Source organism: Mesoplodon densirostris, chromosome 6, assembly GCF_025265405.1.
Source record: "Mesoplodon densirostris isolate mMesDen1 chromosome 6, mMesDen1 primary haplotype, whole genome shotgun sequence".
NCBI lineage: Eukaryota > Metazoa > Chordata > Mammalia > Artiodactyla > Ziphiidae > Mesoplodon > Mesoplodon densirostris.
The window spans coordinates 1708882-1849588 of record NC_082666.1 but is presented as its reverse complement, the minus strand read 5'-3'; the positions used below and the strand labels follow the sequence as shown (position 1 = coordinate 1849588).

The following is a 140707-nucleotide window of genomic DNA, read 5'->3' as shown; positions in this document are numbered from 1 at the left end:
GGCCTGGGCGAGTCCACTTCGGAGCTCACTTCGGCCAGACTAGGGAGAAAGAAACTTCTGGTGAAATAGAGCCATGCTCTGGACAGGTCGGTTTTGTCAAGTGTCGTCATCGGGAAGGAGGTGCCCGGGCTGGGGTGCAGCAGCCAGCAGCGGGTGGGGCTGAGCACACGGTCTCCTGCCCAGCAGGCTGTTCTTGATTCTGAGACCGGCCCCAGGCTGGACTCGCCAGTGTGACAGGGCAGTCACTCTGCAGTGAGGGTGAGGAAGCAGAGGTCATAGAGGTGACACCACGTCACCCAGCTGGTAGAGCTGCGGTCCCAGTACAACAGCTGGGCCAAACGCCTCTCCGCCCGCCCTCGCCTGCGGCCCTGGGGCGTATGGTTCAAACCGGGCGCACCTGCTTGCCTACACATGGCGAGAGACGGGATGCGGCCAGGGGACGGGGCCTGGGTTGTGCTGCCCACGGTCCCTGGGTGAAGCAGGAAGATGCTGGATTCCAGTTCTCAGAGGGAGAGCCATCGGTGGGTGCGCTGAGCACCAGCGCCATCCTACCTTCCCCCAGGTGCAAGCGGCCACCACACCGAACTCAGCCCCTGATCCCAGGAAAGCCTGGGATGGGTGGGGCACCCGGGTCACCCCACAGCCTGGGAGCCACCCTCTGAATAGTGAGGAGGCCTGGACCGCTCAGGATCACCTACGCGGGTCCTGCTTGCAAACACGGTTTCTTTCAAACCTGCAACCTCCCAGACACCTGCTGCCGGGGCCACGAAGCTACGAGTCCTTCTCCCAGCCCAGGCCCTGCCCGGTAAGACACACTGACGCGTGCGCAGCTTGTCAGGGGGCCGTGGGGTGTGGAGGGGAGACGGAGCACCCAGCACAGGGCAGCGCAGGGCGCAGGGTCCAGGAGCAGAGCCCACAGCTGGGGCCTGAGGCCCACCGGCCTCCACACCCACCGGGTTGGACTGCAACCCGGCAACAGGCCAACTCCAGGGCTCCCCACCAGGGCCAACCCGGCAACAGGCCAACTCCAGTCTACGCACGGCCTCCACGTGCTGCCTGGCCAGACGTCCCATCAAACGTTTCCTGAGTGCCACCAGGGCCCGCTGGTCCTAGAATGGGGACACAAGAGAGGCCAGCCCTGGTGGACACTCCCCACCCACTTGCTGAGAGTGAGCCGGGCCCCTTCTGCCCTCAGGCTCCTGTGGCCACGAGCCCCGCTGCAGGGGCCGGGCCGCCTCTCCACATGCCACAGGACAGGCTCCGAGGGCCCCTGAGGGGCAGGTGCAGGAGCAGAACTGCGGCACGGGGCCTGCTGCCCACCCCCTCTCGGGATCCGGGTTGGAGGAGTACTTTCTCTGTGGAGGGTTGAGTCAGGGGACCGACAGGGCTCTGGACAGTCCTTGCAGAGAAGGAGCCGTTTATTCCCCGCAGCAGCTCCTCCCACGACTCCCCAGCCCCGTTCAAACCATGCAGGTGAAAACCGGACCTGCCTCATGAGGACAGGCCTGGGTGGGAGAAAGCCTGGCGAGGGTGGAGGGGCGTGGCCTGGGGTGTGGTCCGCAAGGGGCGAGGCCTTGATGGGGGCGGCCAGGAAGGGTGCGGCAGAACGCAGGCCTATGGAGGAAGAGCCCACTGGGAGTGGCAAACTCATTCTCTCCAAGGAAGGGCCAGCAAGTGCGCTGAGCTTCCCACGTCACCAAAGCGGGGTGGGAGCGTTCAGCTGCTCAACAAGCTCGGGGCATCCAGGTCACAGGGACGGCAGCAGACAGCGCCGGCCGGGGCCTGGGCACGGGGAGCAGTCCCCGCAGGAACGCTCTCCAAGGACTCACCCATCCGGAGCCCGGATGGTTCCCTGACTCAACCCTCTACAGAGAAAGTCCTCGGCCCACCCAGAGCCCGAGAGGGGGCGGGCGGCAGGCCCCGTGCCCTGGTCCCAGGTCCTGGAGCGGCAGGTGGCCTCAGGCTGGGTGGGGGCGCTCTGAGCAGCGCTGCCCAGGACGGCGTCTGCAGGCTGACTGCTGCGGAGGTTCTCCGAGAGCTGCCTTGCCTTCTCCCCTCTCCTAACACCAAGCACCCAACGTTTGGATTGGGAACGACACTGGGTCCCCACGTCGGCCACGCGGCCGTAAAAGCACTCCCATCGGGTTGATGTGAGACTGATGCTCTAAGGAACCTTCAGTGAAGCGTGTCACTAGTAACTGTCAAGCTTCATGACCTGGAAAACTAGAGCAGCCACCTGACGTCCCCACAGAGCAGTCACAGCCACCTCCGCCTGGCAAGGCCGTGTGGCGCGGGGGTGGACGAAGGGACCCTTCGGGAGGTGCGTTAGGTGTGCAGGACGTTGAAGGTGAACCCACCACCCTCGTCCGTTCCTGTTTCTTCTAACACTGGATCCTCCACACACCTGGCCCTGCCCTCGGGTCCCAAACCCTGAGCAGCTTCCTTGACCTGCGTGGCTTTCCTTGGGCCACCAGGCACCACGCAGCTGAGGCCTCGCGTGATGTCATCCGGGCCTAGAAACTAATTCTGCTTCAAACTCAGCATTGTTTGTGTGGAAGGAAATAATCAATAAACAATCTGTAACAGGAATGGAAAGGAGTTTTACTCAAGTCGAACTGAGGACCATAGCCCGGGAGACAGATTCAAGAAGCACGTGAATTGTGTCCTCCGGACTAGAAGAGGCGGGAGGCCTGTAAAGGGAAAACCCGCAAAATCGCATCAGTTGTTCGTCAAGAGTCAGGACTGGAGCAGGCAAGAAGGAAGGGTGCTTGGGTCGGCTGGGCTTCAGAATGCACAGTTACCAGGGGAGACCTTGAGACCGTGAGGGTGCAGGTGGCGGCGACTAGCAAACAGTTTTGAGGACAGCTGGTGATGACCTTGAGTCTCATACAGGTCAGAAAATTCAAGTTCTCGGGACTTCCCCGGTGGCACAGTGGTTAAGACTCCACGCTCCCAATGCAGGGGGCCCAGGTTCGATCCCTGGTCAGGGAACTAGATCCCACACACATGCCTCAACTAAGAGTTCACATGCCACGACTAAGGAGCCTGCCTGCCGCAACTAAGACCTGGTGCAACCAAGTAAATGAATAAATACATACATATTAAAAAAAAAAAAAAAGAAAGAAAATTCAAGTTCTCGGGACTTCCTTGGTGGTCCAGTGGTTAAGAATCCTCCTTCCAATGCAGGAGACTCGGGTAGCATCCCTGATTGGGGAACCAAGATCCCACATGCCGCAAGGCAACTAAGCCTGCACGCTTCAACTACTGAGCCCACGCACTCTAGAGCCTGTGCGCCACAACTAGAGAAGCCCACGTGCCGCAACTACTGAGCCTGCGTGCCACAATGAAGATCCCGCGTGCCACAACTAAGACCTAACGCAGCCAAATAAATATTTTTTAGAAAAGAAAAAGAAAATTCAAGTTCTCAGTGAAGCAGGAACTGTCTGAAACCACATCCACAATAGCCCCCAGCTCCATCCTCGAAGCCCGAACCACAGTGACTCCATTTTGATTGGCAAATGTATCCTTTTCTTCCATGGTTAAAGCAGATGCACGTGTTTGAGGCCATAAGACAGGCTGTTAGCACAAAGCTCAAGCCAAATCACGTATGAGCCAAAATGACCTCCCCACACCTCAGCGTGTGACCATTTCGTCAGTCACACCCACTCTTAATTCTAGGAATTTTCTAGGAATGCCACTGCTGCGTAAATCATGGGAAAAACGTACTTTGCCGTGTTTGTGACTTTATCAAGACCCGAGGCCCCTCCTGAGTCAGTCACCAATGGCAATCCTCCCCAGTATTTGAGTCAGAATTCCACGTCTGTCTTGGTCTGAATGTGTTTAACCACCAAGAGTGGACAACTTCATCTTCTCCTTCTGCAACGGCTGTACCTGAGAATCTCATGTTCCTGTCATGGCATTAAAGTGACTTTTTAAACTAGGCATGTAATTAGGTTATAGTCTCTGGGAATTTCACCACAGACAGTAAAGGAGGCATTCAAGGGTATCTGTTATAAAGGGAGTGTGAGTCCTAAGGGCTGCAAAGCCCAGTCCCCCCACCATCACCATGCCCCCAGACTCCCGCCTGCCCCTGCCACCCGTGGGCAGTACCCCACCCCACAACCAGGACAGAAGCCTTCAACCCCAGGCTCCCTGGACTGCATGCAGGCCCCGGATGCAGAGGCCTCCCCTTGGGCATCTTTCCCACACCGCCCGGGGCCGCCTGAGACCCGCGTGAGGCGCACAGGAAGAAAAGGTCCTCCAGGAACCATGGTGAAGGGCATCCAACCGCAGGGCCGCGGGCTGGCTCATCACAGGTATCCCCCTGCAGGCGGGCGCGGTGGGCCCACACAGGGAAGGAAACGTCATAGGAGCAAGAGCCAGGCGGGCTGCCAGCCACCCGGGAGACGCCTAGCTACCACGGTTCCCTCCCTCCAACCTGGAAGAAGCAACGTGGAATTGTGTCTGCAGGAGGCTGGCTGTCCAGGGGAGTCAAAGGGACAGGATTTCTTTGACCAAAATGAGTGGCTAGTGCACGGGCGTCTGAGAAGGGGGATCTGACCTGCGCACTGATCTTTTCTAACCAATGGACCCCCTTAAACATCTGCCAGGAAAGAAGGTGCTCTCGGTGAGTCTGAGGCCCATCCGCATCCACACGTGTCCGCACTGGCACGCACCAGGCCAGCCCCCGGATGGTGCGGCTGGTCAGTTCTCATTTAAAAACACAGATAATGTTTTAAAAAAACGGCGGCCAGAGACAGGCAGGGCAAGTCCCTGTGGCGCTCAGCTTCCACCATCGGAGACTCGGGAACACAGGCCGGCTAGGTGATGGCACGGTCCCTCGACTCCAAGGAAGACATGCGCGTCCGCCAAGAAAGCGTCAGCGGGGCGGCAGCAAGCATCCCGGGTGAGGAGGTGCGCGTGCTCTGTGTCGAGAGCGCGAACGTCCCCAGGACGCACGCAGCTTCCTCTCTGGCACTGAAATAAGATTGAGACAGAAAATTGGAAAAGGGGTATTTATTTATTAAAGAAAAGTCGTCTGCGAGTTTTTGTACTTAAGTTAGTACCCTTGACGTTAACACTTTGGATTGAAACATGCCATCTTTCAAATAACAAGTGGACTCTACGAGCAGCGCCTACAGGTCAATTCAAGTAGCGTTTCAAGGGCCCAGAGGGACACTGGAGGGAGGTGACCCCTTCCCGGGGTGACGACGTTGTCTGTAAACACTGTCAGAGGCTAGAGGCACGGCCGAGCGCGCTGCCGCCACAGAGGTTTTTCTGCAGGAAGATCCAAGCACGAGTGTGGCCCGGGCGCCCAACACCCGGGGTGGGGCCCCCTCCGGCCCACCCTTCTCCCCTCCCCAGCCCAGGGGCACCCCGGGGTCTGCCCGCTCTCCCCAGCCCTCGGCTGGGAAGGAAGAGGCCGCCCTCCTGGGCCCGGCGGCTGGAGCGCGCGGCCTACGTGCGGTTCAGGGTCTGGAAGATGCGGGAGATCTGCAGCATGACTGGGCCCGTCTCGGGGTCGTTCATCCACTGGGTGCTGCTCAGCGGGCTCTCGAGCATGTCTTCGAACGCTGCGGGGACACGACGGGGCTACCTGAGGGCCCGCACCCCGCAGACCCCGACATGTGGCTGCAGGGACTAAAGGGTACGTCCTCTGTGGCCGGGGCCCAGAAACCCCTGCTAGCCGCCACCCGACAGTGTCTAGGGAGCTGACACAGGGCGCTGCTGCTGGCAGGGTGGGGCGGCGTGCCCGCGCGCTCACAGGCACAGCGATTCTGGAAAGCAGTCTGGCACCAGCTACCGGGAATCTTAAAAGAGTGACAGCCTGTGACTCAGTAACTCCACTTCCAGCCCTACCCTGACAAAACAGTCAGATGCAGAAAAGACTTACATAAGGATACTGTTGCCAATTTAATAATACCTAATTGGAAAAATCAGAATGTTCAATGTTAAGGAGTGACTTAAAAAAAAAAAACTAGCACATTAAAAACGAGCAGCTCTTTGTAATGACAACTTTGCATTTCTAAACACTTCCATAAAATGTCCGACCACAAACAGAGGTGCCCCCAGCAAACAGCTCTACAGCCCAGACACACACCGGCCAACTTGGTGAGACTCACCAGTGACCGCAGGGCGGACGGTCGCCCTCACGTCTGGGAAGCACGGCTCTATGCCAGACCTTGTCACGTCTGCCAACGTCGAATCATGTCACTGAAAGTGGTCCCAAGTTTACGGGCTTCATGGGAAGCATTTATTCAAGGTGCTCACAGCTGCTCAGGGCCACAGGGCCTCACCGCAGGGCTCAGCATGAAAGTATGATTTCATTATGTTTACGACCTGACGCCCTCACCCCCCCGCAACCAAGCCCTCCTGATTAAAATCCTCTGCAAACCAGTTAAAAATATCAGAAAGAGAATCCAGAAAGATGACGTGACATCTGAGAGAACGAAATATACAGTGGGTTTAGCAAAAGTAATTCCAGAAGGAGGAGAGAGCTGCACAAAACGATGAAAAACGCATTAAATATGAAAAACCAGAGATGAAGATGTATCTGAGGAAGGTCTTTCTTCTGCACATCTCGTGCATTAAAATTGAAAAGTGCGGCACGCGACCAAGGATGCTCCTAATGTATAAAGAGCCGTTAACAAAGCTCTAAGATCAACAAGGCAGCTGAAACACGACGGGTGGACGGTGCAGAGGGGACAAGTAAAAGAACACCAACGGCCGGAAGAAAAGTGCTCAAAGGAACAGACGGAGCCTCTGGGTCCCTGTGCGAGGAGTGGGGGTGAGGGCGGGCATCTCAGCCGGACAGAGGCCCCGTCAGCTGTCAAGGCGTCACCAAGAGCTTAAACGTCTGTATTCTTCGACCGGGTCATCTGACTTAGAGCTGCCTGTCCTTAGGGAGCTGCACCCAAAGAGGAGGTGGAGTAGGTTCAAAAGCAACAAAACGAAAAACAATCTAAATGACCAGAAACAGGGGAACGGTATTTGTTAAATAACGTGACAGATCTATAGAATGAAACACCTGTACCACTAAAATCTCATTTTTAAAAGAGTAAAAAATGCACCAAGAGAAAAGGCATCAAATGGGATGAGAAAATAAGCAGGATAAAGTTGCCCTGCAGTGTGGCTGCATCTGTTCCAGACCCCGCAGGACCACCAGGAGGAACCCACCGATGAGGGAGGGGTGACTGCTACGTCTTCACGCTTTTCTGTGCTTTCCAAATGTTCTAGAATGACTATTTTACTTCATCTAAAGAGACAAAGGTCATTAAAAATCCTACCGGAAATGTCTTGAGAGAAGTGTGTAGCTGCAGAGGTGCCCACAGGCCGGTGACCTCACAGGCAGGTCAATTCTCTCCAGGCGGGGACTTGGCAACTGCAGGAGGCCTGGGGCCTGAGGGGGCAGGACCCTGGGCCAGTGTGTGTCCTGTCCAGGTCACCGACTCAGAGCCTGCAGACTGGGTGGCACTCACTCCATGTGGTTTGTTTTAGAAATGGGAGAAACACTCAATTTAGCAGATGCAAAACCACACGGTAATCTCAATAGATAGGGAAAAAGCATCCAGTAAAACTGACCACCTATCCATGATTAAGAACTCTTAGCGTCTAAACTGGAGGGAAAGGGGAACTTCCTGAATCTGACCAATTATATCTTCAGAAATTAAAAAAAAAAACAAACCTACAGCAAATCGCACTCAGTGGTCAGATACTAAAAGAATTTCTTTAGAAAAGGCTTTGGACAGACCCCAGGCAGCATGTGAATCTCCTGAGGTGGCCGAGGAGCCGGAGGGCGGGAAGATGCTCTCGGTGTGGAAAGGACTGCTGAGCGCCTGGTACAAAGAGCAAAATAAACTCACGATAGGACACGTCGCTGACATACAGAGTTTGGGCACAAAGAGAAAAAAATCCCTACTTCATGCCACACACACCTCCAGGGAGACCACAGACTTCAATAAGAAACTTTAAAACTACTAGAAAAAGATAAAGGTGAAGGTCTTCCTGACCTTGGGATCAGAGGGCTTTCTTTAAAGATTGACATCATCAATGAAACCCACACATTCAGCTGCATTAAAATACAGGACATCTGTTCATCAAAGTGATAAATAAAGAAACCAGAAACTGACGAATGATCTTTGAGATCTAAACGTCTGTTAAAGGATCAGCGCGTGGCAGGCAGGAAGAAGTTTCCGAGTGATAAGAAGACGATCCAACAGGGAAAGCAGCCACAAGTCAGGCAGAAGGCCTTTCCCAGCGGAGGTCCTAGAAGAGGCTGAAACTTCTGGAAGGGGCTGGGCCTTAGAGATCAGGGAAATAGCCACGCACGCAGAAGCACCTGTGCCTGCCTGGGCGGCTGCTCCGGGAGGGCCAGCGGCAGGGGCTATGAGCTGCTGTGGACAGGGGGTGCCCTTTCTGGAAAGCAGGCTCAACACACACACACGCCTGGGCCCCGCCAGCCCGGCCCAGGGCACAAGGCCTGGGGAAACCGTCCTGCAACAGGAGCGGCCGCGGGAGCGCGCAGAGCAGCCCGCAGGCCAGGAAGCCACGCAGGCACCGTCGGGCAGCAGCGCAGCGCAGTCGGCCACGGTACTGACTTCATCCACACAATGAAGTACTTTACGGCCCTTCAGAAAGTCGGTCCCAGCAGCTGGCCCAGAACACAAGAGGCGGCAACTGAATGGTTTAAGCACACAGACACCCGTGGCAACACGGCTGAGGAAGCAAAGGAGTGGCAAACGCTGGCGTGGTCACCGCAGCAGGGGGCGGGGGGCACCCCAGGGACTCTAGGCTAAAGCTGAGTGGCAGGAACACGGTTATTAGTTTTATTATTACTCTTCAAAGTTACAAAAATTATGTACGCTTTTGTAGGTGTATTATATCTCACAGTCAAAACAAATGCCAAAGAAACCCTTTCAAAGAGTAAGAGCTACAATCAACCAACAGCCCCTCACACACGGTCCTAACCTGTTGGGTGCCGGCTACACTCGCCCAGACTAGATAATCCACTTTAACTGGTTTTTCACACCTTGAATGGAGTCACCGAACAAGAGGCTGTCACACCACGAGCACGACCTGATTTCCGGGCCCTACAGTGACTCAGGCTGCAGCCACCCGGGACCCTGCAGGGGCAGCTGCTGGGGCGTGGCGGCTGTGGTATCGGCCGGTGACATCTGTGTGGCAGGCAGGTCCCACCCCTGCACAAGCAGAAAGAAGGCACACACCTAGTAAGATTTTAGGGTTGGTCAGGCCCAGCTGCACCACGGGGTTATCCAGGATGGCCTGAAACAGGGGGCTGTCGGGGTCGATGCCCTTGTCCAGCTCCTCAGGAGAGGGCCTGCGGTCTCCCAGCAGCCACTCGCACTGCGAACACAAGAGCAACAGCTGTTAGTGCCCTCCGGACCCCATCAACCCAAACACTGCAGCCAGGGCTCCTGGTCAGCTCCCAGGGCTGCCCTGACCGGCAGGGGCCTTGACAGAAAAGCAAGCCCAGCCCGGACTCAGGTGCTACACACGTCAGGACGGGCCACAGAGACGAAGCACCAGCCTGGCTTTCCTGGCAGATCCTGGCACCGCAGCTCAATGTAACGGCTGCAGCTTCTCCAGGACCTGACCGGGCGCCAGCTTCACCCGCCCGAGCGCTGGGAGAAGAAGGTAAGACACGCACAGCACACCTGGGCTCTGTCGCGGGAAGCGGCCCTGGGCTTGAGCGAGCACCTCTTGGCGCATCAGTGAGTCAGGAACGGCTAAAGCACGGGCCCACCTCGCCTCCCTGGTTCCTGTGGGCCAGACTAGCTCTATTCCCCCAAGTGGACCAAGCTGTCGCCCCCAGCCCCTCCCCAGGCAGCTCTCCATCGGCCGTGGGCGTGTGTGCACAGGATGGGGACCATCTTAGTGTTGGTGTCACACAGTCACCCACAGAACATGTACGTTTTTCTGAAAGGCAAAGCCCAGAATTTTCTCAGTATTTAAAAAATTGTATACTGTTTGAACCATCTACCCCATTGTTTCACTTCAAAACCAAAGTAACTGACTGCACGGGAAGGTGACCAAACACACAGAGTGTTCAGGACACACGGGGCGTCACCGAGGCACGGCCTGGTACTCACGGCGGCATTCTGCTGGTTGTTGTTCACTCTGAGGGCGTCTATCACTTCCTTCTCATCGAATCCCATCTCCATCAGGGCAATGACGGCCTAGAGGAGAAGCCGGGCCTCAGTGCCGTGCTCACGGGGGCCCCGGCAGCAAGGCTGTGGGGCTGAGCCACGTCTCACGAGCAGCACCTTGGCAGGGGGTGTTTTAAAGCAACACCACGGGGTTTCCTCTCTCAAGACTCTGTTTCCCTACAGCTTTACTGAAACACTTCTTGGTTTTCTTAACGACAGAGGGACGGAGCCGGGAGGTGGAGGGCACGCCTGCTCTCGGCCAGAGGCTCGCCTTCCCACCCCAGGTCCTTCTAGGTGTGTCCCCGTGACTGTCTGGGTAGACCTGTCTTCACAACCTCACGCAGCCTATTCCAGAGGGCTCTCATCCAGGACGAGCGTGTCAGAGAAAGGTCACATCAGCAATTCCCATTTGAGCGGAGACAAAAATGTCAGTGATTTTTGACACACTTTATCTTTAAAAAAAAATGAAACTAGGGCTTCTCTGGTGGTACAGTGGTTGAGAGTCCGCCTGCCGATCCAGGGGACACGGGTTCGTGCCCCGGTCCAGGAGGATCCCACATGCCGCAGAGCGGCTGGGCCCATGAGCCATGGCCGCTGAGCCTGCGCATCCGGAGCCTGTGCTCCGCAATGGGAGAGGCCACAAGAGTGAGAGGCCCGCGTACCGCAAAAAAAAAAAAAAAGAAAAAAAAGAAACTAAAATTAATTCTGAACGTATTTAACAAAATTTAAGCTGCAAGTTAAACACATGCTGGTTTTTGGAGGGAACAATGACCCAAGTGCTCCACGTGTGGGGGGTACACTTTTCGGACAAAAGTCACATGACGACACATTCCTTCACTTTATCCTTGACTTTTATTCTACAACCTTTGAAAGGCTCAACTCTGCACAAAAAGGTGAAGGCTTCATCAAAGTTTCAAAGGATTCTCTTAATTCCCTGAAGGTCGGCCTGTGCCCTTTAAGATCCTGACGTCATCTTCCCCCAGCTTTCGCACGGATGTCGGCTGGCCTCACGCCACCGGCCCCTCGGGTCAGCATGTGGGCGCTCGCGTGGCCCCGGCACTCTCTGGCCTCGTGGACAGCACCCCTTCCACTGTGCAGTCAGTCTGGACTGTTTCAAAGAGAACCCAACAGAAGCAGCAGCAGCTGCGGGCAGATCAGGAAAGGCGTTCAGCTGGAGCACACTGCGTGCAGTGAGCTCTCAAGTCAGCATTTTCTGCTTAGGATCCACTTCCTCTGCCTTCCGGGGCCACTTCCTATCTCCAGGGCCCTGTGAGTGATCGCTGGGCGCAGAGCCCACCAGGCGGTAGTATTTTGATATCAAGGTCACATAAAATCGCCCGGAATCTACTCTGAAACCCAAGGATAGGATGGCCTTTGCCACTGGTTTCAATAAAAACCATCCTCTCTCCAGACTCCTCTCTCAGCCCAGGAAATGATGCCCCAAGACATCTGGGGATGATTCCAGATGCTCCGCCCGCCTGTCTTCCCAGCACTGGGAGAGGGGCCCTGCGCCCACAGGCCCTGCATGGTCACTGTCCTGTCTGCAGCTGGGGGGGTGCTGGGGGGGGTGTTAGGAGCAGGGGGTGCAAGGCAGCAAAACGTCTGTTTGGGTCTCAAGTCCAAGCCCTGCTGTCCAGTCCAGTCTCCCCAGATCTAAACTAATGTCTTGACCCTTATCGGACCGTCCCCCTGACGGGTACAGGATCAAAGGCCCTGGCCCCTCAAGCCTCGACACCCTTTTGGGAAAATGAGCATGTTAAGATGGTCAAGAACGACACCCAGAGGAGGAAAGGCCTTTAAGTCGGTGACCAAGACCGTGAACTACCCGGCAGCAGCCCTGACGAGGCCCACGCAGGACCTCCACAGGAGAACGCGTGGAACCCGACAGCACGAGGACCCACGGAGAGGCTGCCCTTCCCGAACAGGGGCCCAAGTGCCAGACCTGGGATGGGTTTTCCCCAAAAGACTAAGCCAACAAGATACATGTCCTTCAGGACCGGGAAAGTCGGGACTAAAGTAACCAGGTACTTCTGAACACGTAGCAGAACTCAAAAAGGGAGAACCCCCAAGAAACAGAAACAAAGGAACAACAAACTAGCCTCCCAGAGGGTGTGCCTTGGGGGGATGGCGGGCACAGGCCTCATCAGGGCGGGGCTGGGGCCTAACATCACACACAGGACACCGACCTTGGGTCCATGCAAGGCGGGGGGCTGGAGCTTCAAACCAGGACCCTGTGCAGGGTCTGCATCCCCAGAGAGAGGGGCAGGGGAAGACCCACACCCCAGTGCCGTGGGTCACACTCTGCATGGCCCAGGAGCCCTGCCGGATGGTTAGCATGAAAGCTGGCCCCTGGCTCAGGGTCCCGCTCAACCCCACAGAAGCAAACTCTGAATCAACCACAGAGGGCGCCCCACGGCCTGGTCAATGGGGAGTCCCACAGAAACACAAGCCCACAGGTGAGCCCACGATGAGGCATCGCACCCTGAGAAAACCAGGCCACGAGCAAAATCAGGAGGACACGAAGAATCGGAGCCCTAACGCCAGAGCAGACAGAGCTATGATCTGAAAAATAACCAGAACATCCTCAAAATATGAAAAACAGCCAAGAAGGTTAAATTAAAATTAAACCCTAATGAAAGAAGAGAACAGTGAAAAAGAACAGGGAGACACAAAAGTATCAAATATGAGGTGACAGTGAAGAGGGGGCCATAAAGACGCACACTAAGGTCAGCTGGCCAAGTACAGCCAGAGGCACCGGGACCCCGGGCCCTTGAATCCCACAGACGCCGGGTTACCTGGTGGACGGCAGCCTGAGCAGCCTCCCCGCTCACAAGACGGTCCCACGAGGTGGGCGGGTGGCCCTCCAGTCTCTGGGCAGCACCCCCGACCAACCCCTCGGATCGAGGACACTTATGATACAGACAGGACCCGATCACGAGTTTTTCAGATGACAGGCGTGTGGACTAACCGTTCGGAGGAAAACACAGCCACCTGGACGCCAGCGAGGAAAACTTCACGCTAAACCCGGGGACTCAAGGGGCCCCAGGTCTGTGTGCAGACTCCTCCCCCGGCCTCGCTTTCTACAGGGCCGGCGGCTCAGCCTGCGGTCGCCAACGTGGCTGCAGCTTCCTCTGCACGATGCAGCCTCGGGAGAACCAGCACCTCTACCTGCCCGACCCAGGCCCGTCAACACGTACCCGGCCGTCTGCGCGGAACTCCCTTTTCCTCCGGATCTTCTTGAAGACCTCCGTCAGCTCGTCTCTGGCCTCCTCATCCTCCGCGCTGGTCCCGGCGGCAGCGGCCCCCCCGGTGGGGGCGGCCTCGGCGCCCGCCTCTCCCTGCGAGGCCGGGCCTGGAAGCGGCGTGTCTATGGTGGGGTCTTCTGCGTGCTCGATTAGCCACTCCATGGCCTGGGGCACCGACATGCTGCAAGGTAAGACGGGCTCTGTGCAGCAGCCCCAGGCCAGGGAGCCAGGGCCTTTGTTTCCCCAAGAAAAGCCTCTCCGACTTCATGGCTTCCCTACCACGAGCTGCCGATCCCTGTAATGAGAATCTGGCATGTCTGGAGCTCTGGCCCTGCCCCAAACTGCCCTGAGGCCCCAGCCAGAACACGGAAACCCACGGGCAAAGTAAAGGAAACCAAACCCGGGAGGTACACACGAGAGTCTGGGTCCAAAGCAAAAAAGAACACAGCCCACTGACCATCTGTCAGTTACAGATGATTTATTTCAGATCTGAACATAAACGAAGGGCAAGTAACTAGAAACAAGAAACTACAGACTATTGAGGACACCACCACGTACACTTCTGGAGTTGACCACAGCCCTACTGTGAACAAGCTTCGATTTGAGTTCCCATAAAACACAGCCCAGTGAAATGCACAGAACCATCATCATACGTCACGTTCCCAATACATGAGTCGATTTCCAACTGCCCTGAAACACCTGGAGACGCCCAGTCACGTTACTCCCGGGACATGCATTTCAGGTCCTCTTTAAACACTCACACGTATTGGAAACAATTCAATCAAAGGGTTTGGGTCCCACGGGGGACCCCACAAGACCAAGCCTGCCGCGTCTGGCGAGGGAGCACGTACTGGTTCAGCCGCAGGGCCTTCACGGCTCTGTTCTCGGGAAAGCCCATCTCTGTGAGCTGCCGCAGGGCTGCCTCGTCCACACGGTCATCCTCGTCCTCGTCCAGCATGGCTGCGGGCAAGACACGGCACTGTGAGGGCCTCAGGCAGTGCCCGGCCGCGCGAGGGCCGCTGCAGTGTCTGAGGACCAGGCGTTTGTGGCAAATCTCTCACAGCTCGGAAAACCCGAGAGAGGACCATCAGCTGTCGCCTGCATAAACACGGGACGGCGGTGAGAGCGGTTCACCAAGCCTCCACCTACTGGCCCTTCCCAGGTACAAGGAACGGCTGAGGGTAAGCGTCCACCCTGGGGCGTGCTCCTACCGTTTGCCTTCTTAAATAATTCCACCGCGTCCGGGTTCAGCGCCAGCAACTTCTGTGCCACCTCGATGAGAGACACCAAGATTTTCCGGAGCTCCGTCTGGAACTGCAGAGAGAGGAAAAGATGCTCAACAAAGCTACTTGGATCTGAGATGACATGCCCTGTCCTAAAATTCCAGATCTGTGAGTCACACGATGTCCAGGTAACTGAGGAGAACAGGAACGAGGTGTCTCAGGAGGGCGGGCAGGAGAGGCTCTGGCTGGCACGGACGGGGGGCTGTGACACGGCCTCCCGCTGGTGACACAGACACACAAACACCTGGTGATGTCACTCAGCCATCCAGCCCACGAGGAAGGTGTCTGGCCCACTGGTCACTAAGTGAGCTGAGAGCCCTCCTTTGGCTTCACTGAAGAAAAGTGACTGATTCCACGGGCTCCACAGACGCAGGTCTCTAATTTTCACCTGCAGCCGATTCATCTTCTCAAAAAGCGGGGCTGCTGGGAATGTCATTAGAACCCCCCACCGCCAGCTCCCTCCCCTAACCCCCATAAGTCTCGGCCATCGTGAGACACACACACACACAGGCTGGGAAGAGACAGGTGTGCCCGGGTTCCAATGCCCTGATCAACAAGGAACTCTCTGGAAGAGACCCCGGAGAGGCGTGTTCCTGAACCGAACCAGCTTGAGGCAGAGACGCTCGACTGGCCCTCAGTCCCGGGGGCGGCCGTCCCCTACTCCTGCCCAGCCCTCCCTCGGGAGCACTGGAAACACTCAGCTTTGTTAACTTAGAACTTTCCAATCCAAGATAAACAAGAGTCAGATTTCTTTCTGAAAGCTTTTTACCAAACTTAGGGCAAAACTAACATTTTTCCCATAGTATCTATCCTTTCAGTCCTGCCTTTCAACGTCTTTTCAAACTTTTTATTTTGAATTAATTTGTTTACAAGAAGCTCCAAAACAAGGCACAGAGTTCCTGTGTCCCCTTCGCCCAGCTCCCCAAGGGCTTCCAGGAACTCCCGCAGCCCCACGCGGTGGCAAAGGCTCCCAGGCGGTGGCCGCGGGCCCTGCGGGCACTCACGTCTCTCATGTTGGTCTGCACCACGGCCCGGTCCATGTCGTAGGAGGGCAGGTCAGCGGTGGCTCGGAAGATGGCGTCTCGATCCGGGGCTTTCTGTTCTTGTTTTTTCTAACAGAAAAGTAATTGGAAAGTCGGCAGTGAGTGAAGAGCAACAAGAGGCAAGGTTACGTTTGCTGAATAAACAGCTCTAACCAGGGGAAGAACGAGTGTCCTTGGGAGCTGGAGCCATATACGCCTTGATGAGCAGGGAGGCTTCTGGAGATTTCTGTGCGTGGCCTCAGGGACGGACAGGGGACACGATCGCGGCCTGCTGGCGCTGGAGCATGGCCGTGCGGGACACAGGGAAGACAGACACTGTCTCCTGTGGCCACAGAATGACCATCACATGGGGTGATGGCCGGGCGGGTGACGGCAGAGGACCACGCAGACTGGCCGAAAACACGCACTCACCTTTGCTCCTTCTGGAACCCCCGCACGCGACGGCGAAGGAACAGAGACGGCAGACACAAAAAGAATAAAGAAAATACAGCTGAGAGAGACAGTACCGAATTCTCAGAGGACGGCAAACAGCTGGAAGGACGAGGAGAGCTCCGTGGAGACCGAGCGCATAGAGGACGGCCCGGCCGAGCCCAGGGCCGAGGGCCACGCCAGAGGGGGCGGGGCGGGGGGGGAGCGAGCTGCAGGAGCCCAAGCCAGGGAGCCCAGGGGGCAGAGGCGTGGTCCTAGCCCCGGATGGCAGGCCCAGCCCCGCATCACCCGGCTCCCGGGATGCTGGACAGGAGGGGCGGCCGCGACCCGCCAGGCACAGAGCAGCCAGTGAGCTCCCAGGGCCTCTGACGGGGACGTGAGGAAAGCCTGCGACGTGGACGACAGAGGCCAAAACAGAGGCAGAAAAAGTGAAAGAGGGTGAAAGAAAGAGAGGAGCTTGAAAGGAGAGAGCACTGGACACGGCGCTCAGAGGGCCAGGAGCACAGCAGGATGCTGCGAAAGGTCATCTGAGAACAAGCATCTAATTGGAAAATTTAAACATCGCTCAGAAAGCAGGTCCAACATCCAACAGGAAGTCCAGAAAGAGAAAACACAAAACGGGGGGAGGAAATCAACCAAAACAATCCAGAAAACTTCCAGAAACTCCAGCTTCAATGTGCCAGGCACGGTGAATGGGGAAAGGCGTGCATCAAAGCGAATCATGAAATTTCAGACCTCTGAAGAGTTATCAGGAGATCCTAAAAATTCCAGGTGGAATCAGGGAGGAGGAAACAGACCACGCACAGAGGAAGGAAAAGTAGACCTGACCGGCTCCCACCCGCCACACAGACACCCTGGCGACAGCGCCAAGACCGCCATCACGCACGCGGCTGGCACTCGCTCAGCAGCCACCGCACGCTGGACGCAGGGCCTCCAGACCTCCTCCTCTTCCTCGATGCTGGAGGGGGTCTGGTCCCACCAAACCAACAACAAGTCAAGAGCAAGACACTCAACCCCACGGCAGGCACAAGGCGGGGACGGCTCCAAGACACCCCACGGCCCTGCCCCTGGCAATCACGGCGGCACGACCCTGGGCCTGTGGCAGGTGGACTTCACTCTGGGGTTAGGTCACATCACACGGCACGGCGACCTGAAGGACGTGACCCTCGGTGGGCCTCACCTGATCAGGCGAGCCCTGACTCAGGACGGGGCTAACTCTGGCCATCGAGATTCAAAGCAAGAGGGATCCAACGCGCGAGACCTCCCGCGGGTGGCTCTGAAGACGCCCTCCAGGAGCCGAGGGTGGCGGCAGCTCGCAGCCAGCAGGAAAACAGGACCCCAGCCCTCCAAACCGCGGGAACTGGATTCCCCCAAACCCCTGAAAGAGCTGGAAGCAGAGCCTCCCCAGAGCCTCCCGAGAGGGAGGGAGACCTGACAGCTACTCCCGAGCTCAGGGCCCAGCCGAGCCCACCCGCCGTGGACCCAGTGAGCGGTGCACCGCCGGGGGCTGCTCCGAGCTGGCAGGCCTGTGGTCAGGGAGCAGGCAGACACGGGGGGACGCAGGAGGACCAGCACAGAGGGAGGCGGGCCAGCCCGGGCTGCACAGCTGATGTGGGCGGACGGACGGAAGGATCTGAGGGGCATCTCCCAGGACGTGGGAGCGGCAGATGGCCGCACGCCTGCGACCCTGTTTTCAGAGGGGTTTATCAATTTTGGTGCAGAATCTGAAATATCAGTGATACGCCTACAGAGAACAAACAAAACAAGGAATCAATTACTGACTCCAGGAAAAACAAAATCCTACGTAAAAAAAGGACAGCTAACCTTAGCAGGCTGCTCACTGCAGAAAGCAACGCTTACATAACAGTAACAACAACGGGGACTCTGCGTCTTTGACCCACGTGATGATCCGATACTCATGGCAAGAGCTGCGGGGGAGGCTGGGGGAGGGGCTGCCCCGACCACCAAGACGCAGCCAACAGCGTCTAAAGTTGGGATCCCAAGAAAGAGCAGTAAGACGTGTTGTTCAGAAATCAGAAAGAGAATCACAGTCGAAAGAATTACAAGTGGTTGCCTTTCGAGTGTGTGACTCAGGACGGATAGGAGGCTACTGACTTGTATTAGAGTATCTGTAGTATTATTTGACGTTCTAAATACACGTGCTACTTTGACTTTAAAAATTAATAATAGGGCTTCCCTGGTGGCGCAGTGGTTGAGAGTCCGCCTGCCGATGCAGGGGACACGGGTTCGTGCCCCGGTCCGGGAAGATCCCACATGCCGCGGAGCGGCTGGGCCCGTGAGCCATGGCCGCTGAGCCTGCGCGTCCGGAGCCTGTGCTCCGCCACGGGAGAGGCCACAACAGTGAGAGGCCCATGTACAGCAAAAAATAATAATAATAAAAAAATAAAAGAGGATTGTGGGGCTTCCCTGGTGGCGCAGTGGTTGAGAGTCCGCCTGCCGATGCAGGGGACGTGGGTTCATGCCTCGGTCCGGGAGGATCCCACATGCCGCGGAGCGGCTGGGCCCGTGAGCCATGGCCGCTGGGCCTGCGCGTCCAGAGCCTGTGCTCCGCAACGGGAGAGGCCACAGCAGTGAGAGGCCCGCGTACCGCAAAAAATAAAAATAAAAAAAATAAAAAATAAAAATTAATAATAATTCACAAAAACGGACATTAACATTTTACAAGTACGCACAGAAAAAAAGGTGAGGGCCACAGCCCTGCAAGTTACCCAGACCGTGGGGGTGATGGGAACCCGCTGTTCACACAGTCACCAAGGTTCACATAGTTGCCAACGACCAAAATGGTAACCCGAGAACTGGATCCACCCAGCAGTTCTGGGAAACAGGGCTGACTCAGGGCAGGCCCCAACGGAGTGAGCAGCCGTGCCCGCAGCCTGCCACGCCAAGGCAGGTGTGGCTGCAGATAAGAAGGGCCTCCTCCCAGCCGCCTGTCCCACAGGAGACCCAAAATAGCTCGTTCCGCCACCAGGCCCGGGGCCTGGCCCAGAGTCTGGCCTGCCTTCTCTGGGGTGAATGCTCCCGAGCGTTTTGAAGCGTAAGTAAGAAACTCTACCCCTGGAGCCAAGGAAAGACGGGCGTTAACGTGGCTGCCCCCCAGCACGGCACTGCTCTGTCCCGGGCATCTGGCCTCAGAGCAGAAAAAGGCGTGTTGACAGAGTAAATCTTCCATGTACAGATGAGCCTCCTAAACCAGGCTTTCTGAGGAACGAGCTTCCAGGGCGGCCACTACACAGGTAACGACCGGCACGGTCTCCCCAGGGCGCCTGCATCAGAGGGAAGACTCAGCTAAGTGGCAACTCCAAGGACTGACTCCGCGAAGGCCGGTGCTCCCGGGAGCCTTCACTGCCGCCCCTGCACCTGTATTCCTTGTTTGGTGGGTGGTCTTTAGCGACTTCCTAACTTTCTTCTGTCGGGACTTGCTTGAGGAGAGGAGGGACGGGAGCTCAAGACTAAACCCAGCCCTGAGAACGTGCCGCAATCTCCTCTCTGCAGCCCCCAAAGCAGAGGCGGTCATCAGACCAGCCACCCGGAAAGGCATCGGTCAACTGGCCAACCGGCCACAACAGAAAACCCCCATGACCATACCTCCTGTGACCACGGGACCCGCAGGGTCCACAGACAACCAGTGTACAGATGTTTCTTTTCAAGTCTTCAATGTGGGAGACCTCCCCTCACAGAGATATCCACTTCCAAACTCTGAAACTTACCTTTTCTTCCGCTGAGACCTCAGCCATCTTGGGGAGCGGGTCCGGAGCCCGCTTTTGGATCAGCAACAAGACATCTAGGATAAAAAGTGCACCGCACTGGTTATTATCTCACATCCACAAAGTGGCATAAAGGGTGCCAGGTGACCCAAGGACCGAAAAGCAGGGGTCCCCTCTGGGCCTCCTCCACGGAGCGTCCACATAAGCCCCAGCCTTCCTTCGGCTCCCATGTCCGCCGCCCCTGCTCACCTACAGGCTCAGGCCTGGCAGGAACCTGGCTGAGGGTCACCAGAGGGGACCGGCATTCTCGTTTTAAGGGCTTTTTTGTTTTGAACGTCTGTGAGGTCGCAGTGTCTGGTCTTACCCTCAGAGCTAAGCACCTGGGCTGTGGTGAGGCCACAGTCCACAACGTGGTCAGCACCCAGCTGGCTCTGGGCTTGCCAGCCAGACGCTATGGAGGTCTGCAAACGATATTCCAGTATTTCCAAAACAGATTACTTGAGGGAATCCCACAATTAAAATTGTGCTTTGAAAGACAAGAAAACCAAAGTTTTCTCCCCAGGCGCCTCCACATACAAGCCTCTGAGTGAATAAATGGATGTGTGTACGTTAAGAGCGTCTTCCTAGACGCCTGAAACAACCGCCACGGCTGTACTTTCCAGCCCCCAAAATAAAGCCTGCAGCAGCTCTGGGGACCTTGGTTTTGCCTGGAAACAGAATTAATAACAAAATTCAATTTGGTTTCTCAGATGCGTGCTGCTGGTTCAGCCTCAGTATCTGTTTTCTTCCAGGGCACACTTTGTCTCAATAAAGGAAAATGAAACCACGTCACCGACGCATCTCCCTGCTCAGCCCCACTCGGGACATCCTCGTTGAGGGTGCTGCACCCTTGCCCACTCCCGGCCCGCGCGGCGCCCTTACCTTCGTCCTGGACGTTCTCCTCCAGGAGTGTCTTGGTGTCACTCAGCACCCTCTCCGAAGCAGCGTGTATTAATTTGTGATGGGTCACACTCTTGGGGTCTTCTAAGCTCCCATGAGCGCACTGGAGGAAAAAACCATAGACATGGTTTCAAGACAGCAGATCAATTAATCATGATAGTAATAACACAGGACCTGACGCCCGAAGCCGCACCAAGAATTGACTGGTTTTCTGACTAGCTAAGAAATTAAAGCAGAGATGAAACCAGAGAATCCCTGGCAACGGTGGAAGCCAAAGGAAACGCCACAGCACCTGGCCCCCGAGGGCAGCACCCGGCCACCGACCCGCCAAGTGCTCCCAAACGGGCTCACGGCTCTGACACTGAACGCCCTGCTGGTCATTAGTGGCTACCCGAATTGCTGCCTTAGTCTAGAAATATCTGGAGAGTGATTTAAAAGTGAAAATAGCAGGGCCGTCGTCTCCCAAGAACCTAAAGATTTAAGTATGATTTGTGCACTTGTTTCCCTCCTTCCAAGGTAAACGAGAGGGAGCTGAGAGAGAGACACAGCAGAGAGAGGAGGCCGGTCCACGGGAGCAGGAAACAGGGGCCTGACCACTTCAACACCCACAAAACCCCGAGGAGACACGACTAGCCTCGGCTCGTCACTCACCAAGCGACGGCCACAGAGACCCCAAAGCAAGCTGTGGCTGGCGGGGCCCCTCCTGGGAGCCCGAAGGGGGTCACCTGGCACGTGGTTGTGTCCCACTGATCAGCGGCCCACAAACCCCAGAACACGCATGGCGGGGGTGATGCTGAAGTCCACGCTGGAGGGAGGCTGCTGTGATGCTGGGGACATGCCCACCCCAGGGTCCCGGGGCCACAGGGTCCTCACAGCCTTCCTCGGTTAAGCGGGGCCGCCTTACCACCTCCCTCTGCCACCAAAGGTGCCCTGCACACGTCACTGCTCCCCCAAAGAGAGAAGCTAAGCCTGTACTTCACCTCTCAATACTGGCGTTTTAAGAGCAACCGGAGTTTTCAGCAATCTAACACTGAAAACAGGAAAAACGGATCTTAAGGGCTTCAGGGCTGTCACAGGTGCACAGAAAACTGGGGCGGGGTGGGGGGACAAAAGTGGAATCCAGCCAACAGTAGGACACACTCTGACCATTCATGACAGAGATCGCCCCCCCCCGGAATCGCACAATGGCTCTGCCCCCAGGAGTACTGGCTGTGCTGATTCTAGTTCTAAAATGTGCAGCCGAGCTGATCTGCCAAGTGCAGAATACAGTCTATGAAACACAAGTTTCCAAAATAATCCTCGTGCTGGTTCCTGAAAAAAACTGTACCCTGCAGCGCGTCAACAGGCGCCAGGAACAAAACATAAGCATGAGTCACCCGTACTATGCATGATTACTTCATGCTTTGTTCTCAGCAGAAGCAATGGAGCGAGCTGGGCTGTGAGAGCAAAAAAGCCCAGCAGAGCCCATCGCTGGAGCGGGGAGGCTCTGACAGCCAGTGAGCCGCTTCCTCCCCAGAAGAGTGGAGACCAGTTTCTCTTACCCTTGATGTCATGTGTCATTTGAAGACACACCTTCATGTGACCTAAGAAATGTTAATAGCCATACCAGCAAGGTACGTACTGGCCATTTCATGCAGGTTTACCACACACAGAAAACACCTACCATGTCGCAGATGTAACTCTCTTAAAATCATGAACCTCCTGTCACACAAGATGGTTTACTTTGCCCCTTTCTCCAAGCTTGGGCTAGAGACCACCATGGTGGTCCCAATCTATATAATACCAAGAAGGGAAAGGCTACGATAGCAATCCATTTCTGTAAGAGTTATGATAATAAACCTTCAATAATAAAGCAGCTTTATGAATTAAAAATATATACATAATAAAAAAGTATAAAACTCCCAGGAGTACTGTGGGGGGAAAAAACCCACAGTGTCCTCTCAAGGTAGAGGGGAAAGAGGAAGAAAGAAGGAACCAGGGGAAAACCGGGAAGGAAGAAGAGAAGCAAAGCAGCGACATCATTCAGGGACTGGTTTCCAGGGTGACATTCAAGTCCACAACTTGAGAACTCTCTTTCCTAACTGACGCCTGCTGATTGGCCCACGAGGCAGCGAACGCTGCCCGCAGAATGGGATGGGCACGGAGGTGGGAGTACTTTCTGACAGCTTGGCTCTGAGTCCCGTAATTTATGTCGGCTCTTTGGTTGTGAAACTCCCCTGCTGCTCGGGTCTCCGTACCTGGAGAGATCGCAGAGTGGATAAAATCTCAGGTCAGAGCAGGGTAATGCCAGAAAACATCCCAAACGATACATCCCAACAGCGACGGGAATAACCAGTATCAGGAACCTAATAATTAGCATCACATGGAAACTGGCTGCCTCATGAACCCCGAGTGCTCCTGAACCCCCTCAGCAAGTGTCCGTGAATCAGAGTTCTCACTTCGCTCCCCTCCATAAAACAACGTGAGGACAGGTACGCCAATCTTCACCATCAGTGAGTTTAACTCAGCGCCACACCACTCGCTTCCCCTGGCCTGACTCAGCAGGTGACATGCCACGGCCCTGCACTTCTGGATTGACAATCTATTTCCGTTTACAGGCATGCCTCGTTCTATTGTGCCTTGTTTTATTTCGCTTCACAGATACTGTGTTTTCTACAAACTAAAGGTTTGTGGCAACCTTGTGGTGAACAAGTCTATTGGTGCCATTTTTCCAACGGCATTATTTTTTAATTAAGGTATGTACACTGCTTTTTCAGATATAATGCTATTGCACACATAATAGACTATAGTGTAAACATAACTTTTAAATGTACTGGGAAATCAAAAAATTCGTGCAGTTAGCTTTATTGTGCTAGTCGCTTTGTTGTGGTGGTCTGGAACCGAACCCGCAGTATCTCAGCAGTGTGCTGGTATTAATCCACACGTTTGTTATGGGCCCACCAAGAGTCTGGCCCTGGGTGTGTGAGTACAAATCCAGCCCTCAAGAAGTTTCCGTCCTGAGTGGGTGAGACACAGCATCTCAGGGAGGTTTTTAAAAAATGTACTGGATAAGCAAAGAGCCTGGCTCTAAGAACTTGCATGCTCATGGAGCTCCCAGCCTTGCAGCTTACTGCTATCATGGTGGTTTTCTAGGTGGTGAAATCACCTGACTGGCTCAGAAGTAAAAGAAGAAAGCAGCCAAGTGTGTGAGCCTGGATCCCCCTCCCCCCGATGTGAGACTGAGACCGTTATTCACATCCAGCGTGTTCCAGAAGGGGACTGGCAACCAGAACGCTCCCTGGCCTGTCGTCTGACAGTTACAGGACACCTCCACAGAACCATACTCCCAAGAGGGACCCAACAGTATTTTATAGGCAGTCACTAGAACAGTAACTGTAAGTTTATTCTTGGAGACCACACTAATAGATACATCACTTATCACACGGAATGCACACTAAGAGGCTGTGGCCTCTTTGTCCTAAATTCCGACATGGAGACACTACATGGTGCAAAGGATCGAGTTTCCTTAGGCAGCCAGTTAGATAGATAGATGTCTTGGCCTGCCATACGGAGTCGAGAAGCTTACAGAGGTAAAGCCAAGAACTAGTTCCAAAAACTGGCAACCTAAGGAACTGGACAAGGAATATTTCGTGGGAACAAACTTTAGAAAGTGGCCCTCTCGGCGAGAAGCCCCTTCTCCCGGACCTACCCACGCAATCGCTGTAAAGGCCGCCGGGAAGCAGGGGCGCAGGGACGAGTCCCGCGGCCTCACTGTTTTAAGTGATTCCAGCTACGGGGCACCAGTGGCCACCCGGCCCCCCATGCCAGCCCCGGGAAGCAGCTCCAAGCAGCCAGCTCAGCAGGTCAGGAGAAGGCACCTCTCCCGTGGGTCCCTACTTCCTCGGGCACTAATTCCCAGCTCCGGGAACGGCATCGCGGCAGCAAGCGCGGATGCTGGAAACGCTAGAGGCCTCGCTTCGGCGGCGACTTCGCCTCTCCCGGCCTGCGCTCCCGACGCGCCCCGCCGCCCGGGCTGTCGTCGGAGTTAAACCAGAGGAGAGAGGGTAAAGCGCCCTGCCTGGGACCCGGCTCGCGGAGGCGCGTCAAGAGGGTGTCGGGGACGGCCGGGAAAAGGGGCGGAGGGAGGGGGAGGCCTGAAGCCCGGCCGGCCTTACGTGCTTAAGGCAGCGCTCCTTGAGCTTCTCCACCGAGGTGTCCTCGGTCGCCTCCTCCAGCCACTCGGCGCCGTCGGACGCACAGACGTGCAGCCGCAGAACCTTGCCCGCGAAGATCTTCTCCTCCTGCACGAACATCGTGCCGCCGTCGTCGCCGCCGCCGCCGGGGCCTGCGCCCGCCGCCCGGGCCCTGAAGGTCACCGGGGCGGGCCGGGGGCGGGGCCAGGCCGCCCGCGCGCTCCCTCGCTGGCCGCCGCCGCCGCCCCGCCCCGGTTCCCGTCGGCCGGCCGCCCGCCACTCGCCGCGACCCGAGCCGTCGTTGCGCCCCGCCGCTTAGCCGCCGGGGGCGCGCTGTTGCCGCCGCGCAGGAAGTGCGTCACAGGGTGCGCCCGGAGCACGCCGGGAAGTGTGGTTTTCCGGCGGCCGCCTAGTCGGCGCCGCTGCGCCGGAAGTACGTCACTGGACGCGCCCGGAGCGTGCCGAGAGGTGTAGTTCTCGGGCCGCTTCCTTCGTCCCGCACGTGCGTGCGCTTTGCGGTACGGGCTGGCAGCCACGCGGGAGCCGGGAGCTTGAGAGTCCGTTTTGAGATGGGCTCTTAGTGTAAAATACACACCGGATCTTGAACAGTTGGGAGGAAAAGAGCATTAAAAATAACAATGTTTATCTATTGGCTACATGTGGAAATAATAGGATGTATAGGGTTAAATAAAGTATATTGAAATCGATTTCACCTGTTTCTTTTCCCATTTTAAAGCTCTGGCTACCCGAAGATTTTAGATTGTCTATGGCTATTGTTGTGTTTCTTTTGGACTGCATTGCCCTAAAGCAGAGTCTCTCTTGAGTGTGGTCCCCAGACGAGCAGCACCTGGGAGCTTGTTAGAAATGCGGGGTCTCCCGTCCCACCCCTATTCCCGCTATCGGGGACTCCAGGGTGCAGCTCAGCGCTCAGGCTGCAGGACTGCAGAGGCACACTCAGACGGGCTCGTGAGCACCCACATGGGAGGAAGCTGACCTGTGCACTCAGTACACTCATTTCTGTGGGGTGACAAATATGAACGCTGCAGTTTGGGCCAGACCTAGACCAGGTGACTGACCTGCACTCTCCCATCTCATTCATTCAAGAACGTTTGCTGAGCAGAGATGGATACGGCACAGTTCCTGTTCTCGGAGGCTGGTGGTCCCAGCATCTCATGCCTTCACCATTTTATACACACCTCATTTCCCCTATGACCATTGCGACCATGTCCAAATTCCTTTTGTCCAGTTTAGCCTCCATGAGCCAGACCCTCTGCTGCTCACCGAAAACACAATCATGATTAAGGCTAGAGACCAGGATATAGCCTGGGAATGGGCGTTCTCACGCAGCAGGTACAAGTGCTGGCTGTGGTGCTGACACGGTCTCAAAAGACGGGAGACCGTGGGGGCAAGCAGGGCCTGGTGGGGTAGCACCAGGGGAGCTTATGGGACACAATGGCATGTGAAGGCTGAGGAGGAGGATAGGAGAATAATAGGATGGGCAGCCCGTGGAGCACGCTGGAACGGAAGGGAACGGTGCTGAGGGGAGGAGACGGGAGGACGGGGCGGGGGGCAAGTGGAGCCGGGTCAGCAGAAGCTCTACGGAAGCATCTGGCCTTGGTCGTGAGGCTGTGGGGAGCTGCAGTGTGGATGGTGGTGACCAAGCGAGGTGGGGGTAGGAGGAGGACAGGAGGGGGCCTGGAGGCAGGAGGAAGTCAGAAAGCTCCCACATGCTTGCAGAGGAGTGATGCGGCGTGGGGGTGAGGGTCTGAACGGGTCAGGGAAGACAGTGGCAGGAGGACGCGAGGTGAGCCTTGACGGGGCCGGGGGCAGCTGTAAACAAGAATAGAGTGAAGAACGACAGGAATGCTTCCAGCTTGGGTGACAGGGGGCACGCCGTGCCACCTCCTGGAGGAGGGGGCGCTGCTGAGAAGGGGGTCGAGCGCAGCCCCGCACCTGCTGACCTGAGTGTGCAGGGGGACCTCCAGGTGGAGGTGGCCAGGGGCAGCTGAGTGTGCAGGGCTGGAGTCAAGGGCAGCTGTCAGCTCGAGGGCAGTGGCTGAGACTGTGGTGCCCCCCGCCCCGCCTCCACTTTACACAGAGTAGCCTGTGGAGAAAACTGAGGGACAAGGATACCTTAAAGCTCTGGTTGTGGTCCCATGGAGTCCAAAGGGGGGATTTCCAGGAGAAAATGAAAGCCTGTGGGAGAACTGGCAATGCCACCCATGGACTCAGAGAGACTATCTTGGGAGCCAGGTATAGCTCCAACTGCTGGGGCGATGGGGGCTCCTCGACAGTGGGGTGTCCCAGCTCTTGTTGGCGTCAGTGGCCTCTTTTGTTCCAAAGTCATCTTTTTGCGTGTGTGGGATGAAGGCCCGGGGAGCCCACTTCCTTTCACTATGTCAGTAATAAACTGCCTGGATCCAACAGCAGCTCATGGGGCCTGTATCAGCTGAATTGGCCAGGATTTGCGTGCCCAGCACCCTTCATCCATTGAGTCTCCACTGACTTACCAATGCCTGACCTTGCCGCCTGTGCAAACCCAGCCCTTTCCCTAGAACACAGGACCTCCTCCCTCAGGAAGACCGCTCCGGTTGCACCTCCTCTGGGGCACCACTTAGCATGCTGTGAGTCGCCCACCCCTCTAATGGCTGACCCCGTTTGCAGAGCAGACCCCTGCAGGCTGGACGACCTTAGTGATGTGTTGACAAAACACTTCTGAGGAGCCTGGATGTAAATAAGTGGCCTCCCATCAGTGGCACCTCGTCCTCAGAGGAGAGGCCAGTCAGTGATGATTCTCCCCTTGGGGGTGCAGCGGCAGGCCTGGGGCAGGGCTCCCCTCCCAGGCTGCACTCCCCAACCCCATCCACTGGGAGCAGTGATGGGTGATGTCCTAGGACTCCCTGGACATCCTCGGTGGGTTCCTCCCCTTCTGAGCCTCCGTCTCCTCTAGTACATAAGGATCAGGCTTCCATGTGGACACCGAGAGGGCCCCCTTCAAGGAAGGACCAGCTGCCCAGCTTCGGGGAGTGGTCAGCAGATGCCGGGCCATCAGCCCCTCCTGCAGTCTCAGCTTCAGAGAGTGGCCTTGTGAGGTCACGGCCCTCCCGGGTGGCTGGCCTAAGTGGCGTGTAAAGACCCAGACACTTCCCGTGATGGGGAGGACCCGGCCCAGAGCTGGCCTAACCCTGCAGCCTTCCCGCCCCATCCAACAGGTGCTGGTCTCTAAAGCACATCGTGCACCTGAACTCAGCCTTGCTTCCCAAGACCCCACGTGGCGCACTCACCTGGCTGCCCAGCATGTGTTTATTTAGCGCCTGCTATGTGCCAGGTGCTGCTTTAGGGACTGGGGGTGCAGCAGGAATAAGGCAGAGAGAGAGAGAGCCCACACCTTCACCCCTTCTGGGAGGTTCTCAAGATCACTGTCGCTCTCAGGAACAAGAAAGGCTGGGTGGTCTGAGTGTGTCCGGCTCAGGCCCGGCCAGGAGTCAGCGAGCGCCAAGGGTTTCCCTGCGTGGGGCAGGGCCAGCCGTGGCTGCCAGGCCCGGTTTGAGCTGGCAGGGCCCAGCCCGCTGTCCCAGCCCGGCCCTGGGTCCCGCCCCAGCACTGACAGTCCCCGGGCGTGGCCCGAGCTGCCCTGGCTGGTGGCAGCCAAGCGGATGACCGTCCCTCCCTGGTCTTCCTACCCCTGCCAACTCCTGCCTGGACTCAGCCCCTGGACCCCGAGCAGGCGTGCCTGGGCCACAAAGCCTGGGGAGGGTCTCCCAGCAAAGAAGGCTCCAAGTCTGGCCGAGAGGGGCGTCCACCCTGGCAATCTGCTCACCCCAGGGCCGCCCACCCCTGTGAGGCCCAAACCTGCAGCCTGGGCTGCCCGGCGGTACCCCGAGGCGGCCACTAGAGGGCGGGGTGAGCCGTGGTCCCGCGAGCAGGAGGACGGCCGATTCCTGGGGGTCCCCCTCAAGGCCCCTGCAGAGAGCCTGTGGCGGAGGAGTGACTTCTGAGGACACAGCCGCTCGGTCACCATCCTCTCCCCCAGCCCCGGGAGGGGCCGTAAGGGAGAACTAAAAGCTCTCCAGGCAGCAAAAGGGAGGAAGCAGGGGTTGGGGGAGAAAACTGAGGTGCTCCTACAAGAAGAAACAGCCCCCACTGCCCCTGTGGGTGCACGGGGAACCCGGTTTGAAAAGCACAGCCCTGGCCCAGCCCCCTGCAGCGGGAGACCCCAGGCCCAGAGAGAGGAGGGGCCCTGCAGCGACCAGCTGTAAAGGCCACCTCCAGCACCTCCCAACCGATGCAGGTGGGTCAGAGGGCGGGCTGCCTTAACAAGTCGGAGGCAGGGGAGTCTCAAACAACAACAGGAATTCAGGAATTTACCGGCTCCCAGCTCAGGAAGCCACAGGTGTGAGCTCCATGTGCCAGCAGGGCTGGTTCCCTCCAAGGCCGTTGGGGAGGATGTTCCAGGCCTCTCTCCAGCTTCTGGCATCGCCAGAAGTCCTCGTGCTTCCTTGGCCGGGAGACACCTCCTTCCAGCTGCTGCCCCTGCCTGCACGGGGCCCCTGTTCCAAGTCTCCCTCTTGTCTTTGTGTCTCTGTGTCTCTCCTCTTCTCAGAGGACACGAGTCCTAAACCCAGGACTGAAGATCCACCCTAAATCCAGGATGATCCTTGACTGGTTACGTCTGCAAAGACCTGATTTCCAGACAAAGTCATTCTGAGCTTCCAGGTGGATGTGAGTTTTGGGGCGACTCAACCCCCACTGAGAAGTCGAGGGCATTTACTAGTGGGGGGCACGTCCCTAGCCTCGAGCTGCCCACCGACCTTCACCAGCTTTGGCTCCACCTGGAGGTCGGTCCTGCCTGGCTGCACCCGCCCTCGAGGAGCAGAGGCCTCAGCCTCCTGGGAAATGTGAGTGGTCCCAAGGTTAATTAATTAGTGCATTAAAAATGCGCCTGTTAAGGGTCCCCGCAAACAGGAGAGTATTCATCACCCATTTCCTGAGAGTGACAAGTGCGTTTCCCTAAATTCCTCAGCTGCTGACTTAACCAAATGATCATCCCCCGGCTGCTGCCGTTTCCCATGAAGTCACAGCTCATGAATATTCTGGCGTAGCAATTTGCTTTTTGAAAGGACAGACTTATTACTTCATCTTTAAGTTTACTGTCATGAAGAGTAATTTTCTGGGCCCTAAAATAATGAAATGGTGGTGACAGTTCTGGTTAGCCAGACAGTTCCCGGGGGCCGGTCCCTGCCCCGTAGGGGTAGCGAGGGGGGCGTCAGGCCTTCCTGCCAGTGGCTCCAGACGTGCAGTCAGCCCAGGGGACCGTCGCTGAATTATGTTAAGGGGCTGCACCCTCCGCTCCTCTGCTTGGCACTCCACAGTTTCTAAGCAGGCCCACCCTTCTGCTCCGTGTCTCTGCGGCCACTCCGTGTGCTGGGCCGCAGGTGCGTCACCGTCTGTGAGCCAGGTAAGAGGGTGGGAAGCTTAGCTGTGGGGTCGGAGTCAGACACATGCCAGTTCAAATCCTGATGCTGTCTGGTCTTAGGCGAGTTACTTCACCTCTCTGGGCCTCAATTTCCTCATCTGTGAAATGGGAGTCTTGAGCTGGGATTTGGCCCCAGGCTAATGCCAGAGCCTGTATTCTCCTGCCCCTCTCTACCTCCTCAGGTCTGGAGAGACGGTGACCAGGGAGGGCTGGCCTGAAGTCTGGATCTTCTGTCTGCACATAGCAGAGACAGTGACACCCCAGAGATGAACGGGGGGCAGTGCCGCCCAGCAGCTTCCCCGGGAGCATCCTCTCAGTGCGATTTCTGTCGCTTGATGCAATTATAGGCCATTCCAAGCACCCAATAAACCGTAGCAATTCACCAAGCACATGTTTAAGTGGAAGATCAGATGTCCTGACTCCCTTCCCTAATTTTTCTGTAGAAGGAGCACCTCTTCAGAGATGGGGTGACAGCCGGCGGGTAGGGCTCTCTTCAGAGCCGGCACCTCTCCATCGCCAGCCTCCCTGCCCCCGGCCTGGCACCAGACGGACCCCCAGAGGCCCCCACCACAGCCGACCCTGCCGATTGAGGGGTGCCTCCTCCAGGCTGGCCACCAAGGAGGCCCAGCCCTGCACCCCAGGCCCATCTCCTCACCACCCTGGGCTTTCTCACCCTCTGCCCCGCAGAGCCCCCTCCCCAGCTTCTCCGGCCCCCAAGACTCAACTCCAGCATCCTGGCTGGCCCCCCACCAGGCTGGGGTTCGGGCCCTGTGGGTGTCCCCCCAGCTCATATCCTCTGGGATCAGAGCTCAGGTCTCCTGTGTCCCCACATGTACGTCTGCCCCTGTCCCCTGAGGACAGGTCATCTTGCTTCCTGGACCCCAGCCCCTAAATCAGTACTCCTGTGAGAGCAGGTGGTCGCCAAGTTTCTGTTTGTTTTGAATGAAAGAAAGAAAGAAAGAAAGAAAGATGAATGAATGAACTCATATCGGAGGGTTCACCCTGACAAAGGTAAATACTGTGGTTTACAGAGTGTGGTCCACTAATAGGACGCCTGCCTCATGGAGAAGTGTGGCGCAATCGCTGTCCAGAACAGTGATACAGACAACGGGTAAAGAAGTGGGATTTGACCTGCAGGGACCCATGGTGCCTTCTGCCGGCCACCAAAGTGCTGCCACGCAGGCCCGGGGGTGGGGCTAACACATAAGGTCAACCCCTTTGTGGGTTGGACGCTTCTAAGGGGCTCAGACGGTGGTCCTCTCACCCTCCCTGTACGAAGCACAGCCCGCTGTGGGCAAGCGCAAGCCGATGGGTGGACAGCCGTGCACACATACGGCATCAATGATGCCCCCGTGAAAATCACTGAATCAGGACTGGAGGAGTTTTACTGTAACCGGACGTCTTTAACTGTCCCTGGGAATCTTGTCACAGAGGATCTGAGTGGCTGAGTCCGCCACACGCCCCGCCCCCGAGGCTCAGTTTCCGGAAGGCTGTGTGCTCTTTGCTGAAACGGCATTTGTGAGACTTGCAGCTGGTTTTTCACATGGACACCATCAGCCCTGTAGGGGAGGGGCTGTCCTGCAGGGGGCAGAGCTGGCTCACACGTGTGGTCGATAGCATACCCCTCGTCCCCTTGTGACAAGAGAGTGAGCTCCCAGGGGGCCCGGGGGCCACACCATCCCTGGCGAGAATGTTGGTGTAAGGAGGTCTCAGGCCAGGCGCACACGAGAAGAGAGACCAGACCTCCCCTCCCTCCTGTCCTGCCCTTGTCACGGGCGGACCCCCTGGTTCCAAGAAGCCCCAGTGGCCGAGGGTGGAGTCAGGAGGGGCAGAGGGGGCCGGAGGCTTCCCAGGGTCACTGGGGTTGGCGCTGAGCGATGAAGCCCGGCCCCCCGAGGGCTCCTGCAGCACCCCTTTCCCCACGAGGAGTTGGAGCCGCCCTCCCGAGAGTAGCCTCAGGAAGAGACACCTCCCCACTCCTTCCCAGGGGAGCCCGGTGGAGCCAGAGGCGGCTCATCAAGCATCTGCCCATCTGCCTATTTCCACGAGAGCAAGGAGCAGGCTGCCTTCAGAAAGGGCCCAGCACCTTCTGCTCCTGGACCCCGTCCAGACGGTCCCTCCTGGCAGTCCAGGTGCGGGGTCTCTCTCCGAGGTGCTGAAACACCCCTGTGGCCCCGGCCGCCCTCCTGGCCGCCGGTGTCCCTTTGACCACAGGCTGCCTGTCTCACCGTCACTCCTTGGACACACGCAGCCTCTTCAGCCACACTCTCCACCATCTTTATCTTCTTTTCATTTATTTTTTAAATTGTGGTAAAATACACATAACATAAAATGCACCTTTGTAACCGTTTCTAAGCGCACAGTTAAGTGGCATAGGGTTCATCCACCGCATCCGCCTCCAGGACCTTCTCGTCTCCCCAGACACTGTGACCTCATTAAACGCCCACCCTCCCTCCCCTCACCCGGCCCCTGGGCCCATCATCTACTTTCTGTCTCTGTGGGTTTGACTCCTTTAGGGCCCTCACATGAGTGGAATCACACAGTATTTGTCCTGCTGTGTTGGGCTCATTTCACTGAGCAAAACGCCCTCAAGGCTCGTCCATGTTGCAGCCTGTGTCAGGGTTTCCTTCTTTCCAAGGTTGAATAATTTCCTTTGTATGGAAGGACCACATTTGGCTTATCTATTCCTCCTTCAGTGGACACTTGGGTTGTTTCCACTTTCGGCTATTGTGAATAACGCTGCTCTGGACATCAGTGTACAAATATCTCTGCAAGCCCTGCTTTCAAGTCTCTTGGGTACCTACCCAGAGGTGGGATTGCTGGGTCATATGGTAACTCTTTGTGCAATTTTTTTTTTTTTTTGGCGGTACGCAGGCCTCTCACTGTTGTGGGCTCTCCCGGAGCATAGGCTCCGGACGCGCAGGCTCAGCGGCCATGGCTCACAGGCCCAGCCACTCCGCGGCATGTGGGATCTTCCCAGACCAGGGCACGAACCCGTGTCCCCTGCCTCGGCAGGCGGACTCTCAACCACTGCGCCACCAGGGAAGCCCTCTTTGTGCAATTTTTTGAGAACCTTCCATACTGTTTGACACAGCGGCTGCACCATTTTCCATTCCCAACAGCAGCAAGCGAGGTTGCCAGCTTCTCCACGTCTTCACCAGCCTGGCTGTTTTCTGTCTGACAGAAGCCATCCCAGCGGGCACATCCTCATCTTCTCCCCCACCTGGTGTCTTTTGTTTTGCTTCGTCTTGTGTTTTTGCAACAGGAACTGTTCAGAGGCGGGCAGGAAGACGGCTGAGAGCACAGTTTTGGAGCCAGAAAGATCTGGACCCAAGTCCTCACCGTGATGCTCACCAGCTATGGGATCTGAGAAGGTGGTCAGGGTGAAACGAGACACTGCCTGTAAGGAGCCCAGCAAAGTGCACGTGTGAGAGCATGCTGGCTTCTCTACTGTCAGCATCGCTGAAGGCAGGAGGGCGCGTCCTGGGAGGACGCTAGTGCTGGGCGGCTCACACAGGTGGCCGGGAGCCAGGAAGGCGTGGGGTGGCCAGGCCACCAGAGGCCAGCAGTGCTCAAGGCTCTACCAGCCACCCGTGTCCTCTGAAGACAGACACGGGGGCCCAGGGGCTGGTCCCTGCATGTGAGCCGGGATCATGGGGGCGACTGGCGGGAGGCCCGGGAGCCAGAGAGCACGTGGACGTGGCTACATGGAGGGGGCCGTGGCCGCTGCCCCGGGAGCACCTCATTTCCCTCTCCCGGCATCCACTCCACACTAGGCGATGATCTAACACTTCCCAGTCCTGAGATAATAGCCTCCGAAGACGCACAAAAGAGCTGATGTTTGGGCGCCCCTGATGCAGGAAGCATCCGGCACCGTTTCTGGGAACACGAGACATTTAAGCGACTTCCTTGCTGAATATTTCATGATTTATATTAATGGCTTTCTGGTGTTTTTCATAACAAAACTGTCCACAGGTTGATGGGTTAAAATGTGGTTATTCCGGTCACTGTCTCTCTGGACGCCCTTCTGAGTGCCAGCCCACTCAGCCCTCCGTCTGCCTGACTCTTCTCCCTGAAGGCCCGAAAACGCCACGTGTCCTAAACAAGGTTGCCCTCCACCGAGATGGACGCCACCCGCTCATTCACGGTCCTGCACGCCACAGGGCCTCCGACACGCAGGTGGAGGCGTGCGTGACAGCTCCGGGCCACGGGGAGGATGGCGGGTGGGGAGGCTGCCCTGTCCCCCACCTGCGCAGTGTCCTGGGGTCTGGGGCTGGAGGGACCTGCACAGACCCTGGTCCAGGCGTCCAGCCTTTGAGGCCACGACTCGCCCAAGTTCACATCTTACCCGAGAGCTGCCTGGCACTCCCCAGGAATACATTTTTTTAAATGAACTGAAGTCCATCCTTTATCAGGTTTCCTTAGTTTTCCCCTAAGTCCCTTTCCCGTCCCAGGACCCACATGGCTGTTGGTCCTCATGTCTCCTGGAGCTCCTCTGGGCTGTGACAGTTTCTCAGACTTCACTGGCTTTTGATGACCTTGACTGGAGGAGAACTGGGCGGGGATCTCGTAGATTGTGTCTCTGTTAGGCTTTGTCTGATGTTTTGACTGGACTGGAGTGGTGGTCACTGGGAAGACCTAGGAGGTGAGGTGCCCTTCTCACGCCATGGAGCCAGGGGTGCGGGCCCTCACCATGCCCTGTCACTGCCGATGGTGGCCCTGTCACTGCCGATGGTGGCCCTGTCACTGCCGGTGGTGACCCTGGTCACTGGCTGAGCTGTAGTCAGGTTTCTCCCTGTACATTGCTCCTTCCCTCCCTCTGCATGTTTTATCCTCTGGAAGGAGTCTGCACACAGCCCACTCCTGGCGGGGGGTATTCTGCCCCCCAGCGTGTCTGCATGTATTATCTGGGGCTCTGCACGGGGGGCTGCCTCTGCTCTCCCGTGTCTGTGTCTGTTCAGCCATTTCTCCACGGCCGTGTGCTCATGCGGACGCTTGTTTTGCACTTTGGAGTTCACCCTGCAGTACTTTTTGCTTTACTGGCCCAGCTTCGGCCCCGGGGGGTGGGGGGTGGCTTTCAGGGCTCCTGTGTCCTTTCATATACTCCACCAACGTGGGTCCTTTTCTCTCCCCCGGGAATTTTTAAAATATATATTTAAAGATTTAAAAATTGCGGTAAAATACACATAACAAGATTTACCATTTTAACCATTTTTAAGGGTCCAGTTCTCTTGCATTAAGCACATTCTCAGTGTTGTGCAACCATCCCCACATCCGTCTCCGAAACTTTCTCATCTTCCAAAACGGACACTCTGTCCCCACTAGACGCTCACTCCCCATCCCTGCCCCCAGCTCCGGCCCCACCCCCAGCCCCGCCCCCCCATCTACTTTCTGTCTCTGTGGATGTGACTCCTCTAGGGCTTCCTCTGAGTGGATCCTACAGGATCTGGCCTGCTGTGTTGGGCTCATTTCACTCAGCACAACATCCTCCAGGTCCATCCATGCTCTACGGTGTCAGGATTCTCTCCCTTTTAATGCGGAATTGTTTGCCTGCACCCTCACTGACCACCACAGGATCTGTCAATTCCCAGGATCTGTCACTTCCCAGGAAGACACCCTACCCTTGGGGGAGGTGGGCAAGCCCAAGATGCAGGCGGAGGGGGCTGTCCTGGACCCTCTGATCCCCCAGGAGAGCCTTGGCTGACCTGCTTCCACACACAGCTGTCGTCAGCTCAGCACAGGTGTCGCTGAGGGGGGCTGGGCCTGGGGATGGGGGCCACCGAGGAGACTCCTGAACCCTCATCCAGGGGGGTCGGGGCGGGTGGTGGCGGGCAAAGCCACCTGGCCAGGCCCCAGCTCTCAGGCTCCGGGGGCCCCATACCACCCTTGGCCCTGTGCCCCCCAGGAGCAGCCCCTAGCCCCCATGGTGCCTTAGAGTGTCTGGAAAGTTTCCAAACTCCTATTGTAACATCCCACAAACCCGAGCTGTTGAGAGCCCTTTGAGAGGCACCCTGCAGACACACCGCCAGCAGGCATGATGTGAACGAAACAAAATTAATTTCTTTCTGGGAATGAACGGTCTCTTCCAGAGGGGTCTCCCCACAGGGGCTCGCCTGCCCGAGAGGTGCCCTGGGTCACCCCCCGCCTCCGCGGCTGAGACCTCAGAGACCCCAGCCTGGCTCTGCGGCGTCATCGCCATGCACCCCTTGGGAGAAACTCAGGCTTGAAGGTCTGGCCCGAGGACACGCTGAGGGTGACCAAGGAGAGCCAGCATTGTGCCTCTGCCACCTCAGCTGACACACAGGCGGCCTCAGGCCAAGCTGGGCGTCCCCAGGGGCTCTCGGTCACCAGGTAAGGGACGTGAGCACGGTCCTGGTGCTGGTTCTCCCCTCTCCGCACCCCCCGGGGCCAATGCACACTCAGGGTGGCCCTCCAGGGGTCTGCCCTCCACAGAGGGCTCCCCTCCAACAGAGGCGCCTGGACTGGAGGCTGCAGGGGCACCGCCCCGCCAGCTGATGCTTCTCTCCGCCCAGACTTTTGTCTTCCCACCTTTTAACTAGAGATGAATGAGCCTGGCCCCGCCTCCCCGACAGGCTGTAGGTGGGGGCGGATCCCAGGAGAAGGATGCGGGTGCGCCTTGTAAAGGGCAGAACGTCTCATAACGTAAAATCAAAACTGAGCGGAGGCCCAGGCCGCCAGCCCTTGTCCCGCACCAGAGCCTTTGGGGTGAGCCGGCACTCAGGCTGGGCGGGGCTTGACGTGAAGCCGTCCCTGCATGTGGGGGGCCCTCTGTGACGTGGGGTGTGAGAGTGGAGCAAGTCTGTTCAAGACCAGGGCGCCCCCCTGCCACGTCCGTCCGGGTGGGCAGTGAGCTGGAAACTGGGGGCGGGGCGGGCACAGTGCCGTGACCTCGGTGCCACACATGCAGCTGCACCCGCAAAACCCTGCCACTCACTTGGCCCCACTCCTGCCTTGGGGGCCAGGCCACTAAGAGGAGGGGAAACTTCAGCACAGAGAGGGGGGCTCCTTAAGGTTAACTGGCTAACCTCCCGCCCCTACCCGCCCCCTGTTCCTCCAGAAACACCAGAACCTTCAGGGAGGGGCGGGCTTCCGAGAGGCCCCACCTCAGTCAGATGATGCTGCCAAGAGGGGCGCCCCTGCCCCTCGGAACAGTCACGGACGAGCCCACAGCCAACCCCATTGTCCCTCCCCTCCCCCGCCGGGCATCACTGGACTCCGGCCACTGCGGACCACACGCACTGCATTTAGAAGGGTCCCCGCCAAGGAGGCACTGGGAACACGGCGTTCCCTTGGTGGCCGGCCAGGCAGCCCGCCTGCCCTCCCTCTCCCCACCCCCCGGGAGGGCACTTGCAGCAGCAGCTGCCGAGTTCGTTCTCGGGCACTGCCCGCCTCCAGACACGCACTGTCCACAGCGCAGGCCCCGAGGACGCCCGGCCGGCCTGTAAGCCAAAGAGGTGATGGAGGTGGGTCCCACCTGCCCCGGACAGTGGGGTGCCAGGAGCCCACCGACCCGCCTGGGCTGCCCTGGGCGGTGGTTCCAGGCCCCCCTCCTTCCTCGGGTCTCGGGCCTGACCCCGGTTTGGTGCTGGCTCTGCCCGCTTCTGCACGTCTCAGGTTCTCGCGGGGACACTGGTCATTTTGAATGTCCAGTGCTGGACACTCGCATGTAACCGTCCCCAGGCCGTGCTTGGTAAGCGCTGCGGGGTTGTTCCTCCCGCACGGGGCCCCTCAGGCAGCTGCGGGCCCAGCACAGCCCGCGTGCCGAGGCCTCTTCCACCTGCCCCTCCCAGGGCTCCTCTCCATCTTGCTCCTAACCACCCGGTCCTTGCATCCCCGCTGCAGGCTTGTTCCTTCCCCGGCCCTGGCTCGTGCTGGGCACAGGGCCTTCTCCACAGCACCTCCTCCATGAAGCCTCCCCAGATTGCTCCTCCAGCATCACCTGGCCGAGGTGGACCTGACTTGTCCTTCCAGGGCTTAGGGGACAGGGCTCCCTCCCAGAGGCTCACCCTACCTGTGCTCACCATGACCCGCAGCAGCACTGCCAGGACAGAAGGTGGGTGTGGAGGTTGTGGTGTGGGCTTGTCTGAGGTCACCAGACCCTGGCTGGAAGAACTGGGACCTGACCCAAGCCTTACTCAGGCCCTGAATGTGGGGTCATTCGGCCTGACCTCTGTAGGGAGGATTCAGGGGCCGGAGACTGGAGAGCCCCCGGCTGCAGCCAGCCAGGGGACCCGCAGGCGAGGGCCGCCAGGCCTCCTCATACTTGGGGTGGACTGGGAGGCGAGGGTGCGGTGGCTGGACAGGAAGGGCCCAGGCGTTGGGGAGAACGGCTGCGACTCCGTCGTGGCCCGCGAGCAGCAGGCAGCATCGCGGTCTCAGCACGAGTCCACTTGGCCTTCCCGCCCGGGCCGTTGAGCAGCCGCCTCATGACGTCCCCAGAGCCATTTGAACCCCCTTCCAGCCTGGGAGACTCTTGGAGTCCCCTCAGGCTCTGGCCCAGCCACCACCCCTCACAGATGCCACCCTGAGCTGGGACAGACCAAGAGCAGACACCCCTCAGGACCCCTAGGAAGGGTCCCTACCATTGTGCTCTTGTCAAAGCCTGAGCAGCTAGAAGCACAGCTGACCATCCCCCGGGGGAGCGAGCAAGTCTTGGGGGGTGGACGGAGGACATGCGAGGTGGGGGCCGAGGGACCACCACCTCCTACAGCTTCCCAGCAAGGTGACCCTCCCGGCTCCGGCTGGGTCCACAGCAGAGGCTGGGAAAAAAACTTTCCAGCAAGAAATTGCCTGCATTGGTGACCCCAGCCAGTCCACTCTCACCCATGTCCCTCACCACAGTGGGAGGACAGGCAAGCTCAGCCTGGGCCAACCAGGAAGGGGGATCGGGCTGGAGCTGGCCCTCCACTCCTGAGGGGCCCCACCCTGGCTGTCCCCAGCCCTGGGACCGGGGTGCCCCGCTGCAGCTGACCCTTGGCCTGTCTTCCACCTCACGCCCAGGTGGCCTCCGTGGTCTCTTGGGCCCCAAACACTTGCTGGGAGCTGCCCGGGCCGACGCCTCTCCCGGAGCCCCTGAGACCCCCCCAGCTTCCTGTCGGCCCTCAGCATGGGCTGAAAGGGCCCTCCTGCCCCAGCTGACGCCTGCAAGTGACACCGGAGTAGTAATTCCCGATTAAATAGGCACAAAACTGAGGACTGCGGAGCGATTACCCAAACTGACTGGATATTGAAGAACAAATATCCTGTTAGCGCCACTTCTGCCGGGCACACATGGCCATAAACGGGGACAGAGGGGCGCTGGGCCATGAATATGGAAACCTGCTTCCTTGGGCTTGCAGGCTCTTAAACGAGGCTGCGTCTCAGAGAGCCAGCGGAGGGGAGATGACTGCTCCATGCCTGATTTATCGGCAGGAATGCTTTGCAGTCCTTCAGGTTAATAAAAATATTTAATAAAGAATCAAGATGGTTTATCTGTAATGCAAAGAGAATCACATTGCCTATATTTTTATTACTGAAAACTTGGAAGCAGGAAGAAATGATGATACAACCTACTGTATAAATGACAAAAATACCCATTCTGGTTATGGGCTTCGCTCCACAGTCTCCCTCTGCCCTATAAACATAATCTATTCGCTTGCCTCTTTCGGCTGATTCTAGAGTCTGCTCCGCATTGTAGAGTTTAATATCAGCCCTGCTCTCAACAGCACAGGGAAGTGATTAAATAAGAAATAAATTTGGCTGTCATTGCATTTAAAATCAAATCAAGGATCATTTGTTACCCCAAATGAACCAGTTCTCCTTCTCTGCCCATAAGTAGGCTGCCATTTGCCGAACCATTTAGAAAAGTATATATAGTCAACTCGGCGCATAATGGCTTGTACTATAATACGATCTTTATGGGGCTGCCTCGCTGAGCTGCTGGAAGAACCCATAAACAGCACATGGCTTTTTTAATTTAAAGTTATAGGCACGAGACTTTGCAGGCTCACCTCAGATCCATCTGAGTCTTGTTGGGAGAAGCCCATGGCAAACCCTGGGGAGCCCCGGGAGCCCCCCTCCACCCGTACCACCTGCCCTGGGAGGGAGGAGGGGCCGAAGCATGTCCTGGGTGTGCACAGCCTCACCGGAAGCCACCCTAGTGGGGAGGAGGGGCCTGGGTGCTGCTTGGGGAAGCAGGGCCTGGACGGGGGAGCTTGCCTCAGGGCTCCAGGCGGGAAGTGCCAGAGATGTGAGGCGAAGGGCCGGCCCACACCCGAGAGACTTTCTCAGGCTGAGTTAGGTCTCTGGCTTGGGCGCCCACCCATGGCTGAGGAACAGAGGGGGCTGCAGGACACAGATGGAGGGACCGAGGAGCTGGAACTTGGGCCTGCCCCATGGTGACCTGTCCATGGTGCTCAGCGGGCCCTCCTGAGCAGGCAGGGCACCAGGAGGCGGCTTTTAGAAGGGCCTCCAACAAAAACAGTTTCACAGGGTCTAGTATTTTAAGGGGCCACGTTTCAGGAAATGCACTAACCCCTAATGCTGGCCCCTCCAACCCGACGATGCCAGATTAAGAACTGCGTGAGGGTGATTGCAGTGCTCACCTCGGGTGGTGGGCATCCCTCCCACCTAGGCCCAGAGAACTTGTCCAAAAGCCAAGAAACCCGGCCAGGAGCAGGCCTGTCCCCCAGCCCAGACCACGAGCCCCGGTCTGCCCTCTTGGTTAAACTGTGCCTGATCCTCACGTCAAGGCCGTCTCCTGCTCAGGCGTCAGGGTTTGAGACACCATCACCCGTGCGGCCATGAGACGCTCACTCACACCCCTTTTCCCGCCACCCCGGCCCCCTCCAGGCACAGAGCCTGCGGAGGGAGCACCGGGTGTACCTCTAGGAGCGGGGGCGAGGCTAGGGAAAGTCCCATGCGGCCCTCACCTTGGCCCCCGGGGCCCCCTGAGCTGTAGTTGGAGTAGCGTCCCTGCCCCGGCTGATGCCAGCAGCAGGTAAAGGTGAGAGAGCACCCCCAGTTGGGGGGGACTGAGGCCCAGAGACAGGCGGGGGTGCTGGCCCTGCCCCGTGACCTTGAGCCTAGCACAGCACCAGCACCGGGAAGGCGGGACGATGGGAGAAGGCATTCCAAGTGCTCCCCGCTCCCTCCCGCGCCAGGACGTTAGCTATGCAGGTCCTGGGGCCAGGGCACTGCGGCTCCGGTCAACAGGTCAGCGACAGGGCCTTGGCAGGGGCCCACCAGCCCGCCTCTGACCTCCGACCTGACTTCTGACCCCTCCCCAGACTGAGCCCTGCATCCCACTGGACCCTCTCCTGTGTCTATCGAGCTGCCGGACACGCAGTGACAGGAAGGTCTGGGCAGCCCACCCAACCCCGTCCTCTGCCTCCTGGGGCTCGGGGACCCGCAGGCCAGGCCAGGCGCCAGGTGGAGTCTGGTGCTGGGCCGTGTGGAGAGTGTCCGCGGCTGTTTGCCAAGTGCAGGGAGGTTAATGCCTCCACCTCGTTAATGGCTCGCTGCGCTGTAATGTTCAGCATAAACTTAAGAATTAATTGCCTCACCTTCCGAGGCACCTTTAACTGCTCCTGAAAGGAAGCACGGCTGATAACCATCACTTTAACGTCAGCTCTTGTTAGAAGAGACCGTTGGACCGAATTCCTTCCGCTGGCTCATTATTCCACATTTTCCCCTCCCTCGCAAAAATCTCTGTACGCGCGTTTTGGCCTCATTTTTTAAATGCTCAAAGGAAAAGAGCCAAGCCCTGGGCCTGGGGCTGGATCTGTGGGTGTGGGACGGGCCGTGGGCTCAGACCCCTGCCGGCCTCGCCCGGGCGAGAGCATCGGGGGCAGACGGACTAAGGTCAGCCCCCAGGGATCCTCCTCCTTTCCAGGGCCCCTTGGAGTCCGTGAGGATGTTGAGGCGTGACCCCTAGGTCATGGGACGAGCAGCCACATCCTCCGGCTTTGGCGCCCAGGCAGGGTCCGCCTGTCTCCCCCAGGACCTGAGCGCCTCGTCCAGCTCCTCTGGGCCTCACTGTCCTCCACCGACACTTGCAAAAAACGAATGGGCACATCCTCTCCTGGTTGGGAGCAGGGGGTTCTGCAAGCGTCCTGTGCGGGACACACAGGAGGCGTGGGCCTCAGTGGGCCCTGCGGGGTGGCTCCCCAGTGACCTGGCTCACAAACCAGGGGCGCCAGGAGGTGGGCGCCCAGACACACTCAGGGAGGGACTGCAGGACCAGGCGAGGTGGCCCTGGCCCCGAGGGCCCGGCCACTGGCTGGAAGTGCTACAAGGTCCACTGTGCGGGGGCGGGGCACATCGCTGGCTCCTCCCACCTTTGGGCAGAACCCCCTCTGTCCCTCCCACCCAGGAGACAGGATAGGGTGGAGATAGTCACCCCATTTCTGATGGTGGAGAAACTGATGCCCAAGTGGGGCTCCTGATGGAAGAGCCAAGACTAACAGGCCCAAGACCCCCGTCTTCACCCCACCTGCAGCACCTCCCCCAGCCCCAAAAGCCACCCTTCTGCCTTCTTTTTTTTTTTAATTTTTAAAATTATTTTTTGCACCGCGCGGCCTGTAGGATCTTAGCTCCCTGACCAGGGATTGAACCCGTGCCCCCTGCAGTGGAAGCGTGCAGTCCTAACCACTGGACCGCCAGGGAAGTCCCTGCCTTTCTGTCTTAATATGACCTGTTCCCACACATGGGCACAGTCAGGGGCACACCTGGAGCCACCCACACTCTCTCGCTGAACCCTGAACCCCTGCAGTTCCCCACCCCCTGCCCCTTGCTCTGCCTGTCAGCCCCCAAATGTCACCTCGGAGCCAAGGCCGAGGGTCCCCTGGCCAGAGAGGTGGGCACCGGCCCCTCCTCTGGGCTCCTGGCTGCAGCTGGGGGTGGGGGTACCGGCTGCCCCTGGCTCCTGCCTAAAGCAGGTTGATTTTTATTGCCCAGAGAGCAACAAATCACTCTCTGACAATAATCGGGATGAATAGACACTTAATTATGAGGCCACGAGACAGCACGATTATTAATTTTAAATTGTGCAACTCATTTCTGAAGACTGAGCCTGAGAGCTGCCACGGGGCTCCTGGGGGCCTGGGAGCAGCTCGGAGGCTGGGGGGCTCCAGTGGGGCCCCAAAGCTCCTGCCAGCAGAGGGTCTGGTGAGATGGGGTCTGCAGGACCAGGTGTGGTCTGGGCACCAGGGGAGCCAGTGGGGCCCGGGCTCTGGGCCCCCAGAGACTGCCCTACCAGCAAGCGCCTGGGTCCAACTGGGGCGTGGAGGCCGCACCTTTCCCAAAAGGATGGGGAAAGCCCCTTCAGCACAGGAGTGGTCAGCCCGAGCTCCCAATGAGAAGGGTCCCGGGACTGCACCCCTTCCTCTGGCCAAAGTGGGTCCTGGTATCAGTGTCTGCACAGGGAAAGGGACACCCCAGAGAACCCCAGGTGCTTGTGACCCTGATCGGCCACCAGGGGCCAGTGGAGGGGACCCGAGAGCAGATCAGGGCTGCCGGAGGACCTGGGGCCCTGGTGCAGGGCTGACCTCAAGAGGCAGCCTGTCCCCAAGGCTCGGTGACACCTGCCCCTCAGCGCTTCCCAGATTTACCATCTCCCCAGAGCTCTGGAATTCCTCCTACAGTGTATCCCAGCGAGGGGGGTGGTCCCGGATTCCTCCTGGGCCTGTGGGGCCTTAGGGACTGCAGAGGCCCCTGGGGGGACACGGGGGGCTGGAGCTCCGTCATGAGGCTGTAGGGCCCCGAGTGCAGTGGGGACAGCCCTCCCCAGCCAGCCCCCCAGGGAGCCCGGCGGGAGCCCGGTGCCAGGCCGGGCAGCTTGCGTGAGCCGGCTGTGAGCCAAGCTGGCGGCTGGTGGCGCTTGGCAGGCGGCACGGAGGAGCGGGAAGGGATGTTTGCAGACTGCGGACGACAGTTTCCCAGCTGAAACCTCGCTGGTTAAACAGAAGAAGGGAGCAGTGCCCACAGCAGATCCCCAGCAGGCAGAGACAGAGGGCGGGGCCAGCCTGGGCTGCGGGGCTGGGCATCACCGTGGGCACCTGGGAGAGATCTGGGGGCCTTGGAGCCCTGTGACGGGGTTCCCCCAGGTGGGTTCCCTGGCGGGGGTGGGCTGACCACCCCGTCCTGGGAAGGAATTAGAGCCAACCCTCTGGGTCCCAGGATCTGCCTTCACCACTCTCCACCAAGGCCCCCATGGCACTGCACAGTGGGTGGGTGGGTGCCCGTTGACCCCCCCACCCTGCGCAGGGGGATGCCTAGGGGCCTCAGTCTCCCTGAGTGTTCCAGCCCGTATGTGTGTGTGTGTGTGTGTGTGTGTGTGTGTGTGTGTGTGTGTGTGTGTCCAGGTGTGGAGTGGCTCTGCCGCCCTCAGACTGCCTGGGATCCCGTCTGAGCACTAGCCTCCTCGGCAATGTTGGAGGGATGGGGGACCCCCTGAAGCTCCCTGGGGAGCCCGGAGGGTGTGGGACTCCAGTGTGGGGTGGGGGGTGGGGGGTGGAGTGTGGAGCAGAGGTGGAGGGAGAGAAAGACAGAAAGGGAGGCTGGGAGGCCGGACCACAGGGAGTGAAGGGCTAGCGGCACAGAGACGGCCGTTCCTGCCCCGGAGGAGGCAGATAAATACAGAAAACCCAGTCAAATCCGAATTTCAAATAAGCAATGAGTTTTTAAAGTATAAAGTATAGGTATGTCCCAAAACTGCATAGGACATACTTATACTAAAACAGTTATTTCTTGTGAGTGTGAAATTCAGTTTTAACAAGGTGTTGTGTATTTTCAGTTGATAAATCTGGCCACCCCAGCCAGGGGAGACATGCTTGGGACGCCCACCTTGCTGCAGGGCAGACCCCCAGCCCACATCTTGCCCCTGCTCAGGGGTCCTGCTTGGTAGACACCAAGGGCAGCTGCCTCCCTCCTGGCTCTCTGGTTCCTTCACCCCACGGTCCTTTCTTGGAGGGACCGAGGGCGAGAGGCCAGCACCGAGCCAATCAGCCCCTTTCACAGAGGACACGCTGGACCTTACTCTGTCCCTGGAAGCCCCGCTCCAGGTGTCCGGTGACCAGCACTGGCGGGCCCGCTGCAGGCCTCAGGTAGGTCCCGCGTCCCCAGCCTCCCCTCCGGGCCACCCACAGAGGCCGCTCCTGTCCTCCTGAAGCAGGTGATAAATGTTCGCTTTTAGGGCCAAATGATAGATTATTACAGATTATTAACAGCGTGGCTGCCAGTTACAGGAAACGCCGCGCGGGGCGTTAGCCTGGTGGAGGTCAGAGATCTAGTATCCTCCAGTGTGGAGACAGGAGCGCCCTCCCCTCTGTCTCAGGAGGGATGAAGTGACCAGATTTATTGCGGCCACAAGAGATCGTCAGGCACTTAGCAGCTTCCAGCCCCTGGTGTGAGGGGCAGTGGGGGGCTCTGGGGGCTGAGGTGGGAGAGTACTCCCGGAATTGTCCCTTCCTCTCCCACGGGGTGGGCAGCACAGTGGGCAGGGGGAGGGAGAGCCGGGGGAGGTAGGTGCTGGGGGTGACCTGCTCCCCCCCCAGTGGCCCGTGCTCAGCAAAGCTTTGCTCACCAGGCTCCTTGTCCACCCAGCCAACCCCCCGCAGGTCCCCTCCCAGGCCCATCTCCTCCTGGCCACTGCGTGTCCCTCCCCCAGCCAGCCAGCCACGCAGAGGGGCCTGAACCGACTCCCTTTCCCTCTCTGAGCCCTCGGCCTCCTTTCCTGCAAAACGAACTAAGTGGGAGCTGCTTCTGGAGGATTCCATGGCATCCGCCAGGCCCGCCCAAGGGTGGCAACTGCCGCTCGTGGGGCTCAAGCACGGGAGCTGTGCTCAGCTCTGGAGTGAGGACAGGGGGACAGGGCTTCGGAAACTGAGGCCCATGCAAAGTGGGGGTCATGGGGTGCCCGGATGGGAAAGCCGCCCCCGGTCCCTACACGCCCTCCTGAGCATCCGGGCAATTAACGTGGTAAGTGATTGGACATGGTACGGCCGCACCTCGATACTCTGAGAATAATCAATGGGTCTTTAATTTCCAAACAATAACTGTCTTATTAAATCTAAATTTAATGCTTCCGGAATCCTTAATTTAAAGTGTTGCTGCCCCACCGTCTGCTCCACTCTCAGGACAAACGCAGGGAACACGCGACTCAGAATAGCAACGTGCACCAAGGTGCTGGGGTTGACAGCACAGCTGCCCCTCCTGGGGGTGGTCCCTCCTCCCGCCCAGGCTGGCCCGTGGGTGGCACGGCCCCAGAGCCAGCTGAGGAGTCTGATGGGAGAGACGGATGTCGCAGGCCCAGCATTCAAGGCTGCAGGAGCGTCCCGTCCCTCCAGGGCTGAGGCTCACTCAGCCACCGACCCAGAGCGGCTGGATCTGGGCCCCATCTTTGTTGAGGCCGTGCCTTTGCCCTCACCTCCTTCGGAGCCGCTCTGGGGCACTGCCAGCAGGAAGCCTTTCCCGACCCACGGCCACTGTCCAGGTCGCCCACGGACCCTCTGACCCTCCCTCACAGGTGCCAGGGTGTCTCTGGGACTTGTTATGGGTGTCCGTGGGCGCTGGACTCAGAGCCCTGGGTCGGGTCTTGGCTTCTCCTCCAAACATCCATGTGGCTTAGACCCCTCTGTAAAGGGGACAAGACACTCACGTCCCGGGTGGCTGAGGGGCTTGTGGGGATGGGAGCAGCTTCCTCTCGCAGTCTGGGGGGCTGAGGCTCACGGGTGGACGTGGGCTTGGGGGTGGGCCCACTGCGTACTCTGCAGTCTCTCCTCCCCTTCCCCTGCTGCCTGGCTGCCTTGCCTCCACTTTGGTGGCCTGGCCTGTCCCTCAGGTTTCCAGAAGTTGCCCTGGAAACCCCCCCACTGCGTCCCGGTCACCCCTGGTCTGGAAGGGGGTCAGGTAGCCCCTCCTGGGATCGGAGCGCCCTGGGCCAGCCCCGGACTGCAGCACACGTCCCCTTCCTGCTCCTCCCGTGATAACGGTGTCCCCTGCGGGGGCCAGTCACCTTCAGCCCTTTGTTTTGACCCTGAAGCTCTGGCAGAGCAGACCTCTCATCAGACATGAGCTCAATTAGTGTAGAAGCACATCCCACCTCCACTGGGCTGCCCACCTGGGAAGCAAAGTAACCCATTGTCCCCCTGGTCACAGCATCCCCTGGGGTCGACAGGACCCCCACCTGCACTCGTGAGGCGCCCCGCCTGCGAGGTGAGCCCCTGTTCCGGGGAGTGTTGGGTGGAGGGTGATACCCGGGGCAGCCTGACTCAGCTTCGCATCTCAGCTCCGTCACTCGCTGGCCATGAGGAATTTTTTTTTAATTGTGATAAATAAAATACACAAAACATAAAATTTACCATTTTTAACCATCGTAACCTAAACAATTCAGTGGCATTAAGTACCTTCCTTATGATGTTGTGCAATCAACACCACTATCTAGTTTCAGAACTTCTCCCCCCAGAATGAGACCCTGGACCCATCCAGCAGCCACTCGCATCCTCCCCTCCCTCCCTTCGCCCCTGGCAACCACTGATCCGCTCCGCCTCTCCTGGACATTTCATATAAATGGAATCATACAGTATTGTGCCTGGCTTCCTTGACTCAGCATCATGTGTTCAAGGCTCATCCACGGGGTAGCGTGAACCAGCCCTTCGTTCTTTTTTATGGTTGAATAATATTCCACCTGTGGGGGGACCACATTTTGTTTATCCTTCATCTGTTGATGGACAGGTGGCTTGTTTCTGCTTTTGGTTGCTGTGAACATGCTGCAGTGAACAACGGTGTGCAATTTTGTTTAAACATCTGTCTTCAAGTCTTTGGGGTGTAAGCCTTGGAGTGGAATTCCTGGGTCACATTGTGATTCTATGTTTGGCGTTTTGAGGAACTGCCAGGCTGTTTTCCACTTCGGCTGTACCGCTTCAGTGTCACCAGCCATGAGACTGGAGCCAGGCTCTGGCAGCTTTGGATCTTCCCATCTGTTACACGGAAACCATCACCTCTCTCTCTCGGGCGTGTCAGGAAGAGTGAGGAGGGGGTGGTGTCCGCCGCGTGGAAGGCCCTCCGCACGGGGCCCCGACGCGGGGGCCACAGTCCCTGTGCGCCTGCAGAGAGCTAGCCTCCTGTTCTTGAATGCGCCAGGCTGGTGCTCCCAGTGGACGCTGCGTCCCCCTTGGCCAGCGAAACTGTGAACACTGGAGCTCCTGTCTGGGGGCAACTGCCATGCACCAGCCACTGAGTTTGGTGCACCGAGTAGATGCTCTATAAATACTGAGTGGAGGGGTGATTTCTCATTTCCATGACACCGCAGCAAGATAGAAACTGTTCTATTTTACAAAACCTCACACAAGTGACTTAGAAAGTCCCCCAGCCAGAGGATGGAGCTGGGACCCTGTCACAGGCCCATCTGGCTCCTGAGTGCAGGGCCGAAGCGTACCTGCCTTCAGGTTGTTCACTGCACGAGGACATCCGGCCGGGGGGATGGACGGGGCAAGTCTCCTGTCCCCATTCTGTCCCCTCCATCGGGCACCTGGAGATCAGCACAGAGGCACTGCAAGGTCTGGCGGAGGCCTGGGCAGGTCCTGGGGGGGCCCACACCTTGCCAGGCCTACCCAGGGAGCTCCGGGCCACCCCCTGACACAGGCACAGCTCATCTCTGACGCGGGAGTAAGTGGAGGCCAGACACAGGCCCGAGAGGGCCTGGACCCCAGAATAGCCCAAACCCAGCCTCTGTGGGAGGCTGGCTTTCCCTGGATTCTTGGTACAGAATCACCAGCTGAAATCCCCCAGGGCTCTGAGTGTGTGTGTGCTGGGAGCTGAATTTCTGCTTTGCCCTCACAGAACCCCCCGGGCCAGCATTCAGTGCACATACACCGTGCACCAGGCACCAGTGTGCACCCTGTGAGCATGGCCCTTTGAGGCCCCCAAACCCTGAGAGGCGGCATCAGCATGATCCCATTTTACGGAGGAGAAAACCAAGCGCTTACCAAGGCCAAGCAGGGAATGAGCTCGGGACCCCTCCACCCCTCCCAGCCTGGGGTGCTGGGCGGGGCTGGGGTGCCCCCGAGGAGGCCAGCCCTGCCCCCACCCCGCACCCTCCCTCCTGGAGCGCCCCCTGCCCCGTGGGCATTTCCTTGGAGAGTTTCCCATGTTTTGCAGAGCTGGATGGCAGCCTCGTCCTCACGGTAATTGACTGCTCTCTAATCAAATTGATTTCCATTCCAGGGAGGCCTGCCGGGCCCCTCCATTCCAGGAACAGTATTTTGAGCACCGATGTATAATCAAATAGCAAAAAGCAGAGGGCACCGCGGGCCTCGATGCCAATCGTATAAAAGCTAAATGGCCCGAGCTTTTAGGCCTAATCACTTCTGTGTTCCCACTCGGAGTGGGTCTGCAGCAACACCCTGGCCTATCCGGGTGGGGTCCGAGTGATCCACTTTCCCCGCCCCTCAGCCAGGCCGCCTTGCCGAGGCCAGTCCCCCCTCTACTCTGCCCACTGCTCGTGACTCCCTTCCCCACCGGAGGGCTCTGCCACTCGGTCTTGGAGGAACCTCTGGGGCCCAGCACTGGGGAGGCCGCAGAGCCGGGCGCAGAGTCAAGCTCCAGCTCAGACTGCCTCTGGGTCTGCAGGAGGGGCAGGTGGAGGTCGAGGTCCTGACGCGAGTGAGTGCCCAGGGCCCGGCTGGAGACAGAGCCCAGCGCCGAGCTCCACGGCCCTCTGTAGCTCCCGGGAGCCCCGCAGCCAGTCCCTGAGCCCAGAGGGGCCCTTACCAGCCCCGACCTCTCCATGCTGCTCCCTCACCCCGTCCCTCAGGGGGCTTCATCTCCCCCCAGCTGGGGTGGGCCAGTCCAAGGCCCGGAGCCCCTCCCGGAGGGTCAGAGTCTGTTTTGGCCCAGGGCCACCCTTCCCGCCCAGCTCCCCACCCCGTGTGTCCGTCGTCAGGGATGGGGTGCCTGGTGGCGCAGGTGCCCTGAGGCAGCCCCTTCGCTCGCCCCACCCTGCTATCAGACCTCGGGGTTGGACGCCTGGTGTGGCCGGCAGGGGCTCTGTGGGCTTCCACGGGGCGGGGCAGGGGTCAAGGGCATGGGCCTCCTTCCCACACAGCTGGCCAACTGTGTGCTATGGCCACGCCCCTCTGCAGGCCTCAGGCTCCAGTCTGCTAGGTGTAACGGGGAGTGTGAGCATAGGTGATCGTTTCCTTGTCAGGAACAGGGTGACTTATGGATTTGGGGACCTCCTGGAACTGATGGGGGCCCTGGGGGCTGAGTGGCAGCCCTCAGGGCCCCCACCAGAGGGATTGCTCAGGGTCCAGAGTTCTGTAACAGATGCAGTGTTGCCCTCAGAGCATCCCTGCTGACCCTCAGCTGAGGCCCCAGGCTCCCTTCCGGGACTTCAGCTCCGATCCCAGAAACGGAAAGCAGAATGGGTGCAGGCGTCTGTGCAGGGTCCCAGCTGAGACGGAGCTGCCCCACACCCTGGGGCAGAGGGGTGCCATGTCCCTCCGAGTCAAGGTCCAGACGCCCTCCCTGGCCCTCGGCCCTGACCCTGTGGTCTCGTCGGGCCTGTCCTGCAGGAGGAGACGGCTCATGCCTCCCGAGGTCCCTGCAAAGCCCCCACAGGTGGATCAGCCTGTGGTGACACTAAGATGGGTCTGGGGCAGCCCCTCCCCGGGACCAGCCGGCCCTCCACCCGCCTCCGGCAGGCAGCTCCGGGTCTACGGAACCAGCTCTAGCGCAGCCACGTAAGTAAGGCGGTGGGGCCCCAGCCCTGCAGTAAATCCTGCTGCCGTAGTTGGCAGCCCAGTGGGGAGACCCTTCCCCGGAGGATGGGCCTCGGGGTGCCTGGTCCTCCCTCCCACCTGAAGGGCCCCCAGCTCAGCAGACTGGGATGGCAGGAATCTGAGTCTGGGAGGAAGCCGCCCGGCACGTTTCTGCCGTCCTGGGTCGGGGAGGACCGCAAGGCGAGTGGATATAAAAGTTCAGAGCCTCTGTTTGGCCATCACCCGCCCCCCGCCCCCAAGAGAACACAGCCAGCTGGGGGCAGGCCAGCAAGCCTTTACACGAGGGCTCCTCGGATGCACAAGGACAAGGTAACCCCCCCTTCAGAAAATGGGCAGAGGGGTGGGAGACACCTCACCAAAGTCGGGGGTTGGTCGGTGGCCAATAGACGTGAACGGGGCCGACACCCTGAGATTTTTAGAGCGAGCAGAGTGGTTTGCAACCTAACTGATCTGGCGAAAGTTGAAACCCCCTGTCGAGCCCCGGTATTGGTGAGAGGGGTGTCCCCCACCCCTGCTGCGCACCCCGGGGGCTCCCGGGAGCCCAGCCTAGAGGAGCGGGCAAGGATGTGTGGCCTGCAGTAAAAGTCTGGGACCACTGCTGGGGACCCTGCCCCTCCCCTGCTCCACCAGCCCCAGGTGGGCGGGCGCCCAGGGCAGGGGGCTTCAGCTCTGAGCCCTCGCCCCCCACAGGTGTCCCGAGTGAGGCCGGCCGCGAGCTGGCTCCTGTCCCCGTGGTGCCCCTCTTTCTCAAGAGCCCTTAGTCACCTCAGAGGGAGGGCCGAGGACCCCCCTTGTGGTGGGGACGAGGCTCGGGCCATGCACGCCACGGTCTGACTGGAGAGGCGGATGGACAGGTGGCACCCGGTGGTGGGAGGAGCCGGACCACCCTCTGCTGGTCCTGGCTGAGCCCATCCAACCTGCCGGCCTGGGGAAGCTCCCTCCCCTCAGCCAGGGAGTGCTGCCCAGGGGCATGCTCAGTGAGGTCAGCCCAGGCAGGGGCCTTGTTCAAACGCTGGCTTTTCCCCCTTCCAGCTATGTCCAGGTGACTTCATAAACTTCTCTGAGCCTCAGTTTCCCCATCTGAAAAATGGGGCTATAGTAGGGTCACTTCACAGGATTGTGGTGGGACTCCAATGAGGCCCTGCATGGGCAGTGGGCGGGCAGAGGTCAGCTGGGGTCAAGCTCCATCCATCCCCGAGAGGCCCAAGGCATGCTGGGCGGAGACAGCTCAGAAAGGAGACCCAGACCATAGGTCCCCTGGAGGTCAAGTTCCCCACTCCTGCCTCAGGGGCAGCACCCAGTGGGGGCTGCCTAGGTAATCCTGTCTGGAGGCCAGCTTTGAACACCTGCCGTTAGGAGTGACTTCCCCTCCCCTCTTCCCGAGTGCAGCCCCCAAGCTGGGCGCCATGACCTCTGCCCCTGCCCCTGCTCCAGGAGAAGGGAGGCCAAGGGCCTGAGTGGAGTGAGGGCCCAGAGAGGGGGTGGCTTACCAGCAGCCGGGGCCTGTCTGGGGTACCGGTGCGGGGTGCCCTAGAACTTCCTGGGCCAGGAGAGCTGCCTGCTGGTGTGGCACCCTAGCCGCCCTGCGCAAGGGGCCCTGTGCTACCTGGAACCAGCCCAATCGCGGGGAGGCCACGGGGCAAACCTGCCTGGCTCCTCCCCGGGGCCACTCTGTCCTTACCTGATGGAACCGGGACAGAGCCACACACCTGGGCCAGCCCCACCCTCAGGCAGGAGGGGAAACTGAGGCCCGGAGCCCAGGGCAGGTGGGCTCTGCCCCCGCCTGGTCAAGGCCTCTCCGTTCCCTACCCCTGACCGCCCTCCCAGGAGAATCAGGCTGCCTTTCCTGGAAACTGGGGCTTCCGCGCCCCTCCCCTCGAGGCAATGCGCCATCCATCTCCCAGCCCCACTTGTCTTTCTGGAGCTGTTAGTAAATTCCGGTCCCAGGAGGCTGGGACCAGCTTCCCCTCGGCTGCTTCTCTGCTCAGAGAGGCCCGCTACCCGAGGGTGGGGTGGGCTTTGGGTCCGGATGAGGCCCCCAGCACCACCCCAGGACAGACTCCTCAGGCCCCCTCCCAGCTCCAGGCCTGGCCACTGGCCACAGACACCCCAGGGAAGCCCAAGCAGCCGGGCCCAAGGGGGGAGATGGCCTCGTGGTCTGAACCCCCCCCCGTCACAGCAGGAGTCCTGTTGACACAGTGTCACCGAGTCCGCCTTCTGCTTAGCTCCCACGTCCTGTGTGCCCTGACCTGTGTGTGGGGGGCCCAGGTGGCCGAAAGGTCTCAGAGCTGGGTGCCCCGGGGCAGCACAGAGAGGCAGGCACCATCACTCCTGCCCTGCGGGCTCAGGACCCCACCCCCACCGGGCTCTGACCCTTTGTTCCGGAGGACAAAGGGCTCCCGGCAGAGCCTCCGGGTCCTGCTGACTCCGCACCCCCTCCCAGAGCAGGACAAAGGGGTGGGATGCAAAGGTTCTGATGCCTCAGCCAGTTTCTGTGGAGGCTACAAGGGCAGGGAGGCCGGCTGAAGGACGGAGGCTGGCAGGGGCCCGAATTCCCTCCTCCTAGGACACCGGGAGCCTCGCCTGGGGAAAGGGGCTGGGCTGGGCTGGGCGGGCGGCTGGAGCCAGAAGAACCCGGCAGGACCCCTGGGTTCAGAGCGGAGCTCTTCCTCAACATACCCACCTCCCCAGCCCCACTCCGGGCCCCAGCTCTTCCCGCCGCCGGGGGCTCGGGGCCCGCCTGGGTGGGGGCAGTTGGAGGCTTATGATGGCGTTTGGGGGCCTTCCAGGGGTGCAGCCTGTGGCCCCGAGTTTGGGTGTCTCCACCAGCCCAGGTGGGAGACCTGGAATCCACCGATTCAGGAGCTTTGAGGTCCCGGGCAGGAAGGGGAAGGGGCTTGTACAGGCCCAGCTGGCGGGTGAGCTGGGCTCCGGGCAGCAGGGCACAGCTCTGAAAACAGGACCTGAGGCGCTCAGCCATCGGGACTGGGCACTGGGGTTGGCGGGCGCGCCTGGCTCTCCCCAAGCTTGCCCCTGTGTGTGATGTGGCCCCCACAGGAGGGGGAGGCTCAGGGCGGCCCCAAACCAGCAGACCCACTGCTGCAGGGGCCCATCTGGAAACCACGCCCACCCGTTTTAGACTCTGTGTCTGCTCCATGCTGGCCACGGCTCCAAGGGACCCCCTTCTGGGAAAGTCACACGAAGCAGACCTACAGACCCCTGCCCCTGGCGGAGGCAAGATAAACAAGTGAGCAAATAAATCCATCCCTAGCTTGGGCACAGCAGCTGCTACAAAGCCTGAGAAAGCGGGAGAGGCTGGGGGTACTTCTAGAACCAGGTCAGAGGTAAGCCTTCTGGACAAGACCTCGCAGGACAGAGCAGATGAGGAGCCCACCACCCAGGTGTCCGAGCGTCAGAATCGCGTGTGAGGGCCCGAGACCTAACCCGTGTCTGTGGGACACACTGATGCAAGGCCTCGCCCACCGGGGCCCAGGGGAGCCCAGAAAGGTCCTGTGGGTACAGCAGAGGAGCGCAGGGGGGACAGAGCTGCCAGGCCTGAATCAGAGAACCCCAGCCCCGGGCTGGCCTGGAGGGACGGTTCCAGGGATGGTCAGGGGTATGGAGTGGCCTCAGGGGCCCCCAGTCGAGCCAGGTGTCCTGCTCCGCCCATGTGCAATTCCCCGTCCATCCACCTGGGGGCAGACCTAGCCCAGGAGCAGCGGAGGGAAGGGGAGGGAGGCCCCTGCACACCTGGAGCGGCAGGCAGGTGAGCCAGGTGAGGTGGATGCCCATTTGCAGACAAGAAAAAGAAAAGGAGAGCCTCGCCAGTTCACCCGGAGCTCAGGGCCCTCCCCCAGGCACTGGACCTGAAGGACACCCTACCCACCAGCCCCTTTCCCGTGTAAGATACTCGGGGGAGGGGGAGGTAAGTGGGCCAGGTGTGGACAGTGGGCAGCGAGCCTGGGGATGGCCCTTCCTCCGCCCAGGGCTCCTGGGTCTTGAGGGTGCCCTGGGATGGTTGACCACCCTGCTTCCAACAGCCCAGCCCCTCCCTGGCTTCTCAATGTCGCCCCCCAATGCCACTGGGCGAGCAAAGTGCAGGCAACCTGGGTTTGAACTGACTTTATTATTCTGTAAATGTGAATTTTACAAAGCGCTTTACAATGAACGATCACATCCTTTTGTTTGTTTGTAATGGATTTCACCTCCTGAACGGCTCTGAGCACACTGCAAGCCCTCGGTTTCCTGGTCGCTGGCGGACGTTGTGTCTTCTGAGTTAGGATACGGTGTCAGCCGTGGCGAAAAAGCAACAGTCTGGACTCTGCCAATTAGCAGCACGGAAGAGAGGGAGGCGCCGGAGGAGCAAACAGAGGTTTCCTCCTTCTCCAAAAAACAAAAAGAAAAAAAAAAAAGCCAGCCTCTTCTGCAGCTGAAATGGAACTCAGTGTTACTGTGAAACAGGCCTCCTGTATACAGCACAGGACAATTTATGAATTTATTTTTAACAGTCGTGAGTTACAGTACTACATAACCCCTCCGTGGACTCTTCACAGCAACCGTCTCCTTTTCAAAAGTCTCTTTTTTCCCAAACATTCCGTCCAAAGGATGAATGGTCTATTTGCACCCAGTGCCATCCAAATGTTCAAGTCAAAAATATTTATACATTTTATATTTAGTTCTTTTATTTTTTTGTCTGCTAAAAATAGTATTGCAAGTTTTGGCTTCTTTTGACATAAAAATTACAATCATGTGCAAAACGCTAACAATGAAGCATTGATCAGAATTCAAGCAGGTTGTCCAATCTGAATGCTTTAGATGCTGCATCAGTTTCCTTTCCGTTTTTCTCAAATAAACAAAACAAACAAACAAACAAAACCCAGAAACCCTTGCTTTGTTAGAAACACCTTGTACCGAGCCCCCCATGGTCTCTGGCCACCGGCGGGTGACACGCCCGGAGCTGGCTGGATGACATAATGACAGATTTATGCAGCAGCAACATTTGGAAACAGTAGTTAAAGCTCAAGACGGCTCTGAACTCTCAATTCTGTGTTTAGGATTTACTGCTGGCAGAGGCAAACAGAGGTTTTCTCCGAGTTTTCAGTTGGTTAATGGGCCATAGGCCTTTTTCTACTTACAGCAAGATATTTCCATAAAGATAACCCATTGGAGGGGCATCTAAGCCGTCAACGGCTAGGGTGGCACGCACGGGGCCAGTGCTGGAGGGTTCCGGCCGTCAAATGGGGACAGGTCCGGGCCGGGCACACAGCAGACCCCTCCCAGGCTGAGCCTCTCTCTGCCTTCCTCCTTCCTCTAAGGCCGCCGAGGAATGCATTTTCACGGAGGAGAAACAGGCCCGGCTCCGGGACAGCGGGCAGGGGCCAAGGGCTGCACCTCAGAGGCCTCTCCCCTCACCTCTCGTCCACATTCAGGGGCAAGGAAAGCCGATCGAATCAAATGCAAGGTTAAGCAACCACAGAGGACTCTGGGCGAGACCAGACACGGTGCAGAAAGCAAGATGGGATTCAAGTACTGAGGCCGCCAGCCAGGCGGGTGGCCCCACCGAGCTCACAGTATGTCGCATCTCCCGGTCCCTTCTCCTGGACCTTTGCACTCGTCCCAGCTGCTTCCCGGGCACATCCCGGCCGCTGGAGCTCAGGCCAGCCGCCCGCCACAGCCGCTGGGACTGGCCCAGTCCTCCTCTCCTCCAAAGGCGCTGACAGGACTTAGCTCTATATAATAGACTCTATGTAGTTATATGCGTATTGCTAATAGTCAAGCTTAGGGATAAAGGTGCAGACATCTCATAAATACTGAGTGGCTTGTCTCTCGGTCTACAGGATCTGGGTGAGTCAGGATCACGCTCACAGGACAGGAATTAGTCGTCTTGTAAACAGAGGAGGGGGAGGGTCCGGTTCTCTTAATTGGTTTTCCTTGGGAAAAATGATCAAAAGATGCTAAGGCACTCTGGAAGGCCCCTCCGAGCCCAGGCCCGCCGCCGCCCACCCCGAGGAACATTCAGGAAGCAGAGGGAGCGCCCCGGCAGATACAATCATCAGCCACGCCCATCTGCAACGCTCCCGACCCACGTCCACCGCGGGACACATTAGTGCAAATCGCTCGGCCTGGCCCGCCCGGGGCACAGGGGGAGCTCAGAACCCATTCACATTTGATTATTATTAAAGTTTCACCTGTAGCTCTTGCCTTCCTTACCCAGAATAACAAAACAGACGGCGATCATAAACAATTAAAGGACAGAGATCACGGGACATTGTGCTAGCCTGAGCGGCGGTAAGGCCGCCTCTGGGAGGCCCCCGCCTCCCCCGCTGGACCAGCGGCACCCCTCCTTGTCCTGGCCTCGGGTGAGGGCCGTGCCCACCTTGGAGTGGAGGAGAGGGGAAGGGCGAGCCCTTCTGTCAACGGCCAGGACGGGCGGCCAGCCCCGAGAGGTCCCCAGGGGTGGTGGAATGAAAGTGCAAACGTGGGGCAGGGACAGGTGAAGGGACCTCCGTCTGCAGCGGGGACGGTGGGGTCTGCCTCACCCACCACGCCCCACCCCACAGCCTCCTGACAGTTTAGGGTGTGTGGCCTCCTCCCAACTCCAGGAGGACTTGGTCCTGGCCCCTGGTGGGCTGTGGGCCTGGCGGCGGGGGGCCCTGCCAGCTCCAGCCCCACCTGGGCCTGAGACAGAGGAGGTCCACCTCTGGGCCAGGTGGTTGGTCCAAAGCCCCAGCAGGAAGGAGCTTCAGCCCCTTGGGCCGGGACCACAGGGCTCGGCCCTCCCTGCGTCAGTGCCCACCCAGGGTCCCCCGACCCTGGCCCGGAGCCATCAGTGCTCTCTGGAGGGCAGCCACCTGTCTGGCCTGGATGGAAGGCGCACCCGCCCCCCACCCCACCCCACCCCACCCCACCCCACCCAAGGTCTCCCCCAAGGGCCCTCCACAAGCGGGGGCTGCAGTCAGCAGGACGAGCCTAAGCCCCCTGCCCTGCCCCCCAGGCTGCCCTCTGCTGGGACTCACACCAGGGCGGCTCAACTTTGCGGGTCAGGGGGGTTGAGCCACACCTGCCTGACAGGGGGACGAGACGGGGGGTGGGGGGAAGCAGCAGGCCCGCTCAAGTCTGGGGGTGGGGCGTGCCTCTGGCCAGGCCTGGGGGCTACCTGGGACTCGAGGGGAAGGCAGCCCCTGGACGTCTGGACACGAGCACTTCGGACAGCCTGCGCCCCTCCCCGCAAACAGCAATTAAACTTCACAGTGAGCTTTCCAGCCTCAAACCAACACTTCCACGCCCCCACCACCCCACCCGCCATGCATTCCAGAACCGGTGCACCTGCAAGCCGCCCCAGCTCAGGCCTGTGCCCACCACCCACCCACCCACCCACAGCCTCAGAGGCGCGCATACCGCAGGGCTCGGAGTGCATCCGGGGAAGTCCAGCACCGAGGAGCCTGGCTCCAGCCCCAGCCCGGCCCCGGCTCCCTTCCTCCGGAACACACCCTGGCTGCACTTCAACAGGAGGTGAGTGGGACCTGGTCAGGGGGCAGGGGGACATGGTATCCAGGTGGACCCACCCCCAAGCCGTAGTGGGTTGGGGCAGGGACCCCAATCCTCCCAAATTTTTTTGCTCTTTTGGGTCTGAAAGTTTCCAAACCATACATGAAATAGATCTGAATTAAGACGAAAACAAATAAACAAACATAAAACCCAACGTGGCTGCGGACTGCGTGGGCTGCCCCGGGGCAGAGGCCCCACCTCACAGGATGGTGGGCAGGTGGCCGGGCGGGTGGCCAGGCTGGAGCCAGCAGGTGCTGGGGCCGGCGGCCCAGGCCCTGGGTCCCAGGTGGACCGAGGGTCTGTGGAGCCGCAGGGGTCGGGCAGACCCCACGGGCGCAGGGCAGGAGAGCAGACGCAGCCACGATCGCTTCCACTGCCCACAGTGACCAGCACGGCCCATCACTGTGTCGTCACCACCGCCCCCGCGTACGCTCACACACGCTCCGCACACACACCCACACCCCACACACACGGTGGACCCGGCGGGCCTGGGCCCCGAGTCTCAGGAAGAAGGGAGAACAAGGAGTTTGGCCCCTGGGGGCCCAGCCCTGGCCCGTGGTCCCGGAGGAGTGGGGGGGGTTCCCATGGGAAAGGAACGAGGGTCCCAAGACACGTGCTCCTGCCCCACAGGCCCCTAGCTTCGCCCCAGGCAGAGGGAGCCGTGGGGGCAGGAGGCCGGGCACCAGGGTCTGGTGGCCTCTCGCCCCCTCCCCGCATAGGGGGAGGGAAAGCTACAACGTGGAGACTAACCTCTCGAATATCAAAAAGGAGCCCAGGGACCTTCCTCGCAACTAGGTCGCCAGGGGCCTAATCGTTTACAGTATAACGAATGCATTTGTTTCCTTCATGAATTTTAAATACAAGCAGAATAAAAATCACATTTTTTTCAGGCAACAGTAGCAGTTCAGTAGGTAAGTGGCTTGATCACATTTGTCTGTATTAGTAACGCATGCAAGCAGCTTCAGTACCCGCCTTGGCGCCCGGTCAGGCCTCGGGCCCCTACAAGGTCCCTGCGTACGGGCCCTCCGGTCTCCTCCCTGCGGCCGGCGTCGCGGGCCGGCTGCTGCTGGCGCTGCCCTGCTCGAAGGGCTGCGGGGGGCTCTGGCCCTCGGCGGGCAGCGGCTCGGGCGCGGCCACCTCCTGGACGCCCGAGCCGGCCCCGTCGGCCTCCGAGCCGGCCTCGAAGGTGGGGTTGGTGGAGGCGGCCAGGTCGACATTCACAGCGTCAGTTCTCAGGGCCACGATGGTGGCGGCATCGCCCCGCCGCTCGGCGTAGATGCGCTGCTCAAACACCTGTGCGGTGGCGGGCGGGAACTCGGGGTCCAGGGGTGCGCTGGCGGCCGAGGAGCCCATGACCGTGCGGTACATCTCCACGCCCTCGGGCAGCATGGACTTGATCTTGGGCAGCCAGCGCTTGCGGACGCGGCGGGCGTTGGTGCACATGTCCGCGGCGATCACATTCATCTCGCTCTCCTTGAAGCTGGGGGCGAAGTTCTGACAGTACACTGCAAGGACAGGGCGCCGGGCGGCGGCGTGAGCGGCCACCCACCGCAGGAACCCCACGATGCCGGCCCTCCGCCTCCTGAGGGGCCGTGGGACTGAGATGCCCTGGACAAGCCAGCGGGCAGAGCGCTCTGGGCTGGAGAGGCCACCGCGGGTCCAGTGGGGCAGGCCAGGCACCTCCAGGGTCCCCTCCACCCTGCTCCTCTCTGGCAAGGGAGACCACAGGGCCACCGAGGCCTCTCCTGGGTCAGCCTGAAGACCAGCGGTCACCCTTCTCACTGCTGGAGGCCCTGCCCTGCTCCTCTTGGACAGCCTGGGGGAACCTCCAGGGGAGGGGCAATCACAGCAAACAGGACCCCAGCCTGCGGCTCTAGCAGGAGCACAGAGGGCCCAGGGGGCTCTGGCTCCTCCGGACCACTGGCTGGCAGTGCGGCCTTGGGTGGGCCCCCAGCTCTGGGCCTCGCTTTCCCACCCTGTCCCACCCACCTTGCATCCTTGGTCAGACAAGCCTTTGGGAATCCCTGCCCTGGTGGAGTGGGAATCGGGGCAGGGCCTGGGCACCCACTCAGCTGTGAGGCTCGGCTCTCTCTGGGCCCGATCAAAGGGCTGGCAAGGAGTGAGGAGGGGGCTGGCTGACACCCGTCTTCAGCCCAGTCCCCGGCCCGGAGACCCCAGCCCAGCAGTGGCATCATCATCAGCAATACTAACGATATGCCCTCTGCCCCCTTCTCCTCTAGGAGCCTCAAGATCCAGCTCTCCGAACAGCACGGAACCCAGAGGCGGGTCCCCCAGGGTGAGCCCCCCAACTGTGAGCCCTGCTCTGGGGCAGCACTCGGCACCTTCCCAGAGCCGCTGCCAGCGCCCCACCCACGCCTTGGGATGCGGTTACTGGCTGCAAAGGCCCCTCTTTGCTCTAAAACAGAATTAGCCTCACAATGAGAGATGTTTTAAGCCAAAAAACTAAGACAGTGTTTCGTGCGCCGACAGCTACAGGAGGACGTGCTCCTGGCTGCACTGGCCCGTGCCGGGCACCGGTGGCTTCCTCCTCGTCTGGGGGGTGCGGGGGCGGCGGTCTGCCACTGAGATGGACCAGACTCCGCCCCCAAGGGCCCAGCAGCGGGAGGCAGAAGCGGGCCGAGCAGATGGCAAAGGCTCAAAATAACCCCAAAATGTAAATAAGCGGTTTTGTTCCAAAAGGAAAATTAGATCTATTTCACATATTAAAATAGTTTCGCAGCTGAATTCATCACGCTTGGAAACCTACCAAGAATCTTAACACCTCGAGACCAGGCCCCCGCGAGCTGCTCTTTTCTCCCCCTCGACCCTGCAGCCCGGCTTGCTCCTGGGGAGAAGCCACCTTTCCCAGGCTGACATCCAAGGGCCTGGGGGCTCCTGGAGCTCCTTGAGACGCCTCCCCACCCCCGAGACCCCAGTCCTCCTCTTACATTTCACAGCGTTCAGGACGCGGCTGTCCAGCGGCTTGCGGCTCGGGTCGCTGGTGGACGAGCGGATGCCCGTGCCACAGCTGTTGGCCAGTGTGTTCCTGGCGGGAGGACAGGAAGGGGGGCAGCGTGAGGCCGCCGGCTGGAGGGGACGCACGGGAACGGGGTCCCTGCCTGCATGCCCCACCGCCCCTTAGGGGAAGGAGCCCCCCCGCCCCAGTGGCGTGGAGCCGGTGTGGTTCTTCACTTTGGCGGGGGAGGTCCACAAGCCCTCCCCAGACCCAGGTCTGGCCGACGGCCTCGGACTGACACCTGTGAGGTCGGGAAGGTTGGGGACCCTGGACGCACGGCCTTGTCTAGAGAAGATTCTAGAGACCGCAGGGCCCGCGGGGGACCTACCTGTCGAAGAAGGTGGCAAGGAGGCGCCGCAGCAGGACCTTGTGCTTCACCCCTGCGCAGAGGTGGCAGTTCATCAGCTGCCCGCGCGTGATGTAGACGCCAGAGCCTGCGGCCGCCAGACACAAAAGGGAGGCCCTCAACCCCAGACCCAGGGCCACGGGCAGCCCAGGGGCTGCTGGGGCCAGGACGGGCGGACCACGGGTGAGGGGGTCGGTGGGGGAGGGTACGGGGCAGCCCCCCTCCAGGCCTGGGACCCCGAGGGGCTGGGGAACAACGCTCCAGGGCTTCCTCGCTGCACCGGGGCCCTGTCACCAGAAGCAGGCAGCCTTGGTCACACGCTTCAAAGGGCTGTCCCCAAACTGCCCTCCCAGCCTCGAGGGCATTGCCTGGAGCTGACCTGCATCTGGGTTTGGGAAACACTCATCTTGCCTCTCAGTTCCCCCTGAACACCAAGGAGCCGTGGGCAGTGATGGGAGCTGGAAGCATGGGGGTCGGGCTGCAGCTCCCCCCTGCCCAGCACTGACCTCTCCGGCTGCCGGGACGGAAGAGCCAGCCCAGGGCAGAGACGGGGCCAGTGAGCCCCGCAGCGCTCTCCACCCCGCAGTCTGGCCAGGCCGGGCCCCCACCAGGGCTCAGGCCAACTAAGGACAGGGACGACAGGAGCCTCGGGGAGGCCTCTGTTCACCCTGGACGCCGCCCGTGGAGAGAGGAGCTTCCGGCGTGAAGAACACCGAAGGGCAAGGGAATGCCGGCCCCGCTCGGGAGCCTGCAGGGCCTCATCTGGGCCTTTGTCTACGATCTGACTTTTGACAGGGCACGTACTGAATCTCCTCATTGGAAAACATGAACAAGGCAGTGTTCCCTTCTGGGCAGCGGGGGGGCAGGGCAGAGGTGCGAGGACCCCCTGTGAAAGCTGCCACTCCGGCTTCGGGGGGCCTTCCCCGGCTTAACGTTTTGTTCCCCACGAGCCAGGTCCCCAGAGAAGCTCACAGGCACCGGTTAAGAAGCACGTGGCTGACTCTGGATGGAGACCATCGGGCGTCTCCGGCCACGACACACCAAGGGTCCCGCAGGGCCTCACCCCACCCAAGGTCTGCAGAGCCTCAAACCCAACAGCAGGGCAGGCCACCCTGAGCCACACGGGCCGGACAGCCCCCTCGCTGTGGGGAGATCTGTAAAGGGGGCCTTAGCAGGAGGCCTGGGGCCAGGTGGGGCCTGGCCAGGGAAGGCGGCCGGCCTGCACCCTTCCCAACCCCAAACTGATAGACAGGCCTCCCTGGGGACCACGCCCATCCCCAGGGTCCTGAGAACATGGCGCAGCCTGATGCTGGTGCTCCCTGAACAGAAGAGCTGGATGCTGCTTGGAACGATGCCAGCCAGCAGGGGTGGGGGGCTCGGGGCATGGCCGGGGGTGTCCCCACCCCACCCAGGTCCACCCAGACCAGCCAACACCGCCCAGCTGCCCTCCTGTTGGCTGAAAGGCGAGGCCACCTGCTGAGGCGTGGTTCCAGAAGTGGGGACAGCTCAGGCAGAAAGAACCCCATGATGTTGCCAGGGGGCGGCAGGCGGGTGCCGGTCGGAGTGGTGGCCCAGCAGCTCACAGAGGAAGAGGCAAGGCCCCATCAATTCTCAGCTTCCCGCCAGACAGCCTTAAAAGTCTACAAGGAGGGACTTCCCTGGTGGTCCAGCGGTTAGGACCCTGCACTCTCACTGCCGAGGGCCCGGGTTCAATCCCTGGTCGGGGATCTAAGATCCCACAAGCCTCACAGCACAGACGAAAAAAAATCTACAAGGAGCTGTGAGGCCCAATGAATCCCAACACTGAGAAGATAAATATTTCCGACAGGCATGAGCCCTAAGGGGCTTTGGACCCCATTGTGTTGTTTGTTTTTACCGAAGAAACAAGTCCATTGCTGCCCGGGAGCTGCCGTTTGGAAGCTCTGGTCATTACCCCTCGAACGAGGCAATTGGACACTTGGGGAGCTGTGGGGGGGGACTTGTAAACTGTACGGGACTTGGTTTTATCCGCGACCTAAATTAAAACACAATCATGATTGCAGCCCCTGCCAATCAGAAGCCCGACCAGCCCAGGGGATTCAATTAAAATGCTAAATTAATTCAATTGAATAACTCCTCTTAATGACACATTCTTCTAAAAGGAAATTAGAGGAAATTTAAGATGTTCTTTTTTTTGACTGACTGGTGATGATCCATTGTTCATAGCTCGGAAGAAAAAATAAACGGCAGGGCAGCTGCATACAATAGACTCGGTGGGGGTGAGGCCTCACCTGCTACCAGCTCCAGCTTCTCGCCGGGGTCCCCCTCAGAGTAGAGCTTGGGGTGGCAGCGGTACCCGATCTGGCTGATGAGGCTGGCGGGCAGGGCCACCAGGTCGCGGCGGATGAGGACGCAGGAACGGCTCTCCAGCGGCACGGGCTCCGGCTTCTCTTGCACTGTGGACCCAGAGGCCACCCAGTCAGGGACACAGCAGATCTCCCCTCCTGCCCACCCAGGCCCGGGCCAGGCCTGCTGCATGCCCGCCCTCCCCGCCACCAGGTGCGGCCCCTGCCGGGAGGACCCGAGTGAACCGGAGAGCCGAGAAGGCAGGCGAGGGACTCCCAGCCGGCCTGGGAACACGTCGCTGGGGGCCTGGGAGGCTCCCAGGGTGGGGGTGTCCAGCAGGCTGAGGCCTGCAGGGTGAGCGGGAATGAGGGCTCAGGGCTGGGGGTGGGGGCAGGGAGGGAGCGGCCCTCGAAGGGGACCGGGTGGAGGGAGGGCATGCGGGGGAGGGGAACAGACCTGCCCGGTCAACCGCTCCCCAGCCTGTCTCCTCACAGCAGCCCCGTTCTACAGGTGGGGGGGAAGCAGCCCCCCCGCGCGTGGGCACCCCGCCCCCAGAGGCTGCACCATGCATTCCTGGCCGAGAGCGGCTCCATCAATATTCGCCAACAGTAAAGCCGGGCGGTGGCAGGGCCGGGCAGCGTCGACACTCTCCACACTGGCTCCGGGCCTCCGGGCCGCCGGGGACGCTCCCGACAAACCACTACGGGGGGCCACTCAGGGACCCCCCAGGCGCGCCAGCACCTGCAGCTACGATGGGGCGGCGGGGATGGGGAGTGGGGGAGGCACCCTCTGACACCCCTGTGTCACACGCTGAGCCCAAGCACCACGCACAGGACACCAAGCAAAGGACGGCCTCGGCCCCGTCCCCCCCGCCCGGCCTCCTAACCACCCACCTACCCACGGGCCCTCGGGAGGGGCTCAAGGCTGGGCTGGGGGTTCCCTCTCAGGCTCATGGGGGGGGGCTAGTCTATCGGGCACTTGCTGGGCACCCAGCACACCCAGGTGCCTCCCCAGGTGCTGGGAGGCCGAGGGCCTGCCCCCTGCTCGCAGGGAGTGCCCAGCCCAGAGGGTTCAGCAGGTGGCCAGGCCGGGTGAGGGCAGCGGCCACGTGGAGGCCCCCATGGTGGGCAGGACCCCACCTCACCAGGCTCGGCGCCCCAAGACCCTACAAGCAGGCCCCACTTCCTGTCCCACGCCTGCCCCTTCGCCCCCTCCTCATTTTCCTGCCCGGCGCCAGCGGCCCGGGCAGCATCACATGCCCGGCTCCCACCGCAGGGTCAGCTGGAGGCCTGTACCCGGCCAGGCTCTACCGCAGGCCGGCCTCCCGTTCAGGCTCACACACGGCCATCCGTCCAGCACTCCTCACCCTGTGGCCCGCACTCAAGCCATCCCGGCCAGACACAGGGCAGGGGCACGGCCTCCCTCCTCTGTGTCCCCAGCACGTGGCGACCCTGGGTCAATCCTGGGAGGGCCACCTGCTGCCGGCAGCTGTCGTCGTTGAGAAATCACAGCTGCTCCAGGGCGGGCCCACGCCACACACCTGGCTGAGCAGCAAGACCTGCAGGTGAAGGCCCCAGGGCCCGTCCCCCGGCGGGCACCCAGGCAGGGTCTGCAGGTTGGAAAGGCTCCGGGCTGCTCTGATGGCCACCTGGGGCTGGGTTTTCCTTGCTGAGGATGGTGGCTCTCATTAGCAGCCTCAGTGACCACTGTGGGGGAGAGCACGGCTTGTAAAACCTCCTGGGGCTCAGACACCCAGAGGGCAAGGCTGGGCTGGAAGCTCTCCTCCAGCAGGCTCAGGGCAGGGGCTGAGAGGCAGAGCCTGTTGCGGAGGTCCCGAGGCCACTCCAAGATGGTCAGAGGCAGCCCCTTGGGCTGGCCAGTGTCCCATCCCCTCTGCACTGTGTCACCCCCTTGGGGTCACAGGGAAATTCAGCAGAGGCACCTAAGTCTGGGGGAGGCCAGGTGGGGCTGGGAGAAGGACCTGGAAGCCCTTCAGGAGGGGGAAGCTGGCAAGAAAGGGTGCCCAAGCCCCAGACCTGGCACAGTGTGAGCATGGATTAGCCCCTAGTTATCGCTGCACCAAGCTCTTGTGGGGGAAAGGTCAGGGCTGCCTGGTCCCTGAAGGGCCAGCACCCCCCAAACCACAGGGCGAGTCCCGCGGGAGAAGGCAGGATGGTCAGTTCCAGCCCCGAGGATGGGTTGGGGACCCACCTGTTGCTCTAGCCCACCCGGCCTGGGTCTGGAATCACCCGCTCCGGAGTCAGCCCCAGTCCCCACCAGGGGACCCCCAGGTCACCCGTCCTCCTGTCCCCTCGGGGCTCAGCCGTTCCTGAGGAGGCAGCTGCCAGCATGCACAGGATGAGGGTGGCACGCAGTGCCTTCGGCCTGGCGGCGGCCAGTTCCAGCTCAAAGGAGGGAGTTTTCCTGAATCGGCCAAGCCCTGGGTGCGGCTGCAGCGCAGCTCAGGGCCGAGGTCAGAAGCGGGGCCACTCGGGGGGTCGGGCAGCATTGCCCACCCGGCATGTTGGGGGGACGCCGGCGGTGGGTGGGGGCAGATGGGCAGAGAGCCGCCAGAATCTTCCGAACCCGGAATTACCCAGGGGCTCAGGGAGCACAGGAAAAACAACCCGGATGATATTTTAAAACATAATTGCCCGCCGCCCCCCCAAGCCTGCTGTGATTACACTCGCAGACGCAGACTCGGAGCAGGGCGCCAACGCTGGCGCCGTGGCATTTACATAAAGAGCGCTCACCAGCAGAAATAATCCCCATCTACAACTCCTCGGCCACGATGTTTCTCCAAACAGCAGAAGTTGTCTGCGCTCCGCACGACGCCCCCCCCAGCCCCAGCACGGCCCCCCAAGAGCCAGAGGCTGTCGGATCCAGAAGAACCAAAAGAGCCACTTCTATTTCTGCTTTGCCATGTGCCGGATACTGCACCGGCTAAAAATACCCTCAACAGAGTGGCGGCTCATCTGGAAAGGTGCTCCGAATTGCTTCACGTGCCCCCATCCCTCCCCAGTCCCAAATTACCCACCACGGCCCGAGCTTCCAGCAGCCTCCTTCTAGGGAGGGGTGCCGAGTTACAAACAGGTTCTGGAAACCCAGGAGAGTCTGTGCACCAGGGCATAGTGACGGGGCCCCTCCAGTCTCCCTGGTGGCCTCTGGCGGGGTCACTCCAGTGCCTGACGGCAAGGGTGATGGGAGAGCCCTCGGCGGGCTGTGGGCAGGGGTGTGGCAGCCTGCAGAGACCCCTCGGATCACACCCAGGTCTCCCTGAGCACAGGGGGACCCGGCGGCCTCCTGCTGCCCCAGGACCGGGGCGGCCGCCTGCATCATCAACGGCCCCGGTTATAACCCTTGATAATGTTGGTTTCTAGGATCTCGGGCTCTAAATATTTAGGCCCCGTGAAATTTGGAGAGAAGCGCGTGAAAGCAATTAGCTGTTTGTATCGGGGGGTGAGCAATCGCTCTGTGTGTAGGGAAGGTGAGTCACGGTCGTAAAGGTCCCGATGGAACGATCTGGAACAGCAGCTAATCTGGGCAAACGGGCAGCAGGGACAGAGGCAGGCAGAAGCTTCCCTCAGACCACAAGGGCCGAAGAAAACACCAGTGTGTCCACAGGGTGCATGGTGGGCCCTGCAGGGTCTCTAACTAGAGAGGAAGAGGGGTCCAGGCTGTGCTTTCAGGGTCCGGCTGCCCCCACCATGACACCTGCCTGAACCCAAACAGGGCAGACATCACACAAGGGAGGTGAGCCCGACACGGACGGACACAGCCCTGAAGGACCCACTCGTGTGAGGTCCCGGAAGGAGTCAAACCCATGGAGGCAGGAAGTGGACGGTGGGGCCTAGGGCTGGGGCGGGGGGAGGGGAGCAAGTGTTGAGCGGGGACAGTTTGGGAAGATGAGAAAGTTCTGGAGGTGATGGTGGCACAACGCGCATGTGCCTGATTCTGTGCACTCAGAAGTGGTCTTAACGGTAAATCTTACATTAGCTACACTCTACCACAATAAAAAAATTTTTTTAGAAGAATGAATGGGGGACTTCCCTGGTGGTGCAGTGGATAAGAATCCACCTGCCAACGCAGGGGACACAGGTTCGAGCCCTCGTCCGGGAAGATCCCACATGCCGCGGAGCAACTAAGCCTGTGAGCCACAAGTGCTGAGCCCGCGTGCCACAACTACTGAAGCCCGTGCGCCTAGAGCCCGTGCTCTACAACAAGAGAAGCCACCGCAATGAGAAGCCAGTGCACCACAACAAAGAGTAGCCCCCGCTCGCCACAACTAGAGAAAGCTTGCGCGCAGCAGCCACAACCCAACGCAGCCAAAAAAAAAAAAAAAATGAATGGAAGGAGGGAACCTGGGAGGGTCACGTTGACCTCAGTTCTGAACTTCCTCAACCTCCTGAGGGTCAAAGACTGGGAATCTGAAGAAATCACTGGACCCTCTCCTTGGGCAACACACACCAAGACACCTGACCACAGGATGCTGTCATGTCCAGGAAGCCCCAAAGGGCCCCTGTTCCCATCCCCAAATCCATAGTGTGTCCTAGGGAATCACCATCAGAGACAGCATAAGCAGTCCCCGCCCCTGGGAGCCCCAGCAATGTGGGTGACCACCGGCAGGTGCCCGAGCCACCCTGGTCCAGCCGCAGTGTAGCTTTGCTGAGGTGGGGTGGGGTGGACAGGGGACAAAAAAGGTGATGCCCACTCCACAAAAGTGTATGCCATTTGTTCAGATGGCAGCATAAGAAACCGAACCCCTAGTTCTTAATTATATAGAAAAATACAACTGAAAACAAAATGGAAAGAAAAATGCTGCACCACACCACCCAACACTGGCTGCCCACAGAGCACGGTGACCAGGCCTGCCAGACACACAGTGCACGGTCCAGAGACAGACCCACACAAGTCCGCTTGGCCGATCTGTGATAAGGATGTACACACACCCAAAGAAGGAAGGGACAGTCTGCCAACAAACGGTGCCAAGTCACAGGTCACACACAGGCACAAACCCACGAGCCGAACCTCACACCTTATGCGAAGATGAACACAAGTGGGTCGCAGATCTAAACGTAAAACACAAAACTACAAAACTTTCACCAGAAAATCTGTGATCTTGGGTTCAGCTAAAAGCCTAGACATGACTCCAAAAGCACAATCCCTAAAAGAAATTAAATGAGAAACTAAACTTCATCAAAATGAAAAACTCTTGTCTATAAAAGACGAGAAGACAAGCCAGCTACCACCGACCAAGGAAAGATCTGCAAACCACGTGTCTCCAGGGAGGCCTCTCAGAACTCAACAGAAGGAAAACGAAAAACCCAATTTTAAAAATGGGCAAGCAGAAACTAACACACCATTGTAAAGCAATTATACTCCAATAAAGGTGCTAAAAAAAAAAAATGGGCAAGAGATCTGAACAGACACTTCGCCAGAGAACACATAGATGGCAAATGAGCAGATGAAAAGATGCTCAACACCCTGAGCCGTTAGAAAAACGGAAATTAAAGCCACGCTGAGATACCACTGCTCGTGTTAGGACGGCTCAGTGGGACCTGAGCGCAGCACGTGCCGGCAAGGACACGGAGCCACTGGAATGCTCGTCCCGGTGGTGAGGACACTGGAAACCAGGAGGCAGTTTGTTATAAAGTTAACCGTATGCATAGCTGAGTCAGCAATTCCACTTTTAGGTATTTACCAGGAGAAGAAAGAAATGAGGGATGGATGCAATGAACCCCGTACAGAAATGTCCACACCCGCTCTGCACACAGATGCCCCAAACTGGAAACACCCAATGTCCTGTGTCAGGGGAAGGGACAGCCAGGAAGCCATCCACATGACAGTCACCACAGGGCCACAAGAAGGATCAAATTATTGATGCACAACTTGGATGGATCCCAGGTTCACTGCGCCCAGCAGAGGGGCCAGTGTCCAGGGTTATCTCCCGGGCAGGTCCATGTGTCGGACACGCTCCAAAGACAGAACCATGGGGACAGAGAACAGTGGCTGCCAGGGGATGGGGTTGGGGGGTGACTGTCGGAGCAGCACGGTGGAGTCTTGGGGCCCTGGGGGGTGGTTGACGGAGCTGTTCTGGGCGGTGGACACTCAGGACACACCACCCCATGCCCAGGCGGCCGCCCAGCCCTCCCCAGTCCCCTCCCGCTCAGCTCCGGGTGGCCTCCACTCATGACAAACGCACCACGGGTGGGCGATCTAGCCCATCTCTGCAGCTGCCGGCTCAGTGCCAACCAGACTGGCAGTTTTGAAAGGGCCACACCCGTGAAGGACATCTGTGCACTGGACACACCTGTATCAGCATCCCAGGAACAGGGCAGGTGGTGGTTCCTACAGATGCACTTGGGCCCAGGTGGCTGGGGGGGTCACCACAGGCATCATTCTGTATTTTACGTGACACCAACGTAACTGTGATACACCACCGACTGTAAGATGCATCCCATTTCTTGGATCTAAAACGGGGGCACGAAATGCATCCAAGAGCCAATGCAATTTGGCATGTGGGGTAAAAAATAGCAGAAGTCTGGCAGGGAAAGCCAGTCAGAAAGAAAAATAAAGGTGGAAACAGAAACACGAGGCCAAGAGTCGGGAGGACCTGTGTGTAAACCCCAGCTGCCAGGACACAAAGGGACACAGCGGGTCTCCAGGCCCTGTGCTCAGGAAGTTACAGGCATAGATGCTGGGGAAGACACAGGGCCGAGAGACCAGACCCTGGACGGTGCTCCAGCAGGGCTCTGCAGCCAGTGCAAGCCTGCACGGCGGCCACCCGACCTGGTGACCGGCCCCGCGGGCCGCAGCTCGGTACACTTGCAACTCCCTCTGGGCAGCTCCCGCTCCCCTGAATGAAAGCCCGTCCCAATGAAACCTGGTGCTGCCCCTCCCCAGGCCCAGGGTTCTGGGTTTTTTTGTCTCCTGCGCCCAGATCTGGCCCTAGGAGACCCCACTGGTCCCCTACCTGGTCTCCTCACCCCCACCACAGTGATGCCACAGCTCTTCTATCGCCAGTCTGACCACGTCCCTTTTCTGTTCTCCATCCTGTCCAGTGCTGACCTTGAGAAGCTTGCAGCCTCCCTGCCCACCCGTGGATGCCAGGCCGACTGTGGATGCTTCTGGGGACCAGAGTGGGAGGCGGAGGGGCCATGCGGGAGAACGGCTTTTCACTGTATGGTCGTTCTACATTCTTTAAGATAACGAGCACACGTTAGCTACACAAACATAAATGCACTGAACTTGTCAAATACCCCGGAGACGCCCACTGTGAGTAGGAGTCAGTAGCCAACAGTGGACTGAGCCCCTCGGCAAGAACAACTCTAAAAGCTGCATTAAAAAGAGTTGCCCAGGGCTTCCCTGGTGGCGCAGTGGTTGGGAGTCCGCCTGCCGATGCAGGGGACGTGGGTTCGTGCCCCGGTCCGGGAAGATCCCACATGCCGTGGGGCGGCTGGGCCCGTGAGCCATGGCCGCTGAGCCTGTGCGTCCGGAGCCTGTGCTCCGCAACGGGAGAGGCCACAACGGTGAGAGGCCTGCGTACAGCAAAAAAAAAAAAGTTGCCCAGTAGAGAGTATCATACTAAGTGAAGTAAATCAGACAGAGAAAGTAGTATCATGAGATACCACTTATATGTGGAAACTTAAAACATGATACAAATGAACTATTTACAAAACAGAAACAGACTCAACAGACATAGAAAACAAACTTACGGGGACTTCCATGGTGGCACAGTGGTTAAGAATCCGCCTGCCAATGCAGGGGACATGGGTTCGAGCCCTGGTCTGGGAAGATCCCACATGCCGCAGAGCAGCCTGTGCACCACAACTACTGAGCCTGCGCTCTAGAGCCTGTGCACCACAACTACTGAAGCCCGCGTGCCACAACTACTGAGCCCGTGTGCCACAACTACTGAGCCCACAAGCCACAACTACTGAGCTTGTGCTCTAGAGCCCGTGAGCCACAACTATTGAGCCTGCACTCTAGAGCCCGTGAGCCACAACTACTGAGCCCATGTGCCACAGAAGCCCGTGCGCCTAGAGCCCGTGCTCTGCAACAAGGGAAGCCACCGCAATGAGAAGCCCACGAACTGCAACAAAGAGTAGCCCCCGCTCGCCGCAACTAGGGAAAGCCCGCGTGCAGCAACAAAGACCCAACGCAGCCAAAAATAAAATAAATTAATTAAAAAAAGAATGTGGTGTCCCATGTATGGGCTGGACAAACACTGAGATTTGGGGCCTGCCGAGGAGGCGGTGCTCTGGGGAACACCCAGGCTTTCAGCCAAGACCTGGGAACAGCCAGGGCCCAGGAGGAGGGCAAACAGCAGCTCCCAGCCTGACTTACTCCAGGAGGTCACATCACTGCTTGATAAATCCGACAGCGGCTCGGGCGGACCTCTAACAGGTCCCAGACCTCTTTGGAGCAGCTCTGCTTAGAGCTTCCAAAATGTCTTCACACAATGTGAAGCATTCAATAAAAAATTACCAGCAATACAAGAAAGCAGAGTCAAATGATTAAAAAAACCCACAATTTACAAAGAGACATTAGATCAGACCCACGGGCGATCTGTAACAGGTTAAACAGGCAGACACTGCCTTTCAAATAACTACTCTTAATTTGTGCAAGAAATGTACAAGATGGAGAATTTCACCAGAAAACTAGAATCAATAAAAACCATCAAATCCTAGAAATATGATTGGTTGAAAAGGAAATTAAACAGAGCAGATGAGAAGATTAGTGAACTGGAAAATAGTTCAATCCAAAACTTCCAGGTTAAAGCAGCAGAAGAAAAAAGAAATAGAAAAGTCATAAAACAGAATAAAAGTCACCTGGAATTCCCAGGACGCGGTGAATGCACATCACGTGTGTCACGGGAGCCCGGGAAGGAGGGCGGGTGCGTGTGGGAAGCTATCATGACCCAGAACTCCAAACTGATTAAAGACATGAAGTCACATGAAGAAAGTGATCCCAGATAAGAAGGCGAGAGGGTAGGGAATTCCCTGGTGGTCCCCAATGGTTAGGACTCGGCGCTTTCAGTGCTGAGGGCGCAGGTTCAATCCCTGGTTGGGGAACTAAGATCCTGTAAGCTTCGTGGTGCAGCCCCTCCAAAAAAAGAGGGCGAGGGTAAAGCAGGAATATGTGGAAAAAATAAATGTGCAGCTAAGTATAAACACAACTATTTAAAATGACAACAACAGAAGGGCTGGTGCAGCTCAAAACATGCCAACAACCCCAAGCAGTGTGACAGGGGCACAAAGAGGCTGAAGTCATGGAGGCCTTTGTGAGGCTCCTTGAAGGAAGGCTATGAGTCAGGATGAATGCTGAAACCTCCAACCCTTAAGAGACCAGTGGACAAACTTACAACAGGCATGGAAAGGCAAATAAACAGAGTAAAATGCTTGATTAACCTGAAAGAAGGGGAAAAAAATGGAGAAACAACAGAAGATCAGAGGGGACAAAGGGAAAATAGTTAAGATGGTAGATGAAACCCAAAGATACCAGTAATTACATGAAATGTAAGTGGACTAAACACTCCAATGAAAAACTGTTAAGTCTGGATTAAAAAAACAAAACCCCGGGGCTTCCCTGTTGACGCAGTGGTTGAGGGTCCGCCTGCCGATGCAGGGGACACGGGTTTGTGCCCCGGTCCAGAAAGATCCCACATGCCGCGGAGCGGCTGGGCCCGTGAGCCATGGCCGCTGAGGCTGCGCGTCCGGAGCCTGTGCTCCGCAATGGGAGAGGCCACAACAGTGAGAGGCCCGCGTACCGCAAAAAAAAAAAAAAAAAAAAAAACAAGAGACAATCTTAAACAAAAGAAAGTTTGAAAGCGAAAGATGGTGGAAAAGGTGCATCAGGTGAACACCAAAGAGAAGGGTGCCAGGGCAGCTCTGCTGATGTAAGACCATGCAGACTTTAAAGCAAGAAACTTTCCTGGTGCTACAGGATATTTCACAATGATAAGAGGACCAGTTCATCAGGAAGATGAAACAAGGCTGCAATTGACAGGCACCCAGATCAAAACTTCATCATAACAGGCAGAACTAAAAGGAGAGATGGCAAACCTATAAGCCTATCTGGAGATCTGAACACCCCACCTCTTGAGCCAACATAAGAAGATAAAAGCAAATCTGAAAGAGTGTGCAAGATTTGATTTAGTTATTGGTGCAACATAGTTTCTGTCTAGTGCATATGGAACATTTGCTGGGGCACAGAGTCTCAAAAGACGTCAGAGCAATGAAGTGGTCTGAATATATTCTGTGACCACAGGAAATTTAATTCAGAAATTACAACAAATAGATGACCGGAAAATCCAAAACATGTTTGAAAATTTAAGCAACACACCACTACATAACCCAAGGGTCAAGAAAAGAAAAATCACGAAAGCACTGGGAAATATTTTTGATTGAATGATAATGGAAATACAACATGTCAAAATGTGTTGGGTAGAATTAAGCCGTGCTGACCAGGAAATGGACAGCCCTAAAGGGCATATATTTTAAAAGGCTGAGAAATCAATCGATCAAAAAACTAGGAAAAGAATAGCAGATTAACTCAGAGGAAGTAGAAATAAATTGAAATTTAAAAAATATATATGTAAGTACAGTTGACCCTTAGACAATGTGAGGGTTGGTGCGCCGACCCCCCAAGCAGTCGAAAAGCTGCATATAACTTCTGTCTCCCCTCCAAACTTAACTACTAAGCGCTTACTGTTGACCAGAAGCCTTACATATGCAGTCAGTTCACACACATTTTGTATGTTATGTGTATTTGTACTGTATCCTTAGTCAGCTAGAGAAAAGAAAATGTTGTTAAGAAAATCATAAGGAAGAGAAAATACATTTGCAGTACTAGACTGTATTCACCGAATATCGTAAGTTTACATCGTCTGTTTACAAGATGAATCATCTGTCTCTCAGTACCTGCATCAATATTGTCTTATGTGATACGGAACGCTGTAGGTATTATACGTGTTACCAGCACTAGACATCAAAACGGAAATGTGAAAAAGAAATGCATATTTGTTTACAGGTACTGTATTTATTGCAAAAAATCCGTGTATAAGTGGACCCATGCAGTTCCAAGGTCAACTGTATACATAAGAGAGAAAAATCCAAAAGTTGGTTCTTTGAAAAGACTAATATGTTGGAAAATCTCTAGCAAGACTGAATGAAGGATAATGAGGCAAAAAGACACAAATTAACAATATTAATTGTTAATATTATATTAACATGACACAGCAGATTCTACAGAACAGGGGTTGGCAAACTTTTACTGTAAAGGGCCAGAGGGTCAATCTTTTAGGCTGGGTTCTGTTGAATGTCCTTCGTTTTTGCTTTTTTTCCTTTTACACATCTCTTTAAAAATATAAACAGCACCCTTAGTTTGTGGGCTGTACCAAAACAGGCCATGGGGCAGATCTGCCCCATGTCACAGTTTGCCGCTTTCTTCAATAAACATTAGGAAGATTTTAAGAGGATATAAGTAGCAGATTCACGCCAATAAATCTAAAAATTAGATGAAACCTATAAGCTTGAAGAGAAACACAACTTACCAACACTGACACAAGAAGAAAAAGAAATTTGAACTTGGACCTAATAAAGACATGAATCTAATAAATACTGTCCTGCAAAACACTCCAGGCCTAAGTGGCTTCATGTGGGCATTACTTCAAATATTTAAGAAATGGACTAATGTTATACAAACTCTTCCAGGTCATTTTTAAAAGTGGGGGGAAGGGTGATAATTCTTGAATCATTTTATGAGGCCAGATAACCTTGCTGGCGAAAAAGGGAGAGATTACCTTAAAGGAAAATTAGAAGGCACCCTCTCTCGTCCACATAGTGGCAAAAATCCTAGAGAAAATATGAGGCAATATGAAAAGCACGGGCTTGTCCCACACAGCCGGTGGTCCAGGCACTGGGTCCAAACTCCCGCTCCTCTGATGTGGGTCTGGGGTACCTACACTGGCGCCCACACTGTGTGTGCCTTGTGTCAGTGGGGGTTATGCAGTTAACAGGTTTCCCTGTTTAGGCTGAAGCTCTGTGGGGGGCAGGGGGGCACCCCCAGCAGAGGCAGGGGCTCCACATTCAGGGTCTGGCCAGATGGGAGTGGCTCCCTCGATTCAGCAACTGCTGGACACCTGGCAACCCACCTGAGGCCTCCTTCTAGGAGATGAAAACTGACTGGGAGTGGTCACAGCTCCAGAGAGCACCCCAAAAAGGGCAAAAAAATTAGGCAGTTGAATCCAGAGGTACGTAAAAAGGATACTACATCACAACTAGGTTGAGCTTATTCCAGAAACACAAGGTTTTTTAATACTTGAAAAAGCAATTTATAACATTAACAGAGCAGAAGCGGAAAACTATATGACCATTTCAATATTTAAAGAAAAGGCTGAGGCTTCCCTGGTGGTGCAGTGGTTGAGAATTCTCCTGCCAATGCAGGGGACACGGGTCAAGCCCTGGTCCGGGAAGATCCCACATGTCGTGGAGCGACTAAGCCCATGCGCCACAACTACTGAAGCCCGTGCACCACAACTACTGAAGCCCGTGTGCCACAACTACTGAAGCCCGTGAGCCTAGAGCCCGTGCTCCGCAACGAGAGAAGCCACTGCAACCAGAAGCCCTCGCACTGCAACAAAGAGTAGCCCACACTCACTGCAACTAGAGAAAGCCTGCGCACAGCAACGAAGACCCAATGCAGCCGAAAATAAACAAACAAATAAATAAATAAAAGGTCCCATTAAAAAAAAAAAAGAATCCGCCACCTGCCAATGCAGGGGACACGGGTTCGAGCCCCGGTCCAGGAAGATCCCACACGTGCGAAGCAACTAAGCCCACGAGTCACAACTACTGAAGCCCACGCACCCAGAGCCCATGCTCCGCAACAAGAGAAGCCACCACAATGAGAAGCTCACGTACCGCAACAAAGAGTAGCCCCCACTCGCCGCAACTAGGGAAAGCCGGCGTGCAGCAATGAAGACCCAACGCAGCAAAAAATAAATATAAATAAATTTTAAAAGGAAAAGAAAAAGCAAAGAGACTTATGGGACTTCCCTGATGGCACAGTGGTTAAGAATCTGCTTGGCAATGCAGGGGACACAGGTTCAAGTCCTGGTCCGGGAGGATCCCACATGCCACAGAGCGACTAAGTCCGTGCACCACAACTACTAAGCCTGTGCTCTAGAGCCCACGAGCCACAACTACTGACCCGCGTGCCACAACTACTGAAGCCTGCTTGCCTAGAGCCCATGCTCTGCAACAAGAGAAGCAACTGCAATGAGAAGCCCGCGCACCGCGACAAAGAGTAGCCCCCGCTCGCCACAACTAAAGAAACCCGCAGGCAGCAACAAAGACCCAATGCAGCCAAAAATAAATAAATAAATAAATAATTTAAAAATCCCCTTTTAAAAAAAAAAAAGTAAATCTTGAGCCCCATATCACACCACATTAAAAAACAAATCAATTCCAGATATACTACAGAGAGAAAATCCTTAATAAGAAAGCAGGAGAGTCTGAATCTTGACTGTTAGAGGGGAAAACAGACGTAAGGAAGAGAGGAGGCTGGGAGAAGCCTAGGACATTGAGTTAAATTTGGAGATATCAGTACAAACTCGTGATTTTTAAGTATATAAATCCCTAGCTCTGACTACTAAAAGAGTATAAAAACAGCACCCCAGTAGCAATAAGCAAATGTGGCACCCAGATCTTGGTTCCTAAATACCATTCCCCACTCAGAGGGAAAAGAGCTGACTCCAGGGCTGGGGAACAGAAAGCATACGATAAGCCTGGGATATTTTGCTGAAAAAGACAATATGAAAATGCTTAAAAAAAAAAGCAACTTTATACTAACACCAAATATACAACAACAATAAGTGAAGGAATAAAATAAATAAGCAGGGGGTCTGGAGAAGCTCTTCCCTACAAAAGACCACTAACTAATAGATGTAGGAGTTATGGAGTTCTGATCACCACTTTGCAACCATCAGAGTAGTGATCAATCCAGGCAAGAATCATCAATAAACACTAAAAGGGTTGGGTGAAAGGCTAATGACACACCTTCTCTTCTCACAGTGACTCCACCTGGCAGAGATCACCTTGACCAAATGACCTGAGGGACCATCACCAACACTGAGCCAGACCAGGGTCATGGCGGGAGAAGGACACAGCATTGCTCCTGTGGAATTTCAGCAGAAATGCACACCAGGCACCCAATCGTGAGACGAAACCCAGCAAACCCTAACAGAGGGACCTTCTGCAAAACAGCCAGCCCATGCTCTTTCAGAAGGAAAGTCTCATGAAGGATAAAGGCTGAGAATCTATTCCAGAATAAGAGGACTAAAGAGAATAACCAGAAATGCAATGTGTGATTCTGAACTGAATACTGGATCAGAAAAACCCAACATGACCACAAAGGACAATATTGAGACGACTGGAGAAATTTAAGCATGGAAATTTAAGCATCGTTGATTATACAGTAGTGCTGGGTCAAAAGTGAATTTCCTGGGGACTTCCCTGGTGGTCTAGTGGGTAAGACTCCGTGCTCCCAATGCAGGGGGCCCGGGTGCGATCCCTGGTCAGGGACCTAGATCCTGCACACATACCGCAATGAAGATCCCACATGCCGCAGCTAAAGACCCAGAACAGCCAAAGTAAAACAAACAAACAAAAAAAAAAAACCCTGAATTTCCTGAGTTTTGAACACTGTACTGTGTTTATGCAAGAGAATGTCCCGTTTGTAAGCAATGCTCAGTATTTTGGGGTAAAAGAGCATAATATCTGCAACTTGCCTTCAAATGGTTCAGAGAGAAAAAAAAAAACCTATACATAAAAAAAAAATGATAAAGCAAAATGTGGCAAATTCTTACCAGCTAGTGAGTCTGAGGGAAAGGTATACAGTAGTTCTTTGTGCTTATCTTGAAACATTTCTGTAAATTTAAAATTATTTCAAACCAAAAAGACAACTTTATGGTACACACAAGAACATCACACTGATCTGGAGGTAAAGGAAGATTTCTTTAAACAAGATATAAGAATAGCTATTGATAAAGAGAAAAAAGTTAATAAACTTACTACCACAAAATTCTACTAAGAAGATGACAAGTTGCAGAGTGGGAGAAGATATTTACGACACTTGTCTGACAGAAGAGGTCTATTCAGAGTACATAGAAGCTCACGAAAAGCTGTGAGAAAAGGACACACAACTCACTCTACAAAAGTGTGAGAAAGAAGATTTAAATGGGCACTTCCCAAAGGAAGACAGACACGCTGCCAAGAGTATGAAAAAGCACTCAAAATCATTACTCATTATGGAAATTCCACTTAACTCCACCATGAGAGACTCAGGACAAGACTGCTAGGGCTCAACATCCACGATGTCCAGCACCTGTTACAAAATTAATAGATATGTGAAGAACCACAAAAAGGTGATCCTAAAGAGGAGAAAAATCAGTAGGTAGAAACAGACCAAGAAATAACAAAGTGGACAGCATTAGCAGGCAAAGGCTTTAAAACCAGCTATAAAATACAATCAGAACTTTTAAAAAAATGTAAAAGCAGGAACTCAATGAGGGCAGAAATGGAACATACAAATACGAACAAAACGGAACTGCAGAAAAGATCAGCAACCATGAAGAAACAGCAATGGAAACCACTCCATCTAAAGCCTAAGTAGAAAAAAAGGCTAAAAACGAATAAATAAACAGAGCCTTGGGACCTCAGGGACAAAAACATGTTTAATTGGAGTTGTGGGGGGAGGGGCACAAGATATTCGAAGGAATAATGGTATAAACGCACACGTCCAAAAAGCTCAACAAAATGTAAGCAGAAATAAAAGCTGCCTGAAAAGAAAAGACAGAACTCATACAGAGAAACTCAGAGAAGAATGACTATGAGTTCCCGAGGAAAAAAAATGCATTTCAGAAGACAAGGGCTTCCCTGGTGGCGCAGTGGTTGAGAGTCCGCCTGCCAATGCAGGAGACACGGGTTCGTGCCCCGGTCCAGGAAGATCCCACATGCCGCAGAGCTGCTGGGTCCGTGAGCCATGGCCGCTGAGCCTGTGCGTCCGGAGCCTGTGCTCTGCAACGGGAGAGGCCACAACAGTGAGAGGCCCGTGTACCGCAAAAAAAAAAAAAAATGTATATCAGAAGACAAGAGAACGTCTACTGAAAGCAGAAAGTAACAGTCAGCCTAGAATTCTACATCCAGCAAAAATACCCTTCAAGAATGAAGGTGACAACTGTACAATGAAAACTGACTAATTTTATTATACATAAATTATACTTCAATAAGGCAGATTTTCAAAAAGGTGATATAAAGACCTCTTTGTAATTTTTCAGAATTCACTATTAGTCCATCACTAGCTTGAAGGAAATTCTCTAAGCAGAAGAAAAATAACACCAGATAGAAACTCTAATCTATACGAGGTACGAAGAACTGGACAAGGTAAATATGTGGGTAAACATAATAGGCTTTTTTTCATATTTTAAATTTCTTTAAAAAAATTAGACATCCACATGGAAAAAAAATCAGAACCTCGATCCATGTCTCACACCTTATACAAAAATTAACTCAAAATGGGCCACAGACTAAATGTAAAACCCAAAGCCATAAAACATCTAGAAGAAAACATAGGTGAAAAAATTCTTATAATCTTATTAGGTAAAGAATCAAATACAACACCAAAAGCATCATCTGTAAGAGAAATTACTGACCATTTAAACTTCATCAGGGGACTTCCCTGGCGGTCCAGTGGTTAAGAATCCGCCTTCCAACGCAGGGGACGTGGGTTCGATCTCTGGTCAGGGAACTAAGATCCCACATGCCATGTGGCAACAAAGCCCACGGACCACAACTACTGAGCCCGCACGCTGCAACTAGAGAGAAGCCTGCTTGCTGCAAAGAAGAGCCCATGTGCCACAACTAAGACCCGACGCAGCCAAAAATAAGACTTAAAAATTTTAAAAATAAACTTCAACAAAATGTTAAAATGTCTATGAAAGACACTAGTAAGAGAAAGAAAAGACAAACTGCAGTCTAGTAGAAAATGTTTACGAGTCACATACCCAACACAGGACTCTCACACCTAGAATGTATAAGGAGTACACCATATCAACAATACTCAATATTCAAACCACCCAATAAAAAGAGGGCAAAAGACTCGAAGAGGCACTTGACCAGAGCAGGTATACAGATGGCAAATAAATACACAAAGGGTGTTCCACATCATTAGCCATTAGAGAAATACAAATTAACACTGCACTGTGACACCACTATAGACCGTGAGAATGGCTTTAAAAAAAAAGACAAAACCAAGTGCTGACAAGATCATGGAATGACAGGAACTCTCCTGCTTTGCTGGTGGTGATATAAAGTGACAGAACTATTTTAGACAAGAGTTTGGGCAATTTCTTATAAAGTTAAATATGCACTTACCATATGACCCACTATCTCATTCGTAGGCCAATTTACCAAATAGAACTGACAATTCAAGTGTGCACAAAAACCTAGATGCCACGTTTGTAGCAGCTCAATCCATTACCACTAAAAACTAGAAATAAACCAAAGGTGCTTCGACTGGCAACTAGATAAGCCCATCATGGGAATACTATTCAGCAGTCAAAAAAAAAAAAAAAGAACCACGAACTCACACAACACGAATGAACCTCAAATGCATTGAATCAAAAGGCCACACACTGTGTGATTCCACTGATGAGACAGAAAACAGACCAGTGGTCGCAGGAGTTGGGAGAGAGGAAGAAAAGACTACAAAGGGGCCGCAGGGGATGATAAAATGTGGGAGGTGACTGCTCTGTATCTTGATTATGGAGGTGATCACATGACTATATACACTTGTTTAAACTCAGAGAACAATTTGCCCCAAAGAGCAAATTCTACTCTATTTAAGTTTTAAAAGTGACTAAAAGTGGAAAAAAGACAACTGTCTGTTTCAAGTAAAAACAATAACATCATCATAAGGCTTATAGCCTATGAAGAAGTAAAATACATGACAACAATTTCACTAAGGACCGGAGTGGGGAAATGAAAACACACTGTTTTGAAAGTCTGAGTTCCACAGGATGGGGTGATATACCTGAGAAGGTTGAAGGGATAAGTCAAAGATTCATGAGTCAGCTCCAGACGACTGAAGCATGGAGGGAGTGTGTGTGGGGGGGTGTCTAACCACTAGGTCAACAGCAGAGCTAAAGAGAAACTCTGGAAAAATTCAATCAGAAAGTGGTGGAAAAGAGGAAAAAAAGAAAACATGACTAATAAAAAACTAATAGTGAGATGACAGACCTGAAACTAACCCCCTTGAAAATTACACTAAACGTAAACAGTCGAAAGATTCCCAATAAAAGATGGTCAGACTGGATAAAAAAGCAGATCTCAATCATGTGCTACCTGTAAGAATTGAGCTTTAAGACACAGGTAGGTTAACAGTAAGAGGATGAAAACAGCCAACACCAGGTAAATAGTAAACATTAGAGAGCTGGCACGGCTATATTAATACCTGCATAGATCAGAAATGGACAAACTCCTTGAAAGACACAAATTACCATGGCTCGAGCAAGATGTGAGAGATATCTGAACAGTTCTACATCTAACCTAACAGAATGTATAATTGAAAACCTTCCCATGAGGAACTAAAACAACAACAAAACTGCAGGCCCAAGTGGCTTCACTGGTGAATGAATTCTATCAAATGCTTCAGAAAGAAATAACATCAAACTTATACAAACTCTTCCAGAAAATTAAGGAGAAGAGACATAAGGTTAGCATATCCTCCTACAAAACCAGACAAAGATACTACAGGCAAACTATGGATAATTAACCTTCATGAACGTAGATGCAAAATTCCTTAAGAAAACATTAGCAAATTGAATCCAGCAATATATAAAACAATAAAACATAATGACCAAGTGGGACTTATCCCAGGAGTTCAAGGGTGGTTCAACACTTAAAAATTAACTGATGCAATACACCACATCTGTAAAATTAAGGAGAAAACCCACATAATAATTCCAGTAGATGAACAGAAAAGCAGTCCCACGTGTACGTGGGTGTCCACAGCAGCACGACAACGGCCACACACGACTGCCACTGGTGGTATGTCCATGGCATGGGAGAATACCATCAACCACAAGGACCAAGGACCCACACTCAGAACCGCACGGATGAATCGATCTCAAGATACAGTAAATGAAAAAAGTCAAAAATAAAAGACTCCGTTCTGTGAGATCCCACTTAAGGAAAAATGACAGCGATGGAAAGCAACGGGGGCTGCGGGGGTGGGGTGGGATGGGGAGGACGCGGGGAAACACGTGAGGGAAGTAAACTGTTGTGTGTCTTGACCATGGTACCTGACTGATTACAATGGCCAAACTCATCACCTGTACACTTGAAACTGGCATATTTTATTGTATGTAAACACTTTAATAAATAAAAAAGACAGGGAGAAAAAGGCGGGACTGCCCACCCAGCACGGGGAAGTCTCAAACTCATTCTGCTGACGAGACAGCCGGACCAGAGTGCAGACAGCCTGACTCTGTTTACGTGACGGACAAAAGTATCCAGAGGACAGAAAGCAGATCCGAGGCAGCCTGCGGCTGGGGGTGGGGATGCCAGCAAAGGGGCGCAAGGGCCCCCAGGGTGACGGACACATTCTCCATCTGACGGAGCTCAAATGGGTAATTTCATACCCGTGTCACCGAGGTATTTAACTTACACCTCAATAAAACCGGTTTAAGAGGAAATCTCAGGGTGTTTGGGGGTGTGAGGGTTAAACGTGACACTGCATGGAAGCTGAAGCCAGGGAGCCAGGGGGGCCGCCCCTGGAGGCCCTCAGGGATGAGCCCCAGATGGTGCCCGGGGTGCCCGGCCAGCCCTCAGGGTAGCCTCCGGGGTATACAGTGGGACAGACACACTGGCGCAGGCAGCTCCTTCGCCTGGCCTGAGCTGCCAAGATACTGCCTTAAAAGAGCGGGAACCCCCCGAGCCTGGGCAGGCCGTCCCCACCTGGGCACCACTGTAGCCAGGCCAGGGGTTGTGCTGGGCTCTAACGGTGCAGACGCTCCTGGCCCAGGGCAGGAGGCAGTGTGGGAGGCGGGGAGTGGGGTTTGCAGAACCCATCCTGACTGCTCCCACTCTGTGGGACCCCCAAGCGACAGCTCATGAGCTCTGAGCTGTGGGTGGGAGCAGCCGCCAACCAGGCTTCCCAGAGGCTCTGCTGGAGGGACGCCCTGCCGTGCAGAGGGGGAACGCTGCAGGCTTGGCCCGCCCCCCGTAAGATGGGACAGCAGCCGCGCTGACCTCACAGGCCATGCTGCGAAGGCCTGGCCCGGGGCAGGGCTCTACCTTCCCGCGTGCAGGAGCCACCTGTGGCCGCTGCTCAGAGCGGCGGAACCCGGGAACAGACGTGCCGCCGCAGGCCAGGACCCCCTCCCGCGCACCACCAGGGTCCGTCCCACGTCCAGGCGTGGGGACAGTGGGCAGACCCGGAGGGGAAGGGAGAGCAGGGCCACACGGGGCCACCAGCTCACTGGCCACCAGCAGGGCACCCCGCAGCAGTCCCCTCCTGGGAAAGGGTGAAGGTGAAAGCTCGGGGCTGGTGCGTAAACACCTAGGCAGGCCTGTGGCTCAGAAGCCCCTAGGGAGCACATCTGCCTGCGGGATTCAACATCTGCCCAGTGAGGGGGGCGGGCCTGGAGGCCAGAAGGGGGTCAGAACCGCAGAGAACAGGGGAGGGGGCTCCTCCCCGCACCCCTCAGCCTCACTCCCAGGCCGAGGGGCAGCCTGCCCTGACGGTGGCCCCCTGCCACGATGAAACACCACATCAGGGTCCAGTCTGTTGTCTCTCTGTGTCCACAGCGGGCGAGGGCAGGGACTACGCCCATCCTGGCCACCACTGCTCGCAGCCTGTGGGTACAGATGTGCCCAAAGAGCGTGAACAAGGAGAGACCGTGGGAGCAGACCCCTCACGGCAGGGTGCCCTTGTGCCCTGCCCGCCCCCGGAACCAACACCAAGGCCCCCAGACCCGCGCTGCCTTGACGGGGCGGCCCCTGGCTCCTGCCCCACTCCCGGCTAGAGGCCGATGTGCAGAGAGATGCCACTGGCTCTGGGCCCTGCGGAGCTGAAGCGCGAGCTGCCCTGAGCCCCGGGGTGGGGGGCTGAGCCCACTGCGATGTGGGGTGAGTCTGATCGGCCCCATCATTGTTAGGGCCTTCCCAGTGGCACCTCTCCTAACCTAACCAATTAGAAACCACCCACTACCCTCCAACAGGGAAGTGGATAAATCAACCACGGCATCTCCACGAACGGACGACGACACAGGACTTGGACAGAATGGAGGAACACACAGGACGGAAACGGGAAACCACGTGGGGGCTGCAGGGGGGAGGGATCAGGAGTCCATCCACTCATCTGTGATATTCGATTCCTCGATTCCCACAGCAAGAGGCCCATCACACGGGAGCTGCCAACAGCTCTTCACGGGGATGAGGGTGGGGACGGGGTCTCCAGTGCAGGGCTCTGCGTCCTGCGCTTTCCTGCACACGGCGTGCTGGAGAGAAGACCCCTGAAGGTCACTCAGGCCACCCCCTCGCCTGGCAGGTGGGAAAACCGAAAGGAAAGGGACTCCTGAGAACCCTTATGCGCCAGTTCACCTTAGAAACATTCCGATTCCACCAGCTCGAGAGCCCTGCCCAATCCTTGTCCAGGCCCCAGCACGGGGCACCTGGCTATTCAGCTGTCCATGCGGGGTGTGAGGATGCCCCCTGGCCAGACCAGGCCAGCACAGAGGGAGCCTGGGGTACGGGAAGCCAGTGCCCAAGGAGCAGCCAGCCTTTGGGGACGGGCCCCTCTCTGCCTGCCCGGCCCCCATGGACCCTCCCCCCAACCCTCTTCCCAGCGCACCCGGTGCCCAGTGATGCCAGCAACGTCACTGCCGATAACCTAGATTTTAACCAAGAAATCACACCCCCCCTCCCTGCCCCACTTACGGGCTCAGGGAGGAGAAAACCCAGACCAGAGCCTCCAGAGTCCTGTTGGAGACAGGCTCCCAGGCCACCGCCCCCAGTCTTGCAGCTTCCCTCCACCCCGTCCCACCTCCAACGCTCCCAGGGATGTGGGATGAGGGGCTCACAGGCCTTGGCTGACCTGTGCCTGGCCCCAGTAGGACCCAGCAGCTGGTCTCAGTGCAGGAGGGGCTGGTGAGAAAGCGCAGTCACAGTCAAGGCAGTGGGGCAGCTCGGTCTCCCAAGCCGCACCCCGGGCTGTCCTCGGCCCCCTCCCTTGGCTCCTTGGAAAATCCAAGGGTGCAGGTGGGCCACAACTGTCCAGGTGAGGAGAGGGTCCAGGCTCATGCAGCCAGAGGGGCAGGTGCCCTTAGACGGGCTACCGCCCTGCACCCACACCCAGCAATCCCAACACCTGTGGAGTCTCTCACCATCTCGTACACACCAAGGCCCGAGGCCACACTGGCGGGAAGGGGGCCATACAGGGAGGACCCGGGGGTGACACCTTAACTAGGGTCCTCTCCTGGTTTGGCACTGTACCACCAGGGACCACCAGTGGGCAGCCCCGCCCCTGGGCCCTCAGCAGATTCTGTCCTGACTCCTCCGTTGAGCCGTCCAGCTGCTGGCATTGGGCGGGGGGGGGGGGGAGGGGGGGGCGGCGGTCCTGCAGGGTTTGCCCTGAGCCCGTGTAGCCTGTTTTCCTGGGGAAGGGGCTTGGGAGCCACCCCAGCTCCCTCTGGCCCAGTCTGGGTGCCAACAGATCTTTCTACCCCTGGGGGCTGTCAGGGAGATGGCGGGGTCAGGCAGAGGAAACTGCACACGGGTGGTTCCCAGGGTCCCGGCCAGGCCTAACCCACACCAGAGCTGCGGGCTTCTTGGTGTCAGGAACACCAAGCCCTCCCCCCTACCACTAAGAGGAAAAAACCCAGTCCAGACGGAGGTGGTCTGTGTGCTAGTACCCTGCACAATTCATACAAATATGACAAAACGCATTCAAATAAAGTCATGAGCCCTGGGAAAACCAAGGCCCAGGGCCCCTGTGGGGGAGCTGCCCAGGGCAGTGCCTCCCCCGCAGCTCTGAGAGGGACCCTGAGAAGGGCCCACATCAGCCAGACCAGAGACGGAAACCCAGCCGCCCAGTGCCACATGGGGACCGGCTGTCCCAGCAGCCCGAGCTGGCCAGTGCACCAGGCTCCCTCTGCTCCCGCCCCCCAGGACTGATAGACCAGCGCCCGCCTGGAGGCGGAGGAGTGGAGGAGGAGGGGGAGAAGGGGCAGCGTCGGCCCCATCAGGACGCGAGGACGTGGTGGGTCTCTGGGACAGAAAGAGTCCCCAGACTGCCCTCTGGGGCCCCAGCTCTGGGATGCTACTTCCCACTGGCAGCACGCATCCGGGCCAGTCACTGGACACGGGCCCCGCATGCAAATCAGGACAGGCAGCGGGCCCAGGCACACAGCCAGTTTTCGGGGAACACAGAAGGCAAGGGGACACCTGACCTGGGGCCTCAACTACGGGACCCTTCACGTAGCAAATCCTGAACCGTCTCTGGCGATCGTGATGCAGTTTACAGGCAACACCAGGCATCGCAAATCAGTGCGTGTTGGGTTTACAGATCCCAAATGCGGGAGTCCCCCCCAAAACAAGTTGAGGGGCAGCATGTTCAGTTCAAGAGGCACCCTCTGGCCGGCCACTTGGTGCTGGCCCCAGGGAGACGGCCGCGACTGTGAGGGGCCCAAGGGACTCTCTGGCCTCCCTGAGTCAGAGGGAAGGCAGAAGCACGTGGGTGGGGAAAGGGCTGAGGTCAAAGGCAGCGAAGATGGGCCTGCCGGGGCAGGCACCTCAGCGACAGGGACACTGAGGCCTCAAGCAGGTGAGTGACCAGTCTGGGTCACACACTGCCCTGTGAGCCCTCAGGCAGGTCCCTGGTCCACTGAGGGCCTCAGTCTCTTCATCAGCCCGGTGCAAGCCAGGGATCTGTCCCACACGCTACACTGCGGCTGAACTTTCCCGTGGCCACTCATCTCACCCAGGATGAGTTTAAAGTCCTTAGCTAAGGCCCTGCAAGACGGACCTGGGTCCTGCTCCTGCCAGCTCATCTAGTCTGGGCTGGGGACTGTCCCCGAACACCTGCAGCACAGCGGCCACCCTGAGCTGTGCCCCCGGGGTGCCCTGGCCCCCGGACGTGCCCATCTCCCTGCCAGGCTGTGAATGCCATGTGGTAAGGCCAGGCTAGCCTCAGTGCCCACACAGGAGGTGCCGGGAGGTCCGCCCGTGCCCGCAGGCGGGCGGCCGCAGTGGCGGCGTGGGCACAGGCCCCCACCACGCGTTACCTGCGTAGCTGCCCGTCGCCTTGATGTACATCTGGCCGTACTGCTCCTCCACCATGGTGTCGTAGGCCTCGTCATCCTCCTCGTCCTCCTCGTTGTGGTAGGAGGTGGGGCTGTCGGTGGTGGGCAGGCTGCTGGCGCCCGGGCTGGTCCGCTCCCCCTGGGAGTACTGCGCCTGCTGGATGCTGGGGATGAGGGTAGCCAGGCTGGGCACCCCGTAGTAGGAGACCCGGGGCAGCTTGAGAGGGGCCGTGCCTGCCGCCACCGCGGGGCCCGTCGCCACTGTCGCGCCGTCCCGGGTCCCCGTCTCCAGCGGGCGCTTGGGGGCCAGGCCTGGGCCTGCAGCCAGCGGCAGCTCCATGGCTTCGTGCTTGACGCGGGTTAGCAGCGGGATGGGCACAGAGGGGGACACGACGTAGGGGGGCGCGGCGGTGACCGGCTGCAGCTGGTTGCAGGGGCTCTGGGGCTCGGAGCTGGTGTCCTCGATCATAGCGGTCTGCGAGTCGCAGTGGGGTGAGCTCACCTTGAACATGAGGTCCGTGCCGCGCTCCACGATGTGCTGGATCTGCAGGAAGCCGGCCGTGTACATGACCACGAGCTGCTCGCTGGCCGCCATGGTCAGCCTGCCCGTGTAGCAGAAGGACAGGATCTGCTGGAAGCAGGCGGGCGGCACGGAGCCCGGCAGCTCGAAGGCGCTCTTGCTGTTCCCGCTGAACAGGTCGCGGAAGTAGAGGCTGCTGGCGGCCAGCACGGCCCGATGGGCCTTGAAGGCCTGGCCCTTGACCACGATGGACACATCGCAGTAGAGGCCCAGCAGACGCTGCTCGTTGAGGCAGCCGAGCACGGTGTTCCCGAAGTTGGGGATCTCGATGTGCAGCATCTGCGACATGGCGGGCGGGGGCGGCAGGTGGGCCTCAGACTCAGTGCGGGAGCGGCCGCGCGGGGCGCATCTGCGGGAGAGAGGGCGCCGCGGTCAGGCTCGGGCTCCCGGACGTCCAGCGGCCCACCGGCAGGGCCCCGCACCACCCCGCTCTGCCCCAGTGCCCGGGCCCCCCTCCGGGGCACCCCAGACCCTCCAGCCGCCACGAGCCAGACCAGGTGTCGCCGCAGACCCGGCTGACGGTGGGACCCTGGCAGGGCCGTCAGTGCCACCCAGGATGCTAGAAGCCCCAGCTGGGTTTCCAGCCGGGGTGGGGGGGGGGACCCACACCACTCTGGGACGCTCCCAGAGTCCACCCAGCAGAGTGCGAAAGCCCTCGGGGCCGGGAGACACCCTGTCCTGGCAGAAGACGAGAACAGGCCTGCAGGCGGCAGACAGACAGGAGGACGGGAGGACGGGACGGGGCGGTCCACCCACAGCACTGGAGGGGCGAGGGCGGCAGGCCCGCGTCCGCACAACTCTTCTCCCAGGAAAAAGTTAGCAGCAAAGGAGCCCCTTGCCGCTTGTCCCCTGGGAGGGGCCCGAACCCAGAGCGAGGGGCAGGGCACCGCGGTGTGTGTGGCCGGGGTCTCGTGGTGGCGGGCTGTTTCTCGGAGGCTTTGCTTTCGGTTTGCTTTTCCCCTTTTCCCTAGAGCAGCTGTGCAGAGGGCCCGCCAGGGGGGGCATTCTGCCCCGCCGGCTGAGAAGCCGCCCCTTCGGCCCTCGGGAGAGGCGGGCAGGAGTGGCTGCCCAGGGAAGTGAGCTGAAGCTGGGAGAACTCAGCCTCTCCGCCACCTCTGCTTGCCCTCCAGGCAAAGGAGACCTCGAGCCAGAGGGGCTCCGAGCCGCGCCCGGCTCCCCCAGCCCGAGCTGCCTCGGGGACCCGGCTGCCAGCCCAGGAGTTGGGAGCCTGCCGCAGCCCCACCTGCGCGCCCTCCCGGGCCCCCAGCTCCCGATGCCGGCCGATCCCTGCTGGCTCGCTCCCAGCCCAGGTGATTAAAGGGGTCGTGGGGAGACAGGGGAGGGCCGAGCAAGGGATTGGCCGTGGTCGGGATGCTGCCGGCCCGCCGGGTCTGGAGACGGGGCTCCCGGGCTGTGGATCTGGTGTCCGACTCAGAGAAGCGGGGCCGGGACGGACGGGCCGGAGAAGGCGCCGGCCCAACTCCGCGCAGCCGGCGCCCGTACAAAGGGCCGCTCGGTCCCGCGGGAGCAAAGTGCGGGCGGCCACAGAGGCGCCGGGCGGCCGGCGGAAGGAGGGCGGAGCGCCGGCCCGGCCGCCGACAGGAGTTGAGCAGGTGGGCGGCCGCCCGGGGGGAGGGCCCGCAGTGCCCCCGCTGCGGAGAAGTTGCCGGCCTGGCCGGTGGCACCGGCGGCAGGGGAGACCTACCTTTGGCCGCTGCCGCCGTGGCCCCGGCACTGCCCACTCAGCCTGGCAGGGGCAGGCTCGCCCGCACGCCGGCCGCCCGCAGCCGCCAGCTGCTCCGGGAATGCAGCAAACGGAGCGGGAGCCCTTGGGGTGGGGAGGGCGAGAGGAGCTGCGGGGGGAGGAGGAGGGGGAGGCGGGGGGGGGAGGAGGATGGGGGGAGGAGGGGGACAGAGAGTCTCGGCTGGGCTGGGCCGCGGCTCAGCTGCACCCAGCCCGGCTCTCCGGGGCAGCGCACAGCATCTAAATGAAGAGGCCGGATGCAGACGGACATTCAGGCAGCTCTGGGGAATGAATAGCCGCCTTTGATTTGGGAGCCGAAGTAAATGCCAGCTCCCAGCCCCGGCTTTAAAAACAGTGGAGTGTTGGTGCCAGAGGAATGCACGGCTCCGGGTGTTGGTACAAGACAGACTTTTGATGACTCACTGCAATGCAAACAAAGATGGCAGAAATACTGTACTGTACGTGGAGAGACGCTTCGTGGTGCCACGGCAACTGAGACAGCCTGGAAATTTATAGTGCAGTTTTGCATATGAATTACCCAGTAAACTGCCACCCTGCCATCCAGTACAGCCCGAGTGTCAAAGCATTTAAACTATGCCAAACAGTCTGCAGGGCTGGCAGAGCGGCCTAACTCCTGCAGTGCAAGGTTGGGGGGGGGGTGCCGGGTGGGGGCCGGCGAGGGGGGCAGGGAGGCCAGGGGGTCGGGGCAGACAGGGCAGAAGCTGGGTGACCAGGGGAGGAAAAGAAGGGAGATGAGAAAATGAGGCAGAAAGAGGTGAGAGCAAGGGGCCAGGGAGGAAGAGACCCAGCCCCCCTTCCCCCAGCGCCCTGCGGGCCCCAGTGCCCGCCTTCCCCCCTTCTTGGGGTCCCAGAGCAGCAGACCCAGCTAGTCCGGCCCCAAAACCCCAGGTAATCACCCTGTCCCCCAACTCCCCAGCCGGGGCAGCTCTCTTAAAGAAGTACAACTTTGTGATTACAACCGGGGGCCAGGCCCGTGGTGACCAGCAACCAGGAGCCCCAGAAGGACCCGCCCTAGTCCCTGATGGACCTGCCCCAGAGAGGTGGTAGCAAAGGCAGTGCCCTCAGGTGACCCGTGTGGCCGGGCCACTGGTGCGGGGTCCACAGTGTCCGCCGTCTACTGAACCTCTCCTGGGCGGGGCAGCCGTGCGGTGCACACTGCCTGTTTTGCTGCAGAGGACGGCACCTTGTTCTAGGCTCAAGCCCCCACCTGCTGGACAGCGTGGGCCCTGGGGCAAACCACTGGCCTGCCCAGCCTCAGTTTCCCTGCTTGCCACCAACTGTGGCAGCCTGCGAGAAGGGGCAGGGTTGAGAGTGGACATGGCCCAGAAAGGTCTGTGTCCTGCAGCGCCCAGCACGGCCACCATCAGGTGATGCTGGGGCAAGGCAGGGGGGCTACAGGCAGCACCCCCCCACCGTCCCTTCGGAGGCATCCGGAAAGAAGGAGCCATCTGGCGCCTGCCCATTCACACACCGTGGGCTCAGCTTCCGAGACCAGATAAAAAGCTGCTGAATGGAGAGAGGGAAGAAGTCCAGGTGTAGGGAAGCCGCCCAGCGAGCAGCGGCCAGCAGAGGCGGCTTGGTGCCTCCTGCACGGGGTTGCTGACGACTCGAGGGGTGACGGCAACACAGGCCCGCACGTGGAGCATTAACAGAAATGGTCCCCGCTCGGTGCTCTGGGGACCCGGGGGCTGTGTGGGGAGAGAGAGCGGGGCTTGGCCGGGCTTCCTCCTGCTCGAGGCCTATGTGGGGCGGCCACCATCTCAGCACCAGCCAGGTTGCACATGCTGGCTTGGCCTCGGCCACCAGGTGACGGACCGAGGGCCCTTACGTACCGCACTCTCGGGTCCACATGGATGCCCGGGTCTGCACACCTCCCCTCACCCCCACTGGGTAGCCTTGCCAGGCCCCCCAGACTGGGCTGTGTCATCCTGGTGGTCCCCCTTTCCTGGGGTCCAGGAGAAGCCCCCTAGCCCCAAGATGAGGGACTGGGGCCTCGGGGGGCGGTGGGGGGGCGGTGCAGGCACAGCCCCATGTGCCTGCCCAGCCACAAAGAGGGGCAGGCTGGGCACACATGGAGCCAGTGTGGAGAAACCCCGGGACACTCAGAGGCCCAAGGACAGTGGGGCCCGTGATGGGGAGGGAAGGGCAGGGGCCAGCCCTGGCCTGGGTGCAGGGCACCCCGCCTTCCACCGCCCTACACGAGCTCTCCCCTCTGCTGCGCTGCACCCAGGCCCTCCCTGGGTGGAGGAGAGCTGCCACCTTCAGGCCCCTACTTCACTGCCAGCTCCACAGGGAAGTCCCTCAGGTGCCACACGGGAGCTTGCTGAGGCTGGGAAAGTCTGTCCGATGCCTGACGGGCGTTTCACCCAATGCTGGGCTCAGCCAGGGAGGGCCGCAAGAGAGGGGCTGTGCGGCCCAGGGACACAGCACAGTGGGGCGGGCCGCCACGGGGCCCCGTCACCCACCACCGGGAGCCTCCCAGAGAGTGAGGTGGGGCCTCCTGAGCCAGATGGGGGCGCTCGTGCCGTGAGAGGGGAGGGGGTGACCAAGCCTGGCTGGGGTGGGTGGAAGCTGCAAAGGTGCAGTGTGCACTGGCCCCCAGAGGGTCCCAACTGCCCAGGGCTGGGCAGGGAGCAGCCAGGATCTGAACTGAGAGCGGCGGGGGACAGCGAGGTCTGTGGAGCCGACCCTTCCAAGAGCACCTCCTGGGTTCCGCTGGGAACCACCCCACATGCCAGGCCTGGAGCCAGCCTCCTCAAATGCAGGTCCTATGGCCTCCAGCAGAGGACTCCACGTCTGGGATGCCCGCCTGGGAGGGGGGTCACGTTCACCCTCCAGTGGTGACCACAGGGTCGAGGCAGACGATGTTATGAGGAGAGCGCTCGGCTGGAGACCGGCACACGGTTAGAGACCGGCACACGGTTAGAGACCGGCACACGGTTAGAGACCGGCGCACGGCTAGAGACCGGCGCACGGCTAGAGACCGGCGCCCGCCTAGGCCCCGTCTGTGCTTCATGGGTCTGCCCCCCGGGGCTGTGGCCAGACCGTTCACCCAGAGAGGGGACCATCCTCCCCCTGGAAGGTGACGGGGCTGTCTGGCCCCGGGGATGGGGACAACCAGCCCTGTTGTTGCCGTGTCCTCAAGCCACCTGTGCGGGTGAGGCCGCCGCCCCACGGCCCAGCCCAGGACAGCCCAGCACGAGCTGGTTTCAGGTTGCTTTCTTAGAAGCCTCGGCCGGAGCGAGAACAAAGCTGAACTTTAGGAGAAAAGAATAAAATAAAGGCTTGGCTTACACACCCAGGACTGTGAAAGCAGGACGTGCCGAGGGCCGACCCATGGGCAGTGGCCGGAGAGGAGAGGGGCCAGGGGCCTGAGCTGGCCTCCCCTGCCCAGCCCTACACGACCTCCTTCCCCTTCTGTGCCTCTGTTTCTCCACCCCCTGCTACCCAGGCAGCACCACCTCTTCTGTTTCCCTCCACAGCAAGACTCCTGTGTCATCCACTCACGGAAGGTCCTGAAGAGCCGGAGGGAGCATCTGAGATCCTATCTTTGTTCATCCTGGCCATCCTCAAAGCCACTGCACCACGGAACCCTCCCCCTCATAATGCCCTTCAGAAGGGAACCCACTTTGGGACATAACAAAGCCAGAGTCCAGCCCCTGCAGTTGTGCTAGCCTCAGGGGAGGCCTGTTCCACACAGACTCTAGACCTCCCCAGGAACAGTGGTGGTGGGGGGTGTCTCTTCTCTGTGGACCCTCCCTTAGGAACGGCTGGGATTATGGGCTGTCCACCAGAATGCCTCCCAGCCCCCGGCGGGCCATGCACCCACAGGTGGCCGAGAGAAGGATGTGGGGCTATGAGCCCCAAGAGCTGCAGACACGCATGCACACAGGGGCCAGGGGGCGTCAGAGTCCAGCCTCCCCCACCCACCCCCGATCCTAAAGGGCCTGCTACGGCAGGGGCACGGTGCCGCGCGGGAACGCAGCGTGTAATTTCTGCAGGAGCACCACCAGCGAGGGAAAAGGAGGCGAGACAAATTAAATTAAATTAAATTATTTTGCAGGATTTAATTTTACCAATCTAATAAGTGGACTGGACCTCGGCAAACGCACAGCCATTAAACACAGCCACCGCAGGGGAAGAACGGGGCAGGTGTGCCCGGGAACATTCTGGCAGCAGAAAAAGGACCCCCTCTCACCCCCCAGCACCTAGCCCCCAGCTGGGGGCCCATCCCCGTGGCAGCCCCGCTGCCCGGCCGTTGGCCATCTCAGGACCTCGGGAGAAGCCGGCCTGGCAGCAAGGCCACCTCCTAAAAGGCAGGGCGCTCCAGAGTTGGAGCCAGGCTCCAGCGGCCACATCCCCCAGGGCCGTGTCCTGCAGGGAGGTGGGCAGGTTTCTGAGTCAGCACGAACACACGTGGGCTTGTCGGGGCATCAGGAATACCGCCCAGGCTGCCCCGCGGAGGCTGTCAAGAGAGCGTGGGCGGGGCGGGGTGTCGCTCTGGACAGCAGCCATCAGAGCGACGGCCTTGCTTTCCGATTCCGATTACGGTGCAGGCTCCAGTTACCAGGCTCTCTGGCACCCCCATCTGCAGTCCCCCGTTGATGCTCTGGCCCAGCTGTGAGCGCTGCTCCCCCGAGGGGCAAGGGGGAAGTGGTCTGGGGGCTGACCCTTCGGAGGTCCAGGTGGTTGTCTGAAGTAAGGCTGCCCGGCTCGGGCGTGCCAGGCCCCCTGAAAGCTGGGCGAGGCACCAGCCTGCTTGAGCCTCAGGTTTGCATTAAACTTTTAATATACCACAAAGCAGGGCTGGGCTGTCAGGGGGCCAGGCTGCTAATGGGAGGCCCCGGGCAGGGAACCAGGGCTCCAGGGTAGGGTCTCAGCTGCTCGGAGCCCCTCCCCACGGTCCCGACGTGTGTGCTTGCCTCCCAGCCCCACCCCCTCCAGGTGGGTGCAGAAGAGGAGGCTGAGGTACCCAGAGGATGAGCTTCCTGCCCAGGCACCCCCCTCCCCCGCTGCCTGCTTTCAACACCCATGATCCCAGGCACCCGAGGTCATCAAGAGGGTGGGGACTGACCCTGCTAGACAGAGGGACGCTGAGGCCTGGACTTGCCCCGGGCCTCCAGGACTCTGCTGCAGAGATGAGAATTCCACCTCAGCCTCTGCGCCTGGCTGTCCTGGAGTCCCCTGTGCCCGGGGCAGGGGGCGCACAGGCCTTCGAAACCTCAGGGCCACTTGGGTCCCGGGCTGTGGCCACACCTCCAATACACCCCGCCCCCCAGCTCACTGAGCCCCAGCCTGACAGGCAGAGGCAAGAGGCCTCCTGTGTTCAGCCAGGCACCTGGGCAGCCTCCACCCAGACCACAGCCTGGACCGGTATCAGGCATAAAAGCCGGTTTTAACTGCACTAACAAATGTTTGCCTAGAAGCTTTTTTTTTAAGGGCAGCCTGCCAGAATCTGCAAATTCAAAAATGTGCTTATCAGTCCGTCCCCTGCTGCCCCGGAGGGAGCCACAGATGCAGGGCTGGTCCTCAGAGAGTTCCCTGCCGGCCCTCCAGACAGCACCCCCAGCCCCCTGAGGGCCCAGGGCACTGGGTGCGGCACCCACAGCCAGGCCCCATCAGCCCCACTGGCCGCAGGACCATGGGGGCTGGGCGGGGGCTGGGTGGACACCCTCCCAGATGGGACAGCGGGCCCTGCGTCACACAGCACGTGGCCCATGCGGTGGGCTCTGAAGAGGGTCCAGCCTAGGGGTCTAGGTGGCCCATCCCATCCCATGTGCGGGGGGACAATGCAGCTGAGGCTCCTTCCGACATGCCACCGCCCACCAGGCATGACTGCTTGCCACCAACACGCCAGCCTCTGACCCTTCGCTCAGATATTTCGTGCGGAGAGGGGGTCGGGAGCCAAACAAACAGGGCGTGAACCTAAAGAAACAGTAGCGGCCGGCCCAGAGGGAGGGCAGTGGCCCCCATGAGCCCACCCGCCCACCCTGCACCCACCAAGTCCATGGACTAGCCATCAAATGGTTCCAGAAGGCTTGGGAAGAATTAAGCAGTGTTTTGAACAGAGCCGACAATCTCTCTCACCCGTCTTTGTAACTTAAATACCGTAAGCTTGAAGAGCGTGCCCCTCGGGCATCGTTTAGTAACTTAAAAAGCCAGATCCATGCCTGCAGACGGCACCCTACGCCTCCCTCGCAGGCTGAAGCTGGGTCTCCCCCCTGCACCCAGGCTGGGGGCACTGGGGGGCCGGCACTGAGGGGCCCCTGGAGCCAGACTCGCCCCCCTCGGCTTTATAGCACCTTGCTGTCCCCTCCGAGGACTGACGGGGGTCCTGAAGGCGGCCAGGTCCCGGGCGGCAGGTGGAGGGGGCGCGTGCCAGGCCCAGCCGGTCACCCAACTCATTAAGGACGGCGCCTCCGCACACACTCCCATCTTTAATATTCATAGCTCCCCTCATCTGCATATCATGCCATAAATAGTCGAGGTAAGACACAAAGCTCCCTGCATTTCTAATTATGCTTAAAAATCTAATGTAAATCAGACCGACACAGAAATACTAAATCAGCTGCTAGGGTGCAGGGTGGGGGGGGAAATAGGCTGAGACGGGGTCACGGCACACCAGCTCCCACCTCCACGCTCCCGTCAAGGTGGTTGCTGGCGGGCGCTGGCCCAGGGCACCCCCCACCCCACCCCACCCCCGGCCTGGAGCTGGGCAGCGGTGTCCCAGGCCACTCCGTAGCCAGCCTCACCCCTGCGGCCCTAAAGAAAGAGACAAGTGTGGGGCAGGGGATACGCCCACGGCACCTCAGGGACCCCGCCGCTCCTCCCCTGGGGCCGGCCAGCCTGTCCCACCTTCTCCCGAGGGGCTTCCGTCACCGTGCCTCCTTACCCTCCACACTGGAGGACACCCAGCCACCCACCCCACCCAGGGGCCCAGTTCCTGGGCTCCCCTGCATCCACATTTAACTGGCTCTCCAGATGGATCTGAGTCCACAGCAGAGGAGAATCAGAGCAGATGCGCCCCCAGCCCCAGGCAGTGCCCCACTCTGGGGATGGAATTTGGCAGGCAGGAGGCACAGCCAGAGCACCAAGCCACTGAAGGGCTTGGGGACAGGCCTGGACGTGAGAGTGGGCCCCCTGACCCCCGAGGGGGCTCCAGCCCTGCCCGGGCAGGAGAGGCCCGCGTGGGCCTCGGGCCTGCCCTCGGGGCCCAGTCCCCCTGTCTGCGGGGAGACACAGCGTAGGGGCTACAGAGCTGAAGGCTCCGGGCAACTCAGAGCCCAACACAGCACCAACCCTCACGGGGTGGGGCACCAGAGGGGCATCCGGGGCCCTGGTGGGCGGCACTGGCACCAGATCTCAGGGTCCCTGAGGGCTGGGGTGCAGCTGGGGCAGTGGGGGCACCTGGGGGCAAAGCTGCTGCCCAGGGAGCCCAGGCGGTGCGGAGTCAACAACAGGTGACCCGGCCTGCCTCAGAGCACACGTCTGTGTCCGTTCCTGCAATCAGACCCCAGCACCCCGGCCCACATGTTCCCAGGCAGCCCCGAGCACTAGCGCTCAGCACACACCCTGCCCAGCCCTGGCCCCGGCCCCCCCAAATGCAGCCTGGAGTCAGGGCCCCTGGGCTGGTGCACCTCTGCCTGTCCTGGGGTGCAGAGGCGGGGCCCCCAGAGGGACCCGCAGGACACACAGGCCCGAGTGACACGGGGGTTACCCCACTCTGCCTTTAGAGAGAGACGCAGAGATGCCTGCTGCCCGCATCTGCCTGGCATCACGCCCAGACCTATTTTTAAGCCCATTTACTAGAAATCCCACAAATTAAAGGAAATACGGATAATGCAGTAAGAATCCTGGGGGCCAAATAAAAGCTACACATAATTGTCCTCGTGCTCCAGAGTGAGAATCTCAACCACAAAACCAGATCTCCCCGAAGCACCCCTGCGATGCAGACACGTCCTGGGTGAGGAGGAAAGTCCAGCGCGCAGGCTGAGGCTGACAGCAGGGCCATAAAAGGCAGTTACCGGTATGAAAAACAAAGACCATAAATACAAACACCCGACTTTACAGCCGGGGAACACCTATCACCGGCAGCTACTGACAGCGTGTCGGGTGGCGTGTTCTTTCCTAGAGGTGCGTCCAGGCTGTGGGCAGGACCCCTGCTCCCGCTCCCGTGGAGGCAGCTCCTCCGTGGGGCAGGCTGGGGGGCGCCAGGCAGGGATCAGGGGACCGGGAGCCTCCCTCCCAGCACCTGGCCACGGCCACAGCTCTGTCGCTTCTGCCCCCCACCCCACCGAGTTTCACGTGGTTCCCAAGACAAGCCAGGAGGTGGGGGCTATGGAGACCCAGATCTCCAGAAACCAAGGCTCAGGGAGGGGACCAGCCAACTGGGTTTGCCCGGGAACGGGGTGGGAGTTCCGTGGGCACCCCAGGAAGGGCCAGGCCCCCCAGGACAAGCTGGTTGGCTGAGGTGAGAGGTTGAAATGCCTCTCACGTGGTCCCCCAGGGTCAGGCCCAGGCCTCCTGGCCTCCAAGGTCGAGGGCCGTCCTGTAGGCTCACAGGCTCGCCAAGGCCTCAAAGATGTGATCAGGACAGAGGACAAACAGCCAGGTCGCTCCTGGGTAAAAAGCCTCAAAGACGCGCCTGGGTGGGCACCAAGCCCCTGCAGACCCTCAGGAGCCCCAGGCGTGTCCTCCCCAGCCCTCCCCAGCTCGTTCTACCTGCCAGGTATCTAGGTATCCAGGTATCCGCTATCCAGCCGCCCCTTCACCAGAACCTCCCCCGCTGCAGCCTGAAGCCCACCAGCCCCGGACACACCAGGCGCCCTGAGAGACTGTGGGTGTCGGGGGCTGTGCACAGGTGGAAGGGGAGCCCGGGATGGGGAGGTGGGTGTGTGCATCTGTGTGTGTGTGTGAGAGAGAGAGAGAGAGAGATGTCCCTGAACCTACACGGTTCATCCTGAGCTGTCACTGGGTGGGGATAAGGCCCACCGGTCCCACCACTTTCTAGGATGGAACAGACCCCCCCCCGGGGGGCTCGGGAAGAGGAAGCAATGCCAGGTGGGTCAGCTCTGCCCCAGGCCTGCTCCCCTGACCGCCCTGGAGGTGCGGGAAGCCACAGCCACACACTCATATCCCGCCAGACGCTGGGTGGTCTCCTGCTGCCTGGGGGGGTGGGCGGTGCTCCTGATACACCAGGCACACTGAAGTGGGTCACGGGTCCCCCCAGCCACTGGGACCACAGCAAGGGCCCTGCAACCGACACCGCTGAGTACTGGGAACTTGACTCACTCAGATGCTTCCCCCGCTCCACAGAGCACGAGGCTGATCCTCACGGGGACCTGGCCGTGGAGGCATCACCTGGGAGCCCAGCCTGCAGGAGAGGCTGGTGGCAGAAAGAAGGGCAGAGCCCCTGCAGCACCTGCTCCAGCAAGACCACCCCGGCCCCTGGCCCCGACGCCACCAGGTCGGGAAAGGCCGGACGGAGAGGCTCTACCTGCCCTGTGACGGGCAGGCAGCCGGGTGGGGGGCAAGCTCACGGGACACGCAAACATCAGCTCCAGGTGTGTGGGTGACGGTTCACAGATTATTAGAAACTTGGAAGTTAAGCAAAATATCGACTGCTCGACGCTTCACCATCACAGGGGCTGCCCAGGGGATTATCCAAGGACGAGGACCACTCTTCTGCCCGGGCTCTGCCTGGGCTCTGTCCAGCGACGTGCACACTCATTCATTTTTTCGTCCAGGAAAGATGCAAAGATATCTCTCCATAGAAGAGACACCCCCAAAGGTTACGGGTTCTGCCCTGCAGGACATCAGCCAGTTTAGGGTCGGGCCTGGCAGGTCCAGAACATCCCGCCCCCTCCCCGGGGGGGCCCACCCTGCCGCTTCCTTCACGTCGACGTAGACACGGCCCTGACATGCACTCTCCCTGTATCTATAGGAGGGTCCTGTTTACAACCTTTAAACAACTATACCTGACAGGTACCCAGGTGGACTCGCCTGCAGGAACAGTCCGAGCTGGTTGGTGGCAGTCTGTCAGTCCACCTGTATCCTAACGTGTGGTTTGGGCCACGTCCCTTTTCTGCGGTGAGGACCAGGGACGAGCCGTTACTGGGACCACTAGGCTGGTCTCACAGCCACGCTGTCCAGACCACCCCAAGGAGGCGGCAGCGAGTGGGGAGACTCTGTAGGGAGGATGACGGGGTCCTGTCTGTCCCCACCGGTCATCTATTTGTCTATTTGTCAATCAAGGAAATAGCTCATGTCCCCTGCAAAGGAAAATATCTCTCGGAGACAGGGAGAAGAGACATTTTCCATGTTTATTTCTGACCCACGGCTGAAGCGGAGGGTCCCCTGTGTCTAGACTCGAGGGAAGCCCTACCTTCACACTGAGGGTGGAATTTTTTCCTCCCTCTGAAGAGTATCCAGGAATTACAGACTCTTAAGAGCTGCGTCCTCGCCGGCTAACAGATGAGCAGTTTTATACGCTAATCTTTTCAGAATTCCCAGAACATAAACGTAACTTCTAATATTTTAAATGAGTTAGCATGTAAAGGGGAGGGGACCCTTTTCAGAGAAACCACTAGACCAAAAAGCACTTCCACATAATACCCCAAATTCCTGCAATCAAGGGGAATCCTGGGCAAATCAGACTGCTTTGATAATGGGTTAAAAAGACAACACAATGTCTTTTCCCTGATTTGTAAATCCAGCGCATATTTTAGTTTTAAGATCTAGATGTGTTTTCTCATGAAGAAAGGAGTTAATCTGAATTTCCTAAACTCCATATACTGTTTCAACCAGAGAAGCTAGCATCTCTTTTACATGATGCTCAAGATCACGGAAACTATAAAATTATAAAGTCAACTATATTGAAGAATTCTGACACGCTGATATCAAAGTTAATTGTGACTATGTAATACTGGAATACTGCAGTGTTGCTTTAAAACCTCTGTCAGATAAACAACACAAAACAACAACAATACAAAAACAAACAAGACAAAAAAAACCCTCTGTCAGACGATTCTAACATCTGTCATCTAAAAACGCACAGCACATAAATAACACATAAAAACACTCAGAACCTAAAAAATACTCAACCAGCTAGGAATGGGGGGAACTTCCTCAATCTGATAAAGGACATGTGTGGAAAACCCACAAGTAACATCGTAGCCCACGGTGAAAGACTGGATGCTGTCCCACTGACCTCAAGGACAAGGCAAGGAGGTCAACACTGTACAAGTTCTACATCTGAGTGAGGGAAATCAGGCAAGACAATAAAATAAAACACATATAGTTGGAAAAGAAAAAGAAAAAAGAAAAACTATCTCGATTCACAGACGACATGATCTTGTACAAAGAAAGTTCTAAGGAATCAACCAAAAGACTATTAGAACTAAGAAACAAGTTCAGCAAGGTTGTAGGATATAAGATCAATAAACAAAAATCAAATGTATTTCTATACACTTACAATGAACAATCTGAAAATGAAATTGAATAAGAAATTCCATTTATAATGACAACAAAAAGCATACAAAACCTAAGAATAAATTTAACAAAAGTAGTGTAAAACTTATACTTTGAAAACTACAAAACTTTGTTGAAAAGATCTAAAGATCTAAATAAATAGAAAGGCATCCATGTTCATGGATTAGATCTAATATTGCTAAGATGGGAATACTCCCCAAATTGATCTACAGAGCAAATGCAAACCTAATCAAAATCCCAGCTGACATCTTTGTAGAAATTGACAAGCCAGTTCTAAAATTCATATGGAAATGCAAGGGACCCAGAATAGCCAAAACAATACTGAAAAGGAAGAACAAAGTTAGAACACTAGTACCTCCCAATTTCAAAACTTACTACAAAGCTACAGTAATTAAGAGAGTGTGGTGTTGGTATGAGGATAGACATATAGATCAATGGAACAGAATTGAGAGTCTAGAAATAAATCCATGTGTCTATGGCCAACAAGGGTGCCAAGACCATCCAGCGGGGGAAAAAGTGTGTTTCAACGTATGGTGCTGGGACAACTGGATATTCACATGTTAAAGAATGAATTTGGGCCCTTACCTCACACCATACACAGAACTTAAAGTGAATCAAAGATCTTAATGTTAAGAGCTAAAACTGTAAAACACTAAATCTTTGTGACCTTAGACTAGGCAGTAGATTCTTAAACACCAAAAGCACAAGAAAAAAAAAAAGATAAATTAGAATTCACAAAAATTAAACACTTTTGTGGTTCAAAGAATACCACAAAGAAAGTGAAAAAACAAAAAATGGGAAGGAATATCTGTAAATCATATTTCTGACCAGAGACTTGTATGTAGAATATATAAAAAAACTCTGGGGCTTCCCTGGTGGCGCCGTGACTGAGAGTCTGCCTGCCGCTGCAGGGGACAAGGGTTCATGCCCCGGTCCAGGAAGATCCCACATGCCACGGAGCGGCTGGGCCCGTGAGCCATGGCCACTGAGCCTGCGTGTCCGTAGCCTGTGCTCCGCAACGGGAGAGGCCACAACAGTGAGAGGCCCACATACCGCAAAAAAAAACCCAAAAAACTGACAACTCAACAGTAAGACAAATAACCCAATTTTAAAATGGGTAAGAGACATTTCTCCAAAGAAAATACATAAACGTCCAATATGCATATGAAAAGATACTGAACATCGTTAGCCATTAGGGAAATGCAAATTAAAACCACAATGAAATAGCATTTTACACTCACTAGAATGGCTATAATAAAAAACACATTAAAAATGCAGGTGAAGATCTGGCGGGATTGTAAAATGGTGTAGCCGTTTTTGGAAAACAGTCTGCCAACTCTTCAAATGGTTAAACACAGAGTTACTACATGACCCAGCAATTCCACTCCTAGGTATCTACCCAGGAAAAGTGAATACATATATTCACGTAAAAACTTGTGTCTGAATGCTCATAGCACCGTTACTCATGACAGCCAAAAAGTAGAAACAACTCAAATGTCCATCAATGGAAGAATGGATAAAGAAAATGTGGTCTATCCATATAATGAAATATTGTTTAGCCCTGAAAAAGAATGAAGTACTGTCATGCTACAACATGGGTGAACCTCAAAAATATCATGCTAAGTGAAAAAAGCCAGACACAAAAGGTTACATGTTGTATGATTCGATTCATATGAAATGTCCAGAACAGTTTATGGAGACATAAAGTAGACCAGTGATTGCCTAAAACTAGGAGTAGTGAAGTTAGGGAGGGATGGAGGAAATGAGAGTGACTGATGAAAGACAGGGGGTTTCTTTCAGAGTGATGAAAATGTTCTAAAACTGACTGTGGTGATGGTTACACAACCCTGAATAGACTAAAAACTACTGACTTGTACACTGTACGGGTAAATTATATGGTATGGAATTATATCTCAATAGAGCTGTTACTTTTAAAAAACACACTCGTGCTTTGTGACCATCTAGAGGGGTGGGATAGGGAGGGTGGGAAGGAGACGCAAGAGAGAGGAGATATGGGGATATATGTATATGTATAGCTGATTCACTTTGTTATAAAGCAGAAACTAACACACCATTGTAAAGCAATTATACTCCAATAAAGATGTTTAAAAATAATAATAATAAAATAAAAAACACAGACACAGGGCTTCCCTGGTGGCACAGTGGTTAAGAATCTGCTTGCCAATGCGGGGGACACAGGTTCGAGCCCTGGTCCGGGAAGATCCCACATGCCGCAGAGGAACTAAACCCATGTGCCACAACTACTGAGCCTGCGCTCTACAGCCCACAAGCCACAACTACTGAAGCCTGCACGTCTAGAGCCCATGCTCCGCAGCAAGAGAAGCCACAGCAATGAGAAGCCGGCACACCACAACAAAGAGTAGCCCCTGCTCTCCGCAACTAGAGGAAGCCCACATTCTGCAATGAAGACCCAATGCAGCCAAAAATAAATAAAATAAATAAATTTTTTTAAAAAAGGAGGACTTATACCCTTCTTAAAAAAAAATACAGATACATCAAAATAAAATTTTTTTAAGTCTTCAAGTGACCCACAGGAAGGCAAGGAAAAAAAAAAAAGAGAAACAATCAAGAAGAAAAAACAGAATCAAAAAATAAAATGGCAGGGCTTCCCTGGTGGCTCAGTGGTTGAGAGTCCACCTGCTGATGCAGGGGACACGGGTTCGTGCCCTGGTCCGGGAAGATCCCACATGCCGCGGAGCAGCTGGGCCCATGAGCCATGGCCGCTGAGCCTGCGCGTCCGGAGCCTGTGCTCCGCAACAGGAGAGGCCACAACAGTGAGAGGCCTGTGTACCACAAAAAAATATAATAATAAAATAAAATGGCAGATTTAAGCCCTGACATATCAATATTTCCATTAAATGTAAATGGCCTAAATGGACCAATTAAAAGACAGAGATTGGCAGAATAGATTTTTTTAAAGACTCAATTATATGCTATCAACAAGAAACTCACTTCGAACACAATGATAAAGGCAAGTTAAAAAAATATATATATACATATATATATGGCTGAATCACTTTGCTGTACACCTGAAACTATGCACTTTGCTGTACACCTAAACTAACTTGATTTAAATCAACTATATTTAATAAAACTTTGAAAAATTAAAAAATAAAAAGGGATAGAAAAAGATAAATCATGCAAACTTAAAAGAAAACAAGGGTTTCTATATTAATATCAAATAAAGCAGATTTCAGAGCAAAGAAAATTATCAGAGACAGAGAGGGACATTTCACAATGGTCAAGGGGTCAATCACCAAGAAGACATAGCAATCTTGTGTATGTACCAGACAACAGAACAGCAAAATATATGAAGCACAAACCAGTAGAAAGAGAAAAGAGAGTTGGGGACTTCAAAACCCTCTCTTGAACAACTGAAAGAACTAGAAAGTTAATCAACAAAGATACAGAGAACTAAACATCAACTAACAGGATCCAATCGACATTTACAGAACCACCCACCACAAAATAGCAGAATACACATTCTTCTCAAGTGCCTATGAAACTTACACCAACATCCTGGGCCAGGAAACAAACTTCAAGAAATTTAAAAGAACTGAAATCATACAGAATGTGTTCTCCAACCACAGTGGGATCAAACTGGAAACCAATAACAGAAAAGTAACAGGGAAATCTCCAAACACTTGGAAACAAGCAACATTCCTCTAACTCATCCATGTGTCAGAGAGGAAGTCTCAAGGAAATCAGATTAAAAGAAAATGAAAATACAATATATCAAAACTTGTGGGACACCACTTAAGAGCTGTGAGGAGAATTTACAGCACTAAGTACATGTACTAGAAAGAAGGAAAAGTTTCAGATCAATAACCTAAGCTCTCATCTCAAGAACCCAGAAAAAGAACAAAATGAACCCAAAATGAGCTGAAGGAAGAAAAATAATAAGAGCAGAAATCAGTAAGACTGAAAACAGAAAATCAGTAGAGGGGGAAATCAATGAAATGAAGAGCTGGTTCTCTGAGATCAATCAAATTGACAAGCCTCTAGCAAGACTGACAAAGAAAAAAGAGAAAAAAGACAAATTAATTACCAATATCAGAAAGGTATTGGGGGTATCACTACAGACCCTGCAGATGTCGAAAGAATAATAAGGCAATAATAGGGACAACTTTAACACATAAACTTGACAATCTAAATTAAATGAACCAATTCCTAAGGGGGGGGGACTACCACAATGAACAGAGCATTCAAATAGTCTTATAACTATTTTAAAAGTTGAATTTTTAATTTCAAAATTCTCAAAAAAGAAATCTCTAAGCACAGATGGTTTCCCTGGAGAACGCTACCAAACATTTAAAGGAAAATCAGCACCACATATATACAATCTTTTCCAGAAAACAGAATAGGAAGGAACACTTTCCAATTCATTTTATGATTTATCCCAATACCAAAACCAAAGATGATACAAAGAAAGAAAACTACAGACTAGGGTCCTTCATGATACAGATGCAAAAATCCTCAACAAAATATTCACAAACAGATTTTAACAACATTTAAAAGGAATTATATACCATGACCAAGTGGGATTTATTCCAGGGATGCAAGCTGGTACAATATCTGAAAATCAGTGAAACCACATGAAAATATCATTCAATGCATAAGAAGAATTTGACAATATTCAACATCCATCCATGATAAAAACTCTCAGAGAATTTCCTCAACTTGATATAGAGCATCTACAAAAATCTTACAGTTAACGCCTTCTCCTCAAGATGGGGAACACAGCAAGGATGTCTGCTCACCACTCATACTCAACACAGTGTAATGAAGCAAGAAAATGCACACAGATTGGAAGGAAGAAATAAAGCTGTCCCCGTTTGCAGATGACAGGGTTGTCTTCATAGACAACGTCACAGGATATAAGATAAACTGTATTTCTTTGTACTAGCAATTACTAAAATTAAGAATACAATACCATCTACAATCACTCAAAAAAAATATACCTACATGTAAATCTAACAAAACACGTACAGGACTTACATGCTGAAAACTACAAATTACTATTGAAAGAAATCTAGGTCTAACTAAATGGAGAGACATACCATGTTCATGGATTGAAAGACTCAACACAGTAAAGATGTCAGTTCTCCCCAAATTGATATACAGGTTTAACACAATTCCTTTCAAAATTCCAGCAAGATTTTTTGTAACCACAGACAAGATTATTCTAAAATTTATACAGAAGGGCAACAAAACTAGAATAATTAAGACCATTTTGGAAAAGAATTACATGGGAGGAATCAGTCTACCTGATTTCAAGACTTACTATATAGTTACAGTAATCAAGACTGTAGTGGGGGGGACTTCCCTGGTGGTGCAGTGGTTAAGTGTCCACCTGCCAATGCAGGGGACACGGGTTCAAGCCCTGGTCCAGGAAGATCCCACATGCCGTGGAGCAGCTAAGCCCGTGCACCACAACTACTGAGCCTATGCTCTAGAGCCTGAGAGCCACAACTACTGAGCCCGCGAGACACAACTACTGAAGCCCACGTGCCTAGAGCCTGTGCTCCACAACAAGAGAAGCCACCGCAATGAGAAGCCCCCGCAGTGAGAAGCCCGTGCACTGCAACAAAGAGTAGCCCCCACTTGCCGCAACTAGAGAAAGCCTGTGCACAGCACTGAAGACCCAACACAGCCATAAATAAATAAATAATTAAGAAATGGTAATTAAACAAACAAACAAAAAGACTGTATGGGGATAGACAGACAGGCTAATGAACAGAATAGATAACCCTAAAAAAGACCCACAAATATGCCTAACTGATGTTTTACAAAGATGCAGAGCAATCAGTGGAGGATTGCCTTTTCAGCAAGTTGTGGTGGAACAACAGCACGTCCAGAGGCAAAAAAAGTGACCCTGAAGCTAAACCTCATGCTGATACAAAAATTAACCCAGAATGGAGAAGAGCCTAAATGTATAACTTAAAACTAGAAGAAAGTATAGGAGAATATTTTGGGGATCTAGGACTATGCAAAGAATTATTCCATAAGGATAAACTGATAGACTTGATGACTTTATCCAAATTTAAAACCTCTGCTTGGAACCCCCCAAATGCAATAATGTTAAAAAAAAAAAACAGAATCTGGAACAAGACAAGAATGCTCACTCTCACCAATCCTATTCAACATAGTATTGGAAGTCCTAGCCACAGCAATCAGACAAGAAAAAGAAATGAAAGGCATCCAAATTGGAAGGAAAGAGGTAAAATTGTATGCAGATTACATGATACTATATATAGATAACCCTAAAAACTCCACACAAAAACTACTAGAACTGATAAACAAATTCAGCAAGGTAGCAGGATACAAGATTAACATACAAAAATCTGTTGCATTTCTTTACAGTAAAAATGAAATATCAGAAAGGGAAAGTAAAAAAAAATCCCTTTGAAAATCACATCAAAAAAATAATATACTTAAGAATAAACCTGAAAGACTTATATGCTGAGAACTATAAAACACTGACAAAGGAAACTGAAGATGATTCAAAGAAATGGAAAGATATCCCATGCTCTTGGATTGGAAGAATTAATATTGTTAAAATGGCCTTACTACCCAAAGCAATATACAGATTCAATGTAATCCCTAACAAATTACCCATGACATGATATTTTTCACAGAACTAGAACAAATAATCCTAAAATTTATATGGAACCATAAAAGACCCGGAATTGCCAAAGCAATCCTTAGGAAAAAGAACAAAGCTGGAGGCATAACCCTCCCAGACTGCAGACAATACTACAAAGCTACAGTAAGGTGTTGGCACAAAAAAACAGACATATGGATCAATGGAACAGAATAGAGAGCCCAAAAATAAACCCATACACCTACAGTCAATTAATCTTCAACAAAGGAAGCAAGAATATACTTTAGAGAAAAGACAGTCTCTTCAGCAAGTGGCATTGGAAAAGCTGGACAGTTGCATGTAAATCAATGAAGTTAGAACACTCCCTCACACCATACACACACACAAAAAAAACTCAAAATGGCTTAAAGACTTAAATATAAGACATGATACCATAAAACTCCTAAAAGAGGACATAGGCAAAACATTCTCCGACATAAATCATAGCAATATTTTCTTAGGTCTCCCAAAAAAAGGGTGTGGAGAGAAGGGAACCCTCCTACACTGTTGGTGGGAATATAAATTGGTGCAACCATTGTGGAAAACAGTAGGGAAGTTTCTTAAAAAGTTAAAAATAGAGTTGCCATATGATCCAGCAATCCCACTCCTGGGCAATATACCCAGACAAAACTATAATTCGAAAAGATACATGCACCCAATGTTCATAGCAGCACTATTCACAATAGCCAAGACATGGAAGCAACTTAATGTCCATCGACAGATGAATCGATAAAGAAGATGTGGTATATATACATACAATGGAATACTACTCAGCCAAAAAGAATGAAATAATTCTTCATTTGCAGCAACATGGATGGACCTAGAAATTATCACACTAAGTGAAGTAAGTCAGACAAAGACAAATACCATATGATATCACTTATACGTGGAATCTAAAATGTGATACAAATAAACTTATTTACAAAACAGAAACAGACTCACAGACATAGAAAACAAATTTATGGTTACCAAAGGAGAAAGTGGGTAGGGAGGGATAAATTAGGAGTTCAGGATTAGCAGATACAAACTACTATATATAAAATAGATAAACAAGATTCTACTATATAGCACAGGGAACTATATTCAGTATCTTGTAATAAACCATAATGGAAAAGAATATGAAAAAGAGTATTATAGTATCTTGTAATAAGCCATAATGGAAAATAATATATATATATATATATCACTTTGCTGTACACCAGACACTAACATATCATAAATCAACTATACTTCAATTAAAGAAAAATCACAGGAGAATATTGATAACATGAAAAAAATTTGCAGTATGTTAACTGAAGACACCAAACTGTAAAACCAAATGTATGCTTAGAACCTAGTTTTTAAAATAAATAATATACATACACATGTGCTGGAAAAAAGAGAGAAAATTGGCTAAAGTCATGGAAACTTCTCATGAAAGAGGACACACAGATGACAAATTAGCACATGAAAGATGTCCACCACCTTTAGCCATCTAGGAAATGCAAATTACTACAAACAGATGCACTACAGACCTATCAGAATGCCTGAAACGAAAAACAGCAACACACCAAATGCTGGCAAGCATAGGGGAGAAGGACCGCTTACAGAAGCAGAGACCCGGGCAGTTAATGACTGTCAGAGGGTAAAGGGCGGGAGAGGAGGTGGGGGGCTACGAAAGGGCAGCCCCAGGGAGCTCCTGCAAAGGGTCCACTGCGTCTCTCAGTATTATCTTTCTTAATACCAGCTGTAATAAGATATAACCCATACATTATAAAATTCACCCATTTCAAGGGTACTTCTCTCCTTTCTATGGTCAAACAATACTCCATCATAGGGATGGACCACTTCTGTTTATCCATCCATTCTGTACTATTCACAGCAGCACGTGAATCTATAATTATCTCAAAATACAAAGTTAAAAAAAAAAGCAACTGTGTGGTATATCAACCTAAAATTCCCGAAATCCTCATTCACTTTAACACGCTATACTAGTATTAAATTTAATTAACTACTAATGTTTAGATAGATGGATAATTTGTAAGTATAGGATCCAAACACTGGTCAGTAAGCCGAGCTTTAACACACACACTCTGCTTCTTACGCGTGTTCATCAGATTCCATGTCCAGGTTCCTGGCCACTTTAACAAGGTGTGAGAGGCACGTGTGTGTGTTGGGGGGATGCTGACAGGTGTGCTCTGGGTTTGCCTGATGCGCTAAGACGTTTACATAACACAAGCAGGTCCCTGTTGTGTCCCTCCTATCACCTGCAGCCCTCTTGATCAGGGAGAAGCTAGTTACGGGAGTTAAAAGGCGCAACTAATAAACTAGGGCTACAAGCAGCGCGGCGCACATCCAAGCACAGCGAAGGGTGTGTTTCCCTATCACGGGGAAAAGAGGCATTCTGCCCTAAAGTGAAATGTCTGGTTGCCCCAGCACGTGAAAGGGGATGGGGAAGATAAAAACTAGGACGGACACAGGGAGCACTGTGGGAGGTTCACAGAGAGGAATCTTTATTTCCTTGGGTTTATAAAACCCGGACATGACGGGTCTGAAAAGAAGCCACGAAACGTTAAAATTTGGGCCAAATTTGCTTGGTTTTGATGGGCTTATCCATAAGACAATTTTTTTAAGGTGCTTATGGATCCTTTACTGCCAAGCATTGTATTTTGTAAAACAAGAACCTGGTGTTGTGTGAAAATGGTGACTGGTGCTGGTGTGTAGAGCCTGCGTCACCGCAGGACGAGGAGACCTGGGTGCCTCACCGCCACCCTGACCACTCAGCCAATTGCCCCAGAGTAACTTTCAGTACTTTGCACTAGTCACATCCTTGATATTTTTTTTTAATTAACATTCTTCTCTCCCTAAGCAGTTAAGGTTCCTTGGAAAGGTGTTAAAGATTATTTTTTTTTAATGTGTTGTCCCTTTGATTAATAGACAGCCAGGCTGAAACCATTCAGTGTTCTACTTGATGGAATACCCACATCTCTTCTGATAACGATACCGATTTCATTTTCCCCAAATCAGACCCTGAAATAAATGAAGTCAGACTTTACATCTGACTGTTCTCTGTAGTTTCCCAGAGTCAATCATAAACTACTGTTTTCAGCTGATGAATCTGGGGAATGCTGGATTTGATGTCCTGTAATTCTCAACTCCATGGGAAGAACTGCCCAGGAAGAGGCGTCAAATCCAGAGCCAGCCTTCCGGGGCTCAGCTTGGCCCATCCAGTGCCGTCCATGGGAACAGAAACCTCACGTGTTCCCTTCCAGGAGCTCCACACTGGCCTCCATCCTCACCGTCCATTTATGCTCTTACTCTGGGAAACAGCAAGCAAACCCTCATGCTATGGTTCTGCTCGATGCTCCTGCAGGATGTCCCTTCCTCCAGGCTGGCACTGCTCGCTGCCCTGTGAAAGGAGCCGATCCCATCTGGTCATCCACGGGCGGCTTCTGCTCCCTGGAAGCTGCAGGCCAGAAGGGGGCTGTCCACAAAGAGGGACATACTTGCCCACGTGCGCACCTCCCAAGGAGGCACCCTGCATGGGCTCGCCCTTAGACGGCTCTTACCCGACCATGGAAGGGGACCGGGTCTCCAGATGTCTTTAGGTCCACGAAGTGATGGACTGCTGACCAAGGTCCATGCTGACCACAATGAGCAAGATCTAACTGTGGGGTTGGTCTTGGAATATTGGGTAAGAAAAGCCTCATCTTCCATCCCAGTGCAGCTCGAGCCCTCCAGGCAGTAGATTCACTTCTGCAAACTAGACAAAACGTCCTGTACACTGTGTGCCTTCTCCCCAAGGCCTCAGAATTCAGAAACAAATACTTTTCCAGAGTCCCTTTACCTTTCATGGCAATGTAGCCATCTGCAGCAGTTCCATGGGAATCTGGTCTCTTTTATCCCCTGATGGAGCTGGACAAGCCGATCCTGCAGCCGAGTCTGAACCCAGGGCCACCGCCGGCAACACGCATGGGCTCCCAGGCTCTGGGGGGAGATCAGTAAGTGCAAAAACCCACCTCTGCAGTTAGCGAGCTTCTTGAAAACGGACCTGAGCCTCCCTGTGAAATGCAGAGAAACTGACCAACTTTAGCAGCTGCCCCGCGCCGGACAGCTCTGGTGTTGTTCTCCGCAGGGTGCCCTCTCACCACGGCGTGTGATGCATCAGAACACAAAACCCACTTCTAAAAACTATACTTGGGGGGCTTCCCTGGTGGCGCAGTGGTTGAGAGTCCGCCTGCCGATGCAGGGGATACGGGTTCGTGCCCCGGTCCGGGAGGATCCCACATGCCGCGGAGCGGCTGGGCCCGTGAGCCATGGCCACTGAGCCTGCGCATCCGGAGCCTGTGCTCCGCAACGGGAGAGGCCACGGCGGTAAGAGGCCCGCGTACAGCAAAAAAAAAAGAGAAACTATACTTGGAAATTATGATCACAGAGGGATGCTGAACGATTATCAAAAACTTGGAAATACGGTAAAGAGGGACTGTGCCCTTTCCATGTCACAGGAGGGATCAGCCAATGAGGCCACCAGGACTGTTTCATTCTCCAGGGGACTGTAGGTACCTCTGCTTGGTTTGATCTCTGGTATTGATTATGTCCCAGACGCTGTGACCTGTTAACTCTTAAACAAGGCTGTGCCCAGAAGAGACGCAAATGATGATTTCTGCCCAGGAGCAAAGAGCGCTCACTGCCCAAGGGGGCTGGTGCTCTTGCCTGGGGGACACTCAGCAATTGTGTAACTAACTGAACAGTCTGAGTGCAACGTTCTTTCTTCAGTGACTATAAATACACTCAGTTCCTCAAACGCTCTTGGATCGAGCTTTCCTGCTCAGACCATGAAATATTACTCAGCCTTAAAAAAGAAGGGAATTCTGACATGGTGTACGACATGGATGACCCTGGAGAACATCATGTCCAGTGAAATAAGCCGGTCACCAGAAGACAAATCCTGTAGGATTCCACCCATGGGAGGACCTAGAGAAGTCAGCTTCATGGAGACAGTGGGGGCCAGGGGCTGGAGAAGAGGAGGGGGAGTGCGAGTTTTGTGGGGACAGAGTTGAAGTTTGAGAAGATGGGAAAATTCTGGAGTCGGATGTGGTGATGGTTGCACAACGATATGAATGTACTTAATGCCACCCTGAACCATACACTTAGTTCCGATGGTAAACTTTATGTCATGTATACTTTACCACAATTAAAAAAAAACTTTTTAAAGTTATACTTCATCAGAGCTACATGTGAAAGGCATAAGAATCAAACTTCAAAAATAAAAGAGAAATGTGACCTTTGGTAGAAGGGTCCCCAAGAGGACACAAACAGCCCTAATCATAAAGGAAATTGTTGATAAACTGTATTTCATTCAAATCAAGAATTCAAAGAGTCCACCATTAATAGTGAAAAGACCACAGGGATGCGATGCCTATAAAACGAAGGCGGTGTGGTCAGAATATTTAAAGAATTCTACAAGTCAGTCAAGGAAAGGGAGGCTCAGAAAGGGGGTAGGGAGGCAAGGACTTGAAAGGGGAGAGGGGGCTCACAAAAAGAATGCCACAGAAGGCAGGCAGGGCACCAGTCACCAGGGATGCAAACAGACTCCAGGCACGCCACACACCTGTCCTGGGCAGGGTCTGCGGGGCAGGGGTCAGCTGCACGCACCTGCACCCCGGAGCCTCCTCGTCCCCCCCGGTGTTCACCCAGCATCTGCAGCTGTAAGCTTCCGAGCAGAGGGTGTTCATAATAGCCCCAAAGCGGAAAGAACCCACAGCCCACAACAGATTAGATACTGAAATCGTGGAAGAGTCCCCGGGCAACACCACCCACCAGGACCCCTCCAGATCCATTCCACGGGACGCGTCTGAAAGTCTCAGTTCTGAGCAGAAGCCGGGCCCACTCGTCTCCGGGAGGTTCAAGAACAGTAAACTCTTCCAGCCACTAGAGGCTCAGGATTCAGGGCGCGGGGGGCTGGGAGCCAAGCCGAGCCTTCACCCTGGTCACACAGGTGTGTTGGCTGCATAAAAATACATCAGACTGGGGCTTCCCTGGTGGCACAGTGGTTAAGAGCCCGCCTGCCAATGCAGGGGACACAGGTTCGAGCCCTGGTCCAGGAAGATCCCACATGCCGTGGAGCAGCTAAGCCCGTGCGCCATAACTACTGAGCCTGCACTCTAAAGCCCGCGAGCCACAACTCCTGAGCCCACAAGCCACAACTCCTGAAGCCCAGGTGCCTACAGCCCATGCTCTGCAACAAGAGAAGCCACCACAGTGAGAAGCCCGCGCACCACAACGAAGAGTAGCCCCCGCTCGCCGCAACCGGAGAAAGCCCGCGCGCAGCAACGAAGACCCAACGCAGCCAAAAATAAATTAAGAAAAAAAATACATCAAACTGTGCGCTTGAGATCTTTGCCCTTTTCTGTAGGCCACACGGCCGAGTGTGCTTAAGATATCCACTTACATGGTAATAAAAGGTAGGCGGAAGCAGTTTGAGAACCGAACAGTGAATTTAAATATTAGTTTGTACTTCGTTACACAAAGGTGTGCTTTTTAAAGGAGAAAATCACATAAATACGATCACTCTATTAATAGTTTTTTGATCATAAAATTTTCAGTGCTGCATATAAAAAAATCCATGCACAAGTTTTTAAAAATATAGTGTCGAGGACAGAGGGGGCAATGCCTACCCATAGACACTGCGTCCCCAGGCCCAAGGCCCAGGCATGTGCCCCACCCTACAGTGGGGCAGCCCGGGTCTCCCCAGGACCCTCACTCCCCTAAGCCCTGAATCCAGAAAACCTCAGGTCCTTTGACCTCAGAATCCAGTTTCCTTGAGAAGAGCAGACACGTGTGTGGGGTGGGGCGGGGGAGGGGAGGCTCCCTAAATAACCCCAGGGCTGGTTTCAATGGCCTGAATTCCCAGGTCCTGTGTCCTCTTTTAATTCAAGTTCAGAATAAATACCATTACCCCATTTTACAGATGGGGAAACTGAGGCTCTGGGTGGGGAAGGAACTCGCTCACTGGTCTGAGACCTGGAGCCTGGATCTTGAGAGTGGACACGAGACCTGTTCATCCACAGACAGGACTCAGGATAAAATGCTCCTGGGCCAAAAGCAGACACCAGAGAGAGGAGGATGAAGGCCCTGGGCGTTGGCCACAAGGGCTGAGCAAAGCCCAGAGGAAAGAGCCACCAAGGTGGGTGGGGTCACGCGTCCTCAGGGCCACAGCACAGTCCCCTGCCTGGTTTCCTCTGTCTCATCCGGGGAGGAGGGCCCCGGGGCCCCTGCGAGCGTCAGGGGAGCTGCAGGGGAGGCTGAGGGTGAGCGCTCTTGAGGACCACCTGCCCGGGGGGCCTGGAGAGCCGGGTGCCACCCTCGCCAGCAGCCGGCACTGTCACTGCACGCGGCAGCCGCCGTTGCACCTCTGCGATTCCCTAACGGTTCCCCTGGGAGCACCGAAGGTAAATATGTAAATTTGACTTCAATCATGGCTTTTTAAAACAAAGCACACACTAAATTAATTTAGGGCACAGAACCCGAAAACTACTCGTGCGTGTGCCTGAGCCTCCCGTCCCGGGCAAGGGGGGACACCGAATGTGAGGGGGCCAAGGGGGCAGGGGGCCAAGAGGGAGGCCCACCCGCCGGATCCCCAAACGTGAGCCGCAGTGGGGGCCTGAGCCTCGGAGGCTGAGCCCGGTGGCATCAGCCAGGGGTGCCGCCCCTCAGCTTCCAGGCAGAGGACACTCCCTACCGGTAAGCGGCCCGACGGCCAGGGCCGGGCAGGCGGAGCGGGGTCTGCAGACCCCGGGCTGCCCAGGACCCCCGGGAGGGCCCAGCTCCCTGGTTCCTCAGCCCGTGACCACGTCAAGGCACAGCCTGGAAGCAGGACCCGGCCCGTGGCCTGCAGGACCCCAGGCCCACCCAGCTCACCTCTGTCTCCAGCCCTGTGGGCTCTACAGCGGCCCACGGGTCAGCCCACCGAGTGGGGTCTCAGACAGTGTTGTTAAGGTCATGGTCGGTGCAGAAGTGGCCCGGCCCAGACTGCACGGAATCAGCTGACAAAGGACACTGGTGCCCTTGCTCGTCATATTTTTCAGGGGGTGGCGCAGGTGGGGGCTCTCCTCTCCAGGCACCCGGGAGGGGGTGCCCTCCAAGACCCCAAAACAGAAAGGGCTCGGGGAGAGGACGCCAGCCAGACGCCTGAGCCAGGAGGCCTGTGGGTGGCACAGACTCTCCAGCATCCCCGGGACCCGCCAAGCACCCTACACACCTGGGGTGTCACATGTTTCCAGATGGTGCACTTTGGGGCGAGGGGGCTGGAAGGCAGTGAGAGAAACAGACCGGTTCCCAGCACTAGTGTTAAGATGACTTTAAGGATAAGTAACCACACCTGTGCCGTTCATCACCATGACAACAGCACGTCTGGGCACATCCGGACCCCGCCCGGCACTGGAGGTCCCTCTGGTCCCTCTCCGTCACAAGCAGCTGTGACCGTGGCCCCAGGAAGGCCCCGTCTCCACGTGAGCCTGGGCAGGAGCCAGTGCACTGCTCCTCCAGCTGCATGGGGGCAGCGGGGCCGGCCTGGGGGCCAGGAGCCCCTCCAGGAGGCACGGGGATGAAGGGAGGTGCTGGAGAGGCTGACCTAGAAACACTGCAGCCCGGGGTCAAGGCTCTCCAATAGTCTCGGGGAAAATAAACAGTCTGTTCACACGTGTTCGTATGTTCTGGAACCAACGAGGGACACAGGAAAGAAGAGTTCCCTAGAAAAGAGACCAAATCAAACTCCGAACTGGGATGGCCACCTCGGGACCCTCCAGGCTCCCAGGCCACTGGAAACCCAGAGGGAAGGGCGGCCGGGTGGACACAGGCCGGCCAGCTCCCAAGGGACTACCTTGGCCCACCTTGTTAACCAACGCCCTGCAAGCATCACTCCCCTGGCCACCCAGGCCAGCCGAGGCCAGGGCAACAGGCCAGCACCAGCCCCTCCTCCTGCTCAGGCCGGGTAAGTGCTCCCCCTGCTACAAGCCATCCGGGAAGGCGGTGCCGGGCACCCGCGTCCACTGCGGCTATAACAAATTCCCTCGTGAGGTTTCTTGGAAATCAGTGGCTGCAATGTAATCACAGCTGCCGGGGCTCGGAACGAGCCCGCTCGGGGGCTCTATGCAGTTATAGTTATTACGAAAGCTCAGTTAAGAAACACTGAGGAAGAACTGAAACCTTCAGGAATACCCGAGAGCCAGGGGAGGGGCGACCCCTCACCCCCACCCCACCCAGGACGAGGACACGCTGCCCCTTCCTGCTGGTCCCTCATGCGGCCATCCTCACCCAGGGCCAGTCTGTCCTGACCCAGCTCCATCCACCCGGATGCACCTGGCCCAGGTAGCCGCTGCCGCCCGGGGGCTCTGTCTGTCTCTGCCCCACCACAGCCCACCAGGGCAGCACCCAGGAACCCCAAGAAACCCACGAGTGGGCACAGCTATCACCACCCCCGGCTCTGCTCTGTGACTCACCCCTCGGGCCCCTGTTTCCTCCCATGACATGAGCGGGTACAAGACACTCTCCAAAGACGCTCAGCCCTGGCGTGGCCTGACAGCAGCTCTGGGCCAGCTCACCACCAAAGCAAGACCATGACCGCCTGGTATTCCCTGCAGAGGGTGGGGCCGTGGAGGGGCTTCTCCCAAAGGGCCGTGGGGGTCTGATGAAAGGGAGCAGCCAGCGGGGCCATCCCAAGCCTCCACCTTGTGGCCTTGTGTCCATGGCTGGACCCGCCTTCTCCCTGGTGCCCGTGGGGTGCCCTCACCCAAAAAGCATGGGGCAGGGCCCCCGGAGTCACGCCAAGCAACACACACAGGAGCCAAGGTGAGGCCTCGTGGGTGCTGCGGAGCAAGGCCCGCACCGTGCGTGGAGGCCCCACCTGCCCCCAGGCAGTGCCTCCCCTCCTGGCACAAAACCCCACTCCTGGAGCCCCCGGTAGGAGGAAGGCTGGGCCCTGCCCACACGCCTAGAGACAGGCCAGAGGGTGGAGGGGTCCCGGACCGCTACGCCCAACACCCGTCAGCGGCCAGCCGGCCACCGCAGAGCCCTGGTCCCACCATCCTCGTGCAGGTGAGGCTGGCTCGCAGCCAGAGCGGTCCCACCGGCCACTCCCAACCTCCAGGTGTTTCCTTCTGTCCTTCTCCCCGCAAGGAAAAACAGACATGTTTGCCAGAAGCAGCCGATTTTATCTTGCTAACTTCACCCTCACATATGGACCACTTCTGACCAGGGTTTCATGCCGACTGCCTCAACTCTGTCAAACCTCGGAGCCAGAGGGCTGATCCTGTGGGTTTTGAGGCTGCGAAACTCCTACCACTCCTAACTCCTGCTCCATTAGACGTGCATGCTGACATGAAAGTCATCAGACCAAACCCCCTCCACGCCCTCGTTCAGAGGGAGAGCTCTATGCGGGCAAACAGCCTTTCTGGCACTGGGCTGGAAACCCACAACCCTCTGAGCTGCAGAAATGGGGCCATCCCACCAGACAGGAGGCCTGGGCACTCCAGCCATCCCCAAGAGAGCGGAGCCAGAGGCCAAACAGCCCGGCTGGGCGTTCTAGAGGAGCGGCACAGGAGGTCAGAGGGCAGGGGGCCCAACCTGAGATCAGGAGACACGGGGACAGTACGGCAGTTCCTTCCAAGATTGGGGAGGGGGGAGCAGCCATGGAGAGAAGGGAACGGGGGCAGGTAGACACTTTGGCCTTCACCCTTCTGCTCGGGTGAACAGGGTTCCCCAAATTCATGTCCGCCTGGAACCTCAGAATGGGACCATAAGTAAGCCAAGGTCTCTGCAGGAGCAATTAGTTAAGATGAGGTCTTAGAGGATTTAGGGTGGGCCCTGAAGCCAACGACTGGTGTCCTAAGAAGAGGGAAATCTGGACACAGGAGAAGCCGTGTGGCCAGGGGCTGGGAGAGGCGGGAGGGAGCTCGGCCCTGCGCTGCCTTGATGGGGGGCTTCTGGCCTCGGAACGGGGGAGCGTACACCTCTGCTGGTTCAGTCGGCCCAGTCGGCAGGGCTGTGTCTCAGCAGTCCTAGGAAACTCACAACCCCCCGCCCGCTGATGCTGACCTTGACCCGGGATCTGAGGGAACGGGGACCTGCTGGTTTCTGACAGATCTGCTCAGACTCAGACAACATCTGCCAAGTACCAGGATGGCCCCGGTGCAGCCCCAGGTCGGGAGATGGAGGACACACGGGAAGTGGTGCTAGGGAAGCCGCTTCTCCCCGACCCCGCTTCTCCCCAGGGCTCATCGTGGGCAGGAGGGGGCCAGGCTTGGGGACACCCCCTACTTCATCCTCGCAGAGCCCCACAGCCCAGAGGAAGAGTGGGCCGGGGGCTATGACAGCAGCAGCCCAGAGCCCAGCTCAGAGCTTCTCCATGGGGGACACTGGAGGGACGTGGCCACTGACAGCCAGGACGGGACCCACCTTTCTGGGAGCAGCCGGTGCTGAGGAGACCCGACACCCCTCACCACTCAAGAGCCTCCCGTTCCAGGGCCAAAGACCCAACTCTCCCCCGCACACAGGGTCCTGTGCGGCCCACTGCTCACCCCTGCCCCACACCCCACATCCTGCCCTGCTCCCACGCACACCCCTGGCCATGACCCCCATGCTGGGGTTGCTTTAGAAACACACACACCAGACAAATTCCCCCAAGTGACTGGACAAAATCTACCACGGGCCACCTCCAGCCAGCAGGACAGTGGCATGGCCGCAGCACCGCTGTCCGAGACGTGCCCAGACCGGGGGCATTCTGCAAAACTGGCCTGGGCTCTGGGGGCAAGGTCACAAGAGCCAAGGAAAGACCTCAGATCTTGAAGGCTGAAAAAGCCTAACAGACACAACAAGACTTGGACAGACATGAGCACATCCGTGTCCACACAGCGCCATTCACAACAGCCAACCGTGGAAACAGCCACGCGTCCTCGGACAGAGGAAGGATAAACCCAACGGGGTCCATCCACACAGTGGACTAAACTCAGCCTTAAAAAGGAAGGAAATCCTGACACAGGCCACAGCAGGGACGAGCCTCACAGACATCATGCTGACAAAAAGCCAGACGCAGAGGACAAATTCTGTGTGATGCCACCCATGTGCGGCCCTAGCGGAGTCAAACCCACAGAGACACAAAGTGGACGGCGGGGCCCGGGGCTGGCAGCGGGGAGGGGAGTGAGCGTCTAATGGGGACAGAGTGTCAGTTTGGGAAGATGAAAGAGTCCTGGAGACGGATGTGGTGACGGTTGCACAACAATGTGAATGAACTCAATACCCCCGAACTGTGTGCTTGAAAGTGGTTAAGATGGTAGGTTTTACGTGTAAGTAACCAGAATTTTTTTTAATTAAAAATTTAAAAGCAGACCTGACAGGTGCCTGGGACAGGAACACCACAGTGACCCTCTGGCTGTAAAGGGCCCAGGCGTGGCGTGGGAGCCATTGGAGCCGTTCAGTGACCGCTGGAGCTGCGGTGAGGCGGGCAGCACGCAGCCCTTGTTTCAGTGGGTCACCCAGCAATAAGGGGCCGCTACTCTCAAATGGTCTGGAAGAAGTTCTGTGTTCGGTACGCGCAGTTTCTCTGTAAGTTTAATATCGTGCATCTTTTAACTCTTTCCTCAGGCATCAGAACTAGCGTCCCCAGCTGCCAGCGTTGGGCAGAGGGTAGGGGCTCCTCCACCACACTCAAGACCTGTGACAATGACAGCGGGGCCAGGAGGCTGGAGGAAGCCAAGTCACCGTGCCCCCACCCCGGAGAAGGGGTGCCTACTCCTGGGGAACGCCCGCCCCCTGGGGTCCACCCCAACTCCTGGCCAGACGTCCTGAAAACCCTCAGAAATGAGTCTCTGAACGTGGCGGGGACCCTCCTTCTGAGCTTGAGCAGCAAATCACGTCCTGTCCTCCCAGGAGAGAAGCCCCATGCCAGGCGGCTGGTGGGGTGGGGTGGGGGAAGGACAGAGGAGCCCCCCTAGCAGAGCTGGGGGCCAACTCCCAAGGAGGCCTGGTGGGGGGACTTCCCACTTTCCCTGGGTTACTGGGAATGTGAAGAAAGGCCCAGCGCAAAACTGCACGGCAGCCTCCCAGGCCCTCAGGCCCTCGCCCGGCCGGGCGGTCACCTGCACTGGGACCAAGCCGGGGCCGCTGGGCTTGGCAGAGCCGGGCGGGAAGAGGAGTGAGGGGGACCCGAGGACCCTACTCTCCTCCAGGAGAGACCCTGAGGCCCATGCCACGAGCCCCCTGCCAACGTGCCCCCTCTCAGGCCTGCCACAGCTGCCTGAGGTCTCGGTCCAGGAATGGCAGGGCCCCCGGGGTCTAGAGGCACAACGCCTGGGTGCCCCGCCTCCCCGCCTGGACGCCAGGGCCTCCTCCAGACCCATCCTGGGCACCCACCTCCTCCCGAGGCATCTCTGCTCTTACTTTCTCTTTGCCTCCATTTCTTGGCCATTTCTTCTCACTTCATGCCCTTAGTTTTCTTCTGTGAGACGGAAGAGACACGGGGAGGAAGGACATGGAGGGCCGCGGTGGCCCCAGTCTGTGCTGCAGTTTGGGGTCCAGCCCCAAGGACTCCACTGAGACCTACCTCCCTCTCCTTTCCAGGCTGCTTCCCAGGACAAGGATGGGCTGCTAAACTGGGTTATGACAATTAACACAAATTCTGCCTCCTGTCCCCAAACTTATGTAACCGCAGACACTCTTGTTTCAGGAAAATCCTTCTCTGTCAGTGGCCCCATTTCCCGCCCCCGACCCCAGCTTAGCTCCTGAGCCAAAGTTCCTTCCAGACTTCCCAGCCTGCGCTGGCCCTTCATGCCCGCGGTCCAGGCGCTCGTCGGGGCAGTGGCTACTGTCCATGCGTCTGGCTGCCCACCCTCCTGGGCAAGCACAGGGCGGAGCCAGACGGCCAGCAAGGCCGCCCCTACTTCTGAGACTGCCCCTCGCCTCCAGGCACTAAAGGGTTTCTGCGCCCACCTGGCCACACCGGGTTGACTAGGGTCCCCCCAGAATTCATGTCCATCTGGAACCTCAGAATGTGACCTTATTTGCAAACAGGGTCTTTGCAGATGTAATTAGTTACGATTTTGAGATGGGAGTGATGCGTCTACAGGCCAAGGAACGTCAAGGATTGCCAGCACCGTCAGATGCTGGAAGAGGCCAGGATTCTCCCCCACTACAGCCTCTCGACGGAACCAGCCCTGCCCACATGTTGATTCTGGACCTCTGGCCTCTAGACTGTGAGAGAGTAAATTTCTGTTGCTTTAAGCCCCCAGGTTTACGGTCATTTCTTAGCCAACCCCAGGAAACTGATCTCACCTCCACCCCGTTACACCCCAGGGTGACCGCAAGGCTCACGCCCCTTCCAGCCTGTCCTCTCCACCGGCAAACAAACATCGCTGCCCTCCTGGAGCTGAGGGACCCCACAGGGAACCCCCAGAGCAGCGTTCACAAAATAGGGGGGATGCACCACCCTTGGTAAGGGAGGGAGCCACCTTCAGACTCGAGGAGGGGGCAGGTGTGAGTGGGCAGTCAGGGCCACACGCCAATCTCACCACCGCTTTCCCACGCGTCTGCCAGGGCCCGACATGGCAACACTCACTCAACAAACAGCACAGGGCCCAGTGGTGAGCCTGGGGGACGTGAGCCTCCAGCCCCTACCCTGCCCTGAAGCCTCCACTGGGTCCATCCTGCCCCACTGCTCTCCGTGTCCCCCCCCCTCCTCCTCCCAGCGCAGACAAGGGGCGAGGGCTGGTGTGGAGGAAGGGGACAGACTCGGCCCAGTGTCGTCCTGAGACACGGCCAGGAACCGACGACGGCTGATGGGCCGGCGATGCAGGGGTGTCGCCCCGGGGGGACCCGCCTGTGCCCCACACCCCACGCACATCCCCATCCCGGCAGAAGGTTCCCCGGAGAAGCCAGCGGGCAATTTGCATAATATTCTTTGCAAGTTACTATCAGCCTCTGATAACGATCTCGGCATGGCTGGAGCGCGGAGGCGGCTGTTACAACAGTAAGTAACCATATTTTAAATGATGTTTCCCTTTACGGAAGGTGTTGCAGAAACACACAGACACGAAATCTGTTGCAGCCCCCTGCCAACCACCTGACCCCATTCCCAGCCCCACGGCTGTCACTGCAGCACGGGGGCTGGCGAGACCCGGGCCGCCCGGGCCTCACCCGGGCCAGGGGTGCGTCCCAGCAGGGGCACCGCCCAGATCTGAACCACCACGGGCTCCGGCCATGGTCAAGGGTGAGTCCGTGCAGAGAAGTTAACGGAGCACCTAGGGCACGCTCTCATCGGGGGTCCCAACTCCCCTGGGGGTAGGCCAGGGGGGCGCTCCCCATCCCCACAGCCGCCAGCCCCTGCCTCGTGCTGGAGACTCCAGTGCCCACACCACCAGACTTCCAGGCGTGTGTCGTGTGGCGGACGCGAGATCCTGAAAACTCAAAACCAAAACCATCGGCGCTTCCGGAACTTCCCTGTTGCAGCCCCTCACCCAGCACCTGGACTCGGGGACCCAGCCCCAGAAGGCGAGCTCAGCCTTGACCCCTGCACACCCACAGCCGACTGCGGCCACGGCACACCCTCCCGCCACGGGTGAGCCGGTCCTGGCGTGGACGCAGGTCTGAGCACACGGCCACACTCGGTCCCCCTGGGGGGGGCAGCAGGAGCAGGGCCTGCGTAGATGGAGCAGCCGGTCACCCACAGGGATGCAGAGAGGACCAAGGCCAGGACCTGGAGGAGGCAGGGGGCCCACGGCCGCCCCCAAGGGGAGCCCCTTTTCTCCTTTTCTCTTCATGCAGGAGCGGGGGCCACCACTCAATCTCTATTTTCTTAAAAGCTTTCTTTTCTTTTTTATTAAAAAAAAAAAATCCAATTATAGCTCAAATCTCTCAGCAGGGGTCAGTGTGGAATCAGAATAACCAAAGTTAATGGACACGACACAGGCAAGATTAATGCCTGAAGGGGTTCAAAAGTTGTAAGATGCAGATTTCATTAACATTTTAATTGTAATGTATCTTTTTAATCTTCTCTCACCCTAATGGCTTTACATGGCCAAAAGAAAAAAAAACTGCTGACAACAACAAAAAGTATCAATATACAAAATTTAACAAAGGCGCTTAGCAGTGCAATGGAAACTAAATTAAAGGAGCAAAACTATGTTAACACTGTGATTTTTAACAGCACAAAAGTCGGAATGTAGCAGAGGCGGCTGCTTCTCCTTTCTTGGCGCAGAGACTGGGATGGGCGAGTTAGGAAGACAGGCGGATGCCCAGGGCTAGGGTGGGGAGGCCCCCCACCCACTGCGGGACCCAGGACAACCCAGGGGCACAGGGAGCAGACTTCCTGCAAAGACCACCAGCAGCGCGGCAGGCCCTGCCCCTTCCCCACTAGCTGGGCTCCAGGCAGTGTCCAGGAGGCGGAGGGAGGGAGGCCCTCCTCCAGAAAATGCCAGCCATCTCTGGGGATGGGGAGGGGCCATCTAGGGGTGTCACCATAATGAAGGGGGCATTTTGTGGGACAGGGCTGTGGGTGATGAGCAGGCATCCCACCCCCAGGCCACAGTGAGGGGCCCTCAGTGGCTCTGGCCTACAGGGCAAGCCACGTGTTACGGCCTCCAACTTTCAAAAATGGTGTCTCAAGAAATACACTTGGCCCGGACTACCAAGTACCCAGGAGATTTTTATTTTCAATCAACAAACACAACTGGAGCACCAAAGCTGTGCCTGCTGCTATACCTGATGCTTCGCCCCAAATCCAGCTCCCCTCAGCACGCCCCTCACCCAGGGCCAGTCCGCCCTCGAGGACCTGGGGGCTGGGCCTGATGCTGGGCCTGGGGGCCAGCCAGCCCTGGGCCTGGGACACAGCCCCACGGCCGGCCGGGCTCACTGCTCACCCCAGTGACTATATATGGGCACTTTCAGGCCCCTGCGGTCCCCGCCCCCGGCCCTGCTGCTTCCCAGGCACACAGGCAGACACGGGGCGGGGCCCAGGAGCTCCCGGCCCATCCATGGCCATGTGCCCTCCTGGATGCCAGGGCCCAGGGCCAAGGGGGAGGGCGAAGATTCCTTCAGAGAGACTCAGAGCCAGCCTCTCCTTTCCGTGGGACCAGAGACCAACACCTCAGAGAAAAGTATGCCTCCATCCGCCCTGGAGACTCAGAAGCAGCCTCCCCTTAAAGGGGCATGAACCCCTCACTGGCTCTGGTCCACTTCCAGGGAGGGGGCATCTCCACAGGGCCCCCAAGCCAGGGCTGCTCACCTTTGGCCTCCAGCAGTAGCATCACAACACACAGGCCAGGGTGGGGCTCAGAGGGGTTAAGTTACCCACCCAAGGTCACAAAGCCTCCAGCTGGATGTGACCTGAGAGAGACCTCAGAGGTCCTGCTCCCAAGTGCCTCCTTGCCTGGACCCAGGTCCAGCCAGCGGAAGCTGGGGGCGGGGCAGGCCCCAGAGAGCCCAGCGTCGCATCAGATTCCAGCTCCATTCCTCCTGCTCAGACAGGCTCCCAGGCCCGGGCAGGGGTGAGTATCCCCCACTGTCCGTGTCCTCATGGGGGCTGCCCCACTCTGAGGATGCCAACCACAAAGGCGGCCACCAGGGAGCCCGGCTCCCAAGTTCATGTCCCAAACACCTCTGTGCCTGCCCCACCTGCTGAGACCCTCACCCACCGGGCGCCTTCTTCCAAAACCTGAACTTTAAATGACAAAGGCCAGAGGCCAGGGCAGAGGAAGGCCAGCTCCCAGTGAGCAAGCAGCTGCAGGTGACAGACACAATGAGGGAGCCGGGGCCAGCCGGGAAGCATACTTTGCAAATGATCTCATCGAGAGCCAGGCCTGGTGAGAGCAAGGATTTGCTAAAAGAGAAACAGAGGTCGCCAGGATCCCCGGCTCTCAGGAGGCAGGCTGGGTGGCAGTGGCGCCTCGGGCCTCGGCTTCGCTAAGGGGACTGCTTCGCCCCGCCAGCGGCCTGGGTCCCGGGAGCCAGGATGGCGGGGGGTGGGGGTGGGGGAGCGGGATGTAGCCTCCCAGGCACAACCTCGGTGGCTCGGGACACAAGGAAAGAGTGAGGGAACGTGGGTGTGGAGGGCAGGGGAGGACACACAGGCTTCGCCCGGGCCACGGTGTGAGGGGGTCACTCTTATCTCTGAATTGGGGTGAGGACACCAACCAAGATGCTGTCTCTGATCCTAAATTCTGGCCCCACCTGGAAGTACCCGAGGGCCAGACTGCTCACCTCGGGGAGGACCAAGGGGATGCCTGGGAAAGCGTGCTGGACGCAGATGAGGCATTCGGAGAGGCCTGGGCAGGGTCCAGAACGTGGATGGGCCGGGCAGCGCTCTCTGCAGACCCGGCAGGCAGGCAGGCAGTGAGAGGCCCTGAAGCCCCTCACCAGCCCCCAGTCGGACCCCAGACCCAACCAGACTTTACAAGCTCCCGAAGTGGGGCTGCCCACAGCCAGGAACAGCTCTGGGTCCAGCCAGGGACCGGCGGCCCCTGTCCCTGTGGAGGGAGACACCCCTCCAACTGTACCGAAGACATTGCTCCCCATCAAAAGACCGGGCCTGAAGGCCAGGTTCCTTGGGCCGGGACACCCCTCGGGGACACCGGCCACGGGAAGGAGCCAGGCCCAGGCCAGTTAACACGATAGATCCTCAGCTGGAAGGCAGCTTGTCTTGTCCCAACAACCCAGCCCGGGTCAAGTTCCCCAAGTGCGCCTGTTACACGGGGGTCTGCAGGCTCTTGGGAGAAACACGCTGGAGTATCAGGAGCGAAGGGCCGTGATCTGGGCCGCAGTTCCTGCTCAAACGGCTCAGCAGACGTTCCCCACCCTGCCCCCAGCCAGGGCAGCTCATCTCACCCCCCACACCCCAGCAGGACAACAGAACCCAGGGAGGGACCAGGCCGGAGAAGAGCCAGGCGAGACGGGACAGGGTAACCTGGAAGGGGGCAGATTGGCCACGGGCTGCAGGGACAAGACTTGCCTCCCCGGGGCGGAGGGAACGAGACCTCAGGTGCCTCAGACTCCAACCCTACTGATGGTGGGTGCAGTGGATGGCGCCGGAAGGCCCAGGGCCTGGAGGGAGTACGAGTCCGGTGCAGCCCATACCTGGCTCTGCATTCCTGGGAACACAGACCTCAGAGGAAGAGGCGTGGCGTGGAACCCTGGGAACATCCTTGAAAGGGTCAAAGCCACATTTCTTACTTTCTGTCCCCGGAGGGGTCCCAGACCCACCCCAGCCCAGGCTGCAAGTCAAGCATGCTGAGCCCTAGAGGCAGAGGTGCCCGAGGAACCTAGACTGTAAATGCCAGCTCAGCACTTGTCATCACCACCGTCTCTCTTATATGAATAATGCATCTCACGTTTTAGTTGGAAAACAGAGAGAGGATTTAAGGGTTCTGTTAAAAGTCACCCACGAGCCCACCTCCCAAAGACAGCCTCTCTGAGTGTCCCAGCACATCCAGGACAAAGAACCCAGACGCACTCCGGGCAGCCAGGGTGGCCTGGTGTCCCCGTGTCAGAAAATGCACAAGCTTTTTCTCCGGGTCCAAGATTCTGCAAGAGGCTCGGAACGGCTGCAGAGCAGAGGCCGGCCGAAGCTGGCTCCGAGTCAGCGCGCTTTCAGACACCGCGTCCGGCGCCCACCCCGCCTGGGTGTGACCACCGAGAACCGATCTCTGCCACCGAGAGGGCACGAGGGATATCCTGTTCTACGGCTGTGCCCCTTCCAGCCAGCTCACCGAAACAGCAGGGGGCCAACCACCCTGGGTCTCGCCCCTCCCATCTCCTTCACTCAGGCTCCAGCCAAGGTACCAACAAACGGTGGCTTGTCCCACGGGAGAATGCCAACGGCCTCCTGGGAGGGGTGGACACCACAGAGGGCCACAGGGAGAAGGGGAAGGGGGTTTGTTGGAAGGGGGATGGCAGTGCCCACTGCTTTGATCCTTCACCTAACTCCTTGTTTCCTCATCTCTAAAATGGAGCCAACACTTGAAGATACCTCTCCTGGGGTCTGTGGGGGGGTTTAGACGACACCCCGCACGGAGTGCTGAGAAGCACCTGTGCTGAGACCAGGAGAACCGCATCCTTTGTCATCAGGGCAAACTGGGGGGGAGCGAGGGGAGAGGGGTCTAGAGCTCAAGAGGGAAGCGGAGGGGAAGGTGGGGGGATGGGAAGGGGAGACCTGGAGAGAGACCCGGACCGGACCAGACCAGACGGGTACAGGGGTGCGCGTGCAGGGTGCTCAGAAGACCAGCTCTACCAGATGGCCAGCCCACGCAGGGGGCTCTCCCCCCGCCCAGCCCCCCACCACACAGGACAGGCTCAGCTAGAACACACAGCCAGGGGACACATGGCTGGGTGCCCAACAGGTCCCTCCCTCGGACGGCCCGGGAGGGAGGGGCGTGTCCCCGGGGCCGTGTCCCCAGGCCGAGCCCGCGCGGGTTCCCCACCCCAGAGGGCTGGGCTCCGTCCGTCCGGTCGGGGAAGACCGAGTGTCCCGAGCGCCCCGAGAAACCCGGCAGGAGAGGAGACGCTCGGAGCCCGGGTGCCCGCTCGGCGGGGCGGGGCGCGGCCCGGCCCAGGCGAGCGCCTCCCCAGGCCCGGACGCCGCCGGCCAGCTCCGCGGGCGGCGCGCGGCGCGAACTTGGGCACTGCGGCAGGCGAGGGCGGGCGCGCCGCGGAGTTCGCGGGAAGTGCGGCGGTGGGACCCGCGGGCGGCGCGAAGTTGGGGTACCTGCGGGCGCCGGCCCGGTCCGGCCTGCAGCAGGAAGTGCTCCGGCGGCCCGGCGCTCCGGCTCACATGGACTTTCTCCGGCCGCGCCCAGCACCGGGCCGCACCGCGGCGGGCGGGGCGCGCGGGGGAGGCGCCGCGGGCCGTTTAAAGGGACAGCGCGCCGGCCGCGCGCGCGCACTCGCCGCCCTGGGGCGCGCCGCCCCGCCGCCAGGTGGGCGCCCTGGGAGGGGCAGGGGCGGGGGGATCCCCGGCTCTGGGGGTCCGGGGCGGGTGGGGGGCGGCCTCTCCGCGACCCCTCCGTGCGCCCCCTCCGCAAACTCCTGGCGTGCGACTCTGCGCCGGGCACTGAGCCGGGGCCGAACGCGGGAAGGGCAGGGGCACCGACCCACACCCTCTCGAGGCGTGGAGCCCCCGGTCCTGGGGCGCCCCCTCCCAGCGGCGGCCTCGCTTGCACGGGACAGCCTCCGGGATGCTGGGCCAAGTGGGGCCGCCGGCAGGAGCGGGTGCGCGGCCTCGGCTGCACCGACGCTCCGGAGGCCGGAAAGCGGGGACGTGGGAGCGCCCTTGGGCGAACCGCGCGTCGCCGGCGCCTCCTGCGCGGATCCCGGTAACTGCGAGCTGCGTAGACGCGGCGGGGTCTGCTTTCAGGCCCGGCGTGATCTGGGCTCATTGGCCGTTAGTGACTGCCACCCCCCGCCGCCCGTGGCTCCCGGTTTGCTCGAGGTCACCCTCCTGTGGACAGAGGTGAGGTTTTAAAACAAGTGCGCAGAAATAAAATCAGCCACAAACCGGAAAGGACCCACAAAAGTCCCCCTCAGTCGCCCCACCCTAACCTGAGGCCTGGAGTCAGGACAGGCTACAGTGGTCCTCCAAGACTAGAGACCTCCTGGCTCCCTCACCCCTACAGGGTCCGGGCAGGAAAATGGGGGTGGTACCAGGACAGCGGTCCTGAGCGTAGCGTCACCAGGAGTACGGGGTTGATGTGAAGAGCAAGATGCCCACCCCCACTTCCACCCCCGCTGAGCATATTCTGGGCCCCTTGGGGGTCAGAGGCTGGGGCTAAAGCCCTGCAGGACAGTTGACGAAGGTCACTCCTAGGACAGTGGTCAGAAGCCCGGTCTAAGTACTTCTGTCCCCAGTCTCATGGTAGGTCCTTGACCTTGGTCGTGGACTGACCCCTGACCCCCAACTTGAAGGTCTGCACAGAAAGCTTCCCCCCACCAGCTCACTCCTGCCTTGCCCTCTGGGCAATGGGTATGAACCCTCGAAGACTCTCTGAGCACACCCCCAGAACCCCACTTAGATCTAAGCTTGTCCCAGGTCCCACCCCCCCCCCAGCCCAGCGCATGCCCCAGCCTGCAGGGCAGTCTGACTGTCCTGAGGGGCCTCTACCGGTTGCCGGCACAGTCACGTGGATTGGCGTGTGGTCCCAGCCCAAGAGGTGCACAGAGAGAGTGACAGGTAACTGCCACCCGCTCAGCTTGGGGACCAGCTGAGGCCCTGGGCCAGGAGGGAGGCCATGCCTTGGCCTAGGGCAGCTCAGCAGCCCCAGGATTGCAGCTAGCTACTAAGTGTTATTTAGGATCTCGGGGCCCTGGGAAACCGGGGCTTCTGCAAACAACACCTGTGAGCAGAACGTCTAGCTGCTTCCAGGCAAGGGGTCAGGACTCAAGAAGCCCTCCACTAGGCACCAAGGTCCTCCCCTGCCCAGGGCTGGGGTTACCGTGTGGATGGGGTCTAGAGGTGAAGATGGGCAGGGGTGCTGGCTGTTGTACACGCTCCCGGTGGGAACACACACTCGCCCGGTGAGCTGGTCACAAATTTGCACATTCCAGTTGTTTTCCTCACTTGTATTTTCTAACTATTAAAGAGATTCTTTCTTCTTTAATGAGGGACATTTGGAAAGTGTTGATAAGTTTTTAGAAGACAACAGATAACCAGAAACCCGTCCCAAGAATAAGGGGCTTCGGTGCAGTTTCACTGTGCATGTGTGTGCGTGTAAACCACACTTGCACATTTTCAATGCTACTGCTGAATACCTACTAAAATCCAGGCCTGGGCTACATGTTCTGCGTGTTATCTAACACAACAGTTCTTTTTTTTTTTTAGATGTTGGGGGTAGGAGTTTATTAATTTATTTATTTATTTTTGCTGTATTGGGTCTTTGCCTCTGTGCAAGGGCTTTCTCCAGTTGTGGCAAGTGGGGGCCACTCTTCATCGCGGTGCGCGGGCCTCTCACCATCGTGGCCTCTCTTGTTGCGGAGCACAGGCTCCAGATGCGCAGGCTCAGTAGTTGTGGCTCACGGGCCCAGTTGCTCCGTGGCATGTGGGATCTTCCCAGACCAGGGCTCGAACCCGTGTCCCCTGCATTAGCAGGCAGATTCTCAACCACTGCACCACCAGGGAAGCCCCTTCACAACAGTTCTATAAAGTTGGTTCTCTATTCCTATCTTACTTATGAGAAAAATGTAGCTTAGGAAGAAAATGCAGCTGGGTTGGGGGTCCCTCACTCCGGGCCCCCAGCCGGCAGGGTGGGGCGTGGTCCTGCGAAGCCCCATGCCTCCATCTGTTGGTCGTTAGGACTCTTAGACGCTACAAACGATTAGCCTGGGCTGGCTGATATACAGGCCTGGCAGCGGCCCCAGTCCCCTCTTGAGGGATCTGATCAGCACCGCAACCCCCCTGAGATGCCAGCGAGGGTTTTCTCAGCTCAGGGAGGCCTGGCCTGGTCTCTGGTCCTGAGCTTTCATGGCCTGTAGCTTGATTTTCCCCCTTTTATCCAGAGAGCATCAGGCTGGGGAAAGAGGGTAGTCACAAGAGGTAAATCTGCAAACAAACTGATGAGCAGGGTCTCAGGGGCGGGGGCTCTGGGTGCACTTGGGAGCAAAGCCTGGTCACCTGTCTGTCCTTCCCTGGACAGTGGGAGTGTTTGGTAGCCGGCCAGGTGCTGCTTCGGCAGTCCTGCAGGTGGCTGAGTGCTCGGCGGAGGCCTGTTGGAGCAGCGGCTGGATGGAGCCGGGCTCCTGTGGAGGGAGGGACCTGAAGGGACGCCTTCCTCCTCCGGGCTCCCCATGTCCACACCAGTCAGCTGAGACCACTGCGCAATGCACCCAGACTCTGCTCACTCTACTCTTGTCCTTGGCTCCATGTAGCACGGGGCTCCCACCCTGGGGGCTGTGGTCTTCAGGGATGCAGGGATCCCTGAAATCGAATGCAGACAGGCAGGTCTGCCCCAGTTGGCCTCACCAGTTCTGGGAAGAGGCTTGCTTCCTCCACCCAAGGCTCATCTCGAAGACGCATTAAGACCCATCAAACACACCAAGCCCAAGTCTCACTTAGCCAGGCGCTTCCCCGACCTGTCCACTTGGGTGGCTGATAGATGTCTCAATGTGATATGGCTGAATAGACCCTGACTGTGCCCCAAAACTGCTCCCCCCCAACACGCCCTCCGCCTCAGCAAATGACAGCTCTTCCTTCTGGGAGCTCCATCCTTCAGCAGCTCAGGCCAACCTTGGATTCTCCTTCCCACTGTTCTCACACCCCAGTCCTGACAGCTCTGCCGCAAGGCTGTGTCAGGAATCCTACCCCTTCTTACCGCCCCCGCTGCTACCTTCCTGCTCCGGCCCCCCCGTTCTCAAGTCACTGCAACAGCCCCATAACTGGCCTCCCCGTCTGCCCTCTCTTGCCCCTGCCTGGGTCTGTCACCACATGGCAGCACAGAGATGCTTCTAAACATGTCAGATCACGACCTTCCCCCGCTCAGGTCCCTCGGTGGCCCCCAGCTCACTTCTCACTCAGAACGCAAGCCCGAGTCCTTACAGTGGCCGGGACCTGGCTCCTCATCCTACACTCACCCCCGCTTGGTCGCTCTCCAGCTCTAGCCTCACTGGCTTCTGCATGGGTCCTCCACATGCTGGCATCCTGCTGCCCCAGGGCCTTTGCACCTGCTGTTCCCACTGCCTATAGCTTCTTCCCCAATGTCTTTGAGGCTTACCCTATCACTTCTTTTGGGTCTCTGCCCAGATGTCCCTGGACCGTGGGCCTTCCTGACCCTCCCGTATGAAAGAGCCAGTTGGGCCATTGCCAGTCGGGCCATTGCCATTCGGCTCTCCCTGACCCAACCCTGGTACTAATCCACTCTGACGTTCACAGCCCCCATCTCCCCCTTGGGCACAGGCCTCCCCGTCTCGTCCACTGCCCTGGCCTTGGGGGGTACCACGCACAGACAAGAGGCCCACGGACATCTGCAGAGTGTGAGAGCCTGAGGGGTGCTGTGTGTTCACTGACGAGGGGCCGGGACCACCCACCCACCTGCCTGAGTTCTTGGTGCCACTTTCCCTTCCTCAGAGTGTGCACGGTGCCCGGTCAGCAGGAGGGGAAGGAGCAGGCGGGGAACCCCAGGGTCAGACCCTCGGCCAGGACTGCGGGGCTGAGAACAGACTCCAGCATCAAAACCGGCAGAGCAAGAAAGCAGCGCTTCCCCACGAGGGTCCTGTCGGCTGCCCTGCGTGAGAGCCAGCAGCCGAGACAGCCCCTCGGCCCAGGCAGCCCAGAGAGCAAAGGAAGGCTTGTCTGCCTTCTGGCTTGACCTTTGCCAGTAGGACACGGAAAAGCCTGGGGTGGCATGGCCAGCGTTTACATTCTCAGGGGAAGCCTCTAGGTCTGGGGCAGAGGGGATACCTGACTTCAGGTCCAGTCCCTCCTTGGAAGCTGCCCCCAGGCGGGGGCTTCCTGGGCCTTGGTCGGGAGGGGCTCGTGGAGGGTTTTCCTGCAAGCATCAGAGCATCTGTGTTCCCAGCTGAGGCACAGTCAGCGAAGACCCCCACCCCAGACCAGGCGACTGTCAGGAAAGCGGTGAGGCTCCCTTTCCGGCTCCGAGAGGGGCCCTGGCCACCCCATTAGTGGCCGCACGCCAGCAGCCCACAAAGCACCTCTTTGTTAGGACACTGCTCCGTGCCAACCAGGCCATCCACTCGCGGTTGGGCTTTGAGCAGGGCCCCCGCCCTCCCCTAGACCCGCAGAAGTCAGGCCCTCCAGTTTAGCTGGGTTTCTGCCCACCCCGTCCCTGGCTCGGGGTTCATCGAGGCCACCCCCTCTTTTAATACCAACCCTTCGGCCGACCTGAGGAGCCCCCCAGGAAGTCTGCCAGGACCCCAAGGTGCCGACCACCCAGGCTTGGAGGGGAGCATGGGGCTGCTCGCCATCACAGCCTCTCAGGGCGATGACAGGCCGGGACAGCGGGCACGGACCTCCCCGGCCACCCAGGGCCCAGGCTACCCACCAGCCAAAGCCCAGCACAGGCCGGTCAGGCTGGGCACCTCTCCGAGGAAGGCCCCAGCTGCCCTCCGGAGGAAACTGTCTCTGCTTTTGTTCCTGGCGGAGCCTGGAGATCCCATTTGCCCACAGGGGCACGTTGTATGCAGATTCCAGCACAAGGGGCAGGACGTTGGGGAGGGGTTGGCTGGGGCTTGCGAGTCTGAAGGGCCCCCCCTCCCCGAAGATCCTCCGACAAAGCGGCTGGCAGCCTGGCCTCCTGGAGATAAGCACCCCTGGCTGCCCAGAGACCCCCCTGGTCCCTTGGCCACCACCTCCACTGCCACTGCTATTTTTCTGGCAGTTATTCTGGAGAACCAGTGAGACCCCTGGGGAAGGGCCACCCCTCCACCCCCAAGGTGTCCCTCCACTCCGCTCTGGGGTCGTGCTGGGCCGCGGGCACCTGTGGGCACCCGTGGGCACTGTTGGCACTTTTCAGTGTCATTGCTGAGCTTACTCTGAAGCCTGGTGTGGCCTGCAGTGCCCAGCGGCACCTGGCTCTGCCTGCCAGGTGCCCGTCATCCCCTGCAAAGCCTGCACTGGGGGGCATCCGCCTACATCAGAACTGGGACCAAGCTTGTCCTGCAGTGAATCTGGGAACAGACTCCCAGGGCTCCAGGCCCCCGGCCAGCCCATGTTCCCCTGTGGGTGGCAACTGGACCCCATGGGGGGGCGGTTCTTAAACTTCTGTGCATCCGATGGAAAAGTCCAGTTGTACTGCAGATATGGGAGCTGGGGACCACGGTGATGCCCAAGGACAAAGTGCGGGGGGGGGGGGGTAGATGTAGTGGAGAGAAAGGCTGGCGGGACCCCACTTTGTGTCTCTTCTGTGATCAGTGGTGTCCCACCAGACCACTCCGCAGCCTTGGTCCTCTCCCCACCCACGCACACTGTCTTCGCAGGACCCAGGCTGCCTGACCGTGCTGGCTGCTCCCCCTGTGCCTGTGGCCGCAGGGCCTTTGCACCTGCAATTCCCCTGCCTGGGACACCTCCGCTCCGGCGTTGGCAAGTGAACTCTGGCTGGTTCATCCTTCAGGCCCGGGTAATTCACCTGGGCCCTCGGGGAAGTCATCCCGACCCCCCAGCTGGCTCTCACAGTTCTGGGCCCCCTCCTTGCGGCCCTACGTATGGCTGAACCGCTACGCTTGTGAGCAGATGGTTTAGTCAGGAAGAAGAGACAGGACTTGCTCAGAGGGAGGCTCCGGCAGCCTGGGTGGGCTGCAGGCAAGGCTCTCCCTGAGGCTGCAGGGGGGCGAGCAGGGAGCACACCTGTCTCCAGACATCAGGTCCTCCTGGAAGTCCTGCTCTGTGTCAGCCCTGGGACCCTGGAGAACGTGATGGGCCAGGGCTGCTCCCCTGGGGCTGCTGTCCTAGTCAGGGAGACAGACAGCTAAAAAACCCCAAAATATCATGGACTGAAAAGTGCCGTGCACACAGTGAGATACTACTTCATCCATTAGGATGGCTAGGAAAAAAACCAAAAAACAAAAAACCCAGAAGATAACCAGTGCTGGGGAGGATATGTCGGGAGACAAGGGTGCAACGCTGGTGGAAATTTAAGCGGTGCCGCTGCCGTGGAGAACCGTGGGCCATTCTTCAAAACATTAAACATGGAGCTACCGTATGATCTGGCAATTCCCCCTCCTGGGTGTGCACCCCGAAGCATTGAAAGCAGGGTCTACGAGAGATGTGTGCACCTGTTCACAACAGCCAAAATGTGAAAACAGCCTGGGTGTCCACAAAGGGATGAACAAAATGTAGTGTATATGTTACTTTTGATGGAATATTGTTCAGCCTTAAAAAGGGGAGGAAATTCTGATACAGGCTGCAGCATGGATGAACCTTGAGGGCATGGTGCTGAGGGAAATGAGCCCAACACAGCAGGCCAGATCCTGTAGGATCCACTCAGAGGAAGCCCTAGAGGAGTCACATCCACAGAGACAGAAAGTAGATGCAGGGGGGTGCTGGCGGGGGCAGGTGGGCAGGGCCGAGGGAGCAGGGATCCAGGTATCACCAGGAACAGGCTCTGAGGGGGCGGGGCCAGGTGGCGAGGGGCGGGGCCAGGACTCTGCCTTGTTCTGATCCGCCTGCAGACGAAGAGGTCTCCTGGCTGCTGGGCAAAGGAGAATGTTCTGCTAGACCCGCTGGGGCCTCTCCCGGGGTCCAGGGAGGGCTGAGGGGCATGGACTGATCTGGAGGGGGAGCCAGAAGGACCGAGGGACTGGGGGTGCAGCGCTCAGACTGTTGCTGGGAAGGTGGCCCATGATGGCCATTTCCTCAGATGAGGAGGTGGGAGAACAGTTTGGGGGTTCAAGCCCCCCGTGGAAACGACAAGTGGCAGTTGTTGCTCCTGTGTCGAGGCCCTGGGGAGTCAGACCAGGCTCAGCTGGGGGTCAAAGGCTCGGGGACGGAGGCCCCGCTGTCACCGGTGGTCACAGGGTCTGCCCTGACCTCTCGACATCTGGCCACAGGGCCGACCCTCCCTCCTCCTCCAAACACCTTCTAGTGGCTTCCTGAGCCACGCTGCTGTCCTGGGTCCCCTACTCGCTGGGCTTCCCCTCTGCCCTCCGCCCCAGGCCCCGATACACGAATCACAGCGTGCAGGGCCCCAGGTGACAGGTGTGCGCGTTAGGGTCGGAGGTGCGCTTGTCCACGCCGGGGTCTGTGGGGAGTGTCCTGGGGCTGGCCTGGCCTGACCTCTCTGCTGCAGGACCCGAGCCCTTGCCTGGGACTCACGGGCCCTGCCAGCTGTGCGCCCAGGGTACGCGGGGGATGGATGGGAGGCTGGGCCGGGGAGATGCTCTGGCAGCTCAGACCCCAGGCAGAGACACAGAGTCTGGGGTCTGCACTGGAGACAGCCCCGGGGCTTCTACGTGAGGCCGGCCCAGAGCGCTGGCCCCGGGGTCTGGAACCCGGTCTGGTCCTGTGAGGAAAAGCAAGTGCTTGGGGTCTGAGGCACATGCGACTGAAAATCATTCCTTCTCCGGGGTGGTGGGGTCCGCACAGGGAACTGAGGGGAGGCCCACAGGGCGCGGCCATGAGCAGAGCCTTCCCCGAAGGGCAGGGGCTGGACTCACCCCCGGGTGCCCAGGGGTCAGCTCTCACCCGGCCCGCTCCCCAAGGTGGTACTCAAGGGGCTGAATGCTGCCCCAGGCCCTGTGAATCGGGGCCTCCGCGGGGGGAGGAGGTGACATGTCCAGTTGACCCCGTTGGCCTCTGACCCCGCTGGACCATCATTCCCGTGCCCCTGGCTACAAGTGGGCCTGGCACCTCCTGGGCCTCCCAAGGGCAGCCTCACCTGCTAGGTAGGGGGTCGTGGGGTTTGGGTAACAAATAAAGTCCACGTGGCCATCCCCTGGCCCTGGGAATCTTCCCCCAAAGTGGCGGCTTCACTGAACTCCTAACACCTCACCGTGGGCTGGGCTCATCCCTCGCCCTGGGCTGGGGGGTTCCCCACGGAGCCCTGCACTTCTGGGAATCGAGTGCCCAGCAGCAGTGCCCCCGTGATGGCCGAGTCACCCTCTGAGCCCCCTCCAGCTCTGTCTGCTCCTGGGCCCACCACAGGCATGGCCTGACCCTGGGAGAGGGGCATGGAGGGGCGGTGCTGCCCAAGCTGGCTCTGGGCCTCTGGGGATGGCGTGGGGCCTGGCCAAGGCCTGGTGGGCAGTGGGGAGCCCGAGAGACACCCCAGCGTGGCTCCGCCCCACCTGCCGCGCCTGCCGTCTGGCTCAGGGACGAGCTGAGGCCTCCCGCCTGTTTCCCAGGTCCCACGGAGGGGCCGGGACCCACTCTCTGCTCAGGGGTAGGCACAGAGAAGGGATGCACAGGGGCCTCTGCTCTCCGAGCCCAACCCAAGTGAGACCCTCCCACGCAGACCCTCAGGGAATCAGGGCAGAGAGGGGAGCCATGGCCCAAGGCCCACAGCAGGTCACCGACAAGCGTGGCCCTGAGCAGGCAGGAGGATGGATGGAGGTGAGGTCCCTGCACTTTGAGGCACTGACTGTCCGTACCCGGGGCGCTTGGGATGGCAGGGATGACCGAATCCAGCCCTGCCCTTCAGTTTCACGGCCCCAGTCCCTGCTGGCCATTGACATCACCGTGTCATCTTTCTTTTGCCCTGGGAAGTTCCGGGCAAGGACCCGGTAGCTCAGATCCAGGCTGCCAGAGCGGGGTGTCCAGCCTGGGGGAGGGGCGAGTAGGTCTTTTGGTCACCAGATACAGCCTTAGCCCAGGCCTGCGCTTTGTGCTAACAGCCAAGTCCCCATCTGTCCCTGGTCCCATCGCCGCTGAAGCCCGAGCCTCACCAGGGAGCTCCCGCCTCATGGCCGTGGATCTGCCAGGGTCCAGGGAATGAAGCCCTATAGGCACTTCTGTGCAGGAAAAGCCGATCCAGGGAACTAGGTGCCTACAGAACCACAGGAAGGGGAGACTTCCCTGGTGGTGCAGTGGTTAAGAATCCGCCTGCCAATGCAGGGGACATGGGTTTGAGCCCTGGTGCAGGGAGATCCCACATGCCGCGGAGCAACTAAGCCCGTGCGTCGCAACTACTGAGCCCGCGCGCCTAGAGCCCTAGAGAAAGCCTGCTTGCGGCAACGAAGACCCAACGCAGCCAAAAATAAATAAATAAATAAGTAAATTTATTTTAAAAACGCACAAAACACAGGAAGGGCCAGGAGGGAGGAGCCGGGCTGAGTATCTGGCCACAAAGAGCGAGGAGGCTGAGGGTGCAGGGCGTGGCCACCTCGCCCTGTGTCCGTGGGGACCTGCCCTGCTCCTCTCGCCCCTGCCCCCGCCTGAGCAAGCCACTGGCTTCTCCTGGGGCGGGGGTCGCCTGGCCCCAGGCAGGCTGCAGGGGTGCCGACACCTGGAGATGGTGCCTCTCTCCTTGACAGCCTACCAAGCTCCCTCCTCTTTAGTCTCTACAGTGGGAGGGATGCCTGCCCCAGGCATTCTACTCACAGCTGAAGGACTGAGCAGGCACTGACTGGGTTGAGTACCGTTTATCACATAATCCACTGCCCTTCCAAACCCCAGGCAGAGCGCATTCATTTCCTTCTGTTAATTCCCTTTATGGACCAGGAAGGAATGCCCACCCCTTTCAGGTCCTACTTGTGGCTCCAGCATGGGTCTGTGATGGAGACACAGATTGGCTTCGGAGAACCGGGGATTCGTAAACACCCCTGGCAGGGACCCGGTATGCTGGGTTTTCCTGGCAGTGACTCGGTGTCAGCACACAGACCCCACTCCAGCCTGGTGGCTAAGTCAGGGCACAGCGGTGGGGGGTGGGGGGGTGGGACAAAGCCAGCAGGTGTG

At 57.2% G+C, this 140707-nt stretch overlaps 2 protein-coding genes across 5 annotated transcripts; both read right to left on the bottom strand.

The window, feature by feature from the left end:
• Positions 1-4999: 4999 nt before the first annotated feature.
• Positions 5000-25311, bottom strand: UBAC1 (UBA domain containing 1). Of its 2 annotated transcripts, XM_060101615.1 has the most exons (11): positions 24985-25311; positions 20813-20933; positions 19895-19968; positions 15699-15806; positions 14623-14725; positions 14263-14371; positions 13364-13592; positions 10110-10196; positions 9225-9363; positions 5462-5573; positions 5000-5277 (listed from the first exon to the last, which is right to left on the bottom strand). In XM_060101615.1, exons 1-11 carry the CDS (start codon positions 25120-25122, stop codon positions 5160-5162), a joined length of 1338 nt encoding a protein of 445 aa, XP_059957598.1. In that variant the 5' UTR covers positions 25123-25311; the 3' UTR covers positions 5000-5159. The 2 variants fall into 2 exon arrangements, with proteins under 2 accessions (XP_059957598.1, XP_059957599.1); XM_060101616.1 differs by having other exon boundaries at positions 5185-5573; positions 24985-25308.
• A 33323-nt stretch (positions 25312-58634) lies between these two features.
• Positions 58635-130193, bottom strand: NACC2 (NACC family member 2). 3 transcript variants are annotated; one of them, XM_060101094.1, is made up of 6 exons: positions 130082-130193; positions 88840-89786; positions 64439-64603; positions 62151-62256; positions 61755-61852; positions 58635-60311 (listed from the first exon to the last, which is right to left on the bottom strand). In XM_060101094.1, the coding sequence occupies exons 2-6, from the start codon at positions 89723-89725 to the stop codon at positions 59806-59808; spliced, it is 1761 nt and encodes a 586-aa protein (XP_059957077.1). In that variant the 5' UTR covers positions 89726-89786; positions 130082-130193; the 3' UTR covers positions 58635-59805. The 3 variants fall into 3 exon arrangements, with proteins under 3 accessions (XP_059957077.1, XP_059957078.1, XP_059957079.1); XM_060101095.1 differs by lacking the exon at positions 130082-130193 and adding an exon at positions 91143-91469; XM_060101096.1 differs by lacking the exon at positions 130082-130193 and adding an exon at positions 90681-90941.
• Between the last annotated feature and the right edge of the window lie 10514 nt (positions 130194-140707).

What these genes read in the sequence shown, in the direction of transcription:
- UBAC1 (XM_060101615.1), bottom strand. Translation starts at nt 25,122, where the DNA reads ATGTTCGTGCAGGAGGAGAAGATCTTCGCGGGCAAGGTTCTGCGGCTG. An exon ending in GGAGAACGTCCAGGACGAAG is followed by an intron (nt 19,969 to 20,812) that starts GTAAGGGCGCCG and finishes TTTTTATCCTAG; the next exon opens with ATGTCTTGTTGCTGATCCAA. An exon ending in CAACCCTAAAATCTTACTAG is followed by an intron (nt 5,574 to 9,224) that starts GTGTGTGCCTTC and finishes GTGTCCCCGCAG; the next exon opens with CGTTCGAAGACATGCTCGAG.
- NACC2 (XM_060101094.1), bottom strand. Translation starts at nt 89,725, where the DNA reads ATGTCGCAGATGCTGCACATCGAGATCCCCAACTTCGGGAACACCGTG. An exon ending in GGCGACGGGCAGCTACGCAG is followed by an intron (nt 64,604 to 88,839) that starts GTAACGCGTGGT and finishes CTGGGTCCACAG; the next exon opens with TGCAAGAGAAGCCGGAGCCC. An exon ending in GAAGCTGGAGCTGGTAGCAG is followed by an intron (nt 62,257 to 64,438) that starts GTGAGGCCTCAC and finishes TGGCGGCCGCAG; the next exon opens with GCTCTGGCGTCTACATCACG.